The sequence below is a fragment of the Phacochoerus africanus genome, chromosome 2 (assembly GCF_016906955.1).
Source record: "Phacochoerus africanus isolate WHEZ1 chromosome 2, ROS_Pafr_v1, whole genome shotgun sequence".
Classification (NCBI taxonomy): Eukaryota; Metazoa; Chordata; class Mammalia; order Artiodactyla; family Suidae; genus Phacochoerus; species Phacochoerus africanus.
In genome coordinates, this window is record NC_062545.1 from 161,807,335 (window position 1) to 161,951,513 (window position 144,179).

The 144,179-nt window shown below is 42.7% G+C and overlaps 1 protein-coding gene across 3 annotated transcripts; it reads left to right on the plus strand.

Annotated features, from left to right (window-relative positions):
• Positions 1 to 30,766: 30,766 nt before the first annotated feature.
• RNF152 (ring finger protein 152) lies at positions 30,767 to 110,651 on the plus strand. Of its 3 annotated transcripts, none has more exons than XM_047767026.1 (2): positions 30,767 to 30,825; positions 102,597 to 110,651. In XM_047767026.1, the coding sequence occupies exon 2, from the start codon at positions 102,746 to 102,748 to the stop codon at positions 103,355 to 103,357; it is 612 nt and encodes a 203-aa protein (XP_047622982.1). In that variant the 5' UTR covers positions 30,767 to 30,825; positions 102,597 to 102,745; the 3' UTR covers positions 103,358 to 110,651. The 3 variants fall into 3 exon arrangements, with proteins under 3 accessions (XP_047622982.1, XP_047622980.1, XP_047622981.1); XM_047767024.1 differs by lacking the exon at positions 30,767 to 30,825 and adding an exon at positions 31,026 to 31,329; XM_047767025.1 differs by lacking the exon at positions 30,767 to 30,825 and adding an exon at positions 31,026 to 31,325.
• Positions 110,652 to 144,179: the final 33,528 nt, after the last annotated feature.

The following is a 144,179-nucleotide window of genomic DNA, read 5'->3' on the forward strand; positions in this document are numbered from 1 at the left end:
TCAAACCCACACCTCCACAGGACCCGAGCCACTGCAGATTCTTAATCCAATGCACCACAGCAAAAACTCCAGAACTATTTTTAAAATTAAAAAAATATATATATATTTGGCGGCAAAAGTTGTGAAGTATCTCAATATTCAGGTCAGGCTATTAGTGATGACTGAGGAAGAGGGGGAAGATCAGGTTTATAAAGAATTTTTACAAACTCAACAGATTTCAAAATCAACTTATGGTTACCAAAGGGGAAACTGTGGAGGGGGAGGGATAAATTGGGAGGATGGGATTAACCTATACACATGACCATATATAAAATAGATAACTAACAAGGACCTACTGTATAGTGCAGAGAAATCTAATCAATAATCTGTAATTATCTATATGGGGAAAAAGAATGGATATATGTATATGTGTAACTGATTCACTTGCTGTACACTGGTAACTAATACAACACTGTAAGTCAACTATACTTCAATAAAATTAAAAAATTAAAAAATAACAAGAAGGTTTTAACGTTAATTGGCATCAGATATTAGCATAACTGGGAAAGCCTCTACTAGCTTCTTTATTTAAACTATAGTTAAGAAGGAAAATGCTTACTCTTTTCCCCTAGGGCTGGGGCTATTTAAAAAGGGGATGGGTGGGGGAAGGGATGGATTGGGAGTTTGGGGACTGGCATATGCACACTGTGATTGGCTATCAGAGAACTGCTCTCTAGCACAGGGAACTCTATCCAATATTTTGTGATAATCTATATGGGAAAAGAATCTGAAAAAGAATGGATGTGTATGTGTATAACTGAATCACTTTTTTGTATGGCAGAAATTACCACCACATTGTAAATCAACTACACTTCAATAAGACTTTAAAAAAATAAAATAAGGTGTTCTCACCATGGTGCAGTGGGTTAAGAATCTGATTGCAGCTTGGGTCGCTGAGAAGAAGCGTGTTTAATCTTTGCCCAGCGCAATGGGTTAAAGGATCCAGTGTTGCTGCAGCTGTGGTGTAGGTTGTAGCGATGACTCAGGTTCAGCCCCTAACCTGGCAACTTCCACATGCTACAGGTGCAGCCACAAAATTAAATAAATAAATTTTAAAAAACAAAATGCAGGACTAGTTTACATCCGAGGTCTTCTTCCCAGCCACCCTACTAAGCTGCTCCTTTCCAAACTACATGTTCTATTTGCCTCTTTGGTAAATACTTGAACTCAGCCACTCCCATCTACTTTTTCATTGTCATCAGCCAACACTGCCCTATGACCCCATGTGTGTGCAAGTCTGTGCACATTTCCAGAATCTGGGAAAACACGCATGTGTGTGCACGCACGAACACACTCGCTGTGTTTTGGCTCTCTACATACTTTGTGAATTTCTATGCCTCCTATGTCTTTGCTTTTGGGATTTCCATGCCTCTTGGGACCACTGAAACCACTCATTTGCCCCCAGAGTTTGTCTCTGAGGAACAAGAAACCAAATTCACTTTCTCTTCTGTGGAGCATTCTTAGGAAACCTGCTCTTCTGTTTCAGTCTCCCATTTCTGAGCTTTCATTCGCAGGCCTTTGGGCAAATGAGAAGAAATTCAAAGGATCTAATTAGTGGTCCTCTGTCTTGGGGTTTCTAAGCTACATTTTTAATAGAGGGAAATCCTAAATTCACTACAGGGTTAGAATCTACAAACCACAGGGAAGTTTTCTGACTGTTTGTTCAGGCAAGAACAAAAGTCACAACAAAAGTCTTCAACCACAACTTCCCTCTAAAGCTCTTTACCTCTAGGGCAAAGCTAGTGTTTTATTCCTTGAGTGGCCACTGAAGCCCTCAAAGGTGTGGCTGGCATATGAAGGCATGTAGTATGTTACTGTAAGAAACAGTGAATGAATGTGGCCCCACGGATGTGGAGGATGTTTGATAGGAAGGTAACCAATGTAATCAGATTGCTATCTGATGATCTAGTGGCATATTGGGCTCTGCCATGCCTGGAAATTTCTCTTAGACAATCTGTTGGCAGTGGCTGCTTCCCATGGTCCAGTGCAGCACAGCCGTGTTGCAGAACCCCGGTACAATCAGTGTATGGTTGACCTGCCGTGTGCAGCCAGCCCGAGGTAGTTCTAAATGCATGGATTTCTAGGTGTACATTTCCAAGTCTAGATTTGATTTCCAACTTTCACCATTTGCCTGTTTATCCACCCTGCTCAAATTCCTGCAAGTTCTCCAAATCTCAGTTTCTTCATCTTTAAAAAGGGGTGAATTGTACATCATCTTGTTATAAGGATTAAACAAGGTAAACTATGACACTCAAGAAAATGGCAAATACTTAACATATTTTTTGCGATAGGTGCCCGAGGTTGGTTGTGGATCTTCCCTGAGGATTTATGTCATTGAAAACCATCTTAGCATATAGTGGGTTTCATGTGATTATACTCAAATGTGACTGTATTAGTATCCTCGGGCCTCTGTAACAAATTATCACGAACTAAGTAGAGTTAAAAGGGGAAATTAATTATCTCACTGTTCTGGGGGCTAGAAATTCAAGGTCAAGATGTTGGTGGGCCGTGCTTCCTCTGAAAGCTCCAGGAGAGGATTAAGGAAATACCTCTTCTGGTGGTTTCTCACAATCCTTGGTATTCCTTGCCTGCATCATTCCAATCTGCCCCTATCATCACCTTCTTCCCTTCTTTTTTATGTATCTCTTTGTGTGAATTTCCCTCCTCTTATGATACCTATCACTGAAGGAAGTTCCACCCTAATCCAGTGAGACCTTATCTAACTTGATTGCATCTGCAAAGACCCTATTTCCAGGTGAGGTCAAATGCACAGGTAGCAGGGCCGAGGACTTGAACATACATTTGGAGGGGGGGGGACACAATCTAACCTACATCAATGGCCATGAACATAGTCTGGGATGGTGGCAAGAAGGAACAGTTTCTTTCCGTGGACCTCCTGTGCGACCCTGGACAAGTCACTCGTCATCTTTCGTCCTGTTTTCTCATCTGTACCATTTGTGATAAAAGGAGACTGACTAACATGCTTGGTCCCTCTGTCTTAACGTTTCATGCTTTCATGAAGTATCTCAAATTCAAATATTTGCTGAACCTGAATTCACGAGATGTTTTTCTCCAGTGGGGGTCGGAGACAACAAAAGGAAGGACAGTGTCAGCCCTCAGCTTCTGTGGGGTCAGCTGGGGGGGTTCACCTGCTGTGCTCACCTCCTTTGTGTCCTGAGAGCAGTTTCCTGATAGCAGCCCTCCCTCTGAAATTTCTTCTTTAGTCCCTTCTTTCAATCCTGAACCACTGGTATTAGATTTTGCTTCTGTTTTTATATAGAAGCATTTTAGTATACTGCTATAGGGTCCAACTTCATTTCAGTCACCAGTGTTGGCAATTTTTGAACACTGTTAAGAGCTAGCATAGGGCTCACAGATTTGGGGGCCTGGTGCTGGTGGGGGGTGGATAGGAAAGTCCACATAGGGACTTTGAGTGTGTTTTGTATTCACCCCAAGTCCTTAGGGACCCAGGTCTTCCAGTGGGATTGCTGATGTCCGTGCGGTTCATTGGCTAAAAATAGATATGAGAGTCACATAAACCGGAAGTAAGAAAAAAGAATCCTTTAGTCTACCAAATACTCCATATAGAAGACTGTTCATTTTATTCTTATGAAGGGGTTGAACATATTTTATAGCCTGAAAGAACCCTTAGGGTCTCCCCAGTCTTATGATTAAATAATTTTTAAATCCCAAAGCTACTAGAGTCTAAGTTACAGTTGTTATTATGAATGATGTCATTACCTAGGAAATAACCATCTGAACCACTTTCTTTGTAAAAACTCTATTGACTACACAACAAAAGTATAGTTTTTTTTTTTTTCTGTATACGTGCATGAGCCAACATAAACTTGCTAAATTGACTATGTAAATTTTGGAAAATAAGTAAATATTTGCTGCATAAATATTTCTAATATCTATACTTTACATTATCTAAACTAGGAACTATATTTTGCCTTTTTATTAAGTTTTCTAAATATGGCTTAATAATAATAATGATGATGATAAAATAGCAAGGCAGGATTTTAATTGAGAATAATAAAGTGCTGGGAGTTTCCGTCGTGGCTCAGCAGTAACGAGCCTGACTAGTATCCATGAGGACATGCGTTTGATCCCTGGCCTTACTCAGTGGATTAAGGATCCTGTGTTGCAGTGTAGGTTGAGGATGTGGCTCGGATCTGGCATTGCTATGCTGTGGTGTAGGCCAGCAGCTACAGCTCTGACTTGACTCCTAGCCTGGGAACTTCCGTGTGCCGCAGGTGCTGTCCTAAAAAGCAAAAGAAAAAAGAAAAATCAAGTACCCTGGAACCCAATAATATAAATCTCACACAGCTAGACAGTTAATTTCTTGATTTATTAGGAAAGTGTCTGCAAAGGTAAAATTTAGCGGGATTTTTATTAAAAAAAACCCCACTAATTATGAATTAGTGGCATCTGAATTAATGAGGTTTTGAGTGAAACTTTACCTTAAAAAAATTTGTTTTGATTATATATAAATTTTCTGTCATCGCATGCATGATATTTCCAATAACTGAAAGGGCTCACTCATGGAAACCAAAGATATTACCTCGAGTGTCACACTATCAGGAACATCATTTATAAAGCTATGCCTTATATTAATTATTATATGATAGGATGTTGTAGACTCTTGCATTATTTGGGATCATTGCTGGTTATTTTCATGCTGAGCCTGTGGTCTATTCCACAGCCGTCTACCCTCTCATGCTGGCTGGGAGGCAAAGTGGTGCAGAGTAAAGAACTCAAAGCCTGAAGTTGGAGACCTGTGTTCAAATGACATTACCACAGCTTTCTAGCATGTGACCTTGATCTTCCCTAACTTGTTTAAGCCTTAGGCTCCTCAACTGTAGAATAGATCCTTCTTCATAGGATAACAGGATGAACGAGGGTACAGCTGGGACAATGCTCTTCAATATACTGTACAAATGTCAGCCCATGGAATGAACTAGCTTCTGGTCATGCTCCCTACCCACCTCCACAGTATCTAACATTCATAATTGACCTAAAGGACGTGCTTATGGAACGAATTTGAAGTCACTCCTATATGAGCTGCAGAATTCATGGAGGTAGGAAGGAAAAGGGCCTCACTTTATCTCACCGTGGGATATTTGGTTTGGATTAGAGGATCCCATACAGCCCTTTTGAGTTTAATGCTACATGAGCTACGTGGGGTAATAAAAAATAAATACCTTATTTTTGTCCCAGATTCCTGGCCCTAGATCTCTTAAAACCCTTGGAATTTCCTGAGTTATGGGGGTGATAGGAACATCTTTTGTTATTCCAAATGAACTCCTTTCCACCCTTCAGCCTGAACTTTTGCAGATGAGGTGATTTTGATGAGCCCCTAGATAGCTTCAGGATGAGGGGGTGGCCCAAAAGATCACATCTTTGTGGTTAGAAGGTTCAGCTCCAGTCCTTGACCTCTGAGAGGGAGAAAGGTGTAGGAGATTGAATTCAATCACCAGTGGCCAATGATTGATTCAATCATTCCTGTGTAATGAGGCCTCCAGAAAAAAAAAACCCAAATGAGGGAGTTTGGAGAACTTCCAAGTTGGTGAGCACATTGTGTGCCAGGAGGGTGGGATACCCAGCTCCATGGGGACAGAGGCTTCCCTGGACCTCGCCCTGAGAACGTCTTGGTCTGCTGTTCATGTGTACCCTTCAGAATGAACTGTAATAGTAACTATAGCATTTTCCTGAGTTCTATGACTTGTTCCAGCAAATCATCACAACTGAAAGGGGAGCATGGGAACCCAGAATTTGTAGTCAAGTCAGAAATGTGAACAGCCTGGGCATCCCACCTGCTTCTGAAGCGAAGGGGGTCTCATGGGATGGAACTCTTACACCTGGGGGATCTGAGCTAACTCTGGGTAGCTAGTCTGAATGGAATTGAACTGTTGGACACCCAGTTGGCACTGGAGAATCAGAGAATCTGAGAGCCAGTAAGAACCATTTCTAATAAGTTTTGCAACCTAAACCATCATGTCTCTTGCTTCTGAACCATTAACTAGAAGTGGGGACAGAGTTTCTCACACTTGTAGGTGGCTGGGAGGGAGAGGTGTGTGCGCAGTGACATGATGAGGCGTGATGTCTCTCCTCTGGACTGCTGTTTTCAGATGAGCGTCTCAGGGTAGGTAAGAGATCGATGCCCTAAATGAGCAGCTATGAGGCTAAGAGTCAAGAAAATAAGGAAGTTCGTTACCACGGCCAAGATCATCCTTCGACTGTGGAAGGGGGAGCTGCATGTTGTGTCTGTCATAAGTATGATACTTAGTATGGCAGTATGAGTCTTGCACATTCGTTCAGAATGCTGCCCAATCCAGACTGAAAATATGCCCCCTACTCTCCAGAATTTTCCCAGCAAGTCGCTTCTGGAAGTGGGCAGGGTATAGCAAATATAAATAAGTACATAAATAAATATATCTCATCTTCGTTATTTTGTAATATCACTGGGACAAATCTCACTCCAAAGAGCTTCCATGCCCTCAGGAATCATCTCTCTGCTCCTGTGGTTCACATTTTCAATTTTGAAATGCTTCCCACAAACCATTTTCTTCCAGGTTCTGGGCCTATGAAGCGAAATTAATTCACTCGCCTCTTTTCTGTGGTGTCAGCTCAGCCCTGTTAAGTTGGGTGCTAGAGGACATATGTTATAACGCTTCATAAGAACTAAAAAATGTTTTCCAGCTTGTAAATTGCTTTTTGTTTATTTAATTTTGTCTTTCATGGACTATATATTCAGCATATGCCTCTGGGGTCTTTTATACATTAACAATTCAAAAACCACTGACCTATAATCATATTAAAACTCTCATTTTATCTCCAGTTTCCCCATAATAGAATCCTCTTACAGGAGCTGGGCAGAAGCCTTGTGAATTGATAATCTCACCTCTAAAATGCTAGGGCTTAAGGCATAAGTAGGGATTGTAAATTCAAATTGTGAGCCATTTTATTATTATACATTCTGTCATTACTGTACGATTACAAAGCAATTCCGATTTTATTAGCTCATCTATTTAGCAATCTCTTAATCAGTTTAGTTCTTTTTTGTTGTCGTTCGGGATTACTGACCCTTCTAACAGGTGAAAATGAAAGCAGTTCATACTGAAAAAGCCCCATTCCAGGTTCCTTGCAGGTGTTGAAGGAGACCTGGGGCTCTCACGTCTCAGTGATTCAAAATCAAGAAGCCATTTCCACAATCACCTAGGGGGTTGAAATATGTCACGTAAGCATCTTGTCCTTGCAAAAAAAAAAAAGTAGTTTAAGCTTCAGACATTGGAAGGCTTGGACGAAATGCATTTCTTCAGCTAAGCTTCGTCCTTATTCATCATGGAGGTGAGTCCCTTGGCCTGTTTCCAAGTGGAAAACCAAAAGTGTTTTAAAACAACAATTACGCTGAATGTCTGCCAGGATTTGATCATCCAAATGTCACAATGTCCTGTTAATGACAGTTTGATCTAAATTTCATTATTCAGTTTTATTGAGCACTCTATCTTGAGAAAAAAAGACAAGTCTAAAGCTGCAACTATTCATGGCTATTCAGTCAAACTTCTGTGTGGCTGTGTCTTTGATGTGATTTTTGCACAACTGTTTGGCATACCGTGTAGCTAAGCCAACTGGGTCATTACAACAGGGTATAGAGTCGACCATGTAGCAGCATGTTTATTTTGGCCATGTTAGGACGTATGAGATGATGTTTTAAGGCAATGTAGCCCGTTTACTGAAAGGGATGATCTCCATGGATGCAAACAGGACATGGCATTATTTATTTTTCTTTTCACAGCTTTGTCAGTCACTGTTCCCTGACCCATGACAGCACCGTGAGCAAGTGTCATGGCTTTTGAGTGGCTTTGAGTTATAAGAGTCATCTTACTTGGGTAGCTGTGACTCATTTTTCAAGAGTTAAAATGTCTCCTCTAGTCTGCATCAAAATGTCAGTCTTCTCCTCAAAGCTTCTTCCTGCCCCACCTCTGGCCTCACCCTCTGCTCAGAGACACAGTCATGAAGGGCCAGTTCCTTCCTCCTTCTTTCCCCTATCCTTGTCCTCCTATCATCTTCTTTAAAGACCACCAACCGTCCCCCTGCCCCACTCCCAGCTTCTCTGAGGAAATCTTTCAGTGGCCGCCCACTTACAGTCTGGAGTGGGAAAAAGCTCTCCATCTGCCACTGGATAACTTTCTCCAATTACTCTTCCCTCTTTCTCGTCTTTCTTATCTATGCTGCAAATAGATGACAGGGACTTTTCTCCAATTGTCCTCTGCATTGAACTATACTCACAATATATGTCAATAAGGTCAGTCCCATTAAACATCTGTTCACAGATCCATACAACACAGCACAGGTATACCCCAGTGCAGAAATGTCACTGCCTGTGATCAGAGTTCTTCAGAGACCAACATAATTCTTGGAAGTTCTTTGGTTGACTAGGAAAGAAAGAAATGACCATAGAAAGTGAATGTGGAGAATAGCCAGTGTTGAGCATCAAAGCCATTACTTTGCCCTAATGGTCTAGAGGAACTGAGGTCTTTTTTTTTTTTTTTTTGCCATTTCTTGAGCCACTCCCACGGCATATGGAGGTTCCCAGGCTAGGGGTTGAATCGGAGCTGTAGTCACTGGCCTACACCAGAGCCACAGCAACGCAAGATCTGAGCTGAGTCTGCAACCTAAACCACAGCTCATGGCAACGCTGGATCCTTAACCCACTGAGCAAGGCCAGGGATAGAACCTGCAACCTCACGGTTCCTAGTTGGATTCGTTAAGCACTGAGCCACGACGAGAACTCCTTTTTCCTTTTTTTTTAGGGCCAAATCTGCGACTTATGGAAGTTCCCAGGCTAGGGGTCAAATTGGAGCTACAGCTGCCAGCCTAAGCCACAGCCACAGCAATGCCAGATCCTTAACCCACTGAGTGAGGCTGGGGATCAAACCCTCATCCTTATGGATCCTAGTTGGGTTTGTTAACCATTGAGCCATGAAGGGAACTCCAAGAGGATCTAAGGTCTTAGACAATCTCCCTGTGCACAGAGGGTGACATTGGTGTCCACAATGGCATGGGTGGCTCCCATTTCTCAGAGACAGAATCAAGGCCATCTGTCTCTTTTCGGTCCCACCTCCTGGGTAGTGGGTGGTCTGAATAATGTGGAGGGCAGTCCTGTGCTTTGTGCTGTCTTTACTCTAACTTGTTTCTATTTTCATTTGACTACTCTGTTGGGAACATTAAATCAATGCGGATGATTTTTGAAGAATGTAATCTAGAAAATTCAATTATTTAGTGCCTGGAAGGGTTTCCAAGATTAAAATGCTGCGTAAAAATGTGTAAGCATTTATTATTAAAATTAAATAAATGTTTGCTCCATACAATTAAATTGCAATGTCATAATAGTTTGTATAACTCCTCAAGACACATTTTGTGTTATTTTTGTTTCAACTTTTCCTAATTCCCCCAGGCAGAATTAGAAACTGTTTTCCTCGGTTGCTCCCATAGCTTTTTCTTTATACTTCTGTTTTAGCTAGATTCAATTAAATTTGACTTGATTTTGTTTCAAATAATATTTATTAAGTGTAAACTATGTGCTAGTTACCGTGCTGGGTTCCAGGGAACAAAAAGTTGAGTTGCACCTTCTATCAAGCATTGTGTGTGTGTTTGTGTGTGTGTGTGTGTGTGTGTGTGTGTGTTGAATGCAATTAGATCCATGATAAGAACAAAATTCAAAGGAGGCAAAGGGAAAGGAATGCTCATCCGAGTTCCAGGTGCTGAAGAGTTTGAAGCTGAATGATTTTGGTTGCATTGAATTAACTATGAAAGATTTTAGGAAATCTGTGCCCTTTCCCTTTTGGAAGGATTCAAATCTTTGTGGATGGATGGAGAAAATACCCATCCACTAGCCCCCATGGAAGAGGCACAACAGAAGACTATGGTAGCAAAAATTTTCCTCTCACTAGTTTTACCCTTGAACTTGGTGAACACAGTTCTGCAATTTGGAAATATTTCTAAGGTTTCCAGTTTGTTCAATTTTCCAGCAAGTGTGCCAAGCATGATGACAACTTTCTTTTTGGAGTCAAGCAGTTTTCTTCACTTGTTCATAACTCTGACTTGTTTCTTGAGAGTTGATCTAGAATATTAAACAGTTGGTATTCAGGGAAAAAAAAAGGTCAGAAATAGCACTCACGATTGTAAAGTCACTGCAAATGGGAGAATTTGTCAAGACTTTGGCCAAGAGTATCAGCAGAGGTTTTAAAAAGGAAAGGCATTAAATAAACTAAACAAAGCCAAACAAAGTTGAAATACAAAAAGACACAAGCCAGAGTTCCCGTCGTGGCGCAGTGGTTAACGAATCCAACTAGGAACCATGAGGTTGCGGGTTTGATCCCTGCCCTTGCTCAGTGGGTTAACGATCCGGTGTTGCCGTGAGCTGTGGTGTAGGTCGCAGATGCGGCTCGGATCCCGCGTTGCTGTGGCTCTGGCGTAGGCCAGTGGCTACAGCTCCGATTGGACCCCTAGCCTGGGAACCTCCATATGCTGCGGGAGCGGCCCAAGAAATGGCAAAAAGACAAAAACAAAAAACAAACAAACAAACAAACAAAAAACCAAAAATACACAAACCATTTGTCTTTCTTTTTGTTTGTTTGTTTGTTTTTTGTCTTTTCTAGGGCCACACGGGTGGCATATGGAGGTTCCCAGGCTAGGGGTCTAATCAGAGCTGTAGCTGCCATCCTATGCCACAGCCACAGCAACTCGGGATCAGAGCTGCATATGTGACCTACACTACACCACACCTACACCACAGCTCACTGCAATGCCAGATCCTTAACCCACTGAGGGAGGCCAGGGATTGAACCCACAACCTCATGGTTCCTAGTCGGTTTCGTTAACTACTAAGCCATGATGGCAACTCCCATTTGCCTGTCTTAAAGATGCTGGATAGATGTCACCCACATTATAGATATTTATTATTGAGAGTTTAGATTCTGTAAAGGGTGAGAAAAACATCTTCCTGTTTACTTCTTATCTATAAACATGTTTCATGGCCTATTAAAACTCCTCAGAAACAAAAACACTTTTTAAACTATTTTTGTGAAGCAGCAAGTTTGATAGACTATGAAGTTAACTGAATGTAAAAGACCAATAAAATAAATAAATGGTAAAAAAAAATGAAGTAAAAGAAAGTGAAGAGGATTACAAAACAAATGGAATAACTTGCTTTTTTTTACATGCTCTGAAACAAATCATAGAGTATACTGAATTTTCATTCCTTAACAATTTAAAAGAATCTGTTAGTAAAATTATCTAATTCTGGAACTTTGGGGGGAAGTGGTTCTTTAATAGTGTTTTCATTTTATTGTATTGTTATTGCTCTAGTACATTATATTATTTCTGGTTTTAACTTTGGAACTTTACTTTTTTAAGCAAAGTACCAAATTTTGAAATTTATTAGCATAGAGTTATGTCTATGTTAATCTACTTAAATTTCCTTCCATATTATTTGTGGCTTACTTTATCATTTCTAAATTTGTGCTATTTCTGTTTTTTCTTCGTTTAACATGTCAAATGTAACCTATTTTGCTTATTTTCTTTTGAATATAAAGCTCTCAAATTTGTTGACCAAACCCATAAGGACAGCCATTCTCCACGATGTGGTCCTTGGACCTCTTCTCTTTCCTTATGGAGTTCTGAGGTGATCTCTTCCACGCATTGGATTTTACCAATTTCCTCCAGGGTGCTTTAAAAGCTAAGCCAGACCAACCCTTAGTGATTCAGTCTTACATCTCCAGTTGCTTGGTTCTTTACCACCTGGATATGTTACCAGCATCTCAAATAGGTTTGATTCCTAAATTCGTCTTCTTCTCCAGCTGTTACAGCAGGCAGATAGCTAGGTATGAGCAGAGAAAGGGCAGCATGGTGCCATATGGCAGGAAACCACACATCATGCAAACAGCAGGGTTCATGGGCAGACAAAGAAAAGTAGGAACCTCCAGGCTCTCAGGAAACCATACATTTTGGGGTGATAAGTGCTCTGGAGGCAGACAAAGAAAGGTGGAAAAGGCCTCTAATCTCCAGAGTCCAAAAGAACCTGTTGCTCATTATGCCCTCATTACAATAACATTATAATAAAATTAGCTATGCAGATAAGAAGTACCCACCATGCACTGACATCATGACACTTCCCATCAAAGCTAAAGAAGGAGAAGGTAGAGCCAGAATGAAAATTAAGGAATACACCCCAAACCCCTCCTTCCCAGTGAAAATTCAGCCCATGCAGTTGGATGCCCCTTATAACCCATGTGCCCAAGAAATATAAGGCAGATGCTCACCTCTCTGCCCACCTTGCTTTAAGAGGTATATTATTCATTTAAATAAATCCTCACTTTTCTTTCTCAAATTCCATCTCTTTTCTGAATTCCTTCTGTTGCCAGAATTCAGCTTCTGTCTGCTGGAGCCGAATTGAAATGCTGAGACAGAATTTTGGGTAAAGGAGAAAAAACAGCTTTATTGCTTGCCAGGCAAAGGGGGGGGGGGTCACAGCAAGCTAATGTCCTAAAGACTGTGCCCCTCCCCCAATTAGAAAGAATTGCGAGGAGTTTTATAGTAAAAAGGAGAAAAACCGGTTTTCAGATAGGAATCAGGATTGGGACAAACATGCATTCTTTTTTCTTTGGGGGAATCTTAGTCATCAGAGCTGGAGTCAGGGGATCTGGCTATGATCATGATGGTGGTCTTCTGGGCTACTGCCTAGAATAGCAGTTCTTACGGAAAGGGCATAGTGAACAGAGATTAGAAAAAACCAGGAAAGTTCCTGAAAAACATCATGTGCTAGTACTCTTTAACCCACAGGCAGTTGTGCTCAGGGTGCCTAAGCTTTAGCCTTCAGGTGATTGTGTTTAGGATGCAATTAGGCCAGGGAGAAGGACAAGGAAGGACTCTAAGCTGTCCTTGACTGCTCCTCCCTTGTCTTTGCATCCCCTTCCTTGCCTGATCAGCAACTGTCTGAACCTGTCCCTTGGAACTCAGGGAAGGTCGTGGTGGCTGAAGGAAGCCCATTTCCTAAGAACAAGAAATGGGGGACACAGAAAGGCTTTTGTGCCCCAGGAGCCCCACAGGGCCGTGTTTGGTTTCACTTCTCCTATGAGACAAGAACCTTCCCTTCAGGAACACGGCCATCGTCCTTAACTGACTGCCTTAAATCCAAGGGAGGGCACCGCTACTGTGGATGCCACCCAGATGGTTTTCTTTTTTTCTTTTTTAAGATGTTTATTATTTTTTTAAATTATAGTTGTTTTACAATGCTCTGTCAATTCTGCTATACCCCAGGTTATTTTTCCCGTGAACCACTAATCTGGGGAGAGTTTGAAAATCTAAGAGGAAAATTCTCTCATGGAATGTTTCCAAGGACACAGTTTAGCGCCACTGAATGGAAGCCTGTGGGACAAACCCAGAGGAAGCATAGTCCATATTGTTACTTTGGAGTTCTCCTCCGCCTCGCCCCATACACACTTATTATAGCTTTCCTGGTTACCGTGTGTGAATGCCGGTTTTAGATCACATCAAATCAGCCATTTCCCTTTCCTTTTAACCCTGAATACAGCTGTTGTAGGTGTAGTGTATCCATCCTGGGCAATGAAGATGAGGCTGTTCAGGTTAGTCCTCAGGCTAAAAACGTTGTCGTCCCATTGTTATCTTCCTGCGAGTACTTGCCAGGTCTCATTCATTTTGCTCACATTGTCTCTCGTTTTCAGCCCCACATCATCACCTCCCCTTAGTGGTACTTATCCAATTAAGAGCTTCTCAGTGTGGCTGCAAACTAGAAACCCTGGAGAGCTTTTTTTTTTTTTTTTTTTAATTTTTTTATTAAAGTATAATTGATTTACAATATTCTGTCAATTTATGCTGCATGGCATACATTGACCCAGTCATACCTTCTTTTTCTCATATTGTCTTCTATCATATTCTATCACAAGTGATTGGATATAATTCCCTGTGATATACAGCAGGACTTCATTGCTTATCCATTCTAAATATAATAGTTTGCATCTACTTAACCCAGTCTCCTAGTCCATCCCACTCTCTCCCCTCTCCCCCTTGGCAACCACAAGTCTGTTCCTTGGAGAGCTTTTAAAAACTCCTTTGCCTGGACTTCCTCAGGACAACTATTTCAGAATATCTGGGGTGGAGCCTTGACACCTTATTGTTTAAATAGTCAGGTGGTGCTGCCACTGGGGGATGAGAAACAACATTGGGTTGGGAGCTGATGCTGACCTGGTCTTTAATTAAGCCGACCTGGGGAAATCACTCATACCTTCTGAGAATCAATTTTCAATTCTATAAAATGTGATAAAATGTTCCTAGCAGGATTATTGAAGAAATAAATGAAACAGTGGTGTGAAAAGGCATGATAACTGTAAAGAAGTGGGTCCTATACTGAATGATTATCACACTCTCACTGCTCCCTGTCTATTTCAGGTCCCAATCACCATCATGGGCCTGGGTAATGGCTCCCTAGCTGAGCTTCTTACCTCCACTATCTCTACCCTCCACGTGAGGGCCAAATCAGCCTTACTAAGTCACAGCCTTGCTCAAAAAACATCCTGTTTTTCATTTCCTACCAAACTAAGTCTACCACTCCAGACATCCTCAAATCAAAACCCAAAATACTTTTCTAAGTTTCTCTTCTATTTCCTAAATAGAGCCCATCTGCATCCAACCACTAGCCAGCCAGCAAACATTGGAGTTCCTTTTGCATGGTGGCATTGATCTGCAAAGATGAACTAGAGAATAGGTGAACCAAGAAGCTGAGAATAATTCTGTAGAATAATTTGTTTTAGTTAAATATAACCTCCAAAGGCACCTTTAATTTTCCCATCTCTCTGCAACGGTATATGCTATGCAGATTGGGCCTTAAATGGTTCTTGAACAAACTTTAAGAGATAAGTGAACATGAGGTCATTACTAAATGGTAGAAAGGGAGTTGCCCTTGTGGCTCAGCAGACTAAGAATCTGACTAGTATCCATGAGGCTGCAGGTTCGATCCCTGGCCTTGTTAAGTTGGTTAAGGATCAGTGCATTGCCATGAGCTGTGGTATAGGTTGCGGATGTTGCTCGGATGAGGAGTTGCTGTGGTATAGGCTGGCAGCTGCAGCTCTGATTTGACCTCTAGTCTGGGAACTTCCATATGCCAAAGAGTGGCCCTTAAAAAAATAGGTAGAATAAACAGTGTCTATTTCCCTGTTTTTGAGGATTATGGTAGTTGGCAGGGCTGGTTTCAGGGACGTGTGACCTGTGATGTCACACAGGGCCAAACACTCTGAAGAGAAGAGTCTAATGCTTGGCTTAATATTCTTCTGTCACCATCTTGAAATTCGTAATCACTTTTGGGCAGGGGACCCACATTTTCATTTGGTATTGAGCCTTAACAATTATATAGAAGATGCTGATGGTGAGTAATAATGTTTGGATTATTCATTTGTTATTTTTGTTTTATTGTTTTAAAAAGAATTTCAGGCAGCATAAAAGATGATGAAAATGGAGGAAGATAAGTAGCTTTTTAGGAGTTCTCTGTGGTGCAGCAGATAAGGATCTAGCACTGTCATGGCAGCGCCTCAGGTCATTGCTATGGCACAGGTTGTATCCCTAGCCTGGGAACTTCCATATGCCTTAGATGTTGCCGCCTCCCCCCCCAAAAAAAAGAAGAAGAAGAAGATAAAGAACCAAGAAAAGTAGTTTTTGTTTTTTGTTTTTTGTTTTTTTGCTTTTTAGAGCCACACTCATGGCATATGGAGGTTCCCAAGCTAGGGGTCAAACTGAAGCTACAGCTTCTGGCCTTTGCCACAGGCACAGCAATGCCAGATCTGAGCCACATCTGCAAACTACACCACAGCTCATGGCAATGCCAGATCCTTAACCCACTGAGTGAGGCCAGGGATCGAACCTGCAACCTCATGGTTTTTAGTTGGATTCATTTCCGCTCCTCCACCATGGGAACTCCAAGAAAAATAGCTTTTTAATGAGGCAAGGAAAAAATAAAGCTGGGAAGTTAAGATGGAGCTGAATTGAGTTTATTTATTACATTAGAAGGCATGCTAGGATGCCCAATTCACCTACTAGAAGTTGCTCACAAATGTGGCTTCAAGACTTTCTAGCAGCTGCTGTGAAGGGGGAGGAATGACCAGTTATAAGATGCTTAGTAGGCACAACACAACGAGTGGCTAAGGAAGCACAGCTATCCCTGATGGGAGACACAGGGAAATCTGACTCCTGACTCTTCCTAATTGGGAGGTGGTACCAAGTTCTTTGGAGAACAACACTGCTGGCAACATCCATACCGTGAACCAGCAACACATGTACCTCACAGTGTCAACACACAAACCAAGCCTTGTCACATGAGAGGGTCTTAGAACATATGTACTGAATGGATTAATGAATAACTCAAATAGGTATCTAGCTTGGCTGGTCTGACTTAATTCGAGGATAGATTTGCAGGCACTTTGAAAAACAGATGTGCTTTCCATATTAGTTAGAGAATCCACCAAAAGAAATGCTATTTCTCTTTTGTGTATCAAAGGACACTGTCAGGAGAGTGAAAAGGCACACCATGGATGGGAGAAAATATTTGCAAGTCTTACATTTAATAAGGGATTAAAATACAAGGTATATAAAAATGCCTACACCTCAACAAAAGCAAAAACCAAATAACCTAATTTAAAAAATGGGCAAAAGATTTGAATAGACATTTCTCTGAAGAAGACATGCAAATGATCAATAAGCATGTGAAAAGATGTTCACGTCACTAATTAGAGAAACGCAAATCAAAATTCCAATGAGACACCACTTCAAACCCATTAAACTGGCAATAAAAACAAACAAACAACCAGAAACAAATATTGGCAAAGATACGGAGAAATTGAAGCCCTTGTGTACTATTGGTGGGAATGTAAAATGGTACAGCTGCTGTGGAAAATAGTATGGCAATTCCTAAAAAAAAAAAGAAAAAGAAAAAGAACTACCATATTTCAGCAACCAGCAATTGAAAACAAGGACTCAAACAGATATTTGTATACTTATGTTCATAACAGCATTATTCAAAACAGCCCAAAGGTAGAAACAACTCAAATGTCTATGTGATGAATGGATAAAGAAAATATAGTCTATACATATATAATGAATATTACTGAGCCTTAAAAAGAAGGAAATTCTGGAGTTCCTGTCGTGGCTCAGTGGTTAACGAATCCGACTAGGAACTATGAGGTTGTGGGTTCGGTCCCTGGCCTAGCTTGGAGGGTTAGGCATCCGGCGTTGCTGTGAGCTGTGGTGTAGATCGCAGAGGCGGCTTGGATCTGGTGTTGCTGTGGCTCTGTCGTAGGCCTACGACTACAGCTCTAGTTCGACCCCTAGCCTGGGAACCTCTATATGCTGTGGGAGTGGCCCAAGAAAAGGCAAAAAAAACCCAAAAAAAAACCAAAAAAAAGGGAAGGAAATTCTGACACATGCTACAACATGGACGAATCTCTAGGACATTATATGAAGTGAAATAGGCCAGTCACAAAAGGTCAAATACTATGTGATTCCTCTTATGTGAGGTACCCAAGAAGTAGTCACATTCATAGAAACAGAAAGTAGAATGATGGTTGCTAGGCACTGGGAAGTAGGAGAATGGGAAATTATTTGTATAATGAATACAGAGTCTCAGTGTGGGATGATGAAAAATTTCTGGAGGAGTTCCCATCGTGGCTCAGTGGAAATGAATCTGACTAGTATCCATGAGGGCACAGGTTCAATCCCTGGCCTTGCTTAGTGGGTTAAGGATCCGGCGTTGCTGTGAGCTGTGGTGTAGGCTGGCAGCTGCAGCTCCGATTTGACCCCTAGACTGGGAATTAAAAAATAAGAAGCATTTCTGGAGATAGATGGTGGTAATGGTTACACAACAAGGTGAATGTACTTAATCCCACTGAACTATACACTTGAAAACGGTTAAAATAGTAAATTTCACGTTATGTGTACATATGTATATTTTATTAAAGTATAGGTGATTTACAATGTTGTGCCAATTTCTGCTGTACAGCAAAATAACTCAGTTATACATACATACATTCATTTTTTTTGTCTTTTTTTTGTTGTTGTTGTTGTTGTTGTTGTTGTTGCTATTTCTTGGGCCACTCCCGCGGCATATGGAGGTTCCCAGGCTAGGGGTTGAATCGGAGCTGTAGCCACCGGCCTACGCCAGAGCCACAGCAACGCGGGATCCGAGCCGCGTCTGCAACCTACACCACAGCTCACGGCAACGCCGGATCATTAACCCACTGAGCAAGGGCAGGGACTGAACCCGCAACCTCATGGTTCTTGGTCGGATTCGTTAACCACTGTGCCACGACGGGAACTCCCATACATTCATTTTTAATATTACTTTCCATCATGGTCTATCCCAGGAGATTGGATATAATTCCCTAATTTATACAGTAGGACCTCATTGCTTATCCATTTTAAATGTAGCAGTTTGCATCTACCAAGCCCAAACTCTCAGTCCATCCCACACCCTCCCCCTTGACAACCACAAGTCTGTTCTCCGTGTATGTGAGTCTGTTTTTGTTTTGTAGATAGGTTCATTTGTGCCATATTTTGGATACTAAATATATATACACACACACACACATGTATATAGATAGATAGATAGATAGATAGATAGATAGATAGATAGATAGATAGGTAGGTAGTGTGTGTGTGTGTGTGTGTGTGTGTGTGTGCGCGCGCGTGCGCAGTACCCATGGCATGTGAAATTTCCCAGGCCAAGGGTTGTACCTGTGCCACAGCAGTGACTGGAGCCACAGCAGTGACAATGCCACATACTTTAACTGCCAGGCCACCAGGGAACTCCTTATGTATATTTTACCTCAATAAGAAAAAAAAAAAAAAAGCCAATTCTCTATGATGGGCCTTTGAAATTCTGCATGGTGGTCAATGTAAGGTTATTAGTTTCCAATAATATAACATAAAAGCTGTGGAAAATCAAAGCATATGTGTAGAAGCAGCATATTGGGAGGATCTTGGCTGTAAGTAGCAGAAAACAACACAAAATAGCTTGAACAGTAAGGGGATTTATTACCTCAGAAAATGAGATGTATGGAGGGAGAGCATTTTGCAGGCTGATGGAATCACTACCTGGCCTTTACCCTCCTCCCACCTTTATCTTATTCTCCTCAGAAAACAACCCTCATTGTTCCAGGATGGCTACCCCCATCCTGCCATCATGTGCAGAGCAGTAACATCCGAGGCAGAAAATGAACTGCTGCTGATGGCCAACAAGCACATGAAAAAATGCTCAATATCAAATCAAAACTACCATGAAGTACCACCTCACACCAGTCAGAACAGCCATCATTCATAAGTCCACAAATAACAAATGCTGGAGGGGGTGTGGAGAAAAGGAAACCCTCCTGCACTGTTGGTGGGAATGTAAGCTGGTACAACCACTATGGAAAACAGTATGGAGGTGCCTTAGAAATCTATGCATAGAACTACCATATGACCCAGCAACCCTACTCTTGGGCATATATCCAGATAAAAATTTCCTTAAAAAAGACACATGCACCTGCATGTTCATTGCAGCACTATTCACAATAGCCAAGACATGGAAACAACCCAAATGTCCATCGAAAGATGATTGGATTCGGAAGATGTGGTATATATAAACAATGGAATACTATTCAGCCATAAAAAAGAACAAAATAATGCTATTTGCAGCAACATGGATGGAACCAGAGACTCTCAAATTGAGTGAAGTAAGTCAAGAGAAAGACAAATACCATATGTTATCACTTATACCTGGAATCTAATATATGGCACAAAGAAACCTTTCCATAGAAAAGAAAATCATGGACTTGGAGAATAGACTTGTGGTTGCCAAGGGGGTGGGGGAAGGATGGGATGGATTGGGAGATTGGGGTTAATAGATGCAAACTATTTCTTTTGGAATGGATAGGCAATGAGATCCTGCTGTGTAGCACTGAGAACTATGTCTAGTCACTTATGATGGAGCATGATAAAGGGAAAAAATGATGTATACATGTATGTGTGACTGGGTCACCATGCTGTACAGTAGAAAAAAAAATTGTATTGGGGAAATAACAATTAAAAAAATTAAAAATAAAAAAATAAAAAAAAAGAAAATGAACTGCTGCTTCTTTGTGCATCTTTTTCATAGTAAAGAGCCATTTTCCGGAAGCCTTCCAGCTGACTCCCTCTGTGTCTCATTGTCCAGAATTGCATCACATTCTTATCCCTAAATCACTGGCAAGAGAAACATCACTGCCATGAGGGACCACACGACGAGGCAGAATTGTCAAAATCACTTTCCGTGGGGTGGACTCTGGAACAGAAGAAGAGGGATGTGTCCTGTGGGCGAAGAGCAAAACAGACCAACAAGTCATAGTCAATCCATGAGTCTCACGAAAAACACGATCCTGGGCAACTTAACTAAATAGCTCTGAGCCTCAGTTTCCACCACTGTGAACTAAGGGTAGCCGGGGGGATTAAGTAAGATAATGTTTGCAAAGCACCTAGTATAGTGGTTATACATACAATCATACTGGTCAATATCTTACTTCTGATACACACACTAAGGGCTTCATAAATGGTGGCTGTCGTTACTGCTTTTCTTGGCCCAGTCATGTCAGCACAGTTGCTGGGCTATCTTCTTTAGCTTACCTAATGCAGGTAGGTGCTCAGGAAATAAATGGGAGTGGAATCCTGTTCTGTGTGAATGGGAGTCTTAGGGTGTATTGGTTTGTTAAGTCTGCCAAAACAAAGTGCCACAAACTAGGCAGCTTAAATAACAGAAAGGTATTGTCTCACAGTTCTGGAGGCTGGAAGTCTGAGACCAAGGTGTCTCCCTGTATCTTCATATAATCTTCTTCTGTGCCTAAATTTCCCCATCTTATAAGGGCCATCATCATACTGGATTAGGGGCCACTTTAATAAGAAAGTATAATTTTCACTCATTTTAATTTGATCACCTCTGCCAAGACCCTACTCCAAATATTGTCACATTCTGAGATCTTTGAATTTTGTGGGGACACAGTTCAACTCATACCATAGGGTAGGAATAGTTATTGGGAAATCTACATTCCCATAAAGCCCAGAGTGAGGATTCTCAGGTCAGGAATGTCTTTACCCCACTCACCTCCAGCCCCCTTCCAAATTTATTTTATTTTATTTTATTTTATTTTATTTCGTCTTTTTAAGGTTGCACCCGTAGCTTATGGAAGTTCCCAGGCTAGGGGGTCAAATCAGAGCTGCAGCTGCCAGCCTACACCACAGTCACAGCAAAGCCAGATCCTAGCCACATCTGTGACCTACACCACAGCTCCTGGCAACACTGGATCTTTAACCCACTGAGTGAGGCCAGGGATCCAACCTGTGTCCTCACGGACATTGTGTTGGTTCTTAACCCACTGAGCCACAACAGGAACTCTCCAAGCTCTTAGGGTTTTTTTGGTCTTTTTTGTCTATTTTTTTTTTTTTTTTTTAGGGCCGAACCTGCTGCATATGGAGATTCCCAGCCTAGGGGTTGAATTGGAGCTGAAGCCGCCAGCCTACACCAGAGTCACAGCAATGCAGGATCTGAGCCACGTCTGCGACCTACACCACAGCTCACAGCAGCACTGGATCCTTAACCCACTGAACAGGGCCAGGGATTGAATCCGAGTCCTCATAGAGGCTAGTTGGGTTTGTTAACCACTGAGCCATGACGGGAACTCCCAAACTCTTTGTTTTAAATGGAATTTTAAATAACCATAAATCCCACTCTGGCTGAGCTGGAGTAACTTGGTTGTGAAGAAACAATGTAGAGAAAAATCCTACAGGGCATGTACGGAACATGACTCTAGAAGGGACAAAAGAAACTCCTGTTTGGTTATTTCCACACGAACATTTATTAATCACTGACTGTGTGCAGGGCAAAGACACTCTATTCTGCATAATGCTATAGGGGTGTGGTGTACTGAGGTGAATAAGGTGAATAAACAACAGCTCCAGTCTTTAGGGTCCTACTGATGTTGTAAGTATGTGAAAAGCTAGCAGTGATGTAAAGCAGAATACGGCAAGTGCTCATAAATAAAAGAACAACCCACATTGCTGAATGCAAGTTCATGGGCTGGATCCACAGTGAGGCCACACAAATAAATGGAAATGTTGGAGTTTGGAGCAGGGAAAGGTTTACTGCAGAGCCATGCAAGAAGAATAGGTAGCTTGCGCTAAAAAAACCCAAAAAACAAAAACCAAACTCCCTGATGGTTTTAGGGAGAGAAGTTTTTTTACAGGCAAAATTTGGGGCAAGGGATGCAGGCGGTGTGACTTTCTTTTGGTTGGTTGGTGGTGAGGTAACAGGGCAAGTCCCCAGGAATCTTGTGCTCAGCCTGAAGTGACCATCCTTTACCTGGGTGGGGCCTCAGTTCCTGCTAAAGAACTCAAAGATATTAGATATGTATATTCCTTGAGATGGAACTGGGACCCTTCCCCAAGGCTGCTCTATTGTTCCTTGATTACTCCTCCTTTGTTTCTGCATACCTTCCCTTCCCTGATTTGCAACTGTTTGAATTTTCCCTTTGGAACTCCCCAAGGTCTGGGAGGCTGTATAATGCCAATTTCCGACAAACAGGAAAGGATTTTTACCCTGGAGAGCCTCACAGGGTCCTGCTTGCTTTCACGCACTGAAGGTAAAAAATGAGCCCCGTTGGAGAAGTTTGAGTGAGTATTGAAGGGACAGAGGGTCAGGGTAAAAGGGAGTGATGTAAACATCCTTGGAAACTTTGAAAACACTGAGTCTTTGGGGATTGACAATTATAAATGTAGGTCTTGTAGCTGCACAAAGAAACAGGGCAAGGATAAGAAAAAGCAGATCCACTTGAAATCTTGGGGGAGACTTAGGGCCCTGAGGACCATGAACCACAATATCAAGCTTAGAAGCCACTTGCTGATCCTGAGCTACAATAGGAGAGGCTTTAAAGAGACTGAGAAGCCTTTAAGCCAAATCAAGTGGAATTGCCTGTATCCTGCAGTTCCTGGGAGGATTCTTGGTGCAGAGACTCAGGGGAGGTGCTTTGGGTTCAGCCCACCAGGCTCAAGTTCATGTTCACCATTTATTGGTCATGTCCGGTTGGTCAAGGTGCTTAAACTGTCTAGGCATTAGTCCACTCATCTGTATGGGAGAATGCTTTACCCTGCTGCTAAGGAAATACTGCAGGAAGTGGTCAGTGATACCATCTACATGCAGGCTCAATAATCGTTCACAAACAAAAAAGGAATTATTGTTGTTTACTGATTTCAGCCTTGAATGATATCCTGTAGTTCCCTTGCCCTATGGTAGAATAATCTGTGTTCTTTCTTTTTATTTCTTTTTTATTTTTTTTGGTTTTTTTTGCCTTTCCTAGGGCCTCTCCCACAGCATATGGAGTTTCCCAGGCTAGGGGGTCGAATCGGAGCTGTAGCCGCCGGCCTACACCACAGCCTCAGCAATGCGGGATCCTTTAACCCACTGAGCAAGGCCAGGGACCGAACGCGCAACCTCATGGTTCCTAGTCGGATTCGTTAACCACTGAGCCACGACGGGAACTCCGAATAATCTGTGTTCTTTAAAAGAGTCAAATACGTGAACATGTCAAACTGCTGTGGACACTGAGGAGGGGGTAGGAAGGGATTGAAGGAGGAGACAGGATCTGGTAGAGGGTGCTTTACTCCATCCACCCTCCCAGCTCACTCCACCCACTGGCAAGAGAGGGATGTAACATCAGAGGAAAGACATTAAGACAGGAAGAGGTAGAAAGTATGTGGAGAACATCCTTTTCAATATTTGTCCTTCACTGACCTCTAAAGGGTCTAACCTCTGGGTGAAGTCAAGGGTGCCGTCTCTCCTCCTGACCAGTAGAGGGTGCTCTGACTTGATACTCTGGCTCCAGAACACATAAACAGATGTTTGGTTCCCTTGAGTTTGAATGATTAGGTCTGGAGGTGGCTGAGAACAGAGACAGTGGGGAGAAGGGGGTGCATGAAGCCAGGTTTGGACCTGGAGCAGGTATAGGGGTGCCAGGTCCACTTAGGTAAGATGCAGGCTAGGGATGGAGTACAGAGGAATGGATCCCGGAGGGTCTGGAGTGAGCTTGAAATCATAGGGTAAGGCATTGGATCCAGATTTGGGTCTTGAAAAACGGTGGTGGAACTTCCTGTTCTTTTTTCCCATTTATCTCAAAGCTGCACATTTGCACTAACTGGCAACTGGAGCAGCAGGTTTAGTGGCCAAATGAGGGGAGGAGCCAAATGGATTCCAGGAACCTGGCAGCTGATGGAAAGAAAAGATAGGGCATGGAGTTCCCGTCGTGGAGCAGTGGTTAACGAATCCGACTAGGAACCATGAGGTTGCGGGTTCGGTCCCTGCCTTTGCTCAGTGGGTTAACGATCCGGCGTTGCTGTGAGCTGTGGTGTAGGTCGCAGACGTGGCTTGGATCCTGCGTTGCTGTGGCTCTGGCGTAGGCTGGCAGCTACAGCTCCATTCGACCCTAGCCTGGGAACCTCCATATGCTGCGGGAGCAACCCAAGAAATGGCAAGAAGACAAAAAAAAAAAAAAGATAGGGCAGCAGGAATGGCATAGAGGAATAGAAGGTGAAGTTACATGTGAAGGAAAAGACCATAGGACAGATGATGGAGGTGATGGACAGGAGGTTAAGAGAGGAGCTACCAATTCCATTCCTTCCCTAGCTGATCCACTGTGGCCTCTCCAAGCCACTGACAGAGATCCTATAAGGAATAGAGTTAAGTTTATAATGATTTCTCTCTACCATACTTAGAGCAAAGACCCTAGCAACTTACTAGTGGGAGTGAGGATCTTAGGCCCAAACTGTAGAATGGTGACGAGAGACCTGCTGTTGAGGAGGGTGTCCAGAGGCAAGGCCTCATCATGTAAGTTGACATCCAGCCAGGACACACCAAAATGGTCATACTGGTTATGGTCATTATCCAAACAGATTGATGGATGTCTGTGCCTGCAGCGGTTAACTGTCACCCCTGCTTATGGTCATATAATTCTAGCCAGCAATTTTGGAATGTGGGTTGTACACATGAAAGGTGAGGTTAAAAAAAGATGGCTTTGTTCAACCCATTGCCACTTTTAGAAAAGCAATCTGGATGTGGTTCCTGTGAAATCCTTTGCAGTTTCCAGACTACTTCAGTTATTTTGTTCTGGAAGAGGCTTCACTGTCCTTAGATAGTGCCTGGTTCTAAATAGGTAAGAGATTAAACACTGTGTCAAATACTGCAGCTCTCACTTGGAGAACACCTTGTTGGCATAATTAGTCTGTTGAGACTAATTAAAAAACAGTAAATAAAACAAAAATAAAATGAAAACCAGTCTTGAAATGTGTACTATCCTTAGCAATTATTAACAGTAGGAATTCCCATCGTGGCGCAGTGGTTAACGAATCCGACTAGGAACCATGAGGTTTGATCCCTGGCCTTGCTCAGTGGGTTTAAGGATCTGGCGCTGCCGTGAGCTGTGGTGTAGGTCTCAGACGCGGCTCGGATCCCGCGTTGCTGTGGCTCTGGCGTAGGCCGGTGGCTACAGCTCCCATTCGACTCCTAGCCTGGGAACCTCCATATGCGGAGGGAACAGCCCTAGAAAAGGCAGAAAGACAAAAAGCCAAAAAAAAAATTATTAACAGTGAACTACCTTAGACTACATGTAAACGAAGATCCTTTTTTTTTAATACTTTACAAAGACAATATCTTTAAAGTGGCAAAAAAATGGACTTTCCATCCTGGCTCAGCGGAAATGCATCGTAGATTCATGAATAGTCGTATTCATGAGGATGCAGGTTTGATCCCTGGTCTTGCTCAGTGGGTGAAGGATCCAGCATTGCTGTGAGCTGTGGTGTAGGTCGCAGATGTGACTCGGATCTGGTGTTGCTGTGGCTGTGGTGTAGGCTGCAGCTATGGCTGTTTCCACCTGTGGTCTGGGAACCTCTGTATGCTTCGGGTGTGGCCCTAAAAAGACCAAAAAAACAAAAAAAAAAAGGGGGAGGGGACAAAAATCACATAAGGGAAAATAAATTTGAATATTGAGAAAGAAAAACTTGCTCTTTCTTCCTTCTGGGTGTTTCTCTTTTACTTTCACACTTCACTTCTGGTCACCAAATGGTTTTTTTTCCCAAGACAAGTAATTCTCTGTGACACCAGCTGGGTGTCCTATAATTTAACTCGGTTCTGACACTGTCTACCTGGAGATACAGTAGGGTCTCATAGGTTAAGGATTCATTCCTACAAGACTGCACCCCCTCCCAACTTCAGACGCCATTCACAGGTCCAGATTTTTCCCTGTGCTTCTGACCATTTAGCTGTAAACCAGAGATTTTCTCCTTGGTTTGATTAATTTGCTAGAGCAGCTCACAGAACTCAGGAACACTGTCTACTTACTATTTACCAGTTTATTATAAAAGGATTTGATAAAGGCTACAGCCAAACATTTAGATGGAAGAGATGCAGAGGGCAGGTTATGTGGGAAGGAAGTTTTCCACACTCTCTCCAGGCCCACCACTCTCCACCCCCACAACATGCTCACCAACCCGGGAACTCTGAATCTGTACTTTTGGGATTTTTATAGAGTATTCATCACATAGGCATGATCCATCAGTTACTGCATTTCCAGTCCCTCTCTCACCCTTCTTTGGGGAATAAGCAGTGGGGTTGAAAATTCCAAGCTTCTAATCATGGCTTGGTCTTTCTGGTGACCAGCCCTCATTGAGGAGCCCACCCAGGGTAACCTCATTAGAACGAAAGACACTTCTATGACCCAGGAAATACAAATGGGTTTAGGAGATTGGTGTCGGGAAACAGTGTCCAAGACCAAATATTAGAACAAAAGATGCTCTTAACTTTTTTTTTAGGGTCATTTGTGTAGCATATGGAAGTTCCCAGGCTAGGGGTCAAATTGGAGCTACAGCCGCCTACAGCATAGCCACAGCCATGTAAGATCCAAGCTTCATTTGCGACCTACACCACAGTTCACAGCAACGCTGGATCCTCAACCCACTGAGCAAGGCCAGGGATCAAACCCACATCCTCATGGATACTAGTGAGGTCTGTTACCACTGAGTCACAATGGGAACTCCCTAATGTTCTTATCGCATAGAAAACTGTAAGAGTTTTAGGAGCTCTGTGCCAGGAACTGGAGGCAAAGACATATATGTATATATATATATATTTTTCCCCCTATTCTTTCATACAAATCAAATTTCATAAAAATCAAATCAACTTACTTTAAATACATATTAGAAAGAATGATAATATGTCTGGTTAAATGTCTCTTTGGCTTATCATTGACAGTCCGTGAAAGTTGTCTAAACGTGGCTTCTACTTTAATGTTTTGAAATAACTTTATTTAGGTATCATTTATATGCCATTAAAATCCACTTGTTTTAAGGGTTGCCCCTGTGGCATATGGAAGTTCCCAGCCTAGGGGTGTATTTGGAGCTGTAGCTGCCGGCCTACGCCACAGCCACAGCAACTCGGGATCCGAGCCAAGTCTGCAACTTTTGATGCAGCTTGAGAGGCAACGAAGGGAGGCCAGGGATTGAACCTGCATCCTCATGGAGACTAGTTGGATTCTTAACCCAATGAGCCACAGCAGGAACTACCCAAGATGCAATTTTAACATGTAAAACCTAAACCTGTTAAACAGAAAACACTCTCTTGATTGGAATGGATTAAGATTTTTAGGGGTCTTAAATGTTGTGCAGTTCTCTTCCTTCTCTGCCTCTCTCCTGGATTTCCTCCTTCTTTCCCTGCCTCTTAGTGTGTTAAGTGCTCTGAGCATAAGTTGAAAGATAATCCTTGCCCTTGAACATCAGGAGGGCAGTCATGAAAAGCAGTGAGAGAGATCATCACATTCTTTTATGGAAGTGTCATCCTGATAGTAGGGTTGTCCTTGGAATCACAGGGTCAAGCTTATCTCGGCCCCACTCCGTGTTGTCAGAGATTTAAGGGTTCAGCTCAATAAACATTTATTGGGTGCCATGGGTACAAATATGAATAAGAACACATCCCTGCCCAGATTTAAGCAGCTTTAAGTCAACCTCAGGTGATTGAGCATCAATCTCACTGACCTTGTGACCCAGTCCCAGTATCTCATCTTTGCCCAGAGGAATTTTGGGGGGAGGGGGGAGGGGGGGAGGGGAGGGGGGTATTATGGTCCCTCCCCCTTCATATCCTCTCCGATAGCAGGAAGCCTTTTCCTGTTCAGCTCTCCCCTCAAAAGCCTCCTTCTCAGTGGCCACCAAACTAAAATTTCAGCCTCCATCCAATACAAAACCCCTCCCTTCCCTTTTTCACTCTGTGACACTTATTTTTCTACTTATTTATTATCTTGTGTATTCTTGGCTTCCTCCATTAGAATATAAGTTCTGTGAAGGTAGGTGTTTGTGCCTGTTTTCTTCTCTGTCCTCACTCAAGGGGTGGGTTCCAGGTACATAGTCCATATTCAAGGAATATTTGTTGGATGAACTCTTAAAGATCTGATCTCTATCTTCCTCCCCAGTGCTGGGGCCCCATCCTGATAACCCCGGTTCTTCAAGACCTGGGACGCTGCCTGGATCTCATCTCACTCACTCCCACACCTGGGCTCAGTGTCTCATCTGCAGTGCCGATGCCTTCCTGAACCTTCGACATGCTGCCCGCCTGCTTGCAGCTCTGAACACCGCCTGCTCCCAGCTGCTGCCTTGCTCCTCGAATTGTCTCACTGAAGAATCTGTTCAGACGAGTTGTTGCCTGTATCTTCCCTGATTCAAACTGTTGCTGCCTGCCCTGTGCTGCCCCCCAACTAATCTTAAGACCTGCCTATCCCAGTTTGTCTGAGTTAATTAACCTTCTCTGTGTGACAGCTTTACAAGACTGGACAGAAGACAGAACACCCATGATGCCATGTGAATTAAAATACCAGCCAGTGGGAATGAATGACTAAGGGTGGAAGAGTTTACCCCACACCATGATGAATGCTTGAATTCTCCCAAAGAGTTGTTTGAAAAGCAGCTGAAAAGAGAGATTTTAAACATTTTGACACAATTATTGATTTCTGAAAGTAGCTTCTCAAAAGTAGTCTTTAAAGTCACTCTTGTATAATGAGAATATTTCTAGGCTAAACCTTTCTAGTCATATCTTGGTGCGTTGTAACTCATCATCCTATTTCAGACCCCTGGTCAACATCAATATTCTCATTGGCTTCTCCTTAAAACAACAGTAATTTTTTTTTTTTTGTGCCCTAAAGTTGTGGTTGAAGAGAAAGACTCTTGAAGTCTTCTACCTCGAGAATATAAATCTGCTTTTATTTATTTGTCTTTTTGCCTTTTTTTCTAGGGTGGGTCCCTTCACATATGGAAGTTCCCAGGCTAGAGGTCTAATCAGAGCTGTAGCAATGCGAGATCCAAGCCGCACCTGTGACCTACACCACAGCTCATGGCAACACCGGATCCCACTGAGCGAGTTCAGGGATGGAACCCGCAACCTCAGGGTTCCTAGTCGGATTCCTTAACCACTAGGCCACGGAGGGAACTTCTAAATCTGCTTTTAAAACAGACATAGAGCTTTCACTCCTGCCAGGGGCCCGATAGAGGACAGATACACCTTCAGAGGCCAACACTAAAGTGTTTAATTGGGATCCTAGAGAGGAGTGACACCCATCAAGCTTTTTGTTTCTTGGTCACCGATTTGTGTGTGTGCTGAGTGACAGCACATTTGGAAACGCTATTAACAGGTTTTATTTGAGGGCCAAGTCAAGGAGGTCAGTTGAGTACATTGTGAATCGTGGTAGGTCGCATTCCCCCCAGTTCCCTGCCCCCCCCCCCCCCCCGCCACCGCCTGCCTCCCAACGCCCGCTGCCGGCGGCCCTGTGGTTCATAGGGTTTCTGTTTCGGTTTCATTATCTGGCAGAAGCGCTTCAATGAGCTATCCAGAGAGGTTAGAATGGGATTTCCTTCCCTGTGGGCAAGACTGTAGGACAGAAAGACAGCTCTATTCCAGCAGCCTGCAGAGGCTGCATGCTTTGCTGCTTACCTAGGGACCACTCAGTTGAACCCTGGTTCTGGACCCAGGAGAGTTGGCAGGCTTAACTTTACCATAGTCCTACTCGAATAGACTTTCGAGTTTTCACTCTGAATAGAAATTCTGTAGGAAGGCAACGGAGTGCATGGAAACCATATCCTATACCAGCGACCTCCCTCCTCCACTCTATTTTGCAGATGACACAAGAGGCACGTTCTAGATTTTCTTGGAGGAACTACGCATTCTAAGTATGTCCCTAAGGTAGGAATTAGGTTTCAAGGTGGAGAAGAGGGTCGGTCCTGAGGTCCCCTATGGTTCGCACTGCCATATAACCCTCAGGGCGACACTCCCTGCACTCCTGCTCCCTGCACCCCATCCTAGAGAGCCAGGCGGTGGGGTGTCATTCAGGCTTCAGTCCCTTCCTCTCCTCAGCCAAAGTAGGACCCCGCCCTGCCCGGACCACGTGAACTCTTAGGGGCAGCCAGAAAGTACCAGACGTGACGCGGATCCAGGGCGTCTTCTGGAAAGGATCTCAACAGCCCCCTCGATCGGTCCCCAGGTCCTGAGCTGCTGACGGTTCCCGCCAGCCACGGTTCTCGCCTCAGCCCGCGCTCCTGCCTGCTGAGCTCGGCCTCCTGTCACACCTGATTCCAGCTCAGGTCTCACTCGCGCGCCTTGGAAAAGACAACGTCGAGGTCCCGGCAGAGGTTAGGCACTTGGGGGCAAGGCCAGGGAGCGCATGAAGAAGGTATGCAGCTCCTCAGTCCGGAGGTGATCTGCTATTCAAGACAGACAGATAGATGTCCCGGACAAGCGCTGGGAGGGGGCGGGCTTGGGAGGAGAGGGAGGAGGAGGAGGTGGAGCCGCCGGGGAGAGGCGGTGCCGCGGGCGGCGGAGCCCGGCCTCCCGCCCCCACCCATTTCGGTGCTCGAGTCTGGGCGGTGACACAAAAAGCTCCCTCCTGGAGCCAAGCGCCTGGCGGCGGTGTCCGACCGGGAGCGCGGAGGGCGCCCGGGCAGGTGGGCCGCCTCCCGAGGGGCCGAGCAGGGAGCTGGGGCTGCAGGAGCTGCCGCCGCGCTCCTCGCGCCCGCCCGGCAGCCCGCTGCGCGAGTCTAGCAGAGCCGGTGGCCGGCGCGCTGGGACCACCCGGCGATGCTACCGCTGTCGCTGCCTCTGTAGCAAGCACCCGAGACCGCTGCAGAGGGAGGTTGGTGAGTTTCGGTTTGTTTCTCCGCTCTGTCCCTCCGGGGTCGCGGGTTGCGGGAAGGGCGCGAAGGGATGTCTGCGCCCCCAGGGCGGCCGCACCCGGAGCCAGGGAAGCGGGAAAGGGGAGGTGCCGCCTAGTGTTTGGGGGGGGGGGGGTCTTTTGAACCTGGAGGAGAGTGGCAGGGCCCCAGGGGTCCCGGGAAGGGCAGCGCGGAGCGCGGCGGGGCAGCCCTAAGGCTCGGGGGAGGTGGTCCCTGGAGTTGCTTTTCTCCCGAGCGCGGGCGGATTTGGGCTGGCGGCTGGGGCGGGGAGCGGCGCTGTAGCCGGCTGGGCCGAGTCCTCGGATGCCCCCTGGGGCTACAGTCCTGGGGAGCTGGTCTCGGGCCCGCGCCGCACGCGCCCCTGGGGTGCACGTTCGTGCGCGCGCGCGTCCCAGCTGAGCTCCAAACCCGCGTATCCTCCGGGATGAGCCCCTCTAAAGACCGTAGTCGAGCTCCTTACCCACTCCTAGAAGTTGCCTCTGTGGTCCATGGGCCTCTCTGGGAAGGAGAGGGGGCGGTGGCGGAAGAGATGTTGGGGGTCTTTTGTGCAGACCCACGCGCTTGGGGCGCCTGCTCCTGAAAGGGCAGCGGCAGGACAAAGCACTGGACTCGTGGGACGCTCCTTGGGAGGTGGCGGTCCCCAATCCCGCCTAGGGTGGGGGATGTGTGGGGGGCGCGCCACACGGTTTTGGAGAGAGTAGAGAAATTGGCAGAGCAGAGTGACGGTGACTTGAAGGGGTGGCGGACCGGGTCGAAGGAAATGAGGCTGCTGGCGAACGCCCCGCTGGTGTGTCTGTATGGGCAGGTGACTGGGCGCATTCCCACATAACCTGGTTTACCTAGTGTATTTTGCGTATGCCTCGAGATATTATTCTATGCCTTCTCGTATTCCTTTTTTTCTGAGGGATTGTCATTGCTAGTAGGGGCTCTACCTCCGGAGGATAACTTGGAGGCGGGAGAGACTGCAGAAGAGGCGGGGGGAGTGATGGTTATTTATCCTATAGAGACAATTAGGAAGCGTTACGCCCCCTCCGCGGCCCGCCGGCCAGCCACACCTCCGCCGCCTTCCCACCTCCCTCAGGGCACCTACTCCACAGCCGCTGTTCTACCCAGAGAGGATGCTTGGATTTCTCTGCTGCACGTATCTAACCCTTACTGCGTGTATTTCACTGCAGGCTGAACAAAGCTCAGGCTCAATTGTGCTTCCTGCTTGTCAGCCTCTCTCCTCCTAAACGCGTACCATTTCCACTTGATGTCATCACGCAGAAGGGGGTGAAAGGGATTCAGTGACAGATTCAGGTAACCCCCAATGATCTGGGTAGTCTCCTGGGTGTCTCTGGGTCATCTGAGCCACCAGTGTTTGCACGGGGGTTGTTTGGGTGTTTTCTGCATCACACAATCCATTCTTATCACAGAGGAGGAGGAATGGGGGCTGCTGAAACTCCTGGTTCAGAGAAAGAAATTGCAAATGACTTTAAATCTTCCTTTGGAAGAAGTCATTGAGGGCAGGCTGCCTTTGGTGTCCTATAAATTCCTCCTGGTTCCCTTTGATGGGAACATTGATATAATAAATGCATAGGCAGTTGTATCTGAATGTGGGGTTCGGTTATGTGTCTGCTTTCTTATCTGTAGTAATACATTTTGGCTTCATTCTGTAAATGGGATATCGTTTTCTTGAAAAGGAATCCTTGTAAGGCTGATTATAAATTTGACCAGTGCTCAGTCAGGACCTTGGTCAAATGTAGTAACCTTATGAAATCATGTCTCTCTCCCCATCTCTTCATTGTAATAGTGTTTGCAACATCAAGAGGGACTTGCCAGTAGTAAGCTACTGGGAGATGGAGTGGGGGTGGGGGGTGGGGTTTTGGGGGAGCAGAAAGAGAACAGAAAATGGAATTTTAGTTAAGTTTCCATTTATATAGTCATGAACCATTAGGCTCTCAGTCTGCATTTTATCTTTAGGTTGTTGATTCTTTTCCAAAAACTCTGGCCTGTTTCTTTTCTTTCCAAGGATAGTTCTCTTTTGATGTCAGTCTAACCAGATCTGGGGTTATCTTGATAAACCTCAGTGGAAACATAACCTTCAGACAGATCAGGACATCTTGGTGTTGGTGTTGTCTCCTAGAGGGCAGAGTCGTGGTGTCCTGCATGAGAGACAGGGAATAAGAATGTGTATGGAAAGGGACTCAAGGTTTATTTTGTAGGAAGAAGGGATGGCCAAAGACCAGAGGCTACTGGGCTGTCTATTGCACTGCAGCAGCAGCATGGTTATCTGTAGCAGATCCTCGCTTCACCATTCCCCCCATCTCTTTTTTTTGTGTGTGTGTGTCTTTTTGCTATTTCTTTCGGCCGCTCCCGCGGCATATGGAGGTTCCCAAGCTAGGGGTCAAATCGGAGCTGTAGCCACCGGCCCACGCCAGAGCCACAGCAACGCAGGATCCGAGCCGCGTCTGCAACCTACACCACAGCTCACGGCAACGCCGGATCGTCAACCCACTGAGCAAGGGCAGGGACCGAACCCGCAACCTCATGGTTCCTAGTCGGATTCGTTAACCACTGCGCCACGACGAGAACTCCCATTCTCCCCATCTCTTAAAAAACAAAATTGGAAAACTTGAAAGATGTGTCATTGCCCTCTAGGTAGTTTTGTTTGGAAAGGTGACTTTAGAAAACCTCAGCGATGCTGATGTTTGATGCTTGCAGAGCATTCAGGTATCACTAGGAAAAGTCGATGAGTTATCAGTCAGTCCTGGCTGAAACAAAGACCAATGTCTTGGAAAGATCAGATTTGTGGTGGGGCTAGAGTAGACGTATTTTGACAAGTAAGTAATTTTTATGTCAGCAGTAATGCAGGGTGTGTGCTATGTTCCCACAAGAGAAGAAGCCACGTGGTAGGATAATAGGGAATGTAATAATGCAATAGAAACAAAGGGTGTGGGTTTTTTTTTTAATGGAAAAAAATAAATACCTCACACACAAAATTCCATATGGGGAAACAGCTGCCTGCACATGTAAATGCATGTCCAAGAACAAAGATAGCTATAGTGCAGGGTTAGCTTTCACGGTGGTTTTTAATTGTGTCTAGTAATAAATCATAATCAAGTATTGTATTGATGTTTAATTTTTTTTTCTGTAGGTAGAGGCTCTCTACTCCCAGATGTCAGCAGTTGTGAATTTTAATTTTAAGTTGGAGGAACTCTAGAGGTTATGAGACTGACTTTGGCTTCCAGAGCTGAGTCCTTTCTATAGCATTCATTTAGTTCATTTAATTCATTCAGCAGGTGTTTATCAAACACCTGGTAGATAATGGGCTCTGTGAGAGCTGCCAAGGGGTGGGCTGGGGCTGGATGTGGAGACGTATAAGTGAACCACCTTCAGGGAGCTTCCGGGGGAAGGAGAAATGAAGATCCAATTCTAAATTAAGTTCAGTAGAAGCTAGAGAGAGAGGAACAAAGAGGAAGTATTCGATTTCAGAGGAGGGAGCTTATGGTGATTCAGCCTCTACTTGAATGCCTCTTTCATTGGGGTTCTCACTACCCCACAAATGGCTGGACCTGTTGTCAGAAGGTGATCTTTTCTTAGACTCCTCAGCTGAATTCCATGAACGGTTAGATTTCACTGTTGGTGAGTGGTCATTCTCTTTTCATTCCTTATTCTCTCAGAGTTGTTTGGACCTGTCATCTGTTGGCACCCTCTGGATTCTGAGGTATTATTCAGGCCCTGCAGCCCTTGAATTTTGAAGTAAATTCTGCTTTTCTTGTATTATCTGATTTAGAAGACAGATGTGAGGGGGAAGTCGGCAAATTTCTCTCTTTTGTAAGCAGTGGTGTATCAGCAGAATAGGTTAGGTTATTCTGCAGTAACAAATAAGCTCTGGATCTCAGCGGCTAGATAGGGTTTCTTTCTTTCCCATGTTGGGTGTCCAACACAGGCAGCAGGTGAGCCCCTCTCGTGTTAGTCATGGAAGGACCCAAATTGGTGGGGACATGATCTTGATGTGTGCTTGTAAGATCACTGCAGCACGGGAGAAGGAAACTCTAGAAGACCTTGCTCCAGCAGTGACACGATCTGACCTGGAAATGACTTACGTTGCTTCAGCTAGACAAGTCCTATGACCCCATTTAACCACAGTCCAATATTTTTTGTCCCGAAAAAGGGAAAACTGGCATAGGTGAGTCACACTAATGACCTTCCACAAGTCATGTGACCCAGATGAGTTTACAAAGTGTGTTTCTCCGGGGTCTAGCTTAGTGTGTTGAGTATTATATAGGTACAAGTGGAATGAACAAAGGATACATTTCTCAAAAGAATCTGTTTCTACCCCAACCTGTTCTTAACTACCTGTGTTGGTATTAGACTTCCTAATATGAATGAATGTATTCCGGTCCTCAAATAAAAAATTATGATTTTTTCCCCTCTTTTGCCTGTTTTGAGTATTTGTTTATTTTGAAGCAATAGGCCAGGCGATATTTCCAAGGCTGATTCTAGGAGGTTCTGTGCTTAGTGTTATATAAGAGAGGTGCTGCTTGCAGACCTCCTCTCTCTCGCCATCTGCCTCTTGTCTAAGGCATCCTGAGTTTGGAACAGCTCAGGGTAGAAAAAGAGCAACAGTGGGCCTATCACCCAGGATGTGGCCTCCTTTAGCCAAGACTGCGGTGCAGCAGATAAGACCTAGAGGCGGGCGGGTGGGGGACACATTCGGGATAGTCTTGGGTCACCCTCTTATTGCTCTGATATTTAGAAAAAGCAGTTTGTTTGTTTGTTTGTTTTGCTTTTTAGGGCACAGATGTGGCATATGAAAGTTCCTAGGCTAGGGGTCAAATCAGAGCTTCAGCTGCCGGCCTACACCACAGCCACAGCAATGCTTGGATCCGAGCCACGTCTGCGACCTACACCATAGCTCACGGCAATGCCAGATCCCTGACCCACTGAGCAAGGCCAGGGATTAAACCTGCAACCTCATGAATACTAGTCAGGTTTGTTACCACTGAGCCATGACAGGAACTCCCTAGAAAAAGCAATTTGGATGAGAGGTGTCTTTTGGTCACAAGGTAATAAAACACCTGAGAGTTCTGGGACGTTCAAATTCACCATGTTGACTACGAGGGTGGTAAATTGTAAAGCCTTCTCTGCCTCACTCTCCCTAAAAATTAGTTGGGTGCTGTGGAATAGGCATTTCAAGGGGCTGTGGGTTAAAGCAGCTGGCAGCTTGTTGAGAGAGATTTTGCTGTGGAAAGTGCTGGTCATGCAAATATCTTTGTTGTGATAAATGTATGTGTGGATTAGAATGCTGAGGATTTGACAAGTACCTTTTAAGCATAAGCATGAAATTGAACAAAACAGTGTTGCTTCTAGCTCAGTCATCACCCTATGGAAGTCATTTTTACAAAGATAGCTCTCCAAAGAGAGGTGATGTGATAAAGTGACCTAAGAGCTCCTGAGTCACAGTGACCAGAGGACCTCAGTGTTGGCCTAAGATTGCAGAGGCTGCCCTCTAGTCCAGCTTCCCATGAGAGACAAAGTGTTGCACCCACAGGAGTTCTGAAGTGGGCATGAGCTCCTGAGAAACTGGTGGGGAGATCTAGACCCAACCCACCCAAGACTTCTAGGAGCCCACTCAGGGTGCCTGGGGTCAGGCTGAAGGTGAGGTGCTGAGCCAGGGGGAAAATTGTGGCTTGGAGGATTAAGAATTTGACTAGGATCCATGAGGATGCAGGTTTAATCCTTGGCCTCGATCAGTGGGTTAAGGATCCTGTGTTGCCATGAGCTGCCATGTATAGGTCATAGACGTGGCTGGGATCTGGCGTTGCTGTGGCTGTGGCATAGGCTGGCAACTGCAGTTCCAATTCAACTCTAGCTTGGGAACTTCCATATGCCAAGGGTGCAGCCCCAAAAGAAAAAAAAAGAAAAATGAAAATTGAGCCTTGAAGGACTGGTCTTGAAATATATCTGGGAAGCTCCAAAATACCTGTCTACATTTTGTTTGGCCTCCAAGTCTCTTCCGCTTTACTTTCATGATGCAGTTGGCCATCTAGGTAGAAGATGCCGGTGGAGGAAGTGTGGTTCCTAGTCCTGCCGGTCGAGATGTCTTAGGATCTGAAAAGAGGAAGGTGTTGCTTTTCCTGATCCTCCCCTCACAGCTTTGGGAGTTACACCGTGTGTTCCAGGTTAAAAAAAGTATGTGTTTTATGTTTAAGGATTTTCTCTTTCCAGTTGCCTTATTATCCTTGTGAGATACAAGGAGAGAGGCCTTAAGTAGCGTTTGTGCAACTTGCCTTTCCCTTGGGTAGTTCCTGAGGCCTGGGATTTCCTGGTGGAGACCCAGTGTGTCTGCTAAGGCCTGGAGCACAGTCTTGATGGAGTTGTGGGGGGCCCACCTGTGACCTGGCAGGGAAGGGGTGAGTATGAAAGGATGTCTGATTTAGCACTCAATTTATTAATTCCTGCATGGTTAAAACCCATTGCTGACATCCTGCATGGCAAAGGTTATTCTGACATCCGGTGGGCTACCTTGCAGAACACACATCATGCAAGGAAGGGATTGATCCAGTGCAGATGTGCTGCTTACGGGGGCAAAGCTGGGATGAAGTGGAAGCACAGGAAGTGTCCTGTGCTTGAGTTCTTTCCTCTACTCTCTGCATCCCCGCCTTATTCCTTACTTACCAAAAAATGTCACTTTTCTGCCTCACTTTCCACATATAAATGCAGATTATCACACTAAATGCACTCCTCACTGAGGCTCTACAAGAACAGTAAGGTTTTGGTAAAAGCTTTGATAGATACTGTGGAAATAGGGAGCGTTATTATTAATGTTGGTATTCTGCTTATTAACAGATTAACTGACCATGCTTAGTGACCGTTCCCATGTCTTCCTTGATTTCCATCCCCACTGCCACATCCTTGCTGAGAACCTTGTTTCTCTCACTCCTGACTTTCCCACCCTCAGTTCTGACTTTTGCTCTATCTGACTTTAAAACACCACATGAACTGGAATGGTTAGCCCTCCAGTCCCCTAAAATGCTTGGCACAGCCTCTTTTCTTAATTCTGGAATATTCTGTGGCCTACATGACCTCTCCCTCATGATACTTCATTGTTAAAGGTGTGACTCAGCTCTTAACTCTCCTAAAAAATTGAACTCTATCCATCTCTTTAGCTCATAGGAATCCATGGCTCCTCCAAAGAAAGTTCTCTGGCAAAATCACCTCTGTCTCTCATTTTACTCATATCTATTCATTCATTCATTCATTCATTCTACAAAGGGCACTTATCCTAGATTGTCCTGTATTATTACCTAAGATGAAAGTGTCTTTTTCTTTCTATTTAATTGCAAAGAAGAGAAACCCATTCAGGCTAGTTCATGCAAAGGGTGGTGTGTTGAAAAGCTATCCCAGGATGTCTTTTGTTAGCAAGCCACATATCACAAGTCATTGCTCAGCTGAAGGGGAGGGTGAGGGTGCCAGTTCCTTCCAAGGGGACTTGTGGGCTGGTGGATGTAGAGATTGAAACCAGTAGGATCTCAGGTCTTTTACAAGTTCCTTAAAGATGAAGACTAGATGAAATTTGACCCTATTTTGTATTCTCCACTATGTAAGGGCTCGATGAATTCTCAATCATTGATAACAGAGAAATGATTTTGATCTACGGTGATAAAGGAATTATAGATACTTTTGGCCTGTAGAATTAAAGGAAGTCAAGAGAGAAACTTATTTTTAAGAGCTCTCCCTACTTGTATTTAATAATGAGTAAATGTTGAAACAGATTACAGTTGCCAGGCTGCAGGGTGCATACCAATGGTTGGGAGGTGAACATTCTCATCATCATTCTAACAAAATTGTCATTGGCGGCCTGTTTTTCAACTTGAATTGGCCAGCTTCTTCCAAAACAACAACAAAGCAAACCAAAGAACCGCTCTTTTTGGTGGCATACAATAAACAGCATTAGAGGTCTACATTCCACCAGGCCAGCCTATAGTCTCAAGGAGCAGACTCTGCTGTTTGGGGTTGACATGAGTGGGTGACAGTTGCCCACAACTGGCTACCACACCTCCCTTCCTAATTAACTTGTGGCCATAAGTGCTTGTTGGAAGAGACATCTGGTTTACCTCACCTCCTTTGATTTTAGACTACTCATTCACATGATGGAGAGTCTTCTTTAACACTCAGAATGCTTGATCATTATGGATAGCATTATTATGAAAAAGGAAATGTGTTCAGCTGCTAGGAGAAAATGGCCAGGAATACATTAACATTAAAATAATGTTCTCAGTTTGACAGATAATGAATGGCGTTAAGATAAATGTCTCAAAAACAAAGTATCTGGTGTGATATTCTTTTGCAGTTGTATTGCCCTGAGGTAGGTTTGCAGATTGCTTCCTTGCCTGTTAAATGAGATTAAAAGTGGTTGGAGAGCCCATGGATAGATCTCTGTACTTTGTTTAGAGAATTTGCCCCTTTGTTGCATGAGACAAATGATTACTGTCACATTAAGTGAGTAACAACAGCAAATTCAGCTTTGCAGGTAGAGAGGTGTCCTTAACTGGGGTAAGTACTTGGGCCTCTACCCCTGTCCCATCCCACTAACACACTTCAGAAACTTAACTATTCACCCATGATGGTGGGTTAAGTAGCCTTTAAAACACTGAACATCAATAACTTAAACTTCCTATTGGTATACAATTGTATTTGTTAAGTTTATTCAAACATTGAGTGCCTACTGCTTGCCATGCAAAATTCTGCCAAATTCTAACCAAGATCTCTTGCCTTGCCTTAATTTAATGTGTGAGTTTCACTCATAATTAATTCAGTTTTCTGCTTTAAAAAAAGGTTTTTTTGTGTTTTTTTTTTTTTTCCATTTGCAATGGCAAAGCTAAAAGCAGAGAGAATAAAAGAAGAATATCTGATACTCTCCTCTCTCAGTTCTTGATCCCTTACTATATATGCCCACTTAACTGGATCCTAATTCAATTGCATAGTTAAAAACATGGAACTTTTTTGTTTTGTTTTGGTTTTGGTGTTTTGGCCCTGCCCCTGGCATGTGAAGTTCCTGGGCCGGTGATCAAACCCAAGCCACAGCAGTGACGTGAGCTACAGCAATGACAATACCATATACTTAACCTGCTGAGCCACCTGGGAGCTCTTAAAAACATGGAACTTTGAAGCAAGATAGGTTGGGTTCAAATGCGAGCTCTGCCATAATGACCTTGAGTAAATAAGGTCTGACTGAGCCTCAGTTTCTTCATCTGGGAAATGAAGGTCAGTCAAGCTCAATGAGTTATTGTGAGAGTCAGTGAGATCATTTATATAAAGTGTGTAGTGTGTTGCATAGTAACAACTGTTATTAATGTCCGTTATATTCAGTATTCACCATCCACTTGGTGCTGTGTTCTGGAAATCTTGGCATGAATAGTTATGGTCTATACTGAGGAAGCTTTTAAACTAGCCGAGGAAATACCCACATCCAAATAACTAGAGCCTTTTGCATTTATGTGAGGATTTCTTTTGCATGTCATATCATTGGAGTCTTGTGATTGGATAGTGTTTGTAAAGCTTTGCTTACGAGGTGTGGCATTTAAAATGCTAGACCTTCTCCGGAGGAAGCTGTGAGGTTCTGAGGCTGCCCACAGGCAACCCAGGCCTTCCTTAAAGGGCCCGGCCCCCTTTCTCCTGGCCTTACTCCTCTCCAGCAAGTGAGGGGCCTCCTGTAATGTAACTCCCTTTCCTCAGGTCTGGGTTCTTGTGGGGTAGGGTGACTCACTGATTCTGCTTGTTCAGAACTAAGAGGAGACATGGGGGAGGGACTTTCCTTTTTAAAACCAGTACAGTCCCAGGAAACTGGGGCTAGTTGGATACCCTACTTAGGGGTCCTGTCCTTGTTCTGTGATTGTTGTTTGCATCCAGAAGTGGGCTTTATGGACATTTCACACGGTTTAGAGACACAGCCATCATAAGGGAAGAGGCAGGAGAGAATCAGGCAGAGTGAGACTGGTGAAGGCAGCATGGCTTTGTCAGTCTCTTTGTTTCTTTATTTCTTTTTTTTTTTTTTTTTTTTTTTTGTCTTTTTAGGGTTATACCCTCGACATATCGAGGTTTCCAGGTTAGGGGTCGAATGGGAGCTGTAGCTGTCTGCCTGCACCACAGCTCACAGCAATGTCAGATCCTTAACCCACTGAGTGAGGGCAGGGATTGAACCTGCATCCTCATGGATACTAGTTGGCTTCGTTACTGCTGAGCCATAATGGGAACTCCAGTCTCTTTATTTCTCAATCTGCTTTTTGGAAGGGGATCTTTATTAGTCATAGTATTATTTTAAAGAAGAGGGCTCTTTAATAAAGGCACAAAAACTAGACTACACAACCTAAACTGTCAAGTAAATGGAATCTAAAAAGTTCCCCGTAGGCAGTGCCTGGTAGGGCTGTTCGCAGAGCTTGGTACTTAGTAGATACTCAGTAAATACTTGCTGAAGGAATGCTGGAATCAGTTTAATCTTTAAAAAGAACTTTGAGGGCTGGGTTCCATTTGAGGCTGGATTTCAGTCTGGGCCCTTTGAAATTTGAAAATGCAGAAACCCAGATCTGCTCTGGGTTCCTTGTGCTTATGTCTGGAGTGTATTATGTATGAGCTTACACTCTTCTCGATTGTGTTTTTTTGCTTCTTGGTGGAACCACTCGGCACTAGCAGCAGAGTTAACCTTGTCTTTTGTTTGCAGCTAGGAAGCTTCTGGAACGTGCCCATCTCGTAAATAGTAGTATGGGCTGTGACGGGGGTGCTTGTAGACACAGTGCCCAGTATTTTCCTCCCAAGGAAATGGGAGGGATTTCCTGATGAGTCTGTTAATTCCCAGTGGAGGCTGGGAAGAGGACCAGACCTGGCTCTGTCCTACTGAGTGGAGATATCCAGAGCCAGGCTCCCACTGGCTGGCAGTCACTCTTTCAGAATCTTCATTACTAACATGGAGGATTGATTGCAACTGATAAGGCACTTAGATAAGCCACAGATTTTTCTAGTCTTCAACAGAGGCTTCCAAGGATAATCCTTTGTGTTCTGTTTCTTGAGAAGTGTTAACTGTTTATCCAGAGATGTTAAGACCTGTAGTGAGTTGCCAGAAATAGTAATTAGTTCTCTGGTTGCCAGTTCTGTAAAGCTCATGCACAGAGCACCTGAGGGAAATTGCCAGACATTTACATCACCCTCCCCATCAGGTTCCCACGTCATCATTATGTACAACGCGAAATCATACTCATCTATGTTCCCCATAAAACCAGGTTTCTTCAGGGTCTCTTACTTCATCTAAGAAGAAGGTACACAGCTTGTCTATGGGAGGAGAATCTTTTAGGTGAACAGAATTCATTTACTAAATTGCCTTTATTTTTACGTACAAAATGCTAACAAAATGCTTCTTTGCAGAATCCATAGTTTACCTTCTTTTTTCCCCCAACAGCGGAATCACAGCTACCAAAAATTGTTTGTAAGCCTTGAGTTTACAACAAAATAGTAAATAAGATATTTGAGAATTGCGTCTCATGGGAGTTGTACTTCCCTATATTGATGTATAAGAAAAATTCATTGATGTATACAGAAAAATGTCCTTACTAAGGAGTTAAAAAGAACACCCATCAGCTTTCACCCCAGACGTATCACACCTTATTTGTGAAATATGCCCATGCAAATGCCAAACTCTTTTTAATGTGCTCCTTAAAATAACATTCTCTTGGGGTCAAATCCAGTCTGTAGTGGAAATTGAAGAAGACGCTGTCCAGATGATTTAGAATTCCTTGTAAAATAGGAGGGCAGTGATAATCAATTTTGAAGTCTAATTGTAATTCAGCCTAGTTTTCTGGTTGCCTCGGCTTTTATTTTATTCCTTGTTCTTAACTTATTGCAAAGGGCAATGCCATTAAATTGTTTCCACTTTTGGTAAAAGGTGGGTGGGGCTTGACTTAGTCTTAGATGGTAGAAGTGGGTTGTTTGTTTGCAATCTGGAATGCTCCCCTCACCGTAGGGGGAAGCAGGGGGAAGCAGGAAGCAGTTCTGAACAGGCTGACTCTCCTCTAGGTTCTGTAGTCCGCTTCCCTCATTTTAACTTCTCCTTTGAGATTCTGACTTGTAGAGAAACAAATTTCTTCCTTTTATGAGGCTTTTTAGTGCTAGGTGACTGGTGTCGTTTGATGTAGTCTGTAGTACTTAACTGAATACACTTTGTTTTCCCCAAGCTGATCGCAGTGAAAATAAGAGAAATTAGGGAGAGACAACAATTTGAGGGAGGAAGAGTAAGTAAAGAGAATGGTGGGCAATAAACAATTGTGTCTGAGTAGTCTTTTAAAAAATTTAACTGGAGCTTCAAAACTAGGAACCACTGTTGTTTACATGGTGATACTGGCTTGCAATTAATAGCATCTTAACCAAGGAGATTGAGGTTGTTATTAATTCTGTTCTACAAAATAACATAAAAGTTCATCAGGTATTTTCTTTCCCAAACTAGGTTGAATTCTACAATGTATTTCATGGCAACTGAAAAGTGATTTGGGAGGCTGGGGGAGATGACTATAGCACAGAGATAGAAATAGTATTTATTATATGCTTTGGTTGCAGTGCTAAGAGCTTTAAGCATGTTATCTGGGAGGGCTATAGATTCTGGAAAGTTAGGTAACTTCTTCAAGGCCACACAGTGAATTTATACCAGAGGCAGGATGTGAACCTGGACAGTCTGTGCTCTTAACCACACCCTGGGAGCCACAGTCACAACTGGGATTAAATATTGGAAGAATCGAAAACTCTTTTTAACCCAGTAGATTCAGTGTAACATCATTTAGGAAGAGATGTGACTTCTGCACCGTCCTGTCTCTGGGAACAAAGGTGGATGGAATTTGGTCAACTATCTATCTGCCTTAATCAGTTTCATGTTGACTTTGAGGCAGCATGGTTGGAACGACTCTATGACAGGTCCTGTTGGGAAATTTGCAGTGAGATTTCTGGCTATTACCTGAGCTTTGCCCTGTGCTAACAAGTTTCTATGCAGCCTGGTGTTGTGGGTTGTTTCTCAAAGGGCCACTTGACTGAAAGCCAGTGTGTGTGGCTGGGAGCTTAAGGCTTTCCTGAACATGCTGCTAAAAAAATGTTTGAACAAAAAAGCCTTTTTTTTTTTTTTTTTACTACCCTTCCTTCCCTAGTTCCTATTTCCCCCCAAACAAAAAGGGAATAAATCGTATCCTTTCATATGGCCATTCCTTTGTTTGTGCAATTCCTTTTTACTGGAACCGACTTTTCTTCTCACCTACTGCCGAAAAAACCCCCACAGCCTTTTAATGGAAAGCTATGAGTATGTCCTTCCTTCCTACTCCTCCGCCCCATGGATCCTCTTCCAGCTCTCTCAGGCAAGTTAATTTTCCTTCTGTTCGTTTTCTCAGATTCCACTTATCCCCATGTCTGATAATTCTACATATGCTTGTCTCCCCTGCTCCACTGTGAATTCTTTGATGTAGGACCTTGTCTTGTTTAGGAGCTTGGATGAATGACTGGAGGAACGAATGCCTAGACCATTGATACATGGCTTTATTGGGAATGATACAGTGTGTGTTAGTGGAAAATGGCGGTGGATCTGGGCTTTGACAGGTGTGTGGTTGTGGTGACTGGCTAGATGCTTACCAGCATCTCACTGTTACTGACATTTGGGAATGGTTAATTCCTTGTTGCAGGGAGACTGTCCTGTGATTGGGGGACGTTCAGGAGCATCCCTGAACTCTACCCAGTAGAAGCCAGCCGCCCAGTTGTGACAATCAAAGAGGTCTCCAGACATTGCCAAATGTCCCTTGAGAGTCAAAATTGACCCCACTTGACAACCACCCTTCTAGATGACTTTCTGCATCTAAGTGGGGTCATGTGACTGTTTCTCATCAACGGGATGTGTGGAAATGAGAGGCAGTGGAGTGTGGGTCCTTTTCCACATTTACTCTCTCTGGTCTGCTGGCCAGCTGCAGGGGGTGCCTGGGAGAACTGTGAGGCCCTGGGGTATGATGGAGTCACAGGATGGAAGGAGCCAGGGTCCTGAATGACTGTGTGGAGCAGAGCCCCCTTAGCAAGCTGCACTGGGATGCAGTGTGAAGAAATTAAAGCACACAACATTAGGCAGCCAGTCCACCTTCCCTAGCCTTCCCTGACTCTTGGGATGATGGGACGCTGCTAAAGCTGACATGCCAGTATTCCAGGTAGTGAGTAAAAACAAGATGTTCTACCTGGAAAAATCAAGAGTTTGTTTTTTTTTTTTTTTTAAGCATTGGTCTTATTGATATAGTTCTTTAAACTTCTAAAATTTATCAGAAATTAAGATGATAAATGTGAACTTACTATTCCACCATTCTCAGAATTCTGACCTGTGAATAACAAGCAGCTCTGAGCTATAAATATTTTTAGTAAAAAGTAATAAAACATCAGATATCCTAGCAGTTCTCATTTCACTGTAGGAATGTGTGTCTGCAGTGCAAGTTCAAGTTGAGGTATCTGTGGCAATTTACATGTAATGCCTTTTAATATTTTTTGGGGAAAGTGACAGATGTTGATATCGTTCAATCGCAGCTGTTCCCCACACCATTAATAAGTGCATCATTGTATGATGTGATGGGCTTTGAAACGGACTCCTATATGTTTAGTCCAGCTGAATGCTGTGGATTAGTGTCCTTTAAAAAGCTGCACCCACAAACTTGCTTATCAAACCAAACTCAGCACCTAGTTCTAGATTTTCTTTGCAGCAATTAATTGTATTTGGGGTTGTGTCTACGCAGAGTCTCTGTTCAAAATGCGTAGGTCAAACAGTTTCGTTTGGCACCCATCTGGAAGACAACAGCGGGGTTGTTTGTGGGAGACAATGGCTGATTGTGGGTGAACCTTTCCATGGCTGAAAGCTTTGTGTTTGAGTCAGTGGTCTCCGCTTGCCCTGCATTCCATCCATTGTACAAAGAGCCACCCCCAGTGAATTTCACCTCACCTATCGCCAAACGAAGACTCCCTGTCAGCACATAGAGTGAATCTGGCTTGATGGTTTTAAGATGGTGAAGTCTCTCTTTCTAGTAAAAATCCTGCTAGGCATCTTCACTACCAAATATCTGATTCTTCTGTTTTTTCTTTTCCCCATAGAATACATTTTCACAATAATAAGAAGAGTAGCTAATACAGATAGCACTAATTGTGTGCCAGGCTCTAAGTGTTTTGCATGCCTTTATACAGATTGTGCATAATTATCACAACAGTCTTAAGGGGAAGGTATTATTAATATCTATATTTTAGGAGTTTCCATTGTGGCTCAGCAGGTTAAGAACCCGACACAGTATGCATGAGGATGCAGGTCCTATCCTGGCTTCACTGAGTGGGTTAAGGATCTGGCGCTGCCACATGGTACCGTGTAGTTTGTAGATAATGGCTCGGATCCCTCGTTGCTGTGGCTGCGGTGTAGGCCAGTACCTGCAGCTCTGATTCAACCCCTAACCTGGGAACTCCCATATGCCAAAGGTGTGGCCCTAAAAAAATAAAATAAAATAAAATAAAATAAGAAAGATTCACAGCACCCACTCTCAAACCCAATGTCATTGACTATTAAAAAAAAAAAATCCCCATTTTAATTTGTCCATTTACAAGAAATGGAAGCACAGAGAGCCTAAAGGACTTGTACAAAGTCACAAAATGAGTCAATGCAAGAGATGAGATTAGAACCCAGCCACAAATGGCTCCAGGGTATATGCTCTAAGCCACTGCGGTAGGCTGCCTCAGATTTTTTCATTCTTTTAAGAAGAATCACTTTCTCTGAGATGTCTTGTATTTTTATGACTTCAACTAACATCTGTATGTGATGAGTATTAAAAATAGTTATTGATATTATTGCTTCATTTTTGCATGGGTTGAGCATAATTTCCCAACTAAGCTGTCAGCTGATGATCCTGTGTCTTCCATAACTCTCAGTACAGTGCTTCCTTGTAAGAAAGTGCTAATTTGAGCCCACTGGTTTGATTATTTTCATATAGCCAGGCTCCTTTAGGAGGCCACCTCTGTAGGAATAAGAACACATGTATATAAGGAACTCAAATGCTAAGTGGTATTGGATGAAATGGCCTCTGACTTTGGATGGGGGAAGACGACTTCCTGCTAGAGGGTTTAGAATGGCTTCATGGAAGAAGTAGCATTTGACGATGGCCTTGAAGGGTAGGTAGTAATCTGGACACATGGGCAGGTGGAGTGGCATTCCAGCAGCAGCAAAGTGTTAGGGGAAAGTGAATCTTATCTTTTGGACAATAAAAAATGCTTTCTGACTGACACATGGAATATGTGAGCAGGATTTACAGGAAAAGGACTAGAATGGTTGGTGGGAGGGGGAACTTGGGATTTATTTGGCAGGAAGCCATTGATGGTGTGGGGGCTAGCAACGGTGTGGGTCTGAAGCTGTGCTTTCAGAATCTTAATCTAGCAGAGGTCAGTATGGATTAGAGCAGGAAAGGACAAAGATGGGAGGCCAGTTGGGGTCCAGAGAAGATGCTGTGAAGATGTGAACTCCAGGGGAGGGCAACAGGAATGAAAGGCTGAATGAACACAAGAGACACTTCAGACACAAAATTAGTAGAATTATGGAGACTCCCTGAATGAGAGGTTAACATGTTTTCATGTCTGAGGTACTGGGTGAATAGTGGTAATAAATATAAAATTACAGAGAAAGGACTAGGCTTGAGAGAAATCAAGAGTTCACTTAGTAAATGTCTTAAGGAGTGAGGTCAGAACTATACCTTTGAAAGGAATCCACATCTGGATGGTCATTATGAGTCTGAAGTTGAACCATGTTGCCTGGTGGGAGAGAGAAAGGAAGTAGGTCAGAAGAATGGTAGGAACAAAGGAAAAAATTGTTTTCTGGAGCAGAGGGCACTCGCATGTATTGAAAACCAAAAGTGGGAGTTCCCATCGTGGCTCAGTGGCTAACGAATCCGATTAGGAACGATGAGGTTAAGGGTTCGATCCCTGGCCTCGCTCAGTGGGTTAAAGATCTGGCATTGCTGTGAGCTGTGGTGTAGGCCAGCGGCTACAGCTCCAATTAGACCCCTAGCCTGGGAACGTCCATAAGCCTCGAATGCGGCCCTAGAAAAAGGCAAAAAGACCAAAAAAAAAAAACCGAAAGTGGCATGTGACCTCATGTCGCTTGATTTGTATTCATTACTCTCAAGTTGGTTATGATTTCTCCTAGACTTAAAATGTTGTACAGACCGTGCATGAGGAGTGCTCCCTATGGGACCCTGCCTGGCATATTGGGAACCTGGCTAGAAGACCCTCTCTTCAACTGAACTGGTTTACTCACTAGGCTGAAGACATGCTCAGGGCTGGCCAGCTTTCTCTTTCTTTCTCTGCCTTTCTGTTTAAATCTGTAACTTCTTCTTTAATATCCTGCTCGGATCCCATCACTGAACCCCTGAGCATCGAAGCTAAAAATGGCCTTTGCTGCCTTCTACCTTTTGCAGACTTTGGTGTGGGCCCTGGGGATGGCCAGCCACTGACCAGTGGTGGATGTGGGCACCGATGGTGGATACTGGCTCTTTAAGGGCTGGACCCACCTTATTCACCTTTGTATTCCAGCTTATTATGATTATTTTTCGCTAGTAAATGTTTGTGTGAACTGTTATCTTATGTCTCTAACTAGTTCTTTTTTTTTTTTTCTTTTTAGGGCCTTACCTTCCCAGGCTAGGGGTCGATTTGGAACTGCAGCTGCCGACCTACACCACAGCTCATGGTAACGCTGGATCCTTAACCCACTGAGCGAGGCCAGGGATCAAACCTGCATCCACATTGATATTAGTCAGATTCGTTTCTGCTGTGCCATAAAGGGAACTCCCTCTGACTAGTTCTTAATCTCCTTAAGGACTGCAGAGATCTAACACTTTTTTTGTATTTCCCACACTCTTGGTTATGGTATCTTCATGATACTGGTTGATTAAAGGCTGTATTATTAAAGAGTTTCCTTTTCTCTTTGGGGGTACTTCATCTTAGTAGCTAAATCTTGAATCTGCAATCAAAAGTATAATATGTTAGGTATTCCCATCTTGGCTTAGCAGTAATGAACCTGACTAGTATCTGTGAGGACAAAGGTTCAATCCCTGGCCTCACTCAGTGGGTTAAGGATCCAGCATTGCTGTGAGCTTGGATCCCATGTTGCTGTGGCTGTGGTGTAAATTAGCAGCTGCAGCTCTGATTGACTCCTAGCCTGGGAACCTTCATATGCCACATATGTGGCCCTTAAAAAAAAAGTGTAGTATGTTACCACATTGGTTTATATTTGTCTACTAATCGAAAGATGTATCAATTAAATACCTTAATTGATTATTCTCTACATGTGTTGTTAAGCCGTGGCCACAAGAAGATGATATTGGGGCAGACTGCCGTTGGTTTAAAGATAAGATGTTAGGAACCACATGGGTAACAGAGTAGTAGAAGCCTGAAATTAGTTGTTGTATTTCTAAAATTAACTTAATCCGACAAAATTCATTTAGTGTGGTATGAAAAATGGTTGTGAATAAACAGAATGAAACCATGCTTATTAAAATAGATTAGGAAAATACTTTGGGGAGTAGAGCAGCTTTAATTTTCCTTTCTTGAGATTTGTTTACAGATATGATCTCAGCTTCAGCAGCCTCGAAAAACTCTTGGTAATTAATTAGTACTGATTAGTTAGAATCTGCTAGCCTCTGCTCTGGCCTGCTCCATTTTCTCAGAAAGCAAGTCCACTTTTGAGTAAAGAGAGTTTTATATGTTGGCAGAAAAAGAAGTAAATGGTAGCACTGGCCTGCCCCTGTGAGAGGCAAGGCCTGCCACTTTAGAAGTAAGGAGATTACAGAATTTTGAGTAAAAATTTAAATATTAAATATCTTTGAGTTAGATTTGTACTTTGAACTCTAAGTAAGTTACCCAGTGTCATTCTCACAATAATTTAGGAGTGGGTTTTTTAAAAAATTGTTTTAAGTAGATTTCATTGGAGTATACTTGACTTACAATGTGGTATTAGTTTCAGGTGTACAGCAAAACGAATCAACTATACTTACACATAATAGGGGTAGGGTTTTATCCTCATTTTTTGGATAACTGATTGAGACACAGAGAGGTTTAGCAGCTTGCCCAAGATTATGCTATCAAGTGGCAGAACCAGGATGGAAACTTAGAATCTGATTAGTAGCAAGTAGCATTGGTACATCAGTTCATTATAATACAGTAGTCTTTCAAAACTTCGTGGTATTGAAAAGTACTGATAAAAAGTAACTGCTATCCGAAACAACAGACACTGACAATGTTTAAACATCTTCAGTGAACGTGAGACTAAGAATGAAGTAGTAAACATTTTAGAGTTTTAGTTTCAGTCACTCTGTGCTGTGGTCACAATGGAGCTGTAATTAATTATCTTACTGTGGCTCTTTTGTTTCTACACTAGAAATTAATCTGGAGATTATAGTGCAACAAGTAGTGGCTAAAATTATGATGGAGGTAGTTATATCCATGACATAATTGTGGAAATTGAGAAGAGTGAGGTTATTTTGAGGGAAGTCCGCTGTAGTGGAATAGCCAGTGCTTTTCAAATGTAGGACACTTCAGAGAGGAAGGAGGCCTAATTATGGATTGGTAATTTATGATGGAAATGGGTGAGTTTTCAGGACTACTTTGGAGATTAAAAATCAGAGTGCCCAGAGTTAATTCAAGAGTTTTTAACTAGACAGTCTCAAGGTCATAAGCCATATTTTTTGTCTCTAGTATTAAGTGTTAAAAATGCACGTTGTTAATCTGTAGTCTGTTCTATGAATTCTCAGTTCTGAGTGTTGGGAGTAACTGACGTCATCGGGTTTGCTGCCCTCCTGACCGCAGGATCCTTTTCTGGAGCCTTTCTCTCGAAGTTTTACCCTTTGCCGTGAACACTTCCCTGTATCAGGAGCTTACCATCTTCCGAGTAAATTGTTCCTGTATTATTGTCGGGAAAACCTGAAACTAAATGAGGTGAACTGATAGACTGAAGTCTCTGCAGTTTAGAGGTGGGCTTTAATTAGCCCTGAAAGAATATGCCATACTGTTCAACCCTCGTCCTGCTTCAGGAACACTCAATATCCACCCTAGCTGACCAGCCTTTCCTTCAGAGAGTGTGCCATGGGCATGCCGCAGGACCCCATCAATGCACTCTCACCCTGTGGGCCTGTGGTGTCCTTTACCATTAGAGATTCATTCCTCGTGGTGTGGAGAAGACGGCATGAACAGTGGTCACTTGGTGGACTGAGGTCTGCATCCCTGAGGTCTGTATCCCTCCTCTGCTATCAGCTTTGTTATCCTGAGCAAACCACTCGGTGTCCTCATTTAAGATGAGGCCAGGAGTACCTATTTGAAGGGTCACAGCGTAGGTCAATACTGATAGCTGATGTGAGTGGAGCCTTTGCAAGGTACTGGATATCATGTATATGTTAGCTCACTAATTCTTAGGACAATAGTCTGAGGTAGGAACAGGAGGCTGGCCCAGAGAAATTAAATGATGTGTCTGAGAGCTGAAGCTGGTACATAGACAATTCAGTGTACATTAGCTCTTTTTCTCATTCTCTTTAGGTTTTGTGTCCATCAGTCCTTTGTTAAAATGTGAGCACTGTTGGGTAGGATAACACATTTACCTCCATAAGGGCCTGTGAATCGGATTTCTTCCAGCCCCATTGGGAAGCAGATGCTGATGAGGGGGCGCTGATGGAGGGAAGGTGAAAAAGATGACCACATGCTGTAACATCATCTAGGCAGGTAGACCCTGCTCAGACTTGAGGATGGGGTGCTGGGGGTCTTCCGGGCTGGTGGGAGAAGTAGGGTAAGCATCCAAACAAAGCAGCAGGCTCAGACATGGAGAAATGGGGGGGGGCGCGGGGGGTAGTTCCTCCATTTCAACAGGACCGTTTTGCCTCAGATGAAGCCAGTCCCTTACTTTGGCTCCGCTTTCTTTTCTTTGGATCAGAAGACCTGAGGTCTGCAAACACTGTGGTAGGAAGATAGGACGTTGTCCTTTTTCTTTGCTGGTTGACCTTAAAAGAACTCTTCTTTTCTGCATCCTTTCAAGAGGAGGGAGAAAGAAGACTGACGCTGGAGCAGGGTTTGGGTCTGCTTGGCCAAGACACAAACGCAGGGCGGGACTTTGGAGCCGGCAAGGCAAGGACATGAAGTCTTTTCTCAGGGGGAGCAAGCCAGCTGCAAAGAGCCAGGGGTGAAGGGACAGCCTGGTTTGGGGAGGGACCTGACAGGAAGGCATGGTCTCCACCTTTTCTTCCTCGGGTAGAAGAAACTGGAGCAAATGAAAGCACTTCTTAGGAACAAGCTCTGTGGGATAAAAGAACATGCATGACATGAAGGTTTTTAAAAAATGCTGTGCTTGTGCATATTTGCAATAATAAATCCCATCCTTGGACACTGTGATCAGTCAGGCTTGTTGGGAGTGCACAGCCCACGTCATGGCTGTGGTGAAATTTGGCCACTGAAGGCTTCCTGCTGTGCTTTTTACAGCCCACCCCCACTCCAGCTGATTCATAATCCTAAAAGCAGGAGATTAGTGTTAGATATGGGTCCAGTAAAATAATATTTCTGTATTTTCTGTTATTTCTTTCCAAGAGAGGGGGAGGTTTGGGAGAAATGGAAGGATGTGATGGGACAGAATATGTGGTGATGCCTAATGTGAACTGGTGGACCTGCTCATCTTTTCCCTTATGGATTGAGTTCAGAATGAAAAAGCTCAGTGTGTTAAGTCTATGTCAGAAAATGCAAACGCTTATGGTAACTCCTCATTGCATGGTTAACTGTCATGATGTCCTGTCCAAGACTGCTTGCAAACTTTCTCCTTTCATCTTTAGGTCCTTGTTTCTTGTTAGCAGTTGAAATTTGAGGATAGAAATTTCCCATTTCTATGGACTTCAGTAATTAGACTTTTGTGGTAATTGAATACTTACTTTAGCTAGTCCTACTTACAAAGAAATGGAGAACTTAGGATATTTCTGGAACAAACAAGATTATTAAGATGTTAGAAAGTCCTAGAAATCTTTTCTAAGGACCTCAAATGCTTATGAAAGGTCATTTTTCTTACGAACAATGAATCCTTTTTAGTTTTAATAATTAAAGTGGGAGCCGTAAGAAACTCAAGAATAGACAATTTTTGGGGGGCACAGCCACAGCATGTGGACGTTCCCGGGTTAGGGATTGAACCCGTGCCCTAGCAAGCAACCTGAACTGCTGTAGTGACAACACTAGATCCTTAACCTGCTGCGCCAGAAGGGAACTTAAGAATAGGCAATTCTTTACCAGTCTGCTTTTAAGTCATTTGTGAGGAATCCTTCATGTCCTTGAGCTTTTTATGAAGCTGTGTTTGTAATGCTTGACCCTGACTTTCCTGCACAGTGTTGTGCTCTGCACCTTTCCTCCACTGTTGTATGCCTCGCATTCACTTTTTTGCTTTTTAGGGCTGCACCTGCGGCATGTGGAAGTTCCCAGGCTAGTGGTCGAATCGGAGCTACAGCTGCTGGCCTACACCACAGCCACAGCAATGCCGGATCCTTAACCCACTAAAAGAGGCCTGGGATCGAACGGCAACCTCATGGTTTCTAGTCGGATTTGTTTCTGCTGCACCACGATGGGAACTCCTGAAGTTGCTTCTAGAGCCTGACTTATCCTTGTGACCTGAGGTGGCCTTTCTGGATGCCCAGTGAATGAGAGCCTTGCAGGGCCAGCTAAAGTGAATGAGAGCCCTGTAGGGCCCGCTAAAGAGCCCTGCAGGGGTAAATCCAGAACCCCTGGATTTACCCCTGTCCTGGGGTACCTGAGCTGACACTGAGCAGGGGTGGCTGCTCTTGAGACATTGAATAAACTGGGAGGAAAATAAAAATATTGAAAGATGTTTTAAAAGTAGTTTTCCCTGGGAGAAATGCCCACGAACATAGCATAAATTGGTACTGTACGCTGCTGGCAACATTTGAAGGCCAGTCTCTAGGGTCAGCAGCTTGTTCTAAAGGCCTGTGCTGGTTGCAAGGAAAATGCAGAGAAAGAAACCAGCTTCACACATTGCCATGAATCTCCTTGCAAGATTTTGTGAAAGAGGCACTGGGACATCCAAATTGCCCCCCAGGAGCTCTTAAAGTTCTCAGAAGGTGAGCAAAATTGCTTTGATATATTGTTTTTTTTAGCTAGCATATTAGTTGAAGGTTAAATTTACATAACTGTAGATTTGTATTTTTAGGTGCATTCTGTGTGTTTTTACAGTACTGTGGGGTTCCTCGGAGAAATCGTGTATATGCTGGACAGTTGTAACCATTCTAAGGGATTTAGGGACATTATTTTGCATTTTAAAGGATTACCATGAGTTACAGTTGTTATCTTTGCTTTTCGCGCTGTATTCATTGTCAGTGGTACCTGGGATTATTTGATGCCGAGTTCATGATCAGGAATAGACGGCTAAATGGTTAAGACTGGTGCTGTGAGGAGCCTGGCTTACATCAGTTCACCCCAAAGGTAGGGAGTAGGTGCATTCCCTCCTTAACATTAAAAGCAACAGCAGCAAAAAACCCCCTTTTTCCAAATATGTCTTTGCTCTCCCTCCTGCCACCAGGAAGCAACAGTAGAAACCAGCCTGAGTTGTGGATTCAGTTTGTCATCTCTTTACTTTTGTAACATGTGGGTGACTCTTGAGTTCCCCTTCCAAAGATTATCTCCTGCTGATTCAAAATCCCAAAGAGGCTGGCTTCATAAACCCGTTAGCGAGTGAGCTGGTATCCCCATCATGTGGTTGAAATGTTTGAATGCTTGGTGGAAAAAATTGCCCTGACAGAGTTTCTAAAAAGTCCACATCCTTAGAGTTCCCTTTGTGGTACAGTAGGTTAGGGACCCAGCGTTGTCACTGCTGTGGCTCTGGTCACTGCTGTGGCAAGGGTTTGATCCCTGGCCGAGGAAGGTGAGCATGTCGTAGGTGCTGCCAAAAAAAAAAAAAAAAAATGCACACCCTTTCCATCTTCTCATTCCCACTCTTCTTCTCCTCTTCCTCCTCCCCACTTCTCCCCTTCCCCTCCCTTCTTCTCCTGTGGCACATGGAAGTTCCCAGGCCAGAGCTTGAACCCATGCTACAGCAGTGATGTCACATCCTTAGCCCACTGAGCCTCAAAGGAACTCCTCACCCCAACTCTTAAGGGTCCTGAGTTGGTTTGAGACAAGCCCCTAAGTCTGTTGTTTGGTTTGTTTTTTGTTTTGAACGCATTTATCATCACACAGTCATTCATTTCAAAGGGTTAGGGCCCTGCTGTGGGGACACAGGGGCAGGTCCTGGAAGAGGCAGAGCCTTGGAAGTCACGGACTCCAGGGGAGACACATAAGCCCCCAATCTCGATAGAAAGTAGTGAATGGTTGACAGAGGGGCTGAATGTGGCACTGCAGGAGCATTAAGGGGGAAAGAGACACCCAAGGGGCTCACAGAAGCCCTCCCAAGAGGAGAGGCAAAGGGAACAGCACTTGCATAGTTTGGAAAAGCCAGTGTGGGGGGGACGATGGAGAAGAGGATGTGGTTTGGAAGAGGCTGGGAATGTAACCAAATAACCAAAGGACCTGGAGACCTTGGGGGCATGTGTGGACCCCACTCCCTTTGGTCATAAAGTGGAATATTTGAAGCTACAGGTGACATAATCAGATAGTTCAAATCGTGAGGCATTGGGCAGAAAGTGTGGGTGTGAACCCGGGGAAGGTTCTTGCTCTGAAATTTGGGCAAGTGCTTTTGTTTTTAGGCTGCACCAACTGCATATGGAAGTTCTCAGGCTAGGGGCTGAATTGGAACCGCAGCTGCCAGCCTACACCACAGCCACAGCAACAAAGTATCCTTAACCCACTGAGGGAGGCCAGGGATCCAATCTACATTCTCCTGAACGCTAGTGGGTTTGTAACCCGCTGAGCCACGACGAGAGTTTTGAATGTCTTTGCCCCTGTCACTTGCTCTGCACTGTGGGGACCATGAGGGTGCCTTTACTGAGTTGTCCCAAGGGTTAAGGTGTCATCATATTTAAGCCCTGGCCTGGAGCAGCGTTCTTGAGGGCTGGCGGGGATCCGACTTGCTCTTTAGGACCAGTATACAGGGTGGCGGGAGTGAGGAAGAGGTTGGAGATGGGGGGCCTGGTTTCAGAGCTTTTGTGGTCTGGACACACCTCACTGGGACCTTGGTCCTCTGAGCTCCTTTGAAGGTGGGCTCACATGATCAGGCACCTCCCTGTTTCTCCAGCCTCGCCTAGGTTGTGACCTCAGGCAGCGATTGTAGGTACAGACTTGAGAGAAATTTTAGGAGGCAGCCTAACCTGCCCCTGATGAAACCTCGGAAACATTATATTATCTCGTCTTTTGGACCACATGGTTTATTCTAGTCCCCAGTTGTTCTAACAGGGAGATGTGTAATTGAATCTCCTTGCAAACTAATAGAAAATTGCCGTTTTTAGAGTTTTGTGCAGGTTTCTTTTGGGGAAATGTGGACAGATATCACTGGGATATTTGCCCTCAATTTAAAATGAGCTGACTTGGAAATCTATTGGACTGTATGTCTAAACTCTAATATTGAGAAAACTCTTTTCTGAAGCACAAAAGTGTTTGTCCATTCCAAACCTCTCTGAGGCAGTGGAGACGCTAAGTACTAAATTCCACAACGAGATGGAGGCTGCTAGCAGGGGATTATCTAGGACTTGGGTTTAGACAGTTTGCAAAACAATTCAGCAAAGTCTATAAAGGCAGTGGGCGAAAAGAGTATTGCTTTTTTGTGCTGCCAACCAGGTTTGTCACATGGATTAGTAATTTAGATAGGAACAGCCGTGAATCACTGCTTAGAGTTTTGCATTTAATTTTATCCTGGAAGCGATTTCCCTTTCAAATTCTCAAGCTGTAGTTATCATTAATGAATTAAACATTATGAAACCCAGACAACTACTAATTCATTTTGAAATAGTAGACATTTAAATCTGAAAAAGAAACCTTAAATTTCCTTCAGTGGTGTTTAATATTTTCAAGCTGACAAAATGTGGAATGGCATTTCACAGAGGTAATTTCCAGAGTGGTGAGTGGTAGGTCCTGAGGTCTATGTGCCTGGCATCTTGGCTGCAGGTTTAGGGGCATGAAAGTCAAGTTTTCTCAGGGACCAGCAACTGGGTTTTTTTCCGGGGGGTGAGGGGGATTATAATATATGGAAAAGGCAACTGATTGGAGTCAGAGCACTCCACCCCCATTGTCAGCCCCAGTGCTTTGCAGTGTAATCTTTTGCATCCTGTCCTTCACTGGGACACCTGCCACCCCTCTCTGTCCCTGCCTTCTTTCCCCTTATCAAATGTTGCTTTGGAACAGGGTCCATTCAGTCATCAGAGGTTGTTGGACGTGAGTCTGCAGTGTTCTGGCCTCTCAAATACTCTCTAAAGTCCATCTTGTGCAGGGTGGTGGTTATGGACAGGTCCTGTGGTTACATAGGAGAGCCTGAAGATTTGGAAGCACCGAATGCGACGGAACACCAAGGCCAGAGCCCTTACCTTTCAAGCCTGGAAAATGCGTTTGGGATTTTCCCTCAAAGGCACTTTTTCTTTTCTTTCTTTCTTTCTTTCTTTTTTTTTTTTTTTTTGCGTTTCAGGGCCACACCTGTGGTATATGGAAGTTCCCAGGCTAGGGATCGAATCCCAGGCTAGGGCTGTGCCACAGCCACAGCAACATGGGATCTGAGCCGCATCTTCAAAATATACCACAGCTCAAAGCAATGCCGGCTCCTTAACTCACAGAGTAAGGCCAGGGATTGAACTCGCATCTTCATGGATACAAGTTGGGTTTGTTACCACTGAGCCACAATAGGAACTTTAAAAAGCTGATCAGAGAGCCAGTGGATTGTGTCCACAGCAATGTTACCTGAACGACTGAAAAAGGTAAAGGGGCTACTTTTCAAGGACAACAAATTTGATTTGTTTTGGATGTGGAAGGCTCCTAGCAGAAATTTTGTTGATTTCATTTTTTCTTTTTTTTTAGAAAAGATTTATGGATTTTTTTTTTTACCCTCCACCCCCACCCCACTCCCACTCCACCATTTTTGAAAACCTTTTGCTTTGTCATCTTTTCAGGATGATCATCTCATCTGTGACCATGTGTGGACTTCACTTAATTCCTGTGTAAAAAGGGGGTGATTATACTTGCCCTCCTTTCCTGACACACAAATGATCATGAGGATTAAATGAGATCATGGCTGTGAAAACTCCTGTTAGTCCCTTTCTGTAAGCAAAGATGGACTAGAGGGTCAGGATGGAAGAGGCAGGACTTTGTATGTAAATAGAAAGAAAGAAGCTTCAGTTTCTACTGTTCCTGCCCCACTCAATTCCTGAATTAGAGAGTCTTGTTTCTTAGGGGAAGGAAGAGTCCTTCCAGTTGTCTTTCTTCCTTCAGCTCAACTAGATAGGCGGCCATGCTGTGAAAGATATTCCTGATCACAAAAATGCACAAATCTTTCTTGGGCTTACAATGAGGTTATGTCCTGATCAACCCATCATAAGTTGAAAATATTGCAAGCCAAAAATGCATTGAATACACCTAACCTACTGAACATCATAGCTTAACCTCACCCATCTTAAATTTGTTCAGAATTCTTCCATTAGCCTACAGTTGGGCAAAACCATCTAACACAAAGCCTATTTTATAATAAAATATTGACTATCATATAATTTATGAACATTGTACTGAAAGTGAAGAACAGAATGGTTATAAGTGTATCATTGTTTACCGTGGTCATCTTGTGGCTGACTGGGAACTGTGCTCATTGTACCTGCCCAGCATCATGAGAGGATTGTACTGCAAATTGCTATCCCAGGAAAAGATTAAAATTCAAAATTCGAAGTACAGTTTCTACTGAATGCATATTGCTTTTAGACCACTGTAAAGTAAAAATCCAAAATCAAACTATCCTAAGGTGGGACCATATATATTTTCTTTTCCTTTTTTGTGCTGCTTCTAAATCAGGAAGCAGCACCTGATTTAGATTTGTGATTCCTCAGTCCTTCATTTCCCCCTTTTGTTAATTTCCTAGGACTGTTGTAACAAAACAAACACAAACTGGGCAGCTTAAAACAACAGAATCTTATTCTTTCACGTTTTTGAAGGCTGCAAGTCCTCACTGAAGGTGTCCACAGGGCCACGCTTGATCTGAAACCTGTAGGAGAGGATTCTTCCTTGCTTATTCCAGCTTCTGGTGTTGCCAGCAACCTAGGGCTCATAGATGCATCATTAATCTCTGCCTCTGTTGTCATGTGTTCTTCTCTCATGTGTCTCCTCTCCTCTTAAACATAGCAGTTGTGTTGAAGTAAGGGTCCTCCCAATTCAGTATGACCTCATCTTAATGGATAACATGCGCAACAACCCTGTTTTCCTAATAAGGCCACATTCTGAGACACCCATCGTTAGAACTTGAAGACACCATTTTTGGAGACATAATTCAACCCATAAATAACCCTTTCCTGCCAAAGATAGTTTGATGTTCATTTACATCACAGCTTCAAGCCCATTTTCAGGGAGGAGCATGTGTCCACCTGGACAAGGATGCAGCTCCCCACCTCTTTCTAGCACTGGTAGCTGTGACATTATGTCTCTAATGATTCTGTCGTGGAGCCCCAGGAAACATGGTCTATGAGAGTTACACAGCACTTCAGAAGCAACTTAGAGTTTGAATTAACACCACAACAGCCCTCTCATGCTCTATTGTGGATTTCACTTAAGTCAACTAAGCCTGAAACCAAGAAGCTTAGATGGTACCGGTGGGAAGTACAAAAGTCCTTCCAGTTTTATTTGAAACAATTGGTTTTATCAGGAGTACTGCAGTGGGAATTTGAGCAAATGCTTCCTCTGTTCCATTCTGGATGTGGAGTGAGTTTGAGGTGACTTCTGAATAGTGTGTGCAGGTGACTGGGACATCAGGGAGCCCCAGCCCTCCTCAGTAATATGGGGTTAGGGCTTAGGGACATCACATCAGCCCATGTCGGTTAGAGGGTGCTTCCTCTGCCATCCTGCACTCTGTAATTGACATAACCTGATGCATGAGAAACAGTTTCCCCAAATAGGATTCACACAGTAAGAAGGAAGCCAGGTCAGCCTGCATTTAATCCAGATTTTACCCCAGTCTTGCCAACTGAATTTAAGCACATTTCTTATTAAAATGGGATCCCAGGTTTTTCATCTCTGTGTAAAAATAGTGAAATTTGCTGCATCATGATGTCTGCAAGGCAGTTAATAGGTGGCTATATTATAGGCCACTGGCAGATCGCAAGTAAATAGTGAGGGGTAATAATGAGGACAGCCACTCAACGAGCTCTGCCTTCACGAATGAATAGATTTTAGGCTCAGACAGAGGCATGTAAGTAAGAACAAGGTCTGGAATGCAGAGGGTCAGTTGAGGAGCTGCTGGTTTTGTTCTGGGCTCTGCCAGGCCCCGAAGGAGTGCTGTGGACTTGCCAGGAGGGGCCCTGGGTGGAAGTCCACTTACAGATGAAAAGGGTGCCAGGGCTGGGGGTATCTCCAGCAGGGTGATGCATTCCAATAGGAGGTTGAGGGAGACAGATGGGGGGACTGTTTCCAGGGGTGGCAGTGATCCTGGGGTAGGGGCTTGTAGGCATAGCAGGTCCAGGTGGATGAAAGGGCAGCCAGGAGTCCAGTGAGCTTCAGGCCCTCAGGGTAAAGACTCCAGAAAGGACCTAAATGTAGGTGAGGGACCCTGGGCAGAAAATCGCTGAGATGGCCGTTGGGGAACTTGGGTCCCACAGGGTTGCATCGAAACCACCCGATTATCTCTAATAAAGTTAGGGCTGGTCCTAGAAACTGGGGTGGGTAGATGGGTGTGGGGGATTACCTTTATGAGAAAAAAGGGCCCCACCCCAGGTTGGGACAAACCATGTCTGGGGCAGAGCATTTGCCCTACCAGCTGTACTCTGCTGCTCCTTCATTTCTTTCCTTCCTCCTTCCTTCCTTCCTTCCTTCCTTCCTTCCTTCCTTCCTTCCTTCCTTCCTTCCTTCCTTCCTTCCTTCTTTCTTTCTTTCTTTCTTTCTTTCTTTCTTTCTTTCTTTCTTTCTTTCTTTCTTTCTTTTCTTTTCTTTCTTTCTTAGGGCCACACCCACAGCATAGGCAACTTCCCAGTCTAGGGGTCTAATTGGAGCTGCAGCTGCTGTCCTACACACCACAGCCACAGCAACGCAGAATCTGAGCAGTGTCTGCGACCTACACCACAGCTTATGGCCATGCCAGATGCTTAACCCACTGAGTGAGGGTCAGGGATTGAACCCACATCTTCGGGGATACTAGTCAGGGTCATAACCCACTGAGCCACAAAGGGAACTCCCTGCACTGCTTCATTTATTTCAATAGACTTAGTAACAGTGAAGATTCCAGAAATAAAGCTAAAGTTATACCTACCACCTCAGCACAGACTAGAGTTGTTTTTGCTGCCGCTGTTGTTGTTTGAGTTACCTAATCATTTGCAATCACAGGGCAAAGGCATTATTTTGGCCAACAACTAGTGAATGTAGATGTTTATGCACTTCCATGACAAATTTACTGATTGATTAACAGGGCTGAGGCTGAGAGGTGTTTTGTGATATGGTATCGTCCAAAAATAGAATGAACAAAGACCCACAGTCAGATTTTTGATTGCCGGCCAAGGACCTGGGCGCAGAGTGTGGGGTTATTTGCTACTTTTGTGCCCCTGTGTGATCAGAACATGGCCATGAACCATAAGGCTTGGTCCTTTAGAAGAAGTGACAGTGGTTAGGAGGTGAACTACAGTACTAATGACAGACTATAAGGGACATTCTCTTACCTGTAGCTGCTTGTAGACATAACTCCATTTTTATGGCTCCTGGAAATTTTCTTCATTTTGCCAAGACTCAAACCAGAGTATTCAGAGGCCCTAAGTTCAGAAACAGGGCTCAGGCAAAATATATGACAGCATTTGATATAAAAATTTTTTCGGTTTCACCATGTAAATAAAACCACCTGGACACAGTGTGTGGTGTCCTGGGGGAGGCTTTGAAATAAGGAATTGGGTGATATGGGTTTCCACTGTGATTCGACTTTGGGCATACCGTTTAATATCTTTAAGTCTCAGTTTCTCATCGACAAAATAGAATTTCTACACTTTTCTCCTCTTACACTATTGAGGGTTATCCAATGAGTAATGTACACAACAGCATTTGAAAACTGACTTAATTATACATTGATAAGTAGGAATTATCAGCATAAAGAATCAGATTCTCTCTTTTATGCCCGTTTCCCTGCATCTATTTTAATTATATTCACTCCAGAGTTTTGACTGAAAAGTGCTAGTTTTTCCTTGTTTTACTACTTAATTCATTTAAAAAGCTATCCTGAGTAATAGCACCTTATCTCCAGGAGGGCTCTTCAAAGAGGGGGAGCTGTGCAGAAGGATGTTTGTAAATAATGCTTAGGTGACACTATTGTGATAATTATGGCTTTTTGAAGATGAGTTTTATAGCAAGTCCTCAATTTTCCTGTCATTTTTTTTTTCCCCCGGAGCTCTCCCACATAAGCATATTTGTTCTATGGAGCTAGCTATTCAGGGAACTAAATCTCGAGAGAGCTCAAGAGCTCTTTGAATCCACTTTTCATTTTCTTTTGCCACTTTTGCAGGACCTCAAGAGGACAAAGGTTGCCCCTCCCCCTTCCCTACCCCTTGGAAGGATAGGAGGAAGAAAATGTAGCAGATCCCCAAACACTCAGTTTCCAGCACCAATGAATAGCCTTCCCTGGATCAGAGTGACCTTGAAAGCTATACTCAGTGAACAGAAGGCTATAGCAATGATGTTTTGTGTGGGATCTTCATCCCAAGGGTAACCATCTCCTCACCCATCCACACCTTCTTGCCAGGACTTGGGCACTTGGGGCGGCTCTGAGTGCAGGACCCCCAATGCATGTGTCCGCCCCTGCAGATAAGGAAAGGGCCCTCTAGGGGCTTTGCAGTAAACTTGGAACCCCTGGGCTTCGTAGCTTTCCCAGGAGAGGGACCTGATGAGCATTTCAAGCTTACCTGTGTTCTCCAGCTTTTCGTTGTTAAGCATTTCCTACATCAGCTTTCTTGCCTTCTTTTTACTCACCAACTCAATTGCAATCTGATTTCAGTTAGACGTCAGCCAGTAAATTTTGTTAATGAATCTTTGGACGCTTTTAGAATTGGGATTGGAGGAGCCTTTGAAGGTCATCTTATCCAGCCCTCCACTTGCAGAGGAAGGACCCCGAGACCCAGAGAAATAACTAGTCTATGTTATACAGTGAATTAATGGCACAGCCAGGACAAGGACCCAGGGCTCTTGGAACCATTGCATGGTCATATAAAGTATGTAGTAAGGAATCCTTGGTGGATGTACCCTCTTTTAATTTACCCAGGATGGAGTTTCTGTTGTGGCTCAGCAAGTTAGGAACCCAGCTGGTTTCCATGAGGATTCAGATTTGATCCCCAGCCTTGCTCAGTGGGTTAAAGATCCGGTGTTGCTGCAAGGTGTGGTGTAGGTCACAGATGTAGCTCAGATTCTGTGTGGCTGTGGCTGTGGCTGTGGCATAGGCTGGCTGGCAGCTGCAGCTCTGATTGGACCCCTAGCCTGGGAACTTCCACATGCCACAGGTGCGGCCGTAAAAAGAAAAATAAAATAATTTACCAAGGTAATATATAATATAGATGTGTTTTTTTTTCTTTTCTTTTTTTGCCCAGCTTGTGGTATGTGGAAGTTCCCAGGCCGGGAATTGAAACCATGCCACAGTAGTAACAACATCAGATCCTTAATGGCTAGGCCACCAGGGAACTCCTGTACAGGTTATTTTTGAGGCTATAATATCCGAAATAATGCATCACATGGACTAGAACACCCTATTTTATCAGCATGTTTAGGGTTAACTCCCTGTAAACCAAATTTCCCTTATGATGGTACCCATGTTGAAAAGCTTTATGAGATGCATTGATTCACTTTTCTGAAATAGTGACCCAAACTGACTCTTAGATGTTAGGGAATATTGCTGTCCCTTGAAATTCCAAATATGGGTTATAATTGTACAAGATTATAGTTTCAGAGCATGGACTTGACATGAACACAAGCCATGAAATGTGCTCCAGCATGCCACTTCTCCCTACCCCATTAGCTTATTTAAAATAGAATATTCTGGTTGTTTGCATTCCTCCACCTGACCTTTACAAGCCCTATTTGCTGTTATTTTATAGTTTGGGGCACAGGCACAGTGAGTTATCTCAGTCCAGAAAAATCATGAAACTTGCTGATATTATACCAGGTGTATTCTTATGCAGCATTAATTTTTTTTTTTTCCTTCACCATCTTTTTCACATCAGGTTGAACACAGACACAGGCAAGGTCTAAGCTTGGCAGTGAGATTTGCTTGGCTTGTTTACCTTCCCCCATTGTTAAAGTGCCTATGATTCAGCATCAGGTTCTTTTCTCCATCATGTGCAAGAGGATGATGAGAGGAGGGGGTGGGAAATCCCAGGGCATCCAGGGAAGTGTGACCATCGGATCAGAATATCCTTCCGTAGGAAACCACTGCTTTCTGATTACCCCAGCTGCAGTCACACCACACACCAGGGGACCACTAGCTGAGGCTCTAAATACATCCTCCTCAGCCCTCTCTGGAGTGCAAGAAGGGAACCGTGGAAAATCACCAAGAGGATGGTTTCCTATGTGTTCTAAATAGATTGTGTTGAACATGGAGGATGTGGCCATTGCTATTATAAATTCTTCCGGAGACAGTTATTAGTATGTGTAGGTCTGGGCCAGTTGAGATTGTTGTTCTCTCTTAAAACTGAGAGCTGCCTCCCCCCCCCCCCCCCCTTATATATGTTCTTTTGTGGCTAATCTCTCAGATAGTTGTGACATCAGAGTCTGTATAGTGAATTGCTGCCTCATTGGCTTGCTGGTTCTGGATCATAGGGAAGGGGTTGGCTTGAGGGAGGTTTACCAGTGGGGGTGCCTAAAACTGGATGTTTCCACTTGGCCTCTGTTGGCTGAGGAGCAGAGATAATGACTGAATGCAGAGTTGAAACACTGCTTGTGAACAGTATGCTGAGAACCTGGAAAGGAACATAATATTGCAAACATTGCCTTATCTGGGGAGGCAACAGGAGTGGCTTAAAGGAGCGGGGCTTAGAGTTATGGAATCAAGTTTAAATTCAGCCCCGTCCCAGACTTGGAACCTGGTTAAGTCAAGCAACTCTAAACCTCAGTTTCTTTCTTTCTTTTTTTTTTTTCTTTTTTCTTTTTCATTTTAGGGCCGCACCCAAGGCATATAGAGTTTCCCAGGCTAGGGGTCAAATCGGGTATGTAGCCGCTAGCCTATGCTACAGCCACAGCAATGCCAGATCTGAGCCACGTCTGTGACCTGCACCACAGCTCATGGCAACACCAGATCCTCAACCCACTGAACAAGGCCAGGGATCGGACCTGCATCCTCATGGATGCTAGTCATATTTGTTTCCGCTGAGCCAGGACAGGAACTCCGGAGCCTCAGTTTCAACTGAAAAGTGATGATGGTGCCAGAGGGAATGGGAATGGTAGTGATGTTCGCCTCACTCTGTGACAGGCTGAATATTGGTCCCTAAAGATGTCTTAATCCCTGGATCCCTTGAATGTTACTTTACATGACAAAAGGGACTCTGCACAGGTGATTAAGGATCTGGAAATGGAAAGCTTATCTTGCTTGAGTATCTGCATGGGTCTAATGTAATCACAAGGGTCCTTTCCTGCAAGTTGGAAGCAGCAGAGGATAAGAGGAAGGGGCCCTGAGCTGAGGAATGCAGGTAGTCCTTAGAAGCTGAGGAAATCAAGGAAACAGATCCTTCCCTCAGAGCCTCCGGAAGGAACCAGCCATGCCCACATCCTACCTTAGCCAAGGGATTCTAATTTTGGACATCTGGCCTCAAGAACTACAAAAATAATTCATGTTTTAAGCCACTAAACTTAGGATAATTTGTCACACACAGAAGGAATAGGAAACTAATATATTTACATATCTCATGGTTCTTGTAGTGGTTAACTGTGACTTCATGTTTATGTATTTTTAAATCTTAAAGTGCTACATAGGTGTTCTCTTGTGGTGCATCGGATTAAGAATCCAGCGATGCCACTGCAGCAGCTTGGGTTGCTGCTGTGGCGAGGGTTCAGTCCTTGGCCTGGGAATTTCCACATGCTTGTGCAGCCAAATAACAAAACAGAAACAAAAAAAGGAAAAAAAAGTGCTACCGAGATGTTAGTAATTTTAAAATGAATTTTTGCATTCATCTGGATTTCCAGGTTAAGGTGGTCAAGGTATGTCAGGAAGACCAGGAGAATGAGAATCTGGACTTTGCAACTTTGCAGTGACCAGATCATGTCTGAAAATTTAAATCCATGTTATCAAGCAGTTCTCAGTTGTGAAATTGTTTATGGTCATTAGCAACTGTGAGTCACTTTTTAGGTGAGCAGCCAATGTGTGCCTTGCTTTCTGTACCTGTGAGTCTCTCCTTAGAATCACTGGGAGAGCTTTGAAAAGTTCCAATGTCCAGGCCACACCCAGGACAGTGAAATCAGAACCTCTGCAGGTAGATTCTGAGCCTGGGTATTTTTTTAAGGTTACTTGGGTGATTGAAGCCTGCAGCCCAGGCTGAGGCCTGCTGCAGCAGTACTGTGCTTGTCTGCTGAGTAAGTTTTTAAATCAGTTCTCTTGGAAGCCTGCTGTATCTAGATGTGTTTTGTTTTGTTTTGTTTTTGGCCACACCCACAACATGTGGACGTTCCTCAGTCAGGGATTGAACCTATACCACAGCAGCGACTCGAGCCACAGCAGTGACAACACCAGATCCTTAACCCACTGTGCCACAAGAGAGCTCCTATTCGTTCTTTTGAGTTTGGGGGGAAAATGCTCTGCTGAGGGCTCAATGTCACATCTTTCAATATTACTAATGTTATCAGTTTATGAGCTGTGGTATGTTTCCGGCAGGAAATACAAAAGTATTAGTTAGCCAACACTCCTGAGATGTTCAGCAAACAGATTGTTGTGGACTGATGGCAAACACAGTTTCACAGGTACGTTTCTCTTCCTATTGCCCAAAGGTAAGCAGTAGTTAAGGGGAGAAGATGAAGTCATTGAGGCTTTCTCCTCACATAGTTGCACCTCTTGAGGACTGATCATGTTTTTACGTGTCCTTATGTCTCCAGCCGGTTTCCTATTGAAATTTCTTCCTTTGGAACCACTGTTCTCAGAAGCTGTGCAAGTGCTGGAAGTTGCCCGTTGCTGCTTCCCTGTGTTCCTGGTTGTTTTGAGCTGTCGTGTGCTGCCGAGGGCGTCTCTGGGTCGCCTGTTACTGAGGGCGCCCTGGCCTTGACGGCAGGTGACGTTATCTACCTTATGTATGTCACAGGGAGGGTGTTAGAGATAAAATTGTTTTATAAATCACGAGGTGCTGTGCAATGCTGCTGTTGTGGTCTGAGTGGGCAGGTTGGGTTGAAGTTATAAAGGTGATAGAAAGCCTGCAGCATAAGCTCATTCTGTTCATGATGAGAAGGGATGGGGTCCTTATTTTCTAGGGTTCTAGTGACCAAGTAGAGGCACTGGCTCTAGGACCTCTGAAAGTCATGTTCTTTCTTGCTGTCATTTAAGCAGTTGGGTTTAATTATTTCATGTAAATGGAAACACTAATGCTTGATTACTTCAGTTAGCCCCAGGTGAATTTGGGTGTCCAGACAGTAGGGCAGTACTGGAGTGTAACTCTGTATTACATCATCTCATTCTTGGCTCTGAAACTTACTGACTGGGGGGGGTGGGTACTCAGGAAACTATTTAACCTCTCTGTACCTCGGTTTTGCCACCTGCAAAATGGGGGAATAAGATACCTTCTGAGGGAGCTGTCGTAAGGATTGGAGAAGGCATGTAGAAATCCTGGTACCAATTCTGGATCACTGTGGCCTCTTCTGCATCCTCACCCTGGAATCTGGGGCAGCTCAGGAGTTTGGGTTAGTGTTTTCTCCTCCTTTCCTTCCTCCTGTCCCTTCAATAAATATTTATTGGACACCTACTTTTAGGAACTACACCTATACACTGTTTATTCAAAGTAGACACTCTTGCTGTAATGGTTTGAAATTTTGATTTAAGATATTGATACAGGGAGTTCCCATCATGGCTTAGTCGTAATGAACCCGACTAGTATCCATGAGGATACGGGTTTGATTGTAGCCTCAATCAGTGAATTAAGGATCTGGCATTGCCATGAGCTGTGGTGTAGGCTGTAGACTCGACTTGGATATGGCGTTGCTGTGCCTATGGTGTAGGCCAGCGGGTACAGCTCCTATTGGACCCCTAGAATGGGAACCTCCATATGCCATAGATGTGGCCCTAAAAAAGACTAGATAAAGATCTAGATATAGGTATAGATATAGATGTATAGATAGAAACAAAATGGTAATGGGGAAGGACTGGGTGAATAAAACATGTTTGTTTCCGATAGAATAGAAATGTAAAACTTCATATGGTTTATTTGTACCAACTAGTGTAAAAACCTAAGATGTTTTATATTTTTATTTACTAAGAAGAATTTTTTTTAGTGGCCGCACCTGCAACATATGGAAGTTCCCACTGCTATGGCAACACCAGATCCTTTAATCCACTGCACCAGCCTGGGGATGGAACCCATGCTTCTTTATCAGTGCGAGCCACTGCAGTCAGGTTCTTAACCCACTGTGCCACAGTGGGAACTCCTCAAGATGTTTTTTATAATTGAGGGCATCCGATGACCTCAGGGACCAGGGCAGAAGAAGGTTGATGGCATGTTGCTATTGCACCAATTGATCCCCTGGCAGCGGGCATGAGTCTCTGATCTGATTGGCCATATAATCAATTACGTGTCAAAGCAAACATGGTGATTGGACTTTCTCTTTGGTGCTGTGTGAACTGTCAGGGGTCCGTAGTCCCTGCCCTGAGTACCAGGAGACTGCAGAGTTTAGCTACTGAGAGTGTGGATGCCAGGGAGGAGCTTAGGAAGCTTTCCTCAGATCCTCAAAATCAAAGAAGCATTTTGGGTATTTTATGGTTCATGAAATTGTTTATTTCATGAACAATTTTATTTCATAAAAATAACTTGAAGTTATTTTTTGGGTACCATTCACAAACCACTTTATTGTCATGAATTTATACCTTTTTTCATAGAAAATAGTCCAAATCAAAATCTCTTTTCCCAGGATTTCCCTTGGTGCAAGTTTCCTGCGCTCTAATCAAGTCTATGTGGCTTGGTCCTGCTTTTCAGCAACTTGGGTTTCATTAGCGATTAGAGTGGTTAATCAAATCTGGGAGAGATCATAATAGCCATTTGTGTGATTTTCAATTTCACTTTTCCACACTGAAAAAGAGAATTATTTTAAGGACATGGAAAGATTCTAGAGAATGCTCAAAGAAATTCTGTGCCTTCACCAATCCCACTTAGAACTGCCTATGAAAAATGATAATGAGGATGATAATGATGGTAATGATTGCGATGATTGCATTCTGCTTTTGAGTGGTTATTCTATGCCAGACAATATCCTGAGGGCTTTAGCATGCGCATTCTCATTTTATCACCCGGCAGTTGTATCAGTTGTATGAGGTCGTGCTTTCTAAGCTTTCCCTTTCTATAGAGGAGGGGTACTGAGGCACAGCAGGGGTGGGCACATCGTTCACGTTCGAATGGCTCTTCAGTGAAAGGTCTCCCATTTGATCCAGATGGGTCTGACTCAGACATGCTTTCCCCACTACTCTATCACTACCTTGGGCAAGATCCATAGTTAGGAGGTTGGGAGAGAAGAGCCTCTAAGGGAGACAGAAAGGATACTTTAGCTAATTCACCCCAATTTGTCCCTGAAAGGTCTGGATGAGGAGGAAGCATCATATTTATCTTGGATTAGGGACACTGAGCTGCTGAGAAACTGAGACTTGCCTGAGGTCACAAACTAAACCATTGATAAGACTGAATCCAGAAACCGGGTCCTCCTCTACCTCATTCAGTGAAGCCTCAGTCTACACAGTCACATAACCCACTGCAACTCAGTTGCATGGATGGTGGTGAGATCCGTTTTGTTTCGGGTCATCTGAAATCAGAGGTTTAAGAATTTTCGATTTGGGTTCGATCCTAAAACCTCCTTTCCCCCTCTATTTTGGAAAACTGCATTGGATAACTTCTTCAACTCAGCAGGGAAGCCTTCCTTTGCGTGGCTGTTGGGAGGAGTGGGTGCTAATGGTACCTAGAACTTGGTGGCTATTTGCTGTAATTGCTCAGTTATGGGTCATTTATCATGCACTTGAAATAAATTTGGAATAGAGCTCTTGAACTGTAATAATGGGTCCAAGGGAATTATTTCAGGGTCAACTTCAAGGTAACAGGAATGGAGATTTTCTAAAAGGGAAATTCTCTAGCCCTGCCACATAATGGTTATATCTCAGTTTTTGTGTGTTGGGTCCTAGAAACCATCTGCTTTGGATAAAGGACTTAGTACTTAGGTTAGGAGCTGTTAACCCTCCAGGGCAGGACTTCTCTTCAGAGACTTTGCACCTAAGTCCTAGTGGATCAACGGCTGACCATGAGAGGAAGTAAGGAAAGCTCTTGGCCCCCACCAGGCTCGCCTCTTATGCTCTTCCCTGGACTGGACTCCAGGATCTCCATTGCCTAACAAGGATATGCTGGACATTCTCCATTCATCCCTCCAGTTCATTCTTCATCTTCCCAGACCTTCTAGAGCTGCAGCACCCTGGCCCCCTTGGCCTCTGGCTTGAGGTTGGGTTGGGCCACTGGCAATGGAATAGGTAACTTACATAAAGCATCAGAAAATGATATATGCCTGAGAAAACATAATGAAAGACGAGGAGAGGGGATGCTGACAGGTGTTGCACTTTGTAGAAAGGCAGACAGGGGAGGCTGTCTTAAGAAGGTGAAGCTTGAGCACAGACTTGAAGGAGGCAAGGAGGAAGGACACATCCATATTTGAGAGAAGATTCCAGGCAGAGGGAAGAGCAAGCCTGGAGCACAGAGAGCAAGGCGGGGTAGGAGTGTACAATGGGTCAGATGGGCCACTGCAAGAACTTTGGTTTTACTTGTGACCTGAGTGGTTATTGCAGGGCTCGTGGAAGGTGGTTATTGTGGCCTGCCTGACTTTTGTTGTCATGCCTTCACTCTGGACAGTCCTCTGAGGTTAGACTGAAGGGGCGAAGAAGGAGACAGAGAGCCAGACCAGGATACTTACTGCCAGTGCCACGGGGGAGAGGGGCAGGGTCTTGGACCAAGGTCAGAGCAGTGAAGAGAAGTGGTCAGATTTAGGACATTTTTTACAAGGCAAAGCCGATGTGGTAGATGGGACATGAAGTGTGAAGAGAAAGGAGATTGGAGGATGGCGAGGGTTTGGGCATGATTTGCTAGAAGGATGGAGTTGCCAATAGCCAAGATGGGGAGGAATTGGGGGAAGAGCAGGTTTGGCGGTGGGTTGTGAGGAGACCAAGGATTCCATTCTGGACAAACGAACTTTGACAAGTCTGTGAGAAACCCCAGTGGTGATCTCGGATGTGTGACTGTTGTCTATGTAGTTTTTAGTTTCAAATTATTCGCCCTTGGTGGCTGACTTTCTCTGAGGTATGTTTTAAGAAAAAGAAATGTTTACACCATGGCCAGAGTGATTTTGAGAGGAAGCCTCAAGGCAGAATATGCAATGCCTATATTTTCCATTGATGCAAAACCATCTTTGCGTAGTTAACAGATTCAGGACACTTGTGGGAATTTATTCTGAGCCAAGAGATGTTTGGCACTGTTTTAGCCGCCTGACTGTAATGACACCAAAGCTTTTTGGAGCAGAGCTGCATGTTATGGCGTTATGCAATGAGGGTTTCACGCCAGCCACAGAAGCAGACCTCATGCAAATGGAAAGAGCACGTTTAGCAAAGCCCCCATTTGCTTGTGTGTTAAAGCTTTGCTGCTGTCTTAGGTATGTTTTTGTTTTTAAATGTTATCCTGGTATTTTTTCCTTGTGCTTTTTTTTTTCTCTCCATTTTTTTTTAAAAGAAATTTATTTCTGAAAGTTCTGTTTTTTCTTGTTGGCAATGTCACAGGCACCCCAAAAGTGAAGTTAGACTCTGAGTCTGGGGAAAAAGCATATATGTTTCTTGAATGGCTATTATATGCTGGCTTCTAAGCTGGATACCTTCCTAACCCATTTGATTCTCAAAACAACATTTAGAGGTAGGTATGGACTGTTCCTGCTTCACAGATGAGGAAACTGAGGTCAGTGCGGGGGAATGACTTGCAGAAAGCCTGAAGCTGGTTCGTCACAAGAGTTGAGTTTCCACTTCCCATTAGTGAATTTCCAGGGTCCAGGGGCCTCAGCTCTGTCCAAGCAGAGTTCTTTCTTGAGGCCTTTTAGTGTCTCTGAATATCTGTGCATTGCTTTGTCTGACCTCCTGCTAATGAGGAAGAGATGAGCAGTAGTAGTATTTCTATACCTGATGCTTCTTTCACAAATGTTTCTACAAGTTTATTGGGATGCGTGGTGCAATGCCTGTTGTGTGCTCTCTATTGGTGGGTGCTCTATCAGGGGCTTCCACTCTAGCAAAGGTTAAGTAAGGAATTACATGAGAGAAGTATGGGGGGGGGGTGAAGGAAGGAGTAGTGCCTCGTGAGTGTGCCTTGGCATTTTTGGACCCCCTTTCACCCTACCTCAACCTTAAAGGTGAAGAGTTGTCCAGTCAAGGAGGTTGAAAAGAAAGCTTTGTTGCAGGAACCACAGCCTGAGGTTGGCCCAAGGTTGGGTTAGATGAGATTGGAATAGATGAGATTACCTATTATCTGTGCTGAAGAAGAGTGGTCCACTCTTTTGGCTGCTCTGGCAATGCAGGATCCTTAATCCACTGCTCCGGGCCAGGGATGGAACCTGTGCCTCAGCAGTGACTGGAGCTGCTGCAGTGACAGCACCAGATGCTTAACCTACTGCGTCACAGTGGGAACTCCTACCTTTGACTTTTTTATTGCATCATATTGTAGCCACTTTCCAAGATAGTCTTTGGGGATTTTATTTATTTATTTATTTTTTAAGGTTAGGAAAAAGCCAAGAACAAATGCCAACATGGTTGGATTGAGGATTATAAAGTGTGCCTTGGCTAAACTTTGGGGTGGGCTTATGGTCAAGGTTCACCACATGCACGTGGTTATTAGGAGATGGCCTTCATCGGGAGGACAGTTAGCAGAGCTGCCTGTGCTATGGGAAGCCAGTTTCTGGAAGAGTGGGGAGAGTATGTGCTTTACAGTGTCATCAGCTAAACTGGGCAGTGTCCGCAGGTACAAATGAATGTATCTGCCTATGTAGACGAAATGATAGAAGAACGCCCAAGAATATGTTGTAAGGGAAGAAACCTTCAAATTCCAGTACCTAATTCAATGAAAGGTTGATGCCTTCTAGCTCAGAAGTTCCCAGGTGACCTGAGGGTTTGAGTGGTGGCCTGAATGGCAGGCACTGTATGCCCAGCTGGCAGGGGCTGGCATGTGGGCTTGATGAGAGGTCTGGCACTCTGAGCCATCTTCATTGTTTATCTGAGTTTTATCTATCATTCCTAGCATTTCCCTTCTTTTATAGCACCGCCAAAACGCTCACCCCTGTAAATGAGTAAGAAAATCATCTTAACCCAGCCCCTCTACCAGCATAAAAATTCTATAGTATCACCAACATTTTTCCGCCCTCAGATCCACTTATGGCCCCTGGGAGGAACAGAGGGAATAAAATGAATGAAACAGGCACTTCATTACTTGCCCTACATAAATTGTGCATCGCCAAGGTGAGTAGGTGAATAAATGCCTCTTTGCAAGGCCGTTGTGAATATCTAAAGGTCATCAGAGCCTTTAAAAACTACGATGAAATGCATTTTGCCCATTCCCTTGAGAAATCAAGTTTCAGTGCATCTTACTACCCTTACTGGAGGTACGAGTTTTTAAGCACATACAACCCACAGACCCATGCTATCATTAATCTTATTCCCTCATAATCCCCAGAGTTACTAGGTAGACATGAGGCAAATAATTTGTTGGACCATTTGTGCTAGTGGTTTAGAAAAAGTAAACCTCCCAGGTAAAACATGCTGTTGTGAATATACTACAGAATTGAACATGCTTCTCACACACGAACAAGTACACAGAACCCACCAGCGCTAGCGTGGCTTATTACACCAGATCAGGTGAATGTCGTGTGCCATGAGAAGGAATGGCAGTAGGGTATTGTTTTTAGGAGTTCCACTGTTCTATTACTCATAACTCTTTTGATTAGTTGTGATTTTATGAAAGAAACTTGCTCATGAATTTGACTTTGGCTTTCCCACAAAATGATAACATCATTTGTGCTCTGTAGAGTTTCCCACTCTGCTTTTTAGACTAGATTGCTAGAAGACCGTATAGATTTTTAAGCAGTAGTGGTGATCCTGAAAACAGTTGTCTAATTTGATGAGGCTTGACTTGAGAAACCAGGGAAAATGGCTAGCGACGCACTGTGGACTTAAGTCATTTCTAACTAGAGCTGGTTTTTCTGTGAGGGTGTGCATGAGTTGAAAAGAAAACATTTTTCCCAACTACTCAGAAATGGTTATCCACATTCCCCTGGTACAAGCTCACATGGACGACTCTGACATCCTTCCCACAGAGCAGGTTGGCTGGAGCCTGGCCAGGTCTGAGCTTTAAGACTCAGGACACTTGGGAGGAAAACCCATCTAAACCACTTCCATTCTGTGGAGTCGGGTGGTTGTGGTTGATGGCTGTTGCCAGAATCAGTCAGGAAACTAAGTGACTCGGTGAAGCTCACCTAGGAAGGCACTCAGCAGTCAAGCATTTGACTTTTTGCCATAAAGGAAGGGATTGGACAGAGAAGAGCCTCCTGCAGGTCCTAATTTTTGCAAAAACAAGTCTTGGGGAAACAACGCCCTTGTGACTCTTGGCCTGAGCCTGACAGCTGCCAGGCTTGTTAAAAAATGACAGCGGCCTCCAGAAGAGAGACGGGTGGCTTGGCACACGAAAGATTGTGTTCTGCTTTTACATTGTGTGTGTGGTCAGCTGTCAGTTAATAGAACTTTGCTGCGAGTCAGAAAACTAGGCCACGAGGGGTCTTTCAGGAAATGTTTATAATGTGGAATTATTCTGACCCTCATTATGTCGGCTGGAAAATGGAACAATGGCTTGTTCATAACAAATTGTTCGGTAGGAAAAAATATTGTAATGAGAATTGCTGGTTAAGTAAATAAGGGTGACTATGACAAAACTGGTGGTAAAAATAAGTGTAAACCCTTACAAAAAAATCAGAACTGAGTTGAGTTTTGTGATTTGCTATTAGAGTCCTTGTGGGCTTTGAACTGATACCTTCCAGGGTAGCGCTTGGGCCACATCCAGCCCGCCTTCTGTTTCTGTAAATAAAGTTCGTCCATCTGTTTGCATATTGGTTTTTTCTGTTGTTATTGTTGTTGTCTTTAGGGCTGCACTTGCAGCATGTGGAGGTTCCCAGGCTAGGGGCCGAATCAGAGCTGTAGCCTCTGGTCTATGCCACAGCAATGCCAGATCCCAACCATGTCTGTGACCTACACCACAGCTCACAGCAATACCAGACCCTTAACCCACTGAGTGAGGCCAGGGATGGAACATGCATCCTCATGGATGCTAGTCAGATTGGTTTTTGCTGAGCCACGACAGGAACTCCTGTTTGCATATTGTATATGGCTGCTTCCTGCTAAAATGGCAGAGTTGAGTGGTTGTAGCAGATACTGGATGACCCACAAATGCCTAAAGTATTTACCATCTCTTCCTATACAGAAAAAGTGTTGACTTCTATTCTAGAACTTTACCACTCAAAGCAGCATTGGAGATTCATTGGCAATTTATTGGTGATTCATTGGCACATTAAAGTCCTAGAAGCACTGGCCTAGGGCATTCTTCATCTGGGGCTTTGGTGGTCAAACTCCATGATGTTAATATATGCACAGTTCTGTGTGCATATGTATATTTTTCTGCATCTCTACCCTCTCTACACTTCATCACCTTCTCAGAATGGTTTGTAACCCTCCAGAGTGTAAGAATCATTAGGCCAGAAAGGGGAGGACTTGACTCAGAATTCATGGACTCATGTTTGAAATGATGGTTACAACAATCTCTTTACTCTCCACCAAGAAAAGTCAGACCCAGCTCGTGCTCATTTATTTATTCTTACATAAAGAATATAAGATTTGCAGCCCAGCTCAGCTGTGGGATATGACATTTTGTAACTATTATTAATGGATAAGGGACTATTTCATAGATATTGGTTCCTTGAGCCTTAATAGCTATTGTCATATCTCCTTGTGATTCTGGAAATATTTATTATAGGCCTCTCCTACCTTGGAAAAATGAAAGCTCTAAGGTCTAAAGTTATAGGCCTTTGGAGTGATTTTTTTCATGGGTACCCACTAGAAATCACTGCTAGTTAGCCTGACAATGTTATTAAACATCCATCATGTATAGAACTCCAGAGGAATTTCTAAAAGGCAGAAGATGGAATTGAAAATGGGCTGAGGCTGACTTCTGTCTGCCTTTCCTGTGAATGGCTGTTCCATGTACTGTGTGGGTCTTCCTCACCCCATATCGGGCTCATACAGTAAGTACGAGGACCAGAAGATGTGTATGTTATGTCAAAGTTACCTAGTTGGACACATGCTTCGGGGGATGGAAGCTGTGCAGATCAGTAGAGGGTAGAATAACAAAGATGCTCCTGGAAAACTGTGGTGTCAGAGAAAGAAAGGAAGCTCAGAGATGCAGGACTATCTGAGGAGCACCAACCTTGGGACCAAAATATCACCCCCACAAACCTCAAAGGTACATATCACCTTACTGCACAATCTAAAACTTAAAAAAAAAAAAATCATTAGCGGTTAATGTAGGCTAAGATGGCCTACACTATTAAGAACTTAAGGAGTTCCTTTGTGGCTCAGCGGTTAACAAACCCAACTAGGATCTATGAGGATGCAGGTTTGATCCCTGGCCTCACTCAGTAGGTTAAAGATCTGGTGTTACTGTGAGCTGTGGTGTAGGCCAGCAGCTGTAGCTCTGATTCGCCCCCTAGCCTGGGAACCTCCATAATGCCATGGGTGCGGCCCTAAAAAAAAAAAAAAAGAATTTAAATACTTTTTGGTGCTGATTTTCTTTTTTATTTTATTTTTTTATTTTTTGTCCTTTTTTTGCCTTTTCTAGGGCTGCTTTCGTGGCATATGGAGATTCCCAGGCTAGGGGTCTAATTGGAGCCATAGCCACCGACCTACGCCAGAGCCACAGCAACGTGGGATCTAAGCGGCGTCTGCAACCTACACCACAGCTCACGGCAATGTCGGATCGTTAACCCACTGAGCAAGGGCAGGGATTGAACCCGAAATCTCATGGTTCCTAGTCGGATTCGTTAACCACTGTGCCACAATGGGAACTCCGGTGCTGATTTTCAATGGAGGTGTTCTTCTCTGGGAAAACACCCTGAGGTCCTGGGTTCTGGGAGCTAGAATGGAGTTGTGTTCAGGGAAAACCTGGTTCTCAGGCTGTCTGGGACCCAGGGACTCTGAAAGTTCACTTATGAGGTCAAGAAGTAAGAAGCAAACAGTATATGGTTAGGAAAGAGACCAAGGGATGACTCATAAGATGAAACTAGGAGCCTCCAGCCCAGAGTGTGAGGCTTTGGAAGAGGAGAAGGAGGAACTGTGAGAGAAAGGACTTCACTTTGGAGGGTTTACTTGGGGTTGTGAATTATGAAGAGAAGACAGACCAGTTCAAGGTGCAAGGTCCCAGGAGATTTTAATGATGTTAAGGCTTGTCTACTTCATGGGAGCAAAACTTTGGACATTCCAGGGAAGTTCAGAGGTTACATACATTTCCAAGCTGTATCTACTGACAGGGCCCCGGAGTTGAGATACCCAGTGGCCGTGAGCACACCTAAGCCAGATCTTGGTTTCTAAATGCCATTCATGCTGTTAAAAAGAATGGGCTTCTTGGAGGAATGGCTGGTTGTGGGCCTGGGGGAGGGGGGAATGTAAGGTGAACCAAAAATATCTTTTTGTGCCACAAAGTTAGGAAGTACTCAGAGAAAGATGGGGGGCATGTCAAAAGGACATAGGGGTTGGCTTGAAGAAGCTCCCAATAGCTAAACCTAGGTCATTTTCAGAATCAAAAGAAATTAGCATTAATGGATCATAACTCACTGAGTAATATAAAAGCAGTGAGCCCATACTAATATGGATGAAATAAAGAAGGAAAAGAAGACAGTCTACCTTCAATAGAAAGTCAACTCATAGATGTCGAATTAGAAGGTAAAATTAAAAATCATCATTCAGCAATCATCAAGTAATGGTTAATTCAGGCAAGAAATGTTAAAGCATGCTAAAATTAGTGGGTGAAAATTTGATAAGGAATAAGATTTAGATAGCCTCAGGGTATCTTTCTACAAAAATACTTGTTAAATACAAAAGAGGGCGGGATTAAACTATCTCTTTATAGTGGAAAAACCTGGGAGACACAAGTGATCAAGTTATTATAATACAGGCACTTGCTAGAAGAGAAAGGAGGAAATTACAGCATGTCTTCTGCAATACTGCCTCTCTTCTCACTAAAAAGGTGTATAATCTGAATCTATTTATGAGTAAACATTAGACAAACTGAAATTGAGACATATTCTACAAAATAACTTCTGATAATCTTCAAACTGTGTCAAGGTTATACAAGTCAGGAGACTGAGCAACTGTTCCAGATTGAAAAAGAATGAAGAAACATGACAAGTAGATACAGCATGTGACTCTGGACTTGATCCCTTTGTGTTATTAGGACATTTGGTGAAATTTGGATGGGACCTGTTGTAGTGTTGATTTCCTGATTTTAATGGTTATACTGCAATTAAGTAGGAAATACTTCCAGTGTACAGGAGTAACGGCACCTCAGGTCTGTGACTTACTGTCAAGTGGTTTGGGAAGGGGAAAAGTTATTTGTTTATTTCTTTTTTTACAATAAGGTGGGGTGGGATCCTATGGGTAATGGTTATGTTTATTGAAGTTATATAAAATGATGGCAAAGGTCAGCTTGGATTGCAGATAAGTGAGGAGGTTGAGGATGGATTGGCAGCTTGTGTTCTCTTTAGCAGAAATGTAGGACAAGAAGGATGAAGGAGCAAATGGGAGATTGTCAGTTTTAAGATAAAGGAGCCAGTTATAGGATTAAGGATCATCAATCTAAAAGGCTATAAAAGGGCAAAGGTTCCCCAGGAGGGAGCAAGTAGGAGGCAGGGCCTTGAGTCATGAGAAAAGGTTGGGTTAAGACTTTGACAGATCTGGAGTTCCCTGGTGGCTCAGCATGTTAACGATCTGGCATTGTCACTGCTATGGCTCTGGTTACTGCTCTGGCACGAGTTCAATCCCCAACCTGGGAACTCTTACATCCTGTGAGCATGGTCAAAAAAAAAAAGATTTTGGTAGATCTGAATGTGGAGGTGAAAACAGGGACCTCAAGTGGGGCTATTGAGTAATAGGCATGCATCAGTCGATGTGCTGTCTTTTCCTGGACCCTCCAGTTCAATCTTAGTAAATGGTGGCCCTTCATCTCTTCCTCACCATGAATGTTAGCGCTGGCTGGGATGCTCTGTGTCTGTCCATAGATGCTTCCAGGCCAAGTTGGGTTAGAAAGGCGGTTTGCTAGGGACTTCAGAAGGATCACAGCAGTTTATTCTAGAAAAAGAGGTTGGTTTAAGCTCACACCGAGGTACATTTCATTTAATCTCAGCTCTCTGAGATTCATTTCTGTTAATGCTGAACTATGAGGATTTAAGTATTACTCCTCTGCCTTTGCTTATAGGGCTGATTCTTTAGAGTCCTTTTTGTGATTGCTGCTCTGGTCCCTTGAACATGCCAAGTAAGTGAAAAGCCGAAAGAGTCTGAAATTGACTGTGTAGGATTGTTTGTATTTCAGGTTAACTTAATTCACTAAAGATATGAATGCCTAGTGTGTGCTTAAATGCTGTGGTTTACGAAGATAAAGAACATGTATTTCCTGCTCTAGAGGAACCAGAGCCTTGGGGGGAGAGAATCGTGAGTGAACAAGTAGTTATGAGGCATGATGGGAAGGAGCTGGATAAGGGGTCATGAAGGGTTGAGGAATTGGGGAGCGGGTGCCTCCAACTCCATAAGGGTTATGGAGAGAAGCCTTCAAGTCAGGAGGAACAGTGTGTGTTTCTTCAAAGAAAGGCACAGGGGTGAGGAACCAGGAGTTGAGTGTGTCCCACAGCCTAGAGGGAGGGGGTGGGGGTGGGGAATGGGGCCTCTGTGATTAATAGGGTCTGTTTGAAGGACCTTGGGTGCCCACCCCTGAGGAATCTGGAGGAAAGAGGGCATTTAGGCAATGTGAGTCGGGAACTGTGCCTGGCAAAATAGAAAATTAATCAAGAGAAGCACCCCAGGATGCCATAATAAAGAAGCACAGACTGGATGACTTGAAGAACACAAATTTATTTTCTTACAATGCTGGAGGTTAGACGTCTGAGATCATGGTGTCCACAGGGTTGGTTTCTTTGGAGGATTCTGTCCTTGGCTTGTACATGGCCATCTTGCCCCTGTATCTTCATGTGGTCTTCAGAACATCTGTCTGTGCCCCAATTTCCCCTTCTTATGAAGACATAGTCATTATGGATTAAGGCCACCCTCATTTTATCCTGATCACCTCTTTGTAGACCCTGTCTCCAAATGCAGGCACACTTTCAGATACCCAGGATAAGGACTTCAACATTTGAATTTTAGGGGGGACCCAGTTTGACCCATCACAGTCAAGGAATTTTATTTTTGTAGATCCTCATACAAGTTTTTAAAGGGCAACTGGCAGCTTTTCTAGAAATGTGAGAGTCTTGCTTTAGCTGTGAGACTTTCTCTACTATAATCTTGGAAATAGAAGGAATAACTAAACAGGTGAAATGGAGATGAATTTTCACGTTTCACATTTGCAGCATCATGACTCTTCACCCCAGAATACCTCTAGCATGCATCTCCTGAGAATAAGGGCATTCTTCTGCAAAGTCACAACATCAAGAAATTCACCATTAATTCAGTAATGTCTTCTAATATACAGTCCCTTTATCACCATGGAGTTCCCCCCCTCCCCCCCAATCCTGGGTCACATTGTGGTTTATGCACTGTGTTTACTTACCATATCTCTGAAGATTCATTTTATAACCCAAAACAGCTTCCTTGCTCTTTTTTGCCTTTCCATGGCATTGACAGTTTTGAGGAGCCCATACCAGCCCTACATGTCTTGTTCCCTCAGGAAGCAATTCAAGATGAACATTTTGGCACAGTACCTCATTAGCGATATTCCACCACCTCACCGCAGGAGGATCGTGACATCAGTCTACTCCAGTATGGGGGGAAGCGGTGCTAAATTTTGGTTAAAGTGATGATATCTGCCAGATCCTCCGATTGTAAGGATGACTTTCCTCTTTACTGTTTAATAAACAATCTGCAAGCTGATAAATTGAGGTAAGTAAACATCCTGTCTCTCAACAACTTTCACCCAATCATTCACTACCCTGGAGATGGCAAAACAGTGGTTTTTAAAATTGAATCCATTTTTACCTATAAACCAGCATCAGTTGATTAAAAAAGAACACCCTCCTCCCCAATTCCTTTCTTTCTTTCCCCTTCGTAGACCTTTTTTTAAAAAATTCAGTCTCATAAAATATTAGCTCTGTCTTAGTCACCTTGGGCTGCCCAGCATAAACAACAAATTATTTCTCAGTTTTGGAGGCAGGGAAATTCAAGGTCAAGGTTTGGGCAGATTCAGTGCCTGGTGAGAGCTCTCTTCCTGCTTTCATATCTGTTTTCTCACTGTGTTCTCCCTTGGTAGAGAGAGGGCTCTGGCCTCTTCCTCTTCATCTAAGGGACTGATCCCACCATGAGTGCTCCACCCTTATGACCTCTTTAAACCTAATTACCTCCCAAAGGTCCCACTTCCAAACACCATCGTATTGGGGGTTAGAGCTTCAGTTTTGGGGAGACATGAACCATCTTTCTCATGTTCAGATGTTGCCAAGTGTGGTCAGGAGCCTTTGACACGTCCCCATCATTCTTACCTGATGGTCTTACAGGATGACCCAGGCTCATTTTGTATTTTCGCTTCCCCAGACCTGGAATCAGCCATATCCCAAGGATTTCAGGCTCTTTTTAGTGACAAACAGTGTTGTGAAACCAAGATCTAGGAATCAAGCATGCTCATTATAACTAGACTGCCATTGTTCCTAGACTTTTTCTGTAGCCAAAACTTAGAAATACACATCTTTTGTTTTAAATCATGACTGCATTCTGGTTCCAATTTAAATTGAGCACAATTAATTCCTTCTCACCTTCCTTCATTTCAGTATTTTTTTTAATTTCCCTTTTCCTACAGTGAGGAAACCTTGTTTCCTAACAATATCAATATCATTACTTATTTGTTCTAGCATGTAGTATATACAAAATAATTTCAGAATTACTACCACACGCTGGCACCGATACCAACCACAAACCAACTAAGTAAAGTTCAGAGTTGCTTGGCAGTTATTATTATTACTGTTACTATCAATGTATCCTATTAAGAGTGTATAGAGTGTTTATGCTTAATATTTATGTGAATGTTCTTGTGTTATCCATCTGAGTTCAGTTCACTTGTTTCTGTTTATATTTAATTTTAGTGTTTGATATTTTTTTCATCTTTTTGATTTAATTGTTTTGGGGGTTATGTAAATGACTTACATGACTCAAAAGTCACAACTGTGTAAAAGATATACAGAGAAAGGCTGTACTCCCGTGTCCTTCCTCTCCCTCACCAACTCATCCATTTCCTGATGACCCTTTCTTTACATTAATTGGTTGATTCTTTTGTGTTTATTCTGTAGAAATAAGCAAGTATGTATTTTTCTAGTTGTTTCTTTATTGGCTGCACCTGTGGCATGCAGAAGTTTCCAGACTAGGGTTCAAACCCATGCCATAGTGTAACCAGAGCCACACTAGTGACAATGCTAGATTCTTAACCTTCTAAGCCACCAGGGAACTCCAGCAAATATGTATTCTTAACTCCCTTTCTTAATCTTTCACCTTGCTTTCTTTTCACCTAACAATATAACCTGGCTGTCATTCCAATGCAGTTCTTAGCTGTCTTATTCTTTTGTGTGACCACATGTCCATCAGGTAGATGGACATCACTTAGTTTCTCAATGGAAATTAGGGCGATTTTTTTTTTTCTCCAGCGCCTTGCTATTGTAAATAATGGTGACATGAAAAAATTGCCTTGTGAACATGTTATTTGTGTTTTCAGAGTGAATACTTAGAAGTAGAGTTACTGGGTCAAAGGTATAAAGTCCTATAGAGCTTTATCAAATAAAGATGCACTCCCCTCCTACTGTTTTGTTCTCTCAAGAGCAGTGTTTGAGAGTGCCTGTTTGGTGGTAGATTGTGAGAGCCCCTTTTAGTTAGAATGAGGAATTACCTTCAGTTGACACATCACAATCACCCAGAGAGCTCTTTGCTGATATTTACATGGGAACCACACCCCCAGGCACTGATTTATTCAGTCTTCAGAGGACATTATGTGGCCTAGATTCAACTTATCTTGTCGAAATACTGGTTTAACATCTAAGTTTAGTTACTAAGCTAGTAACCCTTTCCTTTAACAAACTTATTGTCCTGGGAAGAGGTAAACAAAAGCACACTGTTAATGCATCTAATGCTCATGATTTCTGAATTGCCTACAAATACTGGTGACCATATAGCTTTAATTTTTCAAAAATGGCCTGATTTCACTTGGTTTTCACTAATTCTACAAGCATTTATTGAGCACTTACTGAAGACCAGTCATTGCCTAGCTACCAAGGAAAGGATGAATACAGGACAGACTAGATCCTGTCCGTAGGGTGTTCGTTCTGGTTGGGGGAGATGCAGGGATAGAGGAGGCCACTGAATCCCTCCGATGGCCAAATATGATCTCTGTGTAGGTTCTTGCCCTTATGGAACTCACTTTCCATTGAGGGAGACACAAGTCAACATATTTTGATCCTTATAGAAAGGGGTCCTCAGAGAACATAGGCGTGGCAGTTAATCCAGCTGGAGGGGTGAAGGAAGCCTTCTTGGAGTTGGTGATGGACATTGGGGCTAAATTTTTCCCTGCTAAAAAAGAGAGGAACAGCATCCCAAACTAACAGAATGATATGTGTGCAAAGGCTTAGCCGTGAGAAGGGTGTGTTGCTTTTGCAAGTGCCTCAGAGTGGCTGGAGTGTGGGCTTCAAGCCAGGTCATGACAAAAAGAAGACTGGCTAAGTAACCACAGACCACATCATTTGCTCCAGTGCCTGGTGCATAGCGGGTGTTAAATAAATCATTGGATGGTTGATCACACGAATGATGACTTGCTGATTTGTGGAAGAGAGCAGTTTTGCATTAGCGTTTTTAGCACCGCACTCACAAAGAAAGGAGTTGGTGTTCCCAGTGTATCTATGTTTTATCTTGTGGATAAAACTGATTTCTTAAAATGCAAATGGCGATCCGATTAGGAAAGTAGCCATAATTGGGAAGGGTCACCTGGATGCTGTGTTGCCCCACTCTGGATTGATGGACGAAAGAAAAATCGCTTCAGATTGTTTTCACTGTGTTCCTGTCTCTTTATCTGCTTATTATAATCCAGCTTCAGGGATAGATGGCATTTTAAAAATGCACAGTCCTTTGGGCTTGAGAGCCCTCGGAATGTTTCCCATCAGCTAAAGAAAAACAAAAGGACTACCAGACGGCACTCATGTTCAGTGATGTTAGCTGTAGAAGGACTTCCTCAGGAAATGGTCTTGTGTGTGGGTCTGGTTCTGTGGTCTCATTGATATTCCGTTGGACTGGAAAGTGGAGGAATTGTGACAATTAGATCGTTTGAAGGACAGGAGTTCTGAGAGAAGCTGGGATTGAATTTGCAACTGTAGCAGAAGGTCACTGTGAGTGAATCACCTTGGATTTGAATTTCTTGAAGACTTTGCTACCTCTTCCCTCCTTTTAACATACATTAAATTCGACTTTGTTTTACTTTAAGTTACTCAGTATCTGGAGAGCATTAGAGAATTATTTTCTGAAATAGACTGGCTGTCTCAATAAACCAATGTAATCTGATTCTCGTGACTTACATCAGCTAATGGCTGGTGAGACATCTATTTTCATTTAAATCTGCATTTGTTGTTTTACTCTTTTATTATTATGTCTCTATGGAAAGTGCCATAATATGCCTAAGACAAGGAAACAGCTCTTTTTTCTGTTGATAAAAGTCATTGAGTTTAGTAGAAACAGAACCAGGAAGAGAAGGAAGCTTGCTACCATCCTGTAACTGGCACAGAGATTTGAAATACGCTTTACCATTTCTTCCGCTTTGAAAAAATATCTTGAATTAAGCAGATATAGATAAACCATGTTATTATAGGTACTCATACAATAAGAACATACTGACAGAAGCTCAGCAGTGTTAGGCATAGCAAATTACCATTTGGTGATTGAAAACTCTTGATATCAGGCAGGACCTAACATAGTCGGCTTCAGATAAGGGTGGCTTCCAAAATCCCATGTTTTATTTGATGGTCTGAAAGACTAATTTGTTTTCTATTTACAAAATGAATGCTTGTTAAATCAGACTGTTTTAAATTCAAAGACAAGAGTTTGGATAATTTAAAAAATATAACCTTCCCATTTTTTAGATACATTGTATGATATTTCTAAGAAAGATAAGTTATTGAGAATTTTTTTTACAATTGAAATGAAAGCCGAAACTCAGTAAGTTATTGGTAGATTAAATAGACCTAAGGTAACAGAGTAGTACATGGTTATTTGGGAAATATATTTGTCTTTCTGAATTGCCGTAGTGGTTTTCACCAAATAAGATTTATCAATTATTTAACTGAACAGCTAGCTTTGAAAAAAATATTTTGTACTATAGAGATAGATATTTTTATGTTTTAAGTAGTTAAGTACATACACATATATATTTTAAATAAAAAACTGAATATCCACATATTGTGAATAATACCAACTTCCCTGCTTATTCAGATTCAAAATACTTTAGAATGACTTTATACCAACCAAAAAAAAAAAAAATCAAAAAGATATTACAAAAGACATTGGTAGAAATTATTCTTAAAAGGTCATTACTGATTAATTCAGATGTTAAGTGACTATCAATTGTTGAAAACTATGACGTAAATATTCTGCTTCCCCCCAAACTGAATGTATTTGATGTGATGGAGAAAAATTGCAATAATTCCATAACAAAACCAGTTTAGGACTTAAGAATTGTCTGTCTCTATTAGTTTCAAAAAAATAAATTGGTTCTTATGTGGCCTATATATAAAAAATATACTAATAGATCATGACACGTATATATCCCCACACATACATGTTATATTTAGAATATGTATTTATATCCTAAAAAGGTTACATAATTGAAAAAAAAAACTATTTTGGAAGTAAGTTGTTTCTTATCTGATGACCAGACCTTTAAGCTTTAATATTTAACAAGAAAGTTTTTTTTTTTAAATAGAAGTCATTTACATGTAAAATTTTTAAATAAAATGAATCATTGTTTTTTATCTGCACCAGAAATTTCATTTTTACAGGGTTTTTAGCTCGGAGGGTGCTTGGGGAGAGTAGAGAGTGAGCGTTATGTCCTAAACTCTTCATTTTTTTCCCCTTGCAGCCAGCTTAAATGCTTTGTGCACGGTCTTGGATGTAAAGATTTGGACAGCCTCACACTTCAATTTGGGACTCCTTGGAAAGTCTATTTTAATTACTCTTTTAATTGGATAAAAAGAGAGTAAGAGAGAGTGATATGTGCACTTTAATGCAGGTTTCATGTAGGAAAGGAGGGCCTACCGTATACCCTCTACTGTGTTCAGCAAGCTTCATGAGTCTGTAACCATGTGTCTGTTTACAGAGGAGGAAGGAGCTCCAATGAATAGGTAACAAAGGGAGAGTTGGTGAATCTGCCTTGATGCTCTAATCATAGCTTGGTGTTGAGTGAGGAAGGAATTTACAAGGCAAGAAATGGCTGTGGGCCTAGAGAAAGCCCTTATTTGACAATGTGATGACCTAATAATCAGCTCTAGCCTGGCCCCACATAACCCTTTACAAGTATTTTACTGTAGCTTTTCAGAGGTGAGAAGAATGAGAACACTGTTCAGGTTTAATCTCTATAAACTTAAAAGTTTGTGATTCATCGTCTTTTTCCCCCAACCTCCATTTGTCTAGAGGGCCTATTAATGACAATACCTATTTCTTTGTTGTCTAATAATGGACTTGGTGAAATAGAACTTCATGTAAATAAAAGTATATTTCCCAATAGTTGTCTAAGTTTCGTGTGGAAGTTAAGACTTAAGTAGTTAGAAAATCTCAAGATGTAGAACATATTGGCCTCCTCTGTAACCTCCAGACCCCTGGCTGCATTTCATTGGATGGAGCAGCATTCCTCAAAAACGTAACCTCCACACAGTGGTCTGAGCCAGAAACGGGGGAATCTTTCTCCAATTCCTCCCTTGCTCTCTTCTTCCATCCAATCTCCACATCCACTTTGTTTGCTCTTCCCTTTTACTCCACCCCCACGGCCCTCGTTCCAGCCTTGCCCTCCCTTCCCTTGCCAATTCATTCCCTCTGCTCCAGGGGAGCTTTTAAAAGTAATGCACAGTGGAATATTACTCAGCCATAAAAAGGATACATTCTGATACATGCTTTACCATGAACTGACATTGAAAACACCTGTAGTGAAACAGGCCAGACCCCAAAGGGCAAGTGCAGTATGATTCTACTTCCACAAGGTACCTAGAATAGGTAGTTCATTGAGACAAAGCACAGAATAGAGGCTACCAGGGGCTGGGGGGACCGAAGGGTGGGGAGTTCCTGCCTAATGGCTACCGAGTTTCTGTCTGGGATGCTGAAAAAGTTTTGGAAATAGATAGCGATGAGGTTTATACAACATTATGAATGTACTTAATTCCACCGAATTATACACTTTAAAATGGTTAAACATAATGGTGATACTGCAGTTATGATTGGGATGCCTCTCTTCGAAGTTTTCACAAGCCCTGTCACCTAGTGGGTGGAATCCAGGCTCCGCGTAATAGGAAGGGAGGGGCCGCTGTTCTGTTCCTTGGAATCTCATGTCTTCCATGGGGCCCTCGGCCTTTCTCAGTGCTGTGGATTGGATGGAGGAGGGACAAGCCCTGCTTTGGCTTGCGTATTCCCCCCCCCCCCCCCCGCAATCCTTCTCCCTCCCCCCTTCCTCCTCTGCTCCTCCCCTCTCCCATCTCCCTCAGACCCACTCACCCTCCTTGGGGGCCTGTGTTATGCCCTGCTCCTGCTGCCACCTAGTGACCTGGCCTTTCCCAGCCTGCGGGGACAGCTGCTCTGATCATTGGGACCAGAAGGGGAAGGAGGAGGCAGTGCCGTTTGACTTTGGGGCCCAGATGTTTCCTCTGGTCTCACTTTAGAACAGCTTGGCCAAGGTCATGTTTTAACCCCCACTTGTTTCGTCATCTGCTTCTCTGTAGAGCTCAGAGCGTGAAGGGAGGGACTATGCCTAGCTGGTTGGTTAGTTAACACTGCTTCAATCCCACTGGGCTGTGTGGGGCCTGAACTTCTCTTTCTTGCCTCGTGGGCTATGGATTGTACCTGGAAGAGCCAGCCGAGTGGCAGGCACCATTCTGAGTGCTTTACGTGTGCACACATATTTCAGTCTGAACAACCTGTGAGGTAGGTGTGGTTATGGTCACCTTTTACAGAGACATTGGATCACTTGCTGGAGGCTCCAGGTCCCTATCCCTATTTCTGCTACATCAAAAATTCTGTGCTTTCGTATGTGCTGTGTCCTCATCCATAAGTTAAAATGCCGGCTTTTCCTGAAAAATCTTTCCTGGCTTCTTTTTCCATTCCTATCCGACCCCCCACCCCCACCCCCGCCCCCTGCATTGGGAGCTTATGGGCGTGGTTGTCTTTGCAGAGATGGGCCTCATCTTTTTCCCTTTCGATCTCTCTGACTTAGAACAGTGCCTTATACTCAATATATATTTCAATGAATGCATTTGTGGTAGGTATTTGTTACTCTAGGCTTTTCTCTGTGAATCGAATAAACACCTTATTTCCAAAAATCATGGTCCTGGGGCTTCTGAAAGTGCCCTCAGAACATTGCTACTTTCCCCTAAATCAAAACCCATAGGTACGGTTTTAAATGCAAAAACAAATTCAAATTGAAAGCAGAGCAGTGGCTGCAGGGGAGTGGGGTGGAGGAAGGAAGGACGGGTTGGATGAGGCACAGGGACGTTTGAGTGGTGGAAAAAGCTTGATTGGTGGAAAAAGCTTGATTGGCACAGTGGTTACACAACCACATACATCTGTCAAAACTCATTGAACCGTACACTTAAAATATGTGCATTTTATTATTGATACATTTTACCTCAAAGTTGACTTCACAATAAATATAAGAATGCAAAAAGAAAAATCTTTTGGATTTATTGTTTGGTTAGGAAAGCTGCATTAATGATTGATGGCTTTGGTTGCAGCACTGTTCAATATCTAGTTTGGGGGGTTTATACTTTTTTTCTTTTCTGCTCACCTTGCCTAAATGGAAAATCAACCCTCATTGAGTTACTGCAGCTGGAAGTAAGAAAAAGCAGAAGTGATGAGCAGACTGACAGTTGACTCCCCATGGCGCTTAATTTTAGTACCGATGCCTTTAGGAATTCTTTGCAACTTCAGTTTGAGGCTTAACTCGTGTGATGAATCATCGATATTAAGGGTAGGTAGGGAGATGGAAATAAAAAACACTTTCTGCTCAGAGAAAAATAAGCTCATTGATGGCTTTTGAATAAACTTATTTAAAGAGAGCTCCATAGAACTCACCAGGGTTTTAACGTGCTGTTCTCTTTTCAGCTCTTTAATGTAGAATGTTCTCCAGGTAACGTGAGGAACTCTTAAGGAATATATAAATTTTTTTAGTGTGTGAAAACAGGCGAGTCTTAACAATTGGGTTTTTTGTTTTTGTTGTTGCTTGTTTGTTTTTAATTTGAGCCAAGGCTTTCCTATCCTGTATTTCCTTCCAGCCTTAAAGTGTTCAAAGTAATGGAGCTCTCATCGTAAATCATACTATTCTGTGGCACTTTGAAGGAATGCTCTCTGTGTTTGGGAAATGTACCCAATGTCCCTTCTTGGTAAAGGCGAACCATCAGAAGATGCTTCTATATAGAGCTGAGATAAATCTGGCCAAATTGAAATTTGTTGAGCTGCTGCATGACTATGAAGATGAACACAAGAATTGTATCCAAAGTTCAGATTACCAGGAGGCATTATCACAGTGTCTTTGTCAGTTCCATCAGGTTCCTTTCATTTGGAGCTGTCTTAATGAATGCTAGAATCATTGCTTCTTTTGTTGAAGTGGTGAATCCTTTAAGTGTGAAGAAAAAGTTTGGAATCCTGCTTTTATGTTCTCTCTAATGGTCTTAGTACTTGTTGGTGGGACAGGCAAATGTTGGCCATTGTTAATGTCCTTTGCTCACCTCTTTCCTCCCAGTGTTTGATCCAGGCCCAGGAGCTTCTGCATGCCATGGGTGTGGCCAAAAAAAAAAAAAGATAACTCGTTTAGAACAATAAGCTGATCTGAGGATAGGTGTCTCTGGAGTAATATAGCAAATTTAGGGGATCAAGGGCAGAGCTGGTGAGAAATGAAGGAGATCTGAGGGCAGTAAGTGATGTCCTATTGGCCAGATCCCAACTGTGGCCTGTTTCTGTAAAGGCAGTTTTATTGGAACACAGCCCCTGCTGCTCTTTGACGTATAGTCTGACTGCTTTCACACTTTGGTGGCAGAGTTGAGTATTTGCGAAAGAGCCTGCATGACCTGAAAAGCTGAAAAGCCTAAAAGACTTACCATCTGCACTCTTACAGAGAAAGGTTGTGTGTTCCTGATGTAGATAAAATATACTGTGAAAACCTTAAAAAACAAATTGCCTTAAGGTTTCAGTTTGTGCTGGAATTTGTGGTTGGGTAAGAAATAGGAGTGGGGGATGCATGTGTGTAGTTCATATGATGAAATGCAAATATTTACATAGGGATTTTGTCTAGGGCCTTCAGAGGGTCTCTGTTCCCTGCACATAAGAGCAGGGGTTATGGGGGCCCTTAGCAGAGAGAGGCCTCTGCTCTCCAGGGCACTTGGCTCCTCGGACAGCCTCTTGGTCCTTAAGGCACAACTCCTGGCCCTCAAACCCTCACCCCTACATTGACTTAACATACTTCCCTGGCATCAGGCTGTCTTTAGATTCTCCCTTGCAATGCCACCTTAAACTTCTGCATCTCTTGAAACTTGCGAGCTTCGAGCTGCCTTGCTGTCTGGGGTGAAGTGATGGGTCAGAAGTGATGCTTAATCAAATAAGGGAAATGTTGATGTCCTTCTGTGACTCACCTTGCTGTTCAGTGTCTCTGGAGTAGAAGGAACAGTGGCCCAGCTTAGGCTCCTTGGGTTCTAATATCTTTTCTGGCTCTAACAGGCAATGATAGTTCTTTGCTCAGTGGGTCTTTCTAAGCCTGGTGCATGATCAGTTGAATTCGTATGATCACTTGAAGAAGACTCTCCCTTTCAGTGCTTTGCCTAACCTTCCCCTGGCCTGTGCTTCTCTTTCCATAGATCAAGTTGCAGGGACTCTTATTGCCATGGTGACCCCAATGCCTTATATAATGCTTGGCACATGATGGGTTCCCAGAACATATTAGTTTACTTTTGCTACATATTTTGTCTCAGTAGATGTCCAGCCATTGGGAAGATGTAGAATTTTATTTTGTTTTCCATTTCCTTGGCTTTACTTATGTCCCTGGTTTCTCAGTTCCTTCAGCTCTACTCAGAATTCTAGGAGTTAGGGTAATTGATCTTTTCCCCTTTGCTGTCCCTGTCTGTCTGATGGCATCTTTTATCCTCCCCTCTCTCCAGGGAGCCTTGGGATCCCCTGACAGTCCTTTATATCTCTTCTCTACCTTTATGACTGTCTGCAACTTTTTTCTTTACTGTCATTGGGTGATCAGAGCAAAGTGAAGGTGAAGCTGTGTGTTAGCCGATGACAGTGTTGATCTTGACCTCTGTATGAGCCAGACAGCTGTACAGGCTTTTGCTCAAGGGACAGTTGGCACCACCTTCACCTAGTAGCAAGTTTGGATAACAGGGATAGCTTGTTTGAACTGGAAAGTTTATTGATTAAGACATAAACTAGGTATTCCTTTGGTTGTTGCTGCAAATCAAAATTGTGGCTTGTTTCTGTTAGGGTGGTTAGCGGTTTAAGTAACTAATAGTCATGGAACCATTTTTACTAGAAGAGACTATAGGGGCTCATCTAGTCCAGTGTCCTTGTAGGTTAGGACAGTTCAGCATGTGGCGGGGTGGGTGATTTGCTTAAGGTGACTCATCAACTTAAGGGCAGAATTGGAGCTAGAATCTTTTATCTTCTTACACCTAATAGTAATGATTGTCCGATGGATATTAAAACGAACAAACCAACCAAAACCAGTGGTTATTATCCATCATGGCAATACTGAAATTTGGCTTTAATTCCTAAAAATGTCTTGATTCCAATATACTTTGATTTTGAATATTCATCACTAAGCCATGGATGGGCCATATTCACTCATTTTTCCCCACCCTTGATTTAAATGAAATGCTCCTGTGTAAATACATCTGTGGAGACTGTGGTTCAGTTTCAGCTGCTTGGTTGGTCGCATTTTTGCAGTGAAAGAATTGGTGTGTGCAGAGGTATAGCACCTACGCTGTGGCCAGGTCCATTGGGTTCACAGTTGTCCCATTGGCCAGTGCTGGCAAGGCTTGTCCTTGGGATGTGTGGCAAGTCCCAGGGTAGACCATGGCATTCTGGCCATTCTGCTGCTTTCTGCCCATTTACCTATTGACCTTTCTGTTCCACTCTGCCTACCTACCTCTGCTGTCAGGGCCAGTCTGCCTTCAGCACCATCACCACCCTTACTGCATTCGCCCTTGGTCACCAAACTTTAAGTTAACCATTCTCACACTCCAGATTCTTTGTATAGTCAAATACAGCAAACCACAATGATTGTGGGGGGAAAACAGGGCGACTGCGAGAGCTTGGGCCAATAGAATTCTCATTCGAGGAGTCCCTGTTGTGGCTCAGTGGCTAACGAACCCGACTAGTAGCCATGAGGTTGCAGGCTCGATCTCTGGCCTCACTTTGTGGGTTAAGGATCTGGCGTTGCCGTGAGCTGTGGTGTAGGTCACAGATGCAGCTCTGATCCCACGTTGCTGTGGCTGTGGTCTAGGCCAGCAGCCACAGCTCCGATTGGACCCGTAGCCTGGGAACCTCCATATGCTGTGGATGCAGCCCTAAAAAGATAAAGGAAAAAACGAAAAAGAGAGAAAGAAAGAAAACACAAGAGTTCTTATTCGAGGTATGACAGGAGCCCTGGAATCCACTGCCTTCTCCATGAAAAGTCATCACACCAATTGGACTTTACACATATCAGGCAATTGTGTCCTGAAAGATTGCCCTCTGCTACCAGAGGACCAAAAGTCAGCCAGACACATCTGTCACCACCAAGCCATTCCCATTTTTGCCATTAATCGGAGTGTTTGCCAAGATCCAATATAACTAAGTGGTCTTGCCAGCTGAAATACCAAATTAAATAGAATTGTAATTATTCCCTTTAGTCTCATTTCAAATATTTATGTTTTTCTTGAAGAATTAAGTAAATGACCTGCATCAGAAAGACTTGCTGTTTCATGAGTATAAGAAAAGCAGTGTAGTGATTGGTTTAATCTCTGACTTAGATTTTTCTCAACACAACCATTGAATTTAAGGTCCTCATGTAGACCATCAAATGGGACCATTCAAGGTCAGCCAGATGAAATCCTTATCAGTTCATATCACAGTTCTGGGGGGAGGCTTCCTAGTTTGATGTCACCCGGTTGCAAATCTGAATCAGAATTTACAATGAGTCTTAAGAATATAAACAGAGTAAAACCACCTGGATTACAGTCTGCCCTCCATATTTGCAGCTTTCACTTCCCAGGATACAGAGGGCTGGCTGTCCTTGGCCATTTCAAATAAGAGGCTCAAGCATCCTTGGATTTTGGTATCGGAGAGGGGATCCTGGAACCAATCTTCTGCAGTTACTGAGGGATGACGGCACACGTTTCATCAGCTTTTTTATCCTCATATGCCTGGGCTTCTAAAAGGAATGGGCACTATAAAAACTCAGTGTTGGAGAGCTTTACTTTTTTACCACCCACCAAATTCATGAGAGCGCTTTAATCATACCCACACCTTTAATAAAGGTGCCTAAAATTATATGGTTTAACAAGAAAAAATTTTATTTTGTGAAAATATGTTTGTTAATGTTGTAAAGCAACTACTTTGCTATCTACTGCCCCCAAACAACTATAATAGCATACCCCTCTGGGTTTTGGCATTTTCGCCCCAAATCACACCTCTCTCCATCTATACAAATCTCAGGGTTTTTTTAAAAATTTTTTTTTATTTTTGTCTTTTTGCTATTTCTTTGGGCCGCTCCCGCGGCATATGGAGATTCCCAGGCTAGGGGTCGAATTGGAGCTGTAGCCGCTGGCCTACGCCAGAGCCACAGCAACTCGGCATCCGAGCTGCGTCTGCAAACTACACCACAGCTCACGGCAACGCCGGATCGTTAACCCACTGAGCAAGGGCAGAGACCGAACCCGCAACCTCATGGTTCCTAGTCAGATTCGTTAACCACTGCGCCACGACGGGAACTCCCCTTTTTTTTCAATCTATTTTAAAACCAGGGCTTGCCTTAGTATCGAGTTTAGTGATGATTTTAAAGCCTTTTGTTTGTATATTGTACAATTGACATTCTTTATACGAAACTCCTGTTTTATGAAGATATATATGAACAGAACTTTATCTTGTAAGCCGTAGTTAGAGAATGCTATTCCTCTTTGTGTGTGTGTGTGTGTGTTTTAATCTTTAGGTTCTTTCACAATAAACCATAGTGACATTTAAAAATTGTTCCAATATATTTCAGTTTTGTACCTGTTCCTATGGATTCTACCAAAATACTCTTTCCTTTTAAATTTAACGAGTTTTTTTCTCTGAGCATTATGTCTTGCTCCTGTAAGAAAAGCAAACATAGCTTCCTAAAGCAGTTGCCTGTGTGTGCTTGTGTATCCTGCATTTACCCATGAACTCTGAGTTTCTTTTCTAGCTTATGTGAACCTTGTTTCTTCTGGGATTGACTCACATCTTTTGAGTTTATGATGAAAGGGAGAAAGAATGATTCATCATTAGCTTTGGTCCAGAGACTCATAAATTTTCTTCTCTTTACCTAACTCATCATCATCCTTACTAATTATGTTCCAGGAAATAAACTGGAATTCAGGACGGACTGGCTTAATATAGAACAAGTCAGTGTGTAAATCAGAGAGGCTGCTGTCAAAATGACTTGAGTGGCTGAGGGTGGAAAGTGGGAACTGTTTTCCCCTTCTGCTTTTGTGTTGCGCCTGTGTTGTAAGGCTTACACTTACTTGGATAGAGTTGGAAATGGAGTCGTATAATCTAATTTTAAGGGAGCTCAACACCCATTAAGTGAACATTACTTGGAACATAAATTCACGAATAGAGTTGCATGTTGGTTTTGTTGAAAAATGATGGTGTGGCAGGTCTTGGGACAGTGCCAAGGGGAGCATGCGCCTTCATGCTCCCAAGCTCTTCCACACGCCATCCTCTGAGAGCCAGGAAGCACCTTTGGGCAGTGCACACCAGTGCTGTGTGGAGTCCAGGGAAAGAAAGAGAGATTAGCTCGGGCTCCTGTGCCAGCCCTTCACTACCTGGCAGTGCCTGAATGCACTTGACCTCCAGCCACCAACTCTATCATCCCTCATTAGCCAGTGAGGAAGCCAGCTCTGAAGCTGTGTGAATTGTCCCAGTGGCACTGCTGGTGGTGACAAAATAAGAATTTCACCCAAGTTTTTTTTTTTTGAGGCCAAAGCCCATATTCCTCCCACTCTGCTAAGCTGCTTCCCACATTTTGATGTGGAGGGAAGGTAAATAACATGGAAGGAATGAAGGTTAAGAAAGGAGTGGGTGGTTACTGTTTCTATTTTGGTGTCACAAAACATTTTGTTTCCAGCTCCATTTACATAGATGGTAACTGTCCTGAGTGCCATTGTTTAGAGCACTGTTCTCAAAATTCATAAAATGAATTTGTACCTCTCCCCAGTTAAAAAAAAAAATTGTAGTGGATTTACAATGTTGTGTTCATTTCAGGGGCATAGCAAAGTGATTTAATTATATGTGTATATTCTTTTTCAGATTTTTTTCTGTCTTTTATTACAAGGTATTCAGTCTAGTTCCCTGTGCTATACAGTGGACCCTTGTTATTTAATATATATTAGTTTGTATCTGCTGACCTCAAATTCCTAATTTATTCCTCCTCACTGCCTTTTCCCTTAGATAACCATAAGTTTGTATTCTGTGAGTCTGATTCTGTTTTGTAAAGAAGTTCATTTGTATCATTTTTTTTTTTTTTTGTCTTGCCATTTCTTGGGCCGCCCCACAGCATATGGAGGTTCCCAGGCTAGGGGTCTAATCGGAGCTGTAGCCACCGGCCTACGCCAGAGCCACAGCAACGTGGGATCCAAGCCGCATCTGCGACCTACACCACAGCTCACAGCAACGCCGGATCGTTAACCCACTGAGCAAGGGCAGGGATCGAACCTGCAACCTCATGGTTCCTAGTCGGATTCGTTAACCACTGCGCCACGACAGGAACTCCCATTTGTATCATTTTTTAAAAAATTGCACATATAAGCGATATCATATTTCTCTTTCTGTCTGACCTACTTCACTTTGTATGAAAATCTCTAGTCCAGGTCCATCCATGTTGCTGCAAAAAGCATTATTTCATTTTTATGGCTGAATAGTATTCCATTGTGTGTGTGAGTGTGAGTGTACACACATACATACTCCACATCTTCTTTTTTTTAATTTTTATTTCTTTTTATTTTCCCACTGTACAGCAAGGGGGTCAGGTTATCCTTACATGTATACATTACAATTACATTTTTCCCCCACCCTTTCTTCTGTTGCAACATGAGTATCTAGACAAAGTTCTCAATGCTATTCAGCAGGATCTCCTTGTAAATCTATTCTAAGTTGTGTCTGATAAGCCCAAGCTCCCGATCCCTCCCACTCCCTCCCCCTCCCCCTCCCATCAGGCAGCCACAAGTCTCTTCTCCAAGTCCATGATTTTCTTTTCTAAGGAGATGTTCATTTGTGCTGGATATTAGATTCCAGTTATAAGTGATATCATATGGTATTTGTCTTTGTCTTTCTGGCTCATTTCACTCAGTATGAGAGTCTCTAGTTCCATCCATGTTGCTGCAAATGGCATTATGTCATTCTTTTTTATGGCTGAGTAGTATTCTATTGTGTATATATACCATGTCTTCCTAATCCAATCCTCTGTCGATGGACATTTGGGTTGTTTCCATGTCTTGGCTATTGTGAATAGTGCTGCAATGAACATGCAGGTGCACGTGTCTCTTTTAAGTAGAGTTTTGTCCGGATAGATGCCCAAGAGTGGGATTGCGGGGTCATATGGAAGTTCTATGTATAGATTTCTAAGGTATCTCCAAACTGTTCTCCATAGTGGCTGTACCAGTTTACATTCCCACCAACAGTATAGGAGGGTTCCCTTTTCTCCACAGCCCCTTCAGCACTTGTTATTTGTGGATTTATGAATGATGGCCATTCTGACTGGTGTGAGGTGATATCTCATGGTAGTTTTGATTTGCATTTCTCTTATAACCAGCGATGTTGAGCATTTTTTCATGTGTTTGTTGGCCATCTGTATATCTTCTTTGGAGAAATGTCCATTCAGGTCTTTTGCCCATTTTTCCATTGATTGATTGGCTTTTTTTGCTGTTGGGTTGTATAAGTTGTTTATATATTCTAGAGATTAAGCCCTTGTCGGTTGCATCATTTGAAACTATTTTCTCCCATTCTGTAAGTTGTCTTTTGGTTTTCTTTTGGGTTCCACATCTTCTTTATCCATTCATCTATTGATGGATATGTAGTTTGCTCTCATGTCTTGACTACTGTATACCCCTCACCAATTTTGTCATTTCTAGCACCATTATTCATAGTGATTAATGTCCCTTCCCCCTAATATTCACATCTTTCTGATTTACAATATTGTGACCCGACCTCTGTCAATGGGCTTTAATAGTGAGGATAGATAAGAACCCAGGTCAAGATTCACCAACAAACTCCATGTTCTGTATATATGTATGTGTGACTGGGTCACCTTGCTGTATAGTAGAAAATTGACAGAACACTGTAAACCAGCTATAATGGAAAAAATAAAAATCAGTATTAAAAAGAAAAAAATAAAACAACAAAGAGAAAAGGGGGAAAAAAGAAAAAAATAAATTCTGGAGTTTTGTGGCTCATCAGGTTAAGTATTGTCACTGCAGTAGCTCGGGTTGCTCAGATTTCTGTATTCCGAAAGTAAACTGTTCCTTGATGCTCCTCCCTCTAAACTTGACATCACTCCACCTCACAGGCGACTCTAAGCCTCAATCTCCAGCATCCTCCAGTCCCCACCGTACCCTGGGTTCTCTGCTGAGGCCACATTCAGAAATACTAGTGTCCCCCTGGTTGCCACTCCTCAGGTCTCGTCCCGGGGTTTAGTCCCCACGGCCCTGCACTGCCTGGGACTCAGCTGTCGGCTGCGTGTGCTGGGATGTGTCTGCCCCAGTCTTCCTTTCAGCCAGGCCTACGTCCAAGTGCTCTGTAAGGGTCTCTGTCCATTCTGCCTCGTCTATCCCTGGTTGATATCGTTTCTCTGGGGATGTCACCTTGATCTCTCAGGTCTGGTCCTGACTTTGCTCTGCAATATCAGTCCTATATTTTCAGCTTCCTTTTAACATCTTTCTGATTTCTTATGTCTTACCAGCACCTCAGGTGAGATACGGCCAAAACAGAACTCCTCAGCTTTCTCTTCCACATCCCAGGTTCCCTTAATAATAATACCACCCTCCTCTCAAGATGTGAGCTTTAACTTCTTCCCCCTTACAACCTCATTGTCACACATGGCTGGATCCCACTTGACTTCTGTAAGACCTCTCAACACTTTTCATCTCTTCATTCTCACAGCCACTATTGACTCCAGCAACTCATTATCTCTCGTTGAATATTTTAATGGTTTCCCAGCAGGGCTTCCCAATCCTGAGTATAGCTATCTGATGAATCATTCTCATGCCATTAACCTTTCTGATGTTTTCCCACTGCTCACTACAAAGTCCTACATCCTTGGCACGAGGCTGTCCGTGGTCTGCAGTCTGTGGTCTGTGGCCTGTGCCTGGGTTCTATCACCTCTTCTTTCCCTGTGGGACCCGCTCTCCCTGGCTGAGCCTGTGAGAGGGTGCTTGCAGGTTCTGTGCGGATGTTTATTTTACCAGGCATCTGTACCAAAGCCCTAAACTTAAGAGCTGAAACTGTAAAAACCCTTAGAGATAGCATTGTTAAATTACTCTTGTATTAGAAAAAAAAATCTAGCCGGTGTCACAGCTGGAGTATCAAAGTAATTCTGTAATTGCTCACCCTCTTTTCCTTTGCTCATGCTGATTTCTGAGCCTGAAAATAACCTGTCCCTGGTTTTACATGTCTAAATCCTCTCAATAATCCAGATTCTTCTCTGAGCCGTCCTTGATTCCTCTGGCTCCAGCAAGGCATACATCACTGTATTTATACTACAACTAATCACTTTCGTAACTGTTTAAGTTACCTCCAGGCTGGAGTTTCTTATGGGTGGTGACAAGGTCTTTGTCACAAGGGATAAAAATAAATACCATAATGCTTGACACGTGGTAGATATTTGATTAGAATCTGAATGAATAAATGAATGGAAGAGAAAACACATTCTTTTTCATTTGTTTGTTTTGCTTTTTTTAGGGCCGTACCTGTGGCATATGGAGGTTCCCAGGCAAGAGGGCAAATAAGAGCTGCAGCTGCTGGCCTACACCACAGCCACAGCAACGTGAGGTCTGAGCCACATCTGTGACCTACTCCACCTATGGATCCTTAACCCACTGAGAGACCAGGGATTGAACCCCCATCCTCATAGAGACTACGTCAGGTTCTTAACCTGCTGAGCCACAACAGGGATACTGATATTTCTTTTTTTAAAATTTTTATTTCTTTTTTCATTTTACTGAGGCATAATTGACAAATTAAATTGTAAGACATTTATTTTTTTTATTTTTTTATTTTTTTGTCTTTTGTCTTTTGTTGTTGATGTTGTTGCTATTTCTTGGGCCGCTCCCGCGGCATATGGAGGTTCCCAGGCTAGGGGTTGAATCCGAGCTGTAGCCACCGGCCTACGCCAGAGCCACAGCAACACGGGATCCGAGCCGCATCTGCAACCTACACCACAGCTCACGGCAACGCCGGATCATTAACCCACTGAGCAAGGGCAGGGACCGAACCCGCAACCTCATGGTTCCTAGTCGGATTCGTTAACCACTGCGCCACGACGGGAACTCCTGTAAGACATTTAAAGTATACATTATGGTGATGTTGTGTGTGAAAACATTTAAGTTCTTCCCTTAGCGAATTTCCTAACTATTTTTCCATAACTATTTCTTGAATTAGTGGATCCATGAGTAGTTGATTATAATAAGAGCTTTCTGAATGCTGTATTCCTATATTTTACTTTCAATAATTTAAATGCTCTTATTACAACTAAAACATTTTAAAATATATTGCTTTTTTAGTTGGCATCATTGCTTTTTATCAGTGATTAGTTTTATTTTTATCTTACTTTTAAAATTATAGTTTAAAATTATAGCTGATTTACAATGCTGTACCATTTTATGCTGTGAAGCAAATATATATATATATTCCCATTCTTATATTATCTTCCATCATGGTCTATCCCAAGAGACTGGATATAGTTTTCCTGCATTCTTAATTTTGATTTTAATAAATCACAATCATTGGGAAAGGGTATATTCTGAATTTCACAAAGGAAGTTAGAAAAATGTGAAAGAGGTTTTCTGTGTTATTAGCTTCTGCTTCTGGGTGTAGGTGGGTTCTAGAACTAACCATTATTTCTATAGTCGTGGTTGAATATTCTTTCCAGAGTCATCATGGATACTTTCAATAGGAAACAGTTGGGCAGCCTTTATTAAAACACTTGGGGGTTCCTTAAACTCCAGTTAAGTTGAGCTAAGTTATTCTGCCTCCTGTCAATTCTAGGAGTCTAACATTCTTTTTTGTTATGTTGAAGTTTGTATGCCAGTCTTCCTCACAAAATAATATTGGGTTATGATCAGTGAATGTGTAGTATTTACTTTTGATCCTGTTATTTTGTGCAAGCCCAAATGGTACTGAAAGTACAAGAAGTGACTGAAGAGTACCAGTGATCCTGTGTCTTTGTGGGATGCACCCCCCGCCCCCCCCCCACTGCATGCAGGGTCATTGTTGTTATTTGGAGGTTGTTATGTTTTGGTTCTTTTAAAACCAACTGACAGGAATTACCTTGGCTTAAGTGATTTGGTGGAAAAGATAATAGATACCTGTGTGTGCTTCTTAGGTGACATCATTTTGATTACACGTGAGAGAGGAGCTGTCCTAACCCATATCAAATAAGCAAGCCAGTAAAATGAATTACCTAGTTTTGTAAAGTTGCCTGCATCTGGCAGTGAACACTTACAGGAGGGTATGTAGAGTCAGGAAAAGAGGAGGTTCTGAGGAAAGATATTTGCTTTTAGGAAATGCTACATACTTACTGGAAACGAGAAAAGTTCTACAGTGTATTTAGAAGAACAGTCCGGAGAACAGCAAAACCAAAGCAGCAGACTCACTCTTTCCAAAATGGGGGGGGGGGTGTATACCCCACAGAGATATTCATTTCTTTAGAAATAAGCCAAGTGTTCATGGAGACAACTCACTCACTGGACATTACTGGGAATCCTCCAGTCTCATCAGTGGGCAACTTTTTATCCTTTTACTTGGTGCCAAGACTTTTGAGCAGTGGTATCAATCATCTCAACTTGTTTGAAGTAATTAAGTTTGTATTTTTTGTCTCCTTCAGAAATGAACACCCCTGAGTATGCTAGATGCCTGTGAGCTCCCCACTCCCCCTGCAGCCTTGGAAAGACTCGAAGAAGGAAGGTGGCAGAGGGGTGGACTCTGAGAACAAGCTCCTCCCCCCGGCCTTGGCCTTCTGGCTCCCTGTCCACCATGGAGACACTCTCCCAAGATTCTTTGCTGGAATGTCAGATCTGTTTCAATTATTACAGCCCCCGGCGAAGGCCCAAGTTGCTGGATTGCAAACACACCTGCTGCTCGGTATGCCTTCAGCAGATGAGGACAAGCCAGAAGGACGTGAGGTGCCCCTGGTGCCGGGGTATAACGAAGCTGCCCCCGGGCTTCTCCGTGTCCCAGCTCCCCGACGACCCCGAGGTCCTGGCGGTCATCGCCATCCCGCACGCCTCCGAGCACACCCCGGTCTTCATCAAACTCCCCAGCAATGGGTGCTACATGCTGCCCCTGCCCATCTCCAAGGAGCGAGCTCTGCTGCCCGGAGACATGGGCTGCCGCCTGCTGCCCGGAAGCCAGCAGAAGTCCGTCACCGTGGTGACCATCCCCGCGGAGCAGCAGCCTCTGCAGGGCGGGGTTCCGGCCGAGGCCGCAGAGGAGGAGCAAGACAGGCGGGGCGCCGTGAAAAGCTCCACCTGGTCCGGGGTGTGCACTGTGATCCTGGTGGCCTGCGTCCTGGTCTTCCTTCTCGGCATCGTGCTCCACAACATGTCCTGCATTTCTAAGCGCTTCACCGTGATATCCTGTGGCTGAAGAGGGCTGCCGAAAAGTCTCTTGTGGGTGCCAACTAGGGGTTGAGCAGGTGTTGGTGATGGATCGCGGTGAGAAGATGGGGGGCCCGGGTGTTGATCTCTGGGCTGCCACTTGATTAACCCAAGACAGATAGGAAGGGCAGAACGTGCTATCTCAGCAAGATAACTAAGCAGATCACTCTGATTACTGGTGGCAACAGCTTTGAAGACGATTGCATGCATCCTCATAATCATGTATTAAAAGGACTGTAATTTATGATTTTTCCCAATCATGTTATGAGATAGACATATTCTTAGACGTTAAACTGTGGAAGTGCATACAATGTGATCTTCTCTAAATGTGGTAGATTAAAACAAAGATGCTATGTAGACAAGTAGAATTAAACCTGAGAATCCTTGTAAAACTTCAGCCACGACATGCAGTGCTGGTTTCTTTTCCTTTTTCACAAAATGAAACCCGGTCTTCGTTTGGTTGCTAAGGCTTTTTATACTTTTTGAATGGCACCCAAATTCCAGTAAGTTAAGTGGACAGTTGTTTTTTTGAAAAAAATATTTGAACAAGTGTTTCCAATGTGTGGTGTTTTGTCATGTACCTTCATTTTTCTTCTCCTGTAATTAGAGCTCGCTGTGTGTTTATTAAACTGAAAGCCCAACAGGGGAGCAATAAACTGAGTAATAATGAGAAATGCCTAATCCCACAGGAAACCTATATGCCAGTTTTTCTCAAGCCATGTCACAAAATAAGAATTTTAAATGTAAATATTGTGTATTTGTGTGTGTAATTTGATTTACCTCAGGTTTTGAATCTTGTCAGAAGAATCCCGGGTGTAAGACTTTGTGGGCATAAATGAATGCAAGGCCTCGAAACAATGGCCACTCATGGGACACACCCAGTGATGTGTCACAGGCATGTCACTTCCAAACTTGTTCTTCTTCTGTATATTCAAGTCCTGTATTCTCTAAGGCACAAATGAAGAGTAACAGAAGATTCTGTCTTTTCTCCCAGTTTTGATGTATTTGTAATAGCCATGAGTGTTGGTAAATGATGACAAACATGGACTTTTTAAAGGCAGTCCATGATTATTTTTTTGAGAGATTGTTTCATGAGAGTTAAACTGTGTCAAATTCTAGTTTTCTCTTGTTGGTAAAAGTGAGACTATCTCTTGTATTTCTGAATATGTTTTTATTGAGAAAAATGGCAAGGTGAACTAGCAACTCACATTCCCAATTTAAGTGGCGCAGTTCATCATAAATTCTCACATATTCTTAAATGTTTAATGGCCTACAGATGCTGATGCAGAAAGAGCTGCTGGTTTTAAATGATAACTTTCTATGCCTGAATGTGTGTGTGTTCAGAAATAGCTGTGAGCTTTACAATTATCTTTTGTTTTCTTTTATGGAATTCATGAAACCAGTGGTATGTGCCAAGCCCCCACTCTTAAATATATCTATGTTCCACTGAATCCCTGAAAATAGGGGAGAGAAAAATAAGCAGTAACTTGTTTTGAAAAGTAAGGCTAGAAATACCCCTGTAAGACTGAGATATTTTAATTTACTTACATTCTAACTATTACCTTCAAGTAGCACAAAATATGCAGATTATGGTGATGGCATTAATATGAGATAAAATGACAGCATAATAAATAGAATCCCAAGCTAACTCTGTTCATTGACATGAAGATTCGATATAAAAATATCAACTTGGGATTTTCACGTCTTTCAGATTTGTCATTAGACCTTTAGAAAATGTATCTGAAAGCTCAAACTAGATATTAGGTTAAAATGCCATTTTATTGTGTAAGCTATTGGGCATTATACAACAAATAATCTAGGATTTATTTGGTATTAATAATTTAGGTATCATATTAGCTGAATACTATCCTCTATTACGTAACCTAATATACTGTTGGGTTAGTTTCAATTTCTCAAACTCTCCCAGGCTGCTGTGATGCATGTCTGACCTAATTTCTAGTCCTCTTGGGGGAAAAAAAAAAAAACAACCTACAGAAATGTTATATTAAGAATGCTGCATTTCATATGGACTTTACCCTTGCAATATTAACTCATGCCATATTTAAATTAATTTTGTGAATGATATCTACATATGTTTATGTCTGGTGTGAAATCACCAGCCCTGGAGTGTAGCGTGTGATATAATTCTACCTGTGGTTTGTAGGTTATATATAGACACTAACATACATGATGATACAGCGTCCTGTATTTCTTAGTGCAAAGCCGTAGAGTATAAATGGACATGTAACTTTTACTTAAAAACAATCCCATGCTAGAGCTGCAATTAAGCAGTGTAAAATTAATCGGCTCTGATAGATTCTTGATGATACAATATAAGGTACAATAACAATCAAAATCAGAATTCTTTGTGTGAGTTTTAACTGATATAAGAACCATTATTTAAGTGGATTCTTCCTGCAGTTATTTATTTGTGTATCTGCATGTCAAGGTGTGCATTCTTGCCTTTGTGTGTGTGCGTGTGCGTGTGTGTGTGTCTCAGCCTGACAGATAGAATTTTTATTGACTTGATGTTTAATGTTATTTGGCATTCCATTGCTCTGGTCTCTTTGGCATTTACCCACAACACTAACAACTCAACTACCCCATGTGACACAGTCCTGTGACATAATCAGCCAGAATTCACAGTTGCACATCAATGGAAAAAAAAAAATCCCAACTGAAAGCACAGAGAGTTAGACATGCAAGCAACCTCCGGTGGCTTCATTTTGAAGATGAGTCCACTGAGACCCACAGAGGTGCGAGGCAGTTTGTCATTCTTCAGCAAAAAGGGGACCAGAACTCTGCACTGTGGTTTCCTCTTGCTCCTTTCTAGGCCTGTTGACATCTCTGTCAAGGCTATGATCTTTTTCAGGATGGATGAATACCCTTTACTAGCTCAACTATTGTGTAAATCTTTTGTTTTTGTATATTCATTTTAGTTAGCATCTACCTCTCTGGGAAGTGAAAGAAGGGTTGATTTAGGGATGAGTATAGGCAGTTAAAGAAAACCATGTGAATTGAGTTTTTTAAATTGCAAAACATTGATTCCCTCCCCCCTTTAGATGTAAAGGACCATGAGTGTTGTGTAAATAGTAAACTATAAGAAGCATGAATTTTCATCTTTATTAATGATCTTGACTTAGATGACAGAATGCAGAATATGCTAAGAAGAGCCCAGTATGCTATCAAAAAGCATTGTCTTTGGAAAATTTTTGTATAATGACGTGGGGCTTAAGTTGTGCTAAAAAGGCAAATGGGTTCTCAGCTCCAGTCATAGTTTATGATCAGAAAGCTTTAAGGTATTTTCCTTAGGAATATAATTAAGTGTAATTTTGCACATGACTTTAAAGTGGGTCCCTTGAAGGTGAAACCGTGTCTTGGTGCAGCCCTTGGGATCTTTTAGATTGGCGCTGCTCAATAGAACTTCCCGTGATGATGGAAGTGTTCTGTAATCTGTGCTGTCCAATACAGTAGCCACATTGGCTATTGGGCAGTTGAAATGGGGTTAGTCTGAGTATGGAACTGGATTTTGTCTTTTATTTAATTTAAAGTTATTTAAATAAACGTCACTCACTTGTGGCTAGTGGCTACCATATTGGACAGTGCATTTCTGGAGGCTTGTGCAATGGAAACTTGCATCCAAGTGATAGTGGAGTAAATGGAGTGAGGTGAAAAGACAGTTTGTGGTTTAGTAACATGCAGTTGGCTTAAAAAAACTTTTTTTTTCCTTTCTGGGCTTACAAAAAAATATGATCTTTTAAAAATATATATGTATATATATGATCTCAAGTATGACCGTAAAAATGCATTAATTGCCCTTTGGGGTTATTACTTACATACTGCAGGCCGAGGAATGATCAGTGAAGCTTAAAGAGTGCTTGATAAAGCCCTTCTTCTGGGATCATTAGCTGCATGTGAATCTATTGTCCTGAAACAGTAGTTAGACAGTAGCTGTAAAATGTTTGACTTGCATGACCTGTACTGTGAAATTGTGTTTAGGGTCTTGTGACCAAAAAGTAACCGTTAATAGGGAAAAAAAAAAAAAAAAAGGCCTAATGAAATTTCTCTTCACTTCTAGCATCTTACCCAAACGTCATCACTGCATTAGTAATGTGTGAAATATAAGAGCAAGCTTGTTTTGCAGTGTTCATAGGGAGTGTTCTTGTTTGCCCTTGAAGTTGGCCAGCTTGTCATTGTGTTTGGGGTGGGAATATGTGGGCATCATTTTTCAGATGGCAGACTAAAACATAGGTACTATTTTTAGAGTGAGATTTGACATTATTTTAGTCTTGTTTGATTTTTTTATTTTAGTTATCACTGAAAGAATTGGAGATTTGAAGCCTTAAAGACACTTTTTTTTTACATTAAAAAAACATTGCCCATGGAATTTAAAGACTCGAAGGTTACTGAAGTTACTAAAATTGCTTTTTAAGTGAGTAAAGGAAGGCAGAAAACTCAATTTGAGTTATATTTTCACAGAAAGATCAGACTCTCCTTGATAGTATAGTATTTATTCCAGTCTAGATTTTGATTTGAAGAGTTCCCATCACTTTTTTTGAAAACCTATGCAGCGACTAAATTGGTTAGGGTGCTTTTCATTGTCTGAAAATAATGAAATCCAAATGTATTTGCTTCAACTTAGATTTTTTTTTCTTTTTTTAATATAACTCATCAATGGGCAGGACTCTTTAGCTTGTCCTTAAAAATGATGAATTTTTTTGGCCCAATGGTAGTTTTTCTTTAGACTTATGAATAAATTAGAGGCCCAAAGCTTATTGGTATGAGAGGAAAGTTATGCAAATAGTTTGAATTTTTATCTTCCCTTGAAAAATGCTGCTGCCTACTAGTCAGCATTTTGTTTCCACACAAAAAGTGTCATCAGTTAATCTGTCATCTTTGACTTAGAAGAAGAAGCTGTTCCTTACCATTTCCATCTTTCTTAGTAAAACGTTACCCATGAAGTAATTCTTAGCAAAACTAAAACTCCAAAGAAGGAGACAGTCAAAATAATTCAGTAACTGCTTTGAAAGTGATAGTCTTTTTCAAAAAGTGATGATGATCAGTTGCTGAATTTTGTCAAAACTTGAAACACGTCTAAAAAATAAGTGGAAATTCAAGCCACTGATTTTGCTGACAAAATTGAATCACTGTATATAGATATGTATCTATATCTATACATATAGTTATATATATGTAGACACACATAATTTAGCTAATTGAAGTTAAAAAATCAAGTAAAATGTTATTCATATTTTCCAGCGTGGGTTATACAGTGTTGAATTTAGATATTAATTTCTTAACAAATGCTATAGGCCACATCGATTTTGTCAAGTCAACTAGTTTGGGGAGAGTTATATAACTAAGCTTTGGGGACTTTTCAGATATATGAAGAAGTGGATTTGGAAAGCCATTGATCATTGAAGAACGTTAGTAGGTGGGGCATTTAATTTCTGTCTTCCAAATGACATTTTTTTGGCTCTGCTCAAGTGGTCATGGGCAGAGCACCATTATTCTTGAACTCTTGCAATATGGCTCCGATTTTTCTGCACAAGTTTCCTTGCACAGTTGGGCCAACGATTTCTTTTTTTTCAGGATTCACTGCCTGGGGTATCCCACTATATATCTCACTTATGATGTAGTGGTGCTTGAAAACACTCATCTCGTTAGCTCAACTTTATTATTCTAGTCTAAGGTTTTTGATACTATTCATATTATGATCTTTTTAGAGACAATCAGTAGTATTTGCAGCAAAGTACCGAGGGGTCTCTTTAAGCCTGCAACCACACATATTTTCTTTGTTTTTCTGGGCGGAGAGGGGGGTGTCCTCTTATAATCATCCCTGTTCTAGAACACTGCTCTAAAATCATCACCTTGGGATGGAGGGATAGTAGCCTATGTGGAAGTCTTTTGTGGTCTCCCTGGGGTGTTATTGGGTTATTCTAACAAGATTTTTACAAAGGGAAGCATTTGCTTTTTGAGAATTCCAAAGTAGATGGTTGGATATGATGGTGGTGAAGGAGCATGGGCTGTAAGAGGAGGTAGATAAGGCAGATGCTCCTTAAAGGGGAACAAGTTGAGATATCTATGTCATCTCTATTTAAAAAGCGAGAGGACATGGTAGCTGGTGTTTTACACTGTGCTTCAGAATATTCCTGGTTGGATTTTCCTGGCTGAGCAACAGCCCAACTCTTAGGTAGATCCTGTATGGTGGAGGTGGAGATGTGGCGTTGGGTCTATAGCAGCAAATAGGCAGAAATACCCGGAGAGTAAGAAAACACTTGCATAAAAAGAGGGAAATCCATAAGGAGATTGTAGCTCTGGAACAAAATATATAGGAGCTGAAGGTCAATTATGGCAGAAATCAGCTGAAGAAAGAAACAGGATAAGTGAGGATAACAGGCAAGCACAATCTGTCACTCCAGTATGGCCAACCAAATTCAATACAGGGAATGTGATCAGCTGACGAGAGGGTCCAAGAAGGCCCCGTTGCGTTGCCAGCACACTAGACCATTTCAGAACCTACTCTAGGGTTGGTTGCTGAGTCATCCCAGACAAACTCTAGTGATGTCCTCTTAACCCTGGAACACAATGTCTGTGGTTGTGTCCTGACTTGAGTAGGTTATTACTGTTTAGAAGACTCATAATTCTGTTTCTATACTGGTTATGGTCATTTACTATGTTTTTTATTTCACCACTTGTTCCTGTTGGCCTCACTTAGCAGTTGCAGGTGGGGAGGCTGGTTTCAGCTTGGGGTGGTTAAAACTCCCAACATGAGCCATGCAAGTGCTGTCCAGGGTTCCTGCCTTTCTGACAGCACCACTGGTGAGTTCTTGGCCCTCTTGATAACTAGTAGTCCAGTCAGATGGCTAGATTAATGCTGCTCAGAGGCTAACTCAAGTCCTTGACGTGTTTCATTTATAATTATGTGGATTATTTATTTTAAGAGCTTTTCTTTTAAAGGGCCAAATAGCTCTACAGATAAATGAGCTGCTGGGGTGTGTAGAAAATATTGTCCAAATGTTGCCAAATATTGACTTTGTAAGGGGGATATCAAGCTGCTGTTTATAAATCTGAATGTCTTAAAAGCATTCTTGCTTGCTCTCTCTGTTGTAGATGGTGTCTTAGCAAGTTCTGAGTTTTTCCAATGAACCCAATTTTAATATATGGTATTTTTGTATGCCAATCTGGTGTCTTGTCCTTTGTATATGTGGTAATGTTGATTTTATGACTACTGTTAAAACACATTTGTTATGATTAAAATTCATAAAAGGATTTCAAATAGACTCACATGTTGTGATTTTTTTAATTTTTTTTTTTTTTTTTTTTTTTTTTTTTTTTTTTACTGCCACTCTACAAAGAAAAAAATTGGCTGGAATTTTCATCATCAGTGACTCTAAGAATTTTAATAGTCTTGGTCATAAAGTAACAGGGAGTTTCTGAACCAAGGATTTTAAGGGGAGATGACCTTCAAGTGGCTCCTCTGAGAAGCCAAAAACACATTTGTAATAAGTAAGCCCAAGTATGCTTTTGCAGTTTGGGTTTTTTATGGTTTCTGGTGCCCTTACCTTTATTATCTACCTCTTCAGATGACACTTTGTTTGGATGGTATAGATTGTCCTCCTGCAGATGTAAGGCTGGAAGGAGAGAGTAAGCCAAGTCAACTCCAAGATCTTTGCCATCCTGCTCCTCCCTGCAAAGGGGGACTGTGTGTGGGTATTGAAGGTCCAAGGGGGATGATGGAGGGTGCACACAGTGAGTGCCACTCTGACCCTTACTCCTTACATACGTACCCCAAGTATCAGCCACATGTCCTGAAAACCTCTCTGTCTGCCAAGGCATTGCTTTTCTTAATGCTTTTGTTTCCAGCGATAATTCTTGGAAGTGAAACCCATGTCCAGTGTCTACAATATATCATTAGGCTTGGGTAAATTGCAGCCAGGTGAAGGAGCTGATCCTGGAATTAGGCTGAGCCTCTGCTTTTCTTTTTATAGGTTTGAAAACTTTTGCACAATTTAACATGACCCAGAAAATGATAGAGCTGAAATTAGATTCAGTCTCTCTCCCCTTCCCCAAACCTACTTCTCCCCACATTCCCCATCTCTCTTCACACTATTATATTTGACAAATGATTGGTTTTATTATTATAATTATTCTTCACCAAGGGTAAGTGGATGTATAGTTGTGTATGTGTGCATGCATGCCTGTGTGTGTGAACATTTCATAGACTCTTGGTATAGCTTTTTTTTTTTTAAGATTGAGGGAGTGAAGGTCTTTAGAGAAAGATTATAGTAAAGTACTCAGTTTTGGCTGCAGAGATAGGCTAATTTAGATAGAATCATGAGAGAAATTAGAAAGAAGCTCCCTCAGTCCCTCATTCCTTCACTCAAGAGTTCCCACTGGTTGATTGCCATTCACTAGGGCTACAGAGACAAACAAGATGGAAATGGCCCTTGTCCTCATGAACCTCATAGCCTTGAAGTGAAGACAGGTATTAATAAAGTAATATTTACGTCCATTGCAGAGGTACATGCTGTTTGAGTGCAGGTAACAGGGGAGTGGGTGGACTGACCTGGTGGGTTCAGGGTCGGGGATGTAATCAGAAGAGGTTTTCTAGAGGAAGTGTCTCTGCAATAAGAGCTGAAGGAGGGCAGTGAGGACGATTTGTGGAAATATTTTCAGGAAGGGACAGATTTGTGGAAATATTTTCAGGAAGGGACAATAAGTCACAAAGAAGGTAGGAGGGTTTTTATGGAGACAGAACTGGCTTCTCGTGTTAGGTCCCCTGCCATTGGTGCATTGCCTTGTGCCATGTTACTGTGATTGATATTTCTGTAGGACTCCCCCACCCCGAGAATGTCCACAAAGGAGCATTTGACAAAAGCACAGGCAGGGGGTCTTTTGCGCTGGTAGTCATTTTCATCAGGCATCACTATGTGTGGAACAGGCTCCACAATGGACATTTCACCACCTTCTATTCACATAACACGTGATGATTTTCTTCCGCCTTTGCCCTGTGTGGAAGTAGAATCTTGTATCCTAGTACTTACACTATTCATTTTGGAATCAGACAGATTCAGAGTCCAATATTGCTGACTTCCTATCTAAGGTAAGCATTGAGAAAAGCATTTCCCAAGCTGTATGTTGAGAGATTTGTAGGTGTTTTATAAAAATGTCTTATGGTTGAAGAAACTGGAAAAATACTGGGTTAAGCAGGCTTTTTAAAAAATTGTTGCACATTTCAGAGGCTTTGGGAGTTCCCCGTCATGGCACAGCGGAAACGAATCTGACTAGGAACCATTAGGTTGCGGGTTCGGTCCCTGCCCTCCCTCAATGGGTTAAGGATCCCGTGTTGCCATGAGCTGTGGTGTAGGTTGCAGACATGGCTCGGATCCTGCTTTGCAGTGACTGTGGTGTAGCCTAGCAGCCGTAGCTCCGATTTGACCCCTAGCCTGGGAACCTCCATATGCCGCGGGTGCAGCCCTAAATAGACCAAAAAAAAAAAATTGTTGACCTTTTCAGAGGCTTTAACACGTGTATTAGTTCTCTAGAAAAGCAGGACCAATAGGATGTGTGTGTGCATTCTATATCTACCTATCTACATACATGTATGTATATGTGTGTGTGTGTGAGTGTGTGCGTGTGTGTGTGTGTGTATGGAAAGACGTTCAGCTACCTTGAACAATGCAGGGGTTAGGGGCACTGACCCTCTGCAGAGTTGAAAATCTACCTATAACTTTATAGTAGGGTCTTGGTATCTGCAGTTTCCCATCTGTGGGCTTAACCAACTCCAGATCATACAGTATTATACTACGTATTTATTGAAAAAAATCTGTGTGTGTGTAAGTCGAAAACCTTGCAGTACAAGGGTCACTTGTGTATATATGTGTACATATATGCGTATACATATAGGTATGTATATGCCTACATGGGATCTATCTATATATCTATACACAGTAGAGTGTGTGTATATATTGTAGAGGCTGTGGCAAGTCCCTAATCTTCAGAGCAGGCTGGAAATTTAGAAAAGTTGATGGTGCAGGTTGAGTCCAAAGCCCTCTGAATCGCTGAGTTCTCTCTTCCTGGGCTGAGTTCTCTCTTCCTGGGTGTCGGGGGTGGAGGGGTGGGGGTCGTGGTCAGTCTTTTTCTTTTAAAATCTTCACTTGACTGAATGGGCTCACCAACATAATGGAACACAAACTGCTTTACTCAAAGGCTACTGATTTAAATGTTAATTTCATATTAAAAAATACCTTCACAGCAATATCCAGACCAATTTTTGGTCAAATATCTGGATATTGTGACCTATCCTAGTTGACACATAACATTAACCAACCAAAGCCCAATATGCTAAAGGACCTTGCAAATCTCTAAAAGGGGGACATAATGCATATTGTTTTCTCTCCACTTATCTGAGTAAATAATTCATTATTTGCAGAACACCTATTAACATCTGGTAGAAGACAATTTAAGGACTACTGACCTTGAAAATGATTCATGATTTTTGACTTACCCCGCATAATCAAAAACTGGCCCTCCAAAATGCATTGTGCTTATTATTGTGTAATAAGATTAAACCACTAGCTCATATGTTCGTTTTTTTAATTTCAAAACAGTGTCATGCAAATATAAAATAACCTAATACTTGTATTAGCTTTACCATGATGGCATATTATAAGTAATTTGCATACTAAAATCCCGTGTACTACACACATTACCAGTGAAATGTTCTCACACCAGCAAATTGTGGGGGGAGTGTATATACATTTGCTTTAGTAAAAAGACTATAGATGATTCATACTTGAACACAGGGCGTACATACTGGAGAGATTTTGGAAAATTATAGCCTAAAAATTCATAAATATTCATTACTACATACTGTGGGGTTAAAAACAACCCACAACAAACTAAATTGATAATGATGAGCAAAAGCAACAATAATTTGCTATTAAGAAGCAAGAAGAGCAGCAATTAAAATACATGATCGTTCAAGGCAGTACTGATAATGAATTCATATCCTTCCCCCAAACTGTAGGAATGCAACTATTTTCATATGCACATGTGCAGTAGGAGCCTTGCAATGTTGATAAAATGCTGAATTAGTAAAATACCGAATTGGAGCCATGCATAAACTCTTTAAATCCTCAAAAGCACTCATTTTAGTTTAAAAACACCAGACTTAGCAAAACATATGTAAACAGTTATTAATGAGTTGATCTCATTCATGCATTTAAGAAAAAGTTTTGGGTGAGTTCCCATTGTGGCTCAGTGTGTTAAGAACCTGACTAATATCCATGAGGGTGTGGGTTCAATCTCTGGCCTTGCTCAGTGGGTTAAGGATCCGACATTTCTGTGAGCCATGGTGTAGGTTGAAGGCTCAGCTCGGATCTGGCATTGCCGTGGCTGTGGTGTGTAGGCTGGCAGCTGCAGCTCTGATTCGACCCCTGGCCTGGGAAGTTCCATATGCCGAGAAAGCGTGGCCCTAAAAAGCTAAAAAAAAAAAAAAAAAAAGCAAAAGGTTTGGGGAGGTGCAACACACGAGGAAGTCCTGTGCCCCCTCGCCCTCTGGGGGCTTGGTCAAAGGGCCATACTTTAAGAACTACTGTGTAGAGACTTAGGCAAACAAAGGAACTTACAAATATATACAAAATACATAAATTAAATGTAAATCACTTTTCCATTTCATAGAACATTATTTTAATAGAAATATAAATTTCACAGAATGAAATCAATAATTATAACATAGTAGTCCATGCCTATCAGTGAGGCATAAGTTCCAAGACCCTCAGTAGATGCCTGAAACTGCCCATAGTACAGAACCCAACATACACTATGTATTTTCCTATAAATAGATACCTATGATAAAGTTTAATTTATAAATTAGGCACATAAAGAGATTAACAACTAATAATAAAATAGAATAATTACAACAATATACTGTAACAAAAGTTATGGAATATGCATCTCTCAAAATATCTTATTGTACAAAAGCACTGCCTTTTCCATCTTAACTAAGCACCTAAACACTATGGCCATAACTTTTGCAGTGTGAAGTGCGTTTGCAAAGCTGGCGTGAATTTCTTTTTCCTTCACAGTTTCACGGACACGAGATTCATTCTTCCCATAGATCTTGGCAACCTCAGCATAGGATTTTTTTCCTTTCCTTATAAAGACGAGAACTTTCACCTTTTCACTCAGTGGAAGCACTTTACAGCTTCTCTTTGGAATATCTGAATTGCCAGCATTACTGCTCTTGCCCTTTGGGGCTATTATTAAATAAAATAAAGGTTACTTGAACCCCAGCACTGAGATACTAGGACAGTCGATCAATAACCAAGGTGGCTCCTAAGTGACTCACGGACGAGATATACTGGACAAAGGGATGACGATTCACATCCTGGTATCAATGGCAGAGGAAGTCCTGTTGAGCCTGCCTGGGATCTATCCCTCAGAGGCTGGGATCTCTCCATGCTTTGCATTCACCATTGCATCCAGTGCCTAGTGGAATGACAGATATTCCGTAAGGATTCAATGAATGAATGAGTGGATGCTTCATCCTATCTGCTGGGATAACTTTGTCCTATTAGGCTCCAGTGCTCAGACACTTTTGGAATACCTGGGGTGGTTGGGGCTCTCTTCTTTGCAGACCTCATCACTTTCTGCACTTAGATTCTTGCTATTGCTATGGGGAATACTTTGCTTTCTCCTTCCTGCCCATCAAAACCATTTTAATGAGTTGTTCTTGTTCCGCTGTCTTCCTGCAATAAAGGCATTTCCTCTTCCTCAAAATATTCCTCCTGCTCAAGGCTGACTAGCTTGGCAATTTTGCTTGTAAATCAGAATTCACCTATGTCAAATCTACACCATCCTTCTTACTTTAACTATCTATGCATTCCTCATAGTCTATTCACTTGAATACATGACCACAGTTATTTTGTATTCAATTGTGGTATGTCATGTGTGTTTAAGGGGGGCAGGGAAGGACAGGGTCTAGATTAGGGTGAGGCAAATGAGGGATCTACTGTGGGATATTTAAGGAGATACCCACTCTCTGATAGGCCTCCCTCTCATCTCCCTAGTCCCAGCTCAGAGAGGAGGAATGGAAGGTGTGTGTGTATTGGTCTTGAGAGTCACTGGACTGAAGGTAAGATCCAGCTACACATCACTCGTTTCCCCCATGATTGCCAAGGCAGTTTTCCATATGTAGTACAAGCTCAATTGAAACTGCATATGCCAAGGTAGAAAAAAATCCAAACTACAAGATCATACTCTATTTTCCTAGCTGGAAGATCTAAAAAAGAAAAATGCAATTTTGCCCATCTTAAATATATAGACTTTTATAAGCATAGATGTCAAATGTACTTTAAATGTAATTTACCTTAATTGTACAATACATTTTAAATTTTAGGTGATTGCTCTCTTTTTGCCTCTTCAAAGAACAGTTCTATCAGGTGACCTCTATAAGAATCTAAAACTAGCAGTTTCCTCATATGATAATGGGGATGAAAATAAGAGTACATGATTTATAGGGTTCTTGTGAGGATTAAAGCAGTTAATGACAAAAATGGACTTATAGGGTCTCAAACAAGGATAGTTACATGAGTGTGTGTGTGTGTGTTTGTGTGTGTTTCTAGCTCATGAGTCTAAGCCAAGTAGAAACTTGCTACTCAGAGTAGAGTTCCCATGTGGCCCAGTGGGATTAAGAATCCAGTATCTCGGAGTTCCCGTTGTGGCGCAGTTGTTAACGAATCCGACTAGGAACCATGAGGTTGCAGGTTCGATCCCTGCCCTTGCTCAGTGGGTTGACGATCCGGCGTTGCCGTGAGCTGTGGTGTAGGTCGCAGACTCGGCTCGGATCCCACATTGCTGTGGCTCTGGCGTAGGCTGGTGGCTGCAGCTCCGATTCGACCCCTAGCCTGGGAATCTCCATATGCTGCGGGAGCGGCACAAGAAATGGCAAAAAGACAAAAAAAAAAAAAAAAGAATCCAGTATCTCACTGCAGCGGCGCAGGTCACTTCTGTGGCGTGGGTTCAAGTCCTGATCTTAGAACTTCCACATGCTGTGGGCATGGCCAAAGAAATTTTTTTAAAAAACCTAAAATATATTAGGAAAAACAATAAGGACATGAAAATTTGGGCCACTTCCTCTCTGAGGAGTAACTTTGAGGTATAACAACCTTATCTTTGAGCATATACAATAATTGTCAAGTAACTGATGCTGTCACTTAAAAAGATCTGCATTCAAATCTCAGTGGAGGGATCTAAACATATAAGGTGAATTGAGACTATGGAAAAACGTAGTTGGGAGACAAAGCCTCAAAAATAATAGTGACTAATTCACTGTGCAAATATGATTCCCTTTATTTCTTGAAATTTTTCATGCGTGTTGAGTGAGGTTTTTCCCCCTGTCTTCTTTGCTGTTTCTGAAACAAAAAGCCTGTCTCTCATTTCATTACAGTCTCCACTTTGCTCTTCAAGACTGAGTGACTTTAGGTGCGTCTGATTCAACTGGATTTATTTGAGAAGCTCAAGCACTAACTTATTTATTCCATTTATTTTTACAGCAGGCCCATTACCCAGGGATTCTGAGCACATATAAATGATCTGCTTGGGATTGGCAAACAGAGCTGGTGATGGATGGGTAGTGAGCAAACAGTCTAAAAGCATTCGTCAAAAGGACTCTCCCCTTCCAGAAATGCTTGGTTAAGCAGCTTAGTCTTGCAGTTTTCTTGGATCCTGACATGTTAGGTTCACGCCGCTTGCCTTTTTATTTGACATACACAGCAAGTGGAGAAGCTCCTGGGTGAGGGTGAAGGAGTCAGAGAAAGCCCCATGCAGGGCAAGAGTGGGGACACAGAGCTGAGGGGTGCCCCAAGCCATTCTATAAAGCTCCCCTCCCCCCAGGTCTATTTATTTTATGAGTTGCAAATGGAAAGGCCTTGGGGTGGATGAATCTGGGCGCCCTTGAAGGGGCTGTAGTAGTTTCAACCTGTGTTCAAGGGGGGAAAAAAGAAAGATGCTAGGCCCCAGTAAGGGAGAGGGTCAGGAAGGAGCAAACCAGGGAGGAGCCCAAATTGAAGGTCTTCCAAAGGTTCCCACTCAGGAGAAAGGCACTGATATCAAAACAGTCAGAGGAACCAGAATGAGGTCTGTGTTCCTTCTTTTCAATCCCTCCTCGGCTAGGAGACCGTTAAGACCGCACGCAGTTCCCACCACTTGCTGTCAGCCTTTGGACAGGTCACGTCATCTCCCTGGACATCCGTTTTCTTATCTGAAAAAAAAAAGGAAGTTGACCTGCAGTGCAGGTTTTCAAACAATGTCCCCTGGGAGCCCGGGAGGCCGCCAGGAGGGGACCAAGGTAAGACCGGTCATGCCAATCATTAGGCATATATTTTGTCAAATAAAAAGAGTTTTGCTGGAAGAAATAAACTTGGAAATCACTCTTCTTGGTGACCTCTTCTTGTTTTTTTTGGTTTTTTTTTTTTTTTTTTTTGCTTTTTAGGGCCACACTCGCAGCATATGGAATTTCCCAGATTAGGGGTCTAATCAGAGCTACAGCTGCCGGCCTACACCACAGCCACAGCAACTAGGGATCCTAGCCGTGTCTTCGACCTACACCACAGCTCACGGCAATGCCAGATTCTTAACCCACTGAGCGAGGCCAGGGATTGAATCCATGTCCTCATGGATACTAGTCATATTCATTTCCACTGTGCCACAATGGGAACTCCTCTTCTTGATGATTTCCAAGGTGTATTCCAGTCTTTTACTATTTTTTCTTCAGCCAGGCTTTTCCCACTAATTCAGTTGACCCTGATTTGGGTCTAAACTCGAGGTGCTGGCAGTCTCTCCCATGAGGGTTCAGGAAATAAATTGTCAACATAACCTTCTTTAAGGCTGTTTCCCCTGCCAGCTGATGGTAGGGGGTGTGCCTGGAGGCCATTTGTCATTTTCACAAAGTTTGATGGGATAAAGTGGCTGCTTTTAGAAAAGCAGCATCAGAACAATGTGGCTTTGAATCTCAGGCCAAAGTGCTCTCTAAATGGAAAATATTATTACAGCAGGACTAATCCCTTTTTACAGCAATAAAGCACAGACCCACTCATAAATACATTGGCGGAATCAGCCAGATTTGACTCTGAATGGAAAATTTCTTTTGACAAGTGGGTCTGGGAGCAACAAATAAATGAAGTGAGCAAGAGGTGGAAGATGTGGCTTTACCTTGTTGAAGGCCCTCATCTTTGGGATGCAGGTGAATGGAGACACCAAACACAATTAGTGTGTATAAATGTGCTGAACAAGAGCTCACTTCCAAGCTCTGCAGACGGCAGAGGAGTCTGAAAGCAAATTAAGCCTAAATGGGTCACCAAATGCTTTTTGGTTTTCCTTAGCGATCACGACAGATCTTCATGGCCAGATCAGCCTTTTCAACGAATGCACAGATTGTACAGATTTTTACCCCTACAGCAGGAAGGAGGTGAAGCCATTCTGTCAGGCACCCTATAAATCCTCATTACTTACTGTGCCAGAGCTGTGTGTGGATAAGTGGAGTCACTGCTTATTTAGAAAACAAACCAGAAAATAGCTCTGCATTCCATTTGCCGGGCCATTTGTGCCTTGATCAATGATTGAGAATTCTATAGACAGCTAAAACTTTCATCTTCCTTTGAAAATTTCCATTCCCCAATGGAAAACCCATTGCCAAGCAGTCTTTCACTTCCTGAGGATCCATAAATAGGGAAATTACTTTGAACTATAACATCACGGGGTGGGGTTGGAGGGTACACTTGGGCCAGTGTAAGAAGATTTGGCTCAAAGCTGAGACTTCGGGGGTTCCCATTGTGGTTCGGCAGGTTAAGAACCTGACAAAGTGTCCATGAGGATGTGGGTTTGATCCCTTGCCTTGTTCAATGGGTTAAGGTCTGGCCTTGCGGTGAGCTATGGTTTAGGTCACAGACGAGGCTCAGATCCTGTGTTGCTATGGCTGTGGCTGTGGCACAGACCAGCAACAACAGCAGCAAAAAGCTGAGACTTTGCAGCTTGGTACCTGTGTAAACTTGAGAAAAAAATGTGTTCACTTCTTTGAACCTCAGTTTCTTCATCTGTCAAATGGGTATGATAAAACTTACTCGTACTACTTCCCATAGTTACCCTGGGCTCAGTCAAGATAATGAAATTTGAGAAAAGGATTCAAAAAGCTTAAAAAGAGATCACATGTTAATGAGACACATTGGTTACTAGTGAATGCTCATTAAACATCTGTTGAATTAATGGCTATAAAAATCAGAAGGAATAATAAAAGAAGCACCTTATTTATTTATTTATTTTTATTTTTTATTTTTTTTTTGTCTTTTTGCCTTTTCTGGGGCTGCTCCCATGGCATGTGGTGGTTCCCAGGCTAGGGGTCTAATTGGAGCTATAGCCGAAGGCCTACGCCAGAGCCACAGCAACTCGGGATCTGAGCCAAGTCTGCGACCCACACCACAGCTCATGGCAACGCTGGATCCTTTATGCACTGAGCAAGGCCAGGGATCCAACCCACAACCTCATGGTTCCTAGTTGGATTCGTTAACCACTGCACCAAGATGGGAACTCCTATTTTTATTCTTCATCCTTGTCACCAGCACCCCAGTTTAGATACTTTTAAGGAGATTCTAGGGAGTACCCTGGTGGCTCAGTGGGTTAAGGATCTGGCATTGTCACTGTATCTGTTTGGTTTGCTGCTGTAGGTTTGATCCCTTGCCTTGTTCAGTGGGTTAAGTTCTGGCCTTGCGGTGAGCTATGGTTTAGGTCACAGACGAGGCTCAGATCCTGTGTTGCTATGGCTGTGGGAATTTCCACATGGCATGGGCATGGCCAAAAAAACCTAAACAAGAGTCCAATCAACATTAGCCAGAGCTAATGTCCATGCCTTCTGCTCTGTCTCTACCACGAGCTTCATATCCTTTTCCCTGCTCTTCTTGTGCTCACCACACGTGTAGAACTCATACTTTCCCTAAAGTATTCACTGAGCACACCCCTCTCCTGATTAAGCCCTTCACTAGCTCCATCTCATCATTAAGACCAGGATCCTGGTACTGGAGCAACCCACACATGGCTCCTTGTTCCTCCCCTTCCCTACCTCTTCAGTCTATTTTTAAGCTCCAGTGGTATTATAGGATTATATTTTATTTATTCTATTAAAGTATAGTTGATTTCCAGTGTTGTGCCAATTTCTGCTGTACGGCAAAATGACTCAGTCATATATACATATATATTGCTTCTTATATTCTTTTCCATCATGGTCTATCCCAGGAGACTGGATAGAGTTCCCTGTGCTACACCGTAGGACCTTGTTGTTTATCCATTCTAAATGTACTGGTTTGTATCTACTAACCCCAAACTTCCGGTCTATCCCACTCCTTCCCTCCTCCTCCTTGGCAGCCACAAGTCTGTTTGCTATGTTGGTGAGTCTGTTTCTGTTGTGTAGTAGATAGGTTTATTTGTGCCATATTTTAGATTCTACATATAAGTGATAACATGTCATATATCATAGTCTTTCTCTTTCTGGCTTACTCCACTTAATATGATAATCTCTAACTGCATCCATATTACTTCGAATGACATTATTTCATGTTTTTTTATGGCTGAGTAGTATTCCATTGTGCATATCTGCATATGTACTACATCTTCTTCTTTTTTTTTTCTTGCTTTTTAGGGCCACACCTGTAGCATATGGAAGTTCCCATACTAGGTGTCGAATCAGAGCTACCGATGCATCTACAATCACAGTTCACAGCAGTGCTGGATCCTTAACCTACTGAATGAGGCCAGGGATCAAATCTGCATCCTCATGGACCCTTGTTGGGTTTGTTAACCACTGAGCCACGATAGGAACTTAGGAGATGTGGAACCCTGTACTACATCTTCTTAATCCATTCATCTGTTGGCGGACATTTAGGTTATTTCCATATCTTGCCTATGGTGTTAAAGGATTTTAAATGTTCCCCGAATGCAAATGTCCATATACTCTATCTCCCTGCCATTCTGGTCTTACTGGGAAAATCCCACTCGGTTTTCCAGTGTAGTGTCACAGATAACAGGAAGGCTTCCTGACTATATGAGGGCGTGTTCATCAGCCCTTCCTCTGTGGTAGCAGGATCTTAGGTACTTCTCTTCTTGTGCTCACAACACGGGTGGAACTCATGGGCTTACACCCCTTTCTCTCCTACTGGATGGTGACCAGCCTGTATGAGGCATCTGGAGAGAGGGTTCTTATTTCTATTCTTTTTTTTTTTTTGTCTTTTTGCCTTTTCGAGGGCCACTTCCCGTGGCATATGGAGGTTCCCAAACTAGGGGTCAAATCGGAGCTGTAGTCACCGGCCTACGCCAGAGCCACAGCAACACGGGATCCGAGCAGTGTCTGCAACCTACACCACAGCTCACAGCAACGCCGGATCCTTAACCCACTGAGCAAGGCCAGGGACCGAACCCACAACCTCATGGTTCCTAGTCGGATTCGTTAACCACTGAGCCACGATGGGAACTCCATCTTATTTCTATCTTTTCTCCCACCTGGACTCTTTGTACTGTGCTTGGCTATTGAGACAGTCAGTGCTCTCAGGGGCTAATAAAAAATATGTCAGGATTTCTGCCCGTACATTGAAAGGCCCCATTCAATGGATTGGCTTCCTCCTTTTTTCCCTTTCCTCCATCTATTAATTTTCCCCTCCTTTCCTTCATTCTTTCCAAATGTTTCTTTCAGCTTTCTTCCTGATAGTTATTGCTGGGATCCTGTTGTGTGATGTGTCCTCTGCTCCAGCTTCCAGTGTGAAGGCAGAGGATGGAACATCTGTGCCACTCACAGAGAGAAGTGCCACAGCCCTGGGGCAGCTCTTCCTCCCACCGCTAGTAACCCTGGGTCACTTCTCAGTCCCTGATCAGTAAATAGTCAACATTTACCAACAAAGACTTACTTGGAGAAATTAGAGTATTTTTAATTATTTAGAATAATATATATGATATATATTTATATACACACATAAGCAGTCCTAGTTATGTTTTAAGAAAATGAAATTACTAAAAATTTTCTGAATAAATGGGTGCTACTGTGTTCACGTGTATATATATATATTTTTTTCTTTTTTCTTTTGGTCTTTTTGCTATTTCTTGGGCCACTATCATGGCATATGGAGGTTCCCAGGCTAGGGGTCAAATCGGAGCTGTAGCCGCTGGCCTACACCGCAGCCACAGCAACGTGGGATCCGAGCTGCGTCTGCAACCTACACCACAGCTCACGGCAACGCCGGATCGTCAACCCACTGAGCAAGGCCAGGGATTGAACCTGCAACCTCATGGTTCCTAGTCGGATTCGTTAACAACTGCACCACGACGGGAACTCCTTTTTTTTTCTTTCATATATATTCATGTTTAATGTAACACTGGATATTAGCATATAAATGAATTATTATTGTCTTGGTTGTTCAGATGAGGCTCCTAAGGAACAAAATAATATTCCCGGAGCCATAGAAGTAGTTAATGGTGGTGCCAGGTTCAGATCCAGACAGTCGGAAAGCCATAGATTGGAATAAATCAGGATCCTTTTTTTAAAAGAGAATTAAAGTTTGCGTGTTTTTTCTTAGTCGTTTTCATGTTAAAGCATTATCCTTTTTGTATATAGTTGCCACTGAAATAGGGAAAGGGGTGAAGGAAGCATGGGGGAAGGAATAAAATGAAAAGTAGGTGGAATATTTTTGGAAAATATTATGCTTAGTGTTATAGGCCAGACACAGAAGGATGTATATTGCCTGATTTCCCTCACACGACGTATCTAGAAAAGGCACATTCAGAGAGACAGGAAGTTGAACAGAGATTACCTGGGAGTGGGGGGAGAGAGAGATGGGGAGTTACTGTTTAATGGGTACCTGGTTTCTATTTGGAATGAGGGAGATGTTCCGGAAATGGATAGTGATGATGGTTGTACAACACCATGGATGTACTTAACGCCACTGAGCAGTACACCTTAAAGTGGTTAACATGGTAAATATTCTGTATATTTTACCTCAATAAAAAAATAAAATAAAAAGTAAATGGGGGGGAATGCCATAACAGTTTTCTCATCCTGGGCAAGAGCTTCCTCCTGAGGCAGCCGAAGAGGTGCTAAGCGTGATTGAGGGCTCTGCCATTTGCTCTCAGCAAATAGAGTTTAATTAATCACAGCCAACGGCTCTTACCAGCAGGGTGGAAGCTCAGGACAATTACTGTTGACAGAGCAAAATTATGTAGTGGGGAGGGGAGGGAACCTATCTTAAATTTCCTCTTCAAAATTAAGGAATTATGCAAAGTAAATGCACTACATCTAGTACCAGTTTAACCAGGGTTAAATATATTCTGCCCAGAGTCGTGTGGAACGCAGAGCTCCAGTGAGAGGAGAAGAACTTTCCTCAGGCTGCCCACCTCGCTGACTGAGTGGTCAGAGGGGCCGAGTCCATCCAGTTGAGCCAGAAACTGTTTTATCTGACCGGCAACCCTGTTTATCTTAGTTGTCAATGTTTTTTTTTTTTTTCCATTTTGATTTAATGTAATTTAATTTTGTTTTGTTTTATATATATATATATATATATATATACACACACATTTTTTTTTTCTTTTTAAGGGCCATACTCACGGCATATGGAAGTTCACAGGCTATGGGTTGAATTGGAGCTACAGCCGCTGGCCTACACCACAGCCACAGCAACGCTGGGTTCCTGGCCCCATGAGCAAGGCCAGGGATCGAACCCACGTCCTCATGGATTTGTTTCTTCGATGCCACAATGAGAACTTCCAACTGTCAATATTTTAAAAGCTAGTTATTTTTTACAAATACCTGGCTTTCTAATTCTTCTTGAATAACCTGCAGGTCCTGGAACGTGGGCCCCATGCTCCTACACAGCAGTTGAGCAACAAACATTTCTCTCCTGTGCTAGTGTCACTCAACTCACTTTCTCTCCTTGGCCCATGGACACTTGTGTTCCTATCTCAGAGGCAAATCTTATCTTTCCTTTCTCTCACCTCCTCAATAAAACTTTGCCGTCCCCAGGTTCCTTCCCTTGGTAGCTCTTCATTCCTGTAGCACATACTGTGTCCACATTACTCTCTGCTCTTATCATGTATTATCTTCTATAATGTAATACTGACATGACAGAAAGTTTCACACTTTCTGAAATGGAAAACACCATTATTTTGCACAATTCTCTCTTTATCTCTGCTCCAGAAGACACAGTCACTTTGACCCCAACGAGAGTGTAAGACCTTCAAGTACAGAGACTACACCTTAAAACATTTGATTTTTCCAACAACACCAAGTATGGGTTGGATTGGCATCAATTATGAATAGGTTTGAGAATGTCTTTAAGAGCAAGGATGACGCATGAACTCAGCTGGTTAGAGTAGCATGCTAAGGCAGCCAAGGACATGGACTTCATTCTTGGGAAAGTCAAACCACTTGCCATATCCTGTGGTCATGGATCATGTCTCATCTTCTGGCCATTATCTATTGTTGCTCAAAGGGCAGAAAGTCTTCTCTCAGTCCTGGGGAAGAATTCCAGGTGCTGGGATTCAACAATAATCAAAACACACAGAAGAGGCTCTGTCCTCCTGAAGGTGTATTTTTATGGGGAAGACAGACCATAAAATAGACAAATTACAAAAGCAATAAGTATATACTCTAACTCAGATGGTAATTAGTGTCATGTGGAAAATAAGGCCCACTGAAGAGAGACAGTGTGACTGCGGTGGGGGCAGGGTGCCTAAGAAAGGCCACAGTGCACATGATTTTGATTAAAAAAATTTTTTTAAGTACTAGCACTGTGGGAAGTGGGACTGGGTGGGATTATGATACAGATTGTACTTCCAAAGATTTTACCATGAAGGAAGGAGATGAAGAATACATGGACTAAAATCAAAGTTAAATACAATTTTTTAAAAATAACAGTCAATATTACTGACTGTCAGCCACATGCCAGGCTTTGTGCTAAGTATTTTCCATGATTGAACTTATTCAGCCTTCATGATCCCTGGCTACCTCATTTTTCAAAAAGACAAACATAAGCAGTGACGCAGAGAAAGTAAGCTATTTGTCCAAGGTAACACAGTTAGAAAGCAGAAGAGCTGGGGCTCAAAGCCAATTTTCTGCCTCCAAAGTTGTGCTCTTAACCATCCTGGTTGTTGACTTCTCTAAATATAGTAATATCACAACAGAGTTGTAACTGAAAGGTGAGTCTATTGTTTAGGAGAAGGAAAATCAAGGAAGGCTTCTGGAGAAAGTGGCACTTGACCTGGGCCTGGATGAATTACAGTTCCCCTTTGAATAACATCGGGGCTTACTCTGCATATATCTTATAGTTGGCCTTCCATATCCAAGTTTCCTCCACATCCATGGATTCAACCAGCTGCAAACTGTGTAGTGTTGTAGCATTTACTTTTGAAAAAAATCCATGGAGTACCCATATGGCTCAGTGGGTTAAGGATCCGGTGTTGTCACTGCAGTGGCTCAGGTCACTGCTGTGGCATGGGTTCGATCCCTAGCCTGAGCATAGGGCGTAACATATTTGGGGAGGACAAGAAATTTGTGTTTGGCTAGAACTGCTGGATAGAAAAAATAGAAATAAACTTGGAAAGAAAATTTGGGGTCAGATCACAGAAGGTCTTAAATGCCAGGCAAAGGAGTTTGAACTTATAGCAACAGTAGCTATGTAAACTTTAGAGCAGAGTAGAAGGAGGGAAGGCTGTGTCTTAAGCAAAATAAATCAGCCGATTATGTGAAGATGAGATGATATTGGGGACAGTCTGGTTAGGGAGACGGATTAAGAGCCCTGACAATGGCAGCGTCAGTGGAATGGAAAAAAAATGAAAGGAGCAGTCATGTTAGATGTAGAATGGACAGCATTTGTAATGAATATGGGAGGGGAGTGTGGGGGAATAGGGAGTGAAGAATAAAAACTCAACCTGGTGAAAAGTCTAGATAATTCTTTATTTTCTTACAATTTATACTTTGTTTCTGCTTTTAACACTTATCTTTGATCCCCAGACAGGAGTCAAAAAAGAAATTTTACTGAAAACTCTTTGTGAAATTCAGTGAATGCCAATGGAACAAAGCTACTTAAATTATGAGCTGTAAAGCTTCAAATCTCTTCTCCCAATGAAAATCTCATTAGCCTGCCATTTGAAAAGTAGCACATTCAAATCTGACTTTGTTTGGCTTGTACCATTTGATCCCTTTAAAGTGATAGTTTTTTAGGAGTGTGGCAGGAAGCCTGAAATTTCAATTAGATAAGCCAGAGGTTTACCTGTTGGAGGAGAGAAGGTTATTATCTTCCTGTTGCTAGGTGATGGGTCTCTAAAGCAATCATTCAGTCTTAGAGGTTCAGAGAGCTCTTTTAAAATTCCTTTTCTTTTGAAAACAAACATCAATTTAAAAGTATACCCAAAGGCCCTGTTCTGTAAGAAATAAAACAACCTGCCCGTCATAAATCCATCAAACCTTCTGCTCACCCCTTCCTCAAACTAGAGAATCCTAATTTACATGAATGACGAGCCTTTACTGTACCAGTAAGATATGGGCAAGAATAATGACTACTGAGAGTAAGGGAAAGAATAATGAAGACTGAGATTAATGTTAGGAGTAATTCTCCCTGCTCTGTATGCTTCATTGAATCACAATTCTATAATGGATATACTATTTTTCTTCCTTTTGATGGGAATGGGTGATGGTTAATTTTATGTGTCAGCTTGACTAATCCATGGTGCCCAGTTGGTTCAGTCAAACACTAGTCTGGATTTTGCTTGGAAGGTGCTTTTTAGATGTGATTAACATTTAAATTGGTAGACTCTGAATAAAGTGGATTATTCTCCATAATTTGGCTCCGTTTCATCCAATCAGTTGAAAGCCTAAAGAGCAAAAACTGAGGTCATTCCCAATGAAGAAATTATCCTCAGGAGTACAGAAACCTTGCTTGAGTTTCCAGCCTGCTGCCCTGTGGAGCTCTGACTCAAGCCTGCAACGTCAGCTCATCAGAATTCTACCTGCCAGCCTGTCCTATGGATTTTAGGCTTGCTCGCTCCCACAGTAGTGTGAGCCAATTCCATAAAACCTGTCTCTAAAATATCTGTAGATCAGAGTTCTCCAGTGGAGCAGTTTGTTAAGGATCCAGCATTGTTACTGCAGTGGCTTGAGTTGCTGCTGGGGCTGGGGCTCAGTCCCTGACCCAGAAACTTCTATATGCCTCAGGCATGGCCAAAAAGAAAAAAAAAAAAAAAGGAAAAAAAATCTGTATCTATATCCATATTCACATTTCCATGTCTCTACATATTGGTTGCATGTCTATGGAGAACTCTAATACAGATGGAGAAACTCAGGCTTCCATGGACTAACCCATCCAAGATTTTACAGGTGATAAGTAGTAAGTGGTAGAAGCAGTGCTTGGGGGAAGTCTGTTCTCATAAAAAGATGAGCCCGCTTCTGCTCAAGGATAGAATTTCTAACAACGATTTACTCATGCTTTTGGCTTAAGGAGGAGAAAGATCATTTGGGTTTGAGTCTTGAGAGAGAGATTCACAAGAGTATAACAAACACCTTTCTCTTCTCTTAAAGATGCAGGGATTTGGTCCCCACAGAGATGTGTATATTAAATTTTTTTTGGCTGTGCCCATGGCATACAGAAATTCTTGGGCCAGGGATTCAAGCTGTACCACAGGAGTGACCAAGCTGCTTCAGTGACACAGCTGGATCCTTAATCCACTGTTCCACAAGGGAACTCCCAAAGTGTATATAAAATTGATGAAGCCATTTTAAGATAGGAAAGCGTAGCCCCCAGAGGTGGAGCTCAGTACAGTCTAGAGGATGAAGGAAGTGTGTACCTCCAGGTCCCAGAACTGCATGAAGGTTAATGATGCAGCAAGGTGCCATCTTCCCTGGACCATATTTACTGGGAACAGTTAGAGCTGAGTGTATTTGGGGCCTGGGACCAAAGGGAGAATTTCTCTTATGAAATAGCAATTTCTGGGATATTCTTATCTAAAAAGCTATACCCAAGTAATGGGATATTAGGGCTGATTGTTTGCACAAATGGCCATAATAATTTCTCTTTCTGCCCTTGAGTAGTCCCTTCTTTCACTGACTCTGGGCTTGGCCATACAAGTTGCTTTGGTCAATGGAATACAATCAAAGATTTGAAAAGTAGTTGAACATTGGGACTTATTCTCTCTCTCTGTTTTTGTGGAACCGTTTGAAGATGTCCAGGTTAGCCTACTGGAGGCTGAGAGGCCACATGGAGAGGAGATGAGCCATCCCAGCTGTGGGTCCCTAGATGAACCAGTCTGCCAACCACTAGACTGGTTGTGAGTGAGGCCCTCTTCCTCTTGACCTCAGCACATGAGATTATCCAACAATTATCATATGAGCCAATCTAGAAGAAAACTTCCAGCTTACTCACAGATTGTGAGGTAAATAAAACAGTTATAGTTTTAAGCTACTTCATTTCAGGGAAGTTTGTTATGCAGAATAAACTAACTGGTAGATACTAGTATTTCTCAATAAATAAAGACATCATTTCCTCCTAATAAGATTTTAAAACAGGTCTATCAGCTTAGATAGATTCAACATATGCGTGACTGTTAATCTTATGAAAGGAACTCGAATTGATTTCTTTTCTTTATATGATTTATGATTTATCCTTCAGAAATCCAGTTGTTACAACATACCAATATCAAAGCATAGTAACATTCTCTAAAGTCAAAATTCAACAATTAAGCAATTTCATAGTGAATTTTAGAGTTTCCTTTGTATCTTGATAGTGTGATGAAAGGCCATAGTGATATCAATATTAATAATGTTTAGAATTTACATAATATTTTACATTTCCAAAAATATCCATCTGTTGTTAATTAGGCAATTCCAGAAGTATTTTTTGCAAATGGAAAAGTAGATATTCTAATATGCCACCAGGGTTTCTAGCGGCTCTTATTGCCTGTTTGGTTTGTTATTTATCCACAGCATCTAGAACCTGGAACACAGTAAATGCTCAAAAAATATTTGTTTTTGTTTGTTTGTTTGTTTTTTAGGTCCCTACCTGTGGCATACAGAGGTTCCTAGGCTAGGGGTTGAAGTGGAGTTAGAGCTGCCAGCCTACACCACAGCCACCGCAACGTCAGATCCTAGCCGTGTCTGCGACCTACACCACAGCTCATGGCAGCGCTGGATCTGTAACCCACTGGGCGAGGCCAGGCATCGAACCTGCAACCTCATGGTTCCTAGTCAGGTTTGTTTCTGCTGCCCCACGACAGGAACTCCATGTTTAATGAGTGAACGAATGAGTGATTATGGATCCAAAAGACTTGGTTAAGTGTATAGCTGCCTTTTGGATAGTGTAAAACATTTTTTTTCTTGTTTTCCATTCTCAGTCAAATGGATTACTGCCTTCATTCTACTTAATTATCTTTCCCGAAAGATTACTAATGTTAAAAGTGTTTAAATAACTCCTTTTTAGAAGTAATATGTTAATCTTCCTTCAGTTCTACAAAACATCAATCATTTTCAGAGTTCCAGACTGCCACTGTTTTACCTCTATTGTATTATCTCTATTTGTATTTCTTTTAATGTAATGTGGAAAAGAGTCCTCCTAGACCTGTAGTAACTGATAAGGCATTTGTTATGCAATCTGGAGGCATTAACCACCATGGTGAGCAGAGTCATCTTCATTTGAATGGATGCCAATCACCTTCTCAAGCTTGTGCTGTTACATTAAGGAAAAGTATTGAGAAAACCTGGAAAAGTTTGGGTTGTGGTTTAACCAGAAATTATTTTTTTAAAGGCTGTTGAATTCTACCTGTGATAGCAGTACAGCTGAATCCTTAGCCCTGCCTGTGCATCTGAATCACTCTGGGCATTGAAAAATATTCTGAATATTCTGTATGGTATATGCAGATGAATATATGGGGACTCTGGACTCTGCTTTAGGAGTTCCCTGGTGGCTCAGTGGGTTAAGGATCTGGCATTGTCACTGCTGTGGCTGGGGTGGCTGCTGTGGTGTAGGTTTGATTCCTGACCATGATTCCTTTGCATGCACTACCAAAACAAAACAAAACAAAAAACAAAACAAACAAAAAATTTAAAAAATAAAGTCTATTGATAGAAAGAAAGAAAAACCCAACACACACACACACACACACACACACACACAGATTATTGATGCCTGGTTCCCAGACCAAATGAATTAGAATTTCTGAGGCCAGGGCCTGGGCATCTGGATTTTTTAAAGTTCCCTAGAGGCTACTAATGTGTGACGAGATTTGTGAAGAATTGCCTTAAAGTACTACAGCTTCTCTGGCTAATGCAAGTAGCCCCTTGATTGCAAATGGACAAAGACACTTGATTTTGCTTTAAACTGTCTATGAGATGTTGAGAGGAAATGATGTATAGAGGTATTACAGGTCCAGAATTGAGCTCATGTCTGGAAATAGGGAAGCACTATTAAGAGATGCATTTATCACTATTGTGCTTACATGCCAATCGTCTAAGAAAGCACCACTGAAATCAGCAATCTCCTTATTTTATTAGAACTTCAGCTGCCTGTTGGTACAAGATAATGGGCTTGAATTTAGCAACTGTGAGCAGGATGGTTCAAGGAGACAGTCCCCCTCCCCCCTACACATGTACAGTGAGATAGTCTGGGGGTTGGCTCAGAGTCCTAATTACATTAATAACTGAGCATCCTTCACAATAAACTGTAGGCAGGATCATAATTAATGAGCTCAATTCATCGGAAGCAGAGTCTACCTACTGTGCAAGAGGGACGCGTATCAATCAAGCTGAGTGAAACGTGGGCCTGCAGAATGTGTTCTATTAATGCCTTTTAACGTCTTTTATCAGAGGCTTTCAGAGCACTTTATAAACATTAACCCTCACTGCGCTCTTGGGAAAGTTACTGATAACACGCCGGCTATCAAGCCAGCAAGCATTAGCCTTGGATCAGTCACTCCAGGAGATCTGGCTGGTCAGCAGCTGGCTGGGGTCCAGGGATCCTTCTGGCTCTATTCACAGTCCAGGGGTGGGGTAAGGGAGGGGCGAGGATGTGGGTGGGGTGGAGGAGGGGCGGGGATGGAGTTGGGGGTGGGGTGACGGGAGGGGCAGGCGGGAGGCCTGTGGGCTGTGGGGGGAAGAGGAAGAGTTCCTGGTCCAAGTTCTGACTCACATGGGGACCTGAGGCAAATCTCAGATTTCAGTGTCTCCCTTGAGAAATAAAGATGGTCTCTTCTTCACTTTCAAAGGACTGTTCTGGACGGATCCTTTGTCTGTTTTAGGGGCTCTGCTTGCTCTTTGGAACCCTGAACTGTGGGGTCCTCCCCAGGCAACATAATATAGAGTACAGAGCAAAGAGTGAGAGAGACCTGAGTCCAGTTTCCAGCTGTGTGACTGTGAGTTCCCTGGGCTGGAGTCTCCCCAGGCCCTCAGACAGGTTTACAGCATCGTACGTCCCAGAGGACCCAGAGGACCACTGTGAAGATTAAGTTAATGGAGGCTTATGATCCTCCTTAGGATTCTGCCTGCACTTTTACATGCTGCGGACTGCTTCACACAGTCAAGCGCACGCTTCCAGTAAAGACGACTATTACGTCTGTTAGGGTTTCCCAGATGAACTGAGGGTAAGAATAGAGCAGGGATACCAGTTAGGAGACCATTCTGGAATCCAGCCAAGGGGGCATGAAGGTCTAGTTCAGAGGAGTGTGTGGGCCCGGGATCTACTCAAGACACTGTGCATTGCTTTGCCTGCAGTTTAAATTTGTGCTGGAGCCCCTGGTGGTCTTTTTTTTGTCTCCTGTTTCTGTCCCATCCAGGAACTCCCCAGTGTTTTCACTTCCAAATCCTGTTGTCACAAGGTACTACAAACCAGGGGTTTAAGACAATGGAAATGCCCTGGAGGCTAGAAGTCTGAACTCAAGTCTCCCTCTGAGCTTTAGGGAAGAATCTGTTCCTGGCTTCTGATGGTTTCTGGGAATTCCTGACGTTCCTTGTAGATACACCCTTCCAGTCTCTGCCTCTGTATTCACATTCGGTTGGTTCTTTCTTGTGTCTCTCTGTGAAATTTCTCTTGGTTTATTAGGATACCAGTCTGTGGATTAGGACCTAATCCAGTAGCCTCATGTTAACTTGACATCTTTGAAGACTATGTCCAAATCAGGTCATGTCCACAGGGATGGCTTCTGGGAACACGTCCTTCAGGAGACACAGTTCACTCTATCACACACCTTTAGAGGTTTCAGTTATAGCACAGATCATTCAGGAGTTATCAGTGTTGTGTCACTTTTATGAATTTTATTGCTCTCACCCCTCCGTGACTTCTTCCTTCCAAGCAGCAGGGAAGGAGGGTCTTAGGCTGGATGACTCAACTTCCCACAGGAAGGGAGTGAGCCAAACGTTTGAGCCTCAAAGGGGCTCTGAAAATCTGGATCAGCTTCCAACAGGCTTTGGAGGGAGAGACAAAAACACCCTAACCAGCCCTTCCTGGCAAACTCCAGCTGATGACTCCTTGCTACTTATTAGGGCTTTGGGGGCATTAAAACTGATGTCTTATCATCTAACAACAGATGTTGTTCCTGGTGCTTCTAGGAGTAACTTATCACATTTGCCAATGTTAAATACACACGTTTACAACAAATACAATTCAGATGCACGCTTTTAGAGCAAATAAAATTTACAAGTGGACATTAAAGAGCATACTCACTCCCAGAACATATATTACCAATGATTGTCAATTCATTTGAATATTTGAATATTCAAATAAATAAACAAATATTCAAATCATTTTTCCAAGTACACAGATCAGACTACCATTAAAATATTTCTTTTTCACATGCTATCAATGACCTCCCAAATGGGCAGAGCGTTAGAAAAATTATAAAATTTCTTCTCAGGAGTCCCCATCGTGGCGCAGTGGTTAATGGGAATCTGACTAGGAACCATGAGGTTGCGGGTTCGGTCCCTGCCCTTGTTCAGTGGGTTACCGATCCTGCGTTGTGGTGAGCTGTGGTGTACGTTGCAGACGCGGCTCGGATCCCGCGTTGCTGTGGCTCTGTCTTAGGCCAGTGGCTACAGCTCCGATGCGACCCCTAGCCTGGGAACCTCCATATGCCGTGGGAGCGGCCCAAAGAAATAGCAAAAAGACAAAAAAAAATAAATAAATAAAATAAATAAACTTTAAAAAATAAAATAAAATTTCTTCTCAGAGGCACTGGCCTACCTGGGGATTTTCTAATTTCCCTGGATAGGTAAAATGGACATAGTAATAACTGATGAGAAAAGGGCATGAGCGAGAGGGAGAAGTGAAAGATGCTGTGAACTTTCTGGTTGGAATATTTAATGTAATTCTGCTATTGCAATCAGTGGCATATTGGAGGAGAAACTGGTATGTGTGTGATTGGGGAGGCTGAAATGGGTTCAAATTTAAATACATTGACTTTGAAATGTTTGTGAGAGAGCCAAGGGGAGAGGTCCAGAAAGCCAGTAACTACAGTGTAAAGTTCTGGAGTGAGATCCAGTCCACTGTAGATGTGGACTTAGGCATCATTAGCATAAGATTGTAAAGGCTAGAGTGGATGCAATCATTCAGCAAGAGTGCAGGAGTTCTCTTGTGGCACAGCTGGTTTAGGATCCGGTGTTGTCACTGCAGTGGCTTGGGCGAAGTTTCTATCCCTGGCTTGGGAACTTCCGCATGCCAAGGGCACGGTCAAAAAAAGAAAAAAGAAAAGAAAATGTGCAGAATGATAATAAAAGAGAATCCAGGTTGAAACTGGGGATGGGGGCCCAGATTTTATACGCATAGGAAGAATAACCACAAAGGAGCTTGAAGCAGAGAGGGGAGTGAGACTGAAAGGTAGCAGACAAATGGATGTCCAGTGTGACAGAAGAGGGACAGAAACAATTTAGTGGTAGAGGAGGAGGTTGATGGGATAAACTATCGCCCAGTGGTCCAGCCAGGTAAGAATTAACAAGCATGCACTGAATTTTAGAAGGGATGATTGTTGTTTGAGTGGAGAGGACGTAAGTCTGAAGATAGTGGTTGGGGGGGGGGTGAAAAAAGTATTCTACAAAGTGTAGAAAATTATTTGAAGAATATGGGTAGAGAGGTGTGGTATGTGTGTGTGTGGAGAGGGGGTTGGATAGTGAATGGAGTGGAACCTCCGAGAAGACTGGAGATGATGGGTTTCAGAACCTTGGACTGCAGTCGCTTCTTTTTTCCCCCCTTCCCTCAGCCCCTGGCAACCACCATTTGACTTTGTGTCTCTGTGAGTTAGACTCCTCTAGGTACCTCATATAAAGGGAGTCATACAATATTTATCCTTCACTTAGCATAATGTCCTCAATGTTCATCCATGTTGTAGTGTATGTCAGAATTCCCTTCCTTTTTTAAGGCTGAATAATATTCCATTGCGTACATATACCACATTGTATTTATCTAGCCATCCCTCAGTGGAAACTTGAGTTGCTTCCAGCTTTTGGCTATTGTGAATAGTGTTGCTATGAGCATGGATGTGCAAATATCTCTTTGAGTCCTTGCTTTCAATTATTTTGTGTATATAAGAAGGTCATTTCTTTTTTCATTCGGTGTCTCCATATCCAAACATCAGCCCACAGCTTTCCTGCACTCTAGCCTTGCTTCTTGAACCACCTAGGTATTTTCTAGCTACCTTCCCTTTTTTATCCCCACTTATCCTCTCTTCTGCTACTGATCCTGTTTTAAATGATTTTTCTCAGAGTTCACATTGTGCCTCAGTGGGTTAAGGACCCAATGTTGTCTCCATGAGGATGCGGGTTTGATTCCTGGCCTTGCTTAGTGGGTTAAGGATCCAGTGTTGCCACAAGCTGCAGCATAGGTTGAGATGTGGCTAGGCATTGCTAGAGCTGGGGCATAGGCTGGCAGCTGCAGTTCTGATTCTACCCCTAGCCTGGGAACTTCCATATTCTGCAGGTATGGCTGTAAAAAGAAGAAAAATTATTTTTCTCTCCCCATCTGTAATTCCAGTTTACAAAGAAATACCTATCTAATCTTCCACAGAAAGAACTCCACCCTGCTCTCCTCTGCTATAGACTGAATGTTTGTGTTTCCCCAAAATTCATCTGTTGAAACATAACCACCCACGTATTAGGGTATTAGGAGGTGGGGGCCTTTGGGAAGTGATTAGATCATGAGGGTGGAGCCCTCTCAAATGGAATTGGTGCCCTTAGAAAAGAGACTCCATGAGAGCTCCCATACCCTTTCTGCCATGTGAGGACATGGCGAGACAACAATGGCCTGTGAACTAGACAGCAGGCCTCACCAGACCCCAAATCTGCTGGTGTCTTGATCTTAGCCTCCACATTCTCCCTCCCAACTATGAGAAAGAACTTTCTGTTGTTTAAGCCACCCAGTCTATGGGAATTTGCTGTTAACAGCTCAAATGGACCACAATACCGACCTTCTCAAAAATTCCCAATCCTGGCCTGGTTTCCACATCATGTACGAACTCTCAGGGTTCCCTTTCAGTGTTCTCCTAATCAGGCTCATTATTAACTTTTTTACCCAGTCTTTCATCCCAGGGCTCACCTTTCTCTCCATTGAAGCAAATCATTGTACCCTCCAGATGCCATGCTTATTCTTAGCAGTTCTTCCATAAAGATATTACCAATAATCATATTCCTTAGGAGGCAGACAGCTTGCTATAGAATAACAAATTCAGCATTCTTTTTTTTTTTTTTGTCTTTTTGCCTTTTCTAGGGCCGCTTCTGCGGCTTATGGAGGTTCCCAGGCTAGGGGTCGAATCAGAGCTATAGCCGCCAGCCTACACCACAGCCACAGCAACGTGGGATCCGAGCCGTGTCTGCAACCTACACCACAGCTCATGGCAATGCTGGATCCTTAACCCACTGAGCAAAGCCAGGGATTGAAGCCACAACCTCATGGTTCCTAGTCGGATTCGTTAACCACTGCACCACGACGGGAACTCCCCAGCATTCTTTATTAGTGGTATGAGACAATTTTATATAATGCTGGTTAATAACATGTATTCTTTTTTTAAAAAATACTTTATTTCCAACCAATCTCCTCTTCTCCACCAAATTAATCACAAGAGCTTGGTTATTCCCACAGAAAAGTGTCAGGATCCTGCTGCTATTGACACTGCCCCTCTAATTATAGTGCATGGGCCACATGTTCTTATCCCATTACTCATAAACTTGATGCTACAAATTATATGTAGACTGTAATTTATTTCTAGAAATTATTGTCATAAAGTGACTGTCATAAAGCAAGTTATATTTTCCCATGGGAACCATATTATAATTGGGGGGTTCCATTTCTGGATCCAGAATGAAATATCAAGTAAATAATGGATACGCAAAATATGTGCCATAAAATAAAATATGCAATACTATTAACTCTTTAATTAATTAAAATAGTAATGCCTATAAATTGGTTGAAAATGCATGGTGCACATTATACAACAAGCTATCAATGGGCTATAAAGTGCACAGACAGCACATAAAAATTATGATGGCCAAATCATAGATGTGAACTAAAATAGAAACTGAAATTCACTCTAAATCATAAATTAACAATATTTCTGTGTGTCTTCTTAGGTTATGGTAAAAAGTTACTCTGGGCAATGTTTGTACTACAAAGCCCCTGTGATGGTTTCAGAGGACAAGTCTTGAGTTGTTTGAATGTTGCTTTCCTCCAGTGGGGCTTTAAGGAAAGAAAACAGGACTGGGGTTCATGCCACTTGAATTAAACTCAGTTGCTTTCTACGAGAAAGGCAGGGTACAAGGTATAGGTGTAGTCCCAGCTGAGGTGTTGGGATCTCAACTTCCTTAGTTATTGAATGAGATGTTGGAGCAATGAGCTCCAACTCTTAAATCTCCATGTTTCCATAATCTAAAGGGGCCTTATGAGCATAACTTACCCAGTTTTCTTGAAAAGCTGTCTAGAGATTTTTAGACTGGTGGGGGTGGGAAGCAGGGGGGAAAAAGATGTTTAAGCACATATCTTTTATATTTTCCTAGATAGATTCATCTCAAACAAAGCAATGGGCTTCAAAGTCATTGCATCCAGGACAGGATGTCTGAAACTACTTTAATAGTCCCTCTGTGTGAGGTTGGATTTGGAATGAGGACCAGGAGTGACATCTTACTAAAAGTTTACTCAAGATGACAAGAAAGCATAACTGAACTCTCTTTCACCTTTTGCATCTTCTTGATTTAGAGCTACATATGCAGCTGCTTGAGATCAAGCCATATAAAGGTCACTAGAAAGCAGTAAGCTTGCTATGGACTGAATTTTTATGTCCCCCCAACTTTATCCTTTGAAGTCTTAATCCCCAGTGTGATGGTATTAGAAGGCAGGGCTTTCAGGAGATGATTAGGTCATGAGGGTGGAACTCTCCTGAATGGAATTAGTGTTCTTATTGGAAGATGCTTGGAGGAGTGATCTTTCTCTGTTTCTGCTATGTATGGATATAGCTAGAAGTAGCCATCTGCCAACCAGGAAGCAGGCCCTCACCAGACACAGGATCTGCCATTGCCTTGATCTTGGACTTCCCAGCCTCCCAAACCCTGAGAAATAAGTCTCTGCGGTTTATGCCACTAAGTCTATAGTATTCTGTTACACAGCAGCCTGAAGTCACTAACGCAAAGCCCCATGAATTATTTTAACAGAGATACAGTTGAACATTGTCAGCTTAATTCCACTTCATTAGAAACTTGCAAAAATTAAAGGAAATTTTCCATTTCTGGCAGCATGCTAGACTTGATACCATATTGACTCTGCCTCTGAAACTATTTTAAAAATTATTTTCAAATGCATCAATGAGCTAGCAAGAAGGAGGAGTACTCAGGAAAAAATATGTATATAGTGAGCACTCACCATCCATGAAGCACTCCTAGGTGTTGTCCCAGACCCAAAAGATGAATGGGATGGTATGCTTCAAGACTTTTTTTTGTCTTTTTTTGTCTTTTTAAGGCTGCACATGTGGCATATGAAAGTTCCCAGGCCAGGGGTCGAATTAGAGCTGCAGCTGCCAGCCTACACCGCAGCCACAGCAACACAGGATCTGACCCTCGTCTGTGACCTACACCACAGCTCATGGCAACACCTGATCCTTAACCCATTGAGCAGGGCCAGGGATTGAACCCACATCCTCATGGATACTAGTCAGGTTTTTTGCTACCAATGAGCCACAACAAGAACTCCAAAATGTTCTGCATCTTGTTTGTAATTGGTTGTTTCACAGGTTTTTACATCTCTGTTTGACTCATTGAATTGTATATTTTAAATATGTGCAATTTACCCAGCAACTTAAATTATACCCTAATAAAGTTGTAAATAGAAAAGAATGGAACAAAGACCAAAAAAAATTTCAAGACAAAAAAGAAAAAAAAAAAAAAGCTGAGTTTGCCACAACAATCCTTGATTAAAGAAAGTTCTCAAATATTTACTTTGGCTAGAAGGAAAGTGACCTTATAGGAAAGATAAGGTGTTCCCTTCGTGGCTCAGCGGTTAACAAACCCAAGTAGTATCCATGAGGATGCAGGTTCAATCCCTGGCTTCACTCAGTGGATTAAGGATCCGGCGTTGCCAGTGAGCTGTGGTGTAGGTCACAGATGTGGTTCAGCAGATCCCACGTTGCTGTGGCTATGGTGCAGGCTGACAGCTCCCATCCAGCCCCTAGCCTGGGAACTTCCATATATGAAGGGTGCGCCCTGAAAAGAAAAAAAAAGATAGGAGGTGTAATAAGGGATAACAAACAAATGGTTAGTATTAGATAGATGAAACAATTGTTAATTGAATAAAGGAAAAATCATGTTTAATTTGGGGAATTGGAAATACAGAACTAAAATACTACTCAACAGTAGCACATGCTGGCAGGAGGTAATATATATATGGTTGTTTCAAGTTCCTCAAGTTATTCATTAAGAGTGTGAGGATAATGGATAATCTAGACTTTAGATAAATTTAGGCCCCAAAAGAATATAAACATAGTATAGAACTTCCAAAACATTAGAGAGAAAAATGGAATCATTAAAACAAAATCATAAGGAAGACCCGTAGGTAGAGAAAAAAAAAACACAAAAAAGGTAGGCAAAATAGAAGGCAACCAATTAGACCGTGTGCTAGTTTTCTATGGCTGCTGTGAGACATTACCACAGACTTAGAGGCTTAAAACAGTACAATCTTGGGAGGTCCCTGGTGGCTCAGCAGCTTAAGGATCCAGCATTGTCATTGCTGTGGTGCGGTTCGATTCTTGGACAGGGAACTTCCCCATGCTGTGAGCGTGGCAAAAAAAAATCTGCAAAACCAGCACACACTTATTACCTTACAGTTCTGGAACTCAGAGTCCAAAATGGGCTAAAGTCAGGCCATGGGCGGCAGGGTTCCTTCTAGAGGCTCCTCTAGCAGAGTGTCTGCTTCACAGCCTTCTGCAGCCACTAGAGGCTTCCCAGCTTCCTCAGGTCACAGGCTGTTCCTCCATCTTCAGTAAATGTGGTATAGGGCAGGGTGAGTGAGGGTAATTGTCACAATATGAGGACTCTCTACACCTGCTAGTCTGCAGTCTTGTAATTGTGAGTGTGAGAAAAGTGTTGGGCTAGCCATCTGCAAAAGACAGAGGGACCTGCTCTCTACATGGTGGGAGGAGTCCGAGAACAAAGCTCTTAGCATCTGTGACCTTCTGAGAATCTGAATTTCGGCTACAGGGGTAGGGGTTTCTGGGTCCTCTGAGATGCTAAGGTTATGGGCAGCATGTTCACCAAGACAGCAGGACCTCTTTCTCTGGTACCTCCTATGTGCCTGGGTCCTTCCCTAGATGATCCACATGGCTTTTATCCCATTGATGGAGGATAAAAAAGAGAAGAGGCACAAGCACAGTACTTGAAATATGAAAGGGGACATAACCATTAGTGCTTCAAAGATTAAAAATGTAAGAAAATACTGTAAAAAACTTAATTCCTACTCTATTTGAAAACTTAAACAAAGCAGAGGTGGTCCTAGAAAAATGTAATTTATCCAGAAATAGAAATAGAAAACAGGTCTGAAAGAAGCTTATAACACACGTATTTTCTCCCCACGGCACATGCCAGAGTTCTGGCACCTAAGGGACATTAAACAGCACGTCAGCACTATGCTTTGGGGGCTGTTTCAAGCAGTGGAGTCACTAACAAAGAGCACAAAAACAGCACAAAAATGTGAAAAACACGACCCTAAATAGACGTCAGAAAGGACACGTGATTTTCCAGTATGAGAGCTGCAATAAGAAGGCAGAGGTTGCCCTGTTGGCCTTCAGCTGGGAACCTCTAAGAAGGGTGACTCAATTTTTCTCCTCTCTGCACCTGCGCATGTCTGCAAATGACTGCAAAAGCACTGTATTGATTTTGGCCTTCCAGATATGTTTTAGCAAGTAGGTGAATTTGCAAACAAGGAAGCCATGAATAATGAATTTTGACTGTACCCCCTTTACGAGCAGAAGGAAGATGATGGTGAGGGTCCTAGTAGACCAGTGAGATTAGGAGAAGACATATTTTCTTTTTATGCAGATGATATGATTATGTACATAGAACCCCCTCAATCTCTAATAATAATTATATAGTTAATAGGAAACATTGCCTAATACAAAATGTGTACAAAAATTAATCTATTCGTATATATCAGCCATAAACATTTAGAAAATGTAATTTAATAAAATTTATTACCAATATTATGATAACATTGAAAATGCATAAAGTACCCTGGAAGATAACTCTTGAAGAAAGAGCAAGATTTTAATGGATAAAATGATTAAACTTTATTAAAACACTTTTACAAAGATTCCAGTAAATGATGAATATACTGTGTTAATGGATTGGGGGTGGGGGTCAGAAATTGACAAAGAAGTCAGTTCTTCCCAAATTTATATGTAGGCAGTGGAATTCCACATAAAGCACCAATGGTTTATTGTGTTTGAACTTGATCAGCTGATTTAAAAGTTTATGTCAAAGAGCAATATACCAGGAATAGCCAACACAGTCCTGAAGACCCAGCTGGGTGCCTTGCTTTAACAGAAGCATAACCAGAATTATTACAATGCTTGGCATACTTTTGCAAGACAAATTGACCAACGGAACTGAAGCAAATGCCCAGAGACAAATCTAGATATATACAGAAACTTTAGGCTCTACTGTTTAGTGGGTAAAGGATTGACTATTTTAAATGTGTTGGTGATTCACCCATTGAAAATGAAAAATGAAAATAATGAAACTGAACCCTTATCTCACACTACATGACACTCCATTCCAGGTGGCTTAAAATGTACATGTGAAAGCCAAAGCCCTAAAACTTTTAGAAGGCAAAGTAGGAGAATATTTTTATGATCTTATTATAAGGAAGGATTTCTCAACAAGATTAAAGATCAAATTTTGATGAGGGCATGGAACAACTTGAACACTCACATACTGTTTGTGGGTATGTAAATTCTTATAACTACACTAAAGAGTAACTGCTATTATTTGGCAAATTTTAAAATACGCATATCCAATAACCTAGTTATTGTACTCCTGGGGTTTTTTCTCCAGAGAAACTTCTGCATGTGTGTAACAGGAACTCATGTAATGTTTGTATAGAAGCCCCATAATAGCAAAAAACTACAAGCAACCTGCATTTTTCATTGACAGCAGAGTGGTTAAATAAATGTGGTCTATTCATGTAATAGAATGCCACAAAGCAGTGAGAAGACCTGTACTATAGCTATACACAATAATATCGATAACACATAATAAATGAAAAAAGCAAATCTCAGAAGAATACCTGCTGTATAGTTGCAATTATATAAAATTATAAAATTCTAATATTGGTTATAGCATAGGAAGAGAAATATGAAGTTAAAACTCTAAACCAGGAGTTCGTGGCTCAGTGGTTAACAAACCCGACTAGCATCCTTGAGGACGTGGGTTTGATCCCTGGCCTTGCTCAGTGGGTTAAGGATCTGGCATTGCTGTGAGCTGTGGTGTGGGTCGAAGATGCAGCTCAGATCCCGAGTTGCTGTGGTACTGGCATAGGCTGTAGCTCCCATTCAACCCCTGGCCTGGGAACCTCCATATGTGCCAGTGCGGCCCTAAGATAAAACAAAAACCAAAAACCAAAAAACCCCTCTAAACCCAAAAGTAAGAGAATGGTTTCCAAAGTAAAGATAATCCTTTATCTGGGGGGTGGGGATGAGATGGGTGGGGATTTAAATTGTTTCCTCATAACGGCAGCTATCTTTTTCTTAAACTGGTTTGTGGCTTATTTATGATGTTGTTATTTTTTATACCTTACACATAGACTTTTTTTTTTTTTGGTGTACGTATAAGGCATTTAATGAAACAGTTAAAAAGAAATAGAACAGAACACCAGACAACAATCAACAAAAATTTTAAAAAAATTTTTCAGGAGTTCCCATCATGGCACAGTGAAAATGAATCCGACTAGGATCCATGAAGTTGATGGTTTGATTCCTGGCCTCACTCAGCGGGTTAAGGATGCAGCGTTGCTGTGGCTGTGGTCTAGCTCCAATTAGACCCCTAAACTGGGAAACTCCATATGCATTGGTGGGTGTGCCCCCCCAAATAATCTTTCAAATAATTGCCAAACCAGGCATTTATTTGACTGATAAGGAGTCTGACCTGCCATTTACGTATAAAGTTGTTGACTGATAAGGAGTGTGACCTGCCATTTACGTATAAAGTTGTTGCTGGCTTTTGACACATATCATTTTATCAAATTCTTTCCGTGGTCCTTTGAGATATGCCTGATTAC

Excerpts from the sequence above, each read along its gene's own strand:
- RNF152 (XM_047767026.1), top strand. The coding sequence starts at position 102,746 with ATGGAGACACTCTCCCAAGATTCTTTGCTGGAATGTCAGATCTGTTTC.